Source organism: Bos indicus, chromosome 5 (genome assembly GCF_029378745.1).
Source record: "Bos indicus isolate NIAB-ARS_2022 breed Sahiwal x Tharparkar chromosome 5, NIAB-ARS_B.indTharparkar_mat_pri_1.0, whole genome shotgun sequence".
In the NCBI taxonomy this organism is placed as follows: domain Eukaryota; kingdom Metazoa; phylum Chordata; class Mammalia; order Artiodactyla; family Bovidae; genus Bos; species Bos indicus.
This window is the reverse complement of record NC_091764.1, coordinates 71,052,213-71,196,071: the sequence shown is the minus strand read 5'-3', so window position 1 is coordinate 71,196,071 and position 143,859 is coordinate 71,052,213. Positions and strand designations below refer to the sequence as shown.

General features: G+C 44.1%; 4 protein-coding genes across 10 annotated transcripts in view; 3 read left to right on the top strand and 1 right to left on the bottom strand.

The window, feature by feature from the left end:
* Positions 1-43,712, top strand: part of SYN3 (synapsin III) — a 498,442-nt gene extending 454,730 nt beyond the window's left edge. For 4 of the 6 annotated variants that reach the window (XM_019961256.2, XM_070789669.1, XM_070789670.1 and 1 more), the window contains 7 exons: positions 10,811-10,953; positions 15,698-15,772; positions 18,688-18,790; positions 23,986-24,120; positions 25,079-25,166; positions 28,873-29,161; positions 32,734-36,441. In XM_019961256.2, coding sequence (XP_019816815.1) covers positions 10,811-10,953; positions 15,698-15,772; positions 18,688-18,790; positions 23,986-24,120; positions 25,079-25,166; positions 28,873-29,161; positions 32,734-32,866 — 966 coding nt within the window. In that variant the 3' untranslated portion in view covers positions 32,867-36,441. Of the gene's footprint in view, positions 1-10,810; positions 10,954-15,697; positions 15,773-18,687; positions 18,791-23,985; positions 24,121-25,078; positions 25,167-28,872; positions 29,162-32,733; positions 36,442-43,577 lie in introns of those variants that run through there. The other 2 variants (XM_070789671.1, XM_070789672.1) reach the window with 2 other exon arrangements.
* Positions 39,542-59,745, bottom strand: FBXO7 (F-box protein 7). 2 transcript variants are annotated; one of them, XM_070789673.1, is made up of 9 exons: positions 59,393-59,745; positions 54,432-54,726; positions 50,492-50,719; positions 49,063-49,204; positions 47,819-47,902; positions 45,538-45,633; positions 43,598-43,774; positions 43,234-43,271; positions 39,542-41,442 (listed from the first exon to the last, which is right to left on the bottom strand). In XM_070789673.1, the coding sequence occupies exons 1-9, from the start codon at positions 59,509-59,511 to the stop codon at positions 41,053-41,055; spliced, it is 1,569 nt and encodes a 522-aa protein (XP_070645774.1). In that variant the 5' UTR covers positions 59,512-59,745; the 3' UTR covers positions 39,542-41,052. The 2 variants fall into 2 exon arrangements, with proteins under 2 accessions (XP_070645774.1, XP_070645775.1); XM_070789674.1 differs by lacking the exon at positions 59,393-59,745 and adding an exon at positions 59,158-59,294 and having other exon boundaries at positions 54,432-54,574.
* Positions 59,746-72,927: 13,182 nt separating this feature from the next.
* On the top strand, positions 72,928-117,195 carry BPIFC (BPI fold containing family C). Its single transcript, XM_019960111.2, has 16 exons — positions 72,928-73,203; positions 80,988-81,117; positions 82,728-82,848; positions 90,862-90,990; positions 92,635-92,790; positions 92,918-92,981; positions 95,086-95,146; positions 97,804-97,895; positions 98,931-99,107; positions 100,232-100,285; positions 101,914-102,084; positions 102,701-102,768; positions 113,159-113,201; positions 114,839-114,902; positions 115,646-115,722; positions 116,599-117,195. Exons 2-16 carry the CDS (start codon positions 80,988-80,990, stop codon positions 116,716-116,718), a joined length of 1,527 nt encoding a protein of 508 aa, XP_019815670.2. The 5' UTR covers positions 72,928-73,203; the 3' UTR covers positions 116,719-117,195.
* A 3,459-nt stretch (positions 117,196-120,654) lies between these two features.
* Positions 120,655-142,051, top strand: RTCB (RNA 2',3'-cyclic phosphate and 5'-OH ligase). The gene is made up of 12 exons (XM_019961254.2): positions 120,655-120,822; positions 123,635-123,713; positions 126,165-126,232; positions 127,425-127,524; positions 129,562-129,718; positions 131,280-131,436; positions 132,394-132,553; positions 133,817-133,992; positions 134,800-134,988; positions 135,683-135,793; positions 137,364-137,483; positions 140,946-142,051. The coding sequence occupies exons 1-12, from the start codon at positions 120,730-120,732 to the stop codon at positions 141,051-141,053; spliced, it is 1,518 nt and encodes a 505-aa protein (XP_019816813.1). The 5' UTR covers positions 120,655-120,729; the 3' UTR covers positions 141,054-142,051.
* The last annotated feature ends 1,808 nt before the right edge of the window (positions 142,052-143,859 follow it).

Sequence of the window (143,859 nt, the reverse complement as noted above, 5' to 3'; positions counted from 1 at the left end):
TCCTGGGCGCATTCTGTCTCTGCCGGCTGGCCCCAGTCCCAGCTTCAACGTTGGGCAGCTTCCTCGGTCTTACCCCTGCTGCTAGTGGCATTCTGGGATGTTCTCTTCCGTCTCACTGAGCTGATCTATTCATGAGTCCTGCCCTGGGCCATTGAGACAAGAGTGCCATGTTCTGGTTGACTGAACATAGTCTGGATTCACCTCTTGTGTGGGGAATAACTTCAGTTCCCCCTGAAGCCCACGGTCAGGTGGAGGTGGGTAGACAGCTAAACAGAACTGGAGTTCTGTTAGGATTGAGGACATGGGGAATAAGTTTTGAGTAGATCCTGAGATGGCAGCTTGCTTCAAGATGCACATTGGGTTCTGAGCTTGAAAGCACTGCCTTGGGAAGTGAGGGAAGCAGGATTAGGCGGGGGAGAAGTTGAACTGCAGTGCAGTTACAGTAGGGACCTCAGCTGACTCCGTAAGGAGTTCCAGGGCTGAGGTGGCCCTTCAGAATCATCCCAAATCATGGCAAGGGGCTGTGCCATTGAACCCCTGCCCCAGTCCGTCATCACGTGTGGGCCGTATCAAATGTGGGCTGCCCTAGGAGTGTGGGGTAGGCTTGTTGGGCAAGGCATCTCCCCTACCTAAAAAGTCGCATATATGTGTGTTTCCTAACTCCTCATCCAGCCCCATCAGTGCATTCCCTGGTGCCCACAACAGTGCCTGGCTTACAGTAGGGGCTCAATATTTATCAAATGAATGGCTGGATTTGGGAGCCAGACGAACTTTAGCTGGAATCTCAGCATTTCCATATGCCAGCTCTAGGTTCTGCAGCCAATAATATAACCTTGCTAGGCCACAGTCTTTTCATGTGTGAAATGGGGAAGTCACAGTACTTACTATATAGGATTGTCATAAAGGCTATGTGAATTAATACCCAGCTGTTAAAGTAGCACATTAAGAGTAGCCATCATGGTCCATCGTTATTCTTGTTACAGCCATTATTATTGTTTATTCACCAGATGAGTCAATCAGTCCCTGCCCAGTGGCCCCCTCAGCCCCCAGCCTCTTCTTTCCACCCAGAGGTAGAGGGGTGATTCAGGTGGTGGCAGCCTGCCCAGTGAGTCAACTCTGAGCCTCAGCCATGCCAGGATCCCTGGCACAGGCTACCCTGTCCAAGAGGCCCTGGGGTTGAGTCATCTGGGCTACAATTCTAGCTGGGGACACCTCAGCTGTGGAGTTTGGCTGGCAGAGTTTGTCCTCCCCAAGACCTTCCAGGAAGAGACTGGGCACCTGCCCCATTGTACTCCCAGGGGCTACCCTTTGCCAGCTCAAGTCTATCTGTCAGGAGAGTTTGCAAAAGATCCAAGTGAGGATCTGGGGTGGGGCTGGGAAGGAAAAGTGTTGCCTCCATCCTTTGCTTTCAAAGCAGGGCGGTGTCATGAACAGATCATGGGGTTCTGATCTCAGCAGACTAGTTTCGAGTCTCCATCCCTCCACTTACTAGCTGGGGCACCTTGGACAAGTCCTTTGCTTCTCTGAGTCTCACTGGTGAAGTGGGAGGTTAAAGGGAGTCTTGACCGAGTGGTCATGTTGTCTGCAAGTCCTGCATCTTCCAAGAAGAGGTCTCAGATTTGATCTCTGTGGTCTCTGAGCTTCAGTGACTCTTATAAAAGGGGAGGAGGAATTCTCTGTCTCCACATTTCCCCCACCTCCCATGGGAAGAGGTAGGGCCAATCTGATATACCATTCCTTCCTTCCTTCATTCAGCAGCTCTCTGTTGAGCACCTGTAGCACGCCAGGTGCTGTCCTAGCATGGGGTGTAGGAATCATGGGCTAGTGGGAGAGGCAGATTCAATATAAATCAGCAAACAAATACACTTATAAACTTTATTCAGTACAGGCAGAAGAACAACAGGTTGTTAAGAGAGAAAAACATGGTAGAGCTGTTGGAGAAACTTCTGAGGTGGTGGCCCGTGAGCACAGACTTGAGGAAAGAGAATGAGCCAGCCTTGCAAAAGCAAGAGTGAAGACCCTTCCAGAGAGAAGCACATATGCAAAAGCCCAAAGGCAGGAAAGAGCTGGGGTGGCTGAAGAAGTGCCAGGGGACCAGTGTGTGGGAGCATTGCGGACACATGCAGAGAGTCTGAGAGGAGACGAGGAAAGGGGCTGGGCGCACAGGGGGCCCACCTCCCGATGCCCCTCATCTCAGGCATCAGCCTTGCCCGGCCTGTTCCCACTGCCTTAACACAGTTGCCTAGTTATTTTTTTTCCAGTTTTATAGTCGTTTACAGAGACACGGCTCATGAGGGTATACCATGGCTGGATTCCCCTAGGGTTGTTTGTGAAGAGTAAATGAGATGCTGGAGATAAACTGTGTAGTACAGTTCCTGGCATAGTTAGTCCTCAAGGAGAAATAGGTATCTTGAAAAAATACATGTAAAAATAATGAGAATATTTACAGCCCCATGCCAACACCCACTTCGAACTGTTACTCTGAGATTTAAAAGAGAAGAGAAGCCTTGGGTTTCAAGTCATCCTCTTTTCCATAATCACAACGAAGAAAGTCGGAGTAGAATCCGTCACCTCATCTGGGAAACCTGCCCTGGCTCCCACCGCAGGGTGCATCAGGGTCCCTGTGTCGCAGCATCTGTCACCCTCTATTGAATTGTCTGGTCACCGGTCTTTCCCATGGACTATGAACTCCTCAATGACAGGGACTGTTCCTTGATTCTCCATTTAATATAGTAGTTAAACAACATTTTATTTCAGATAGGTTTAAGGACTAGTCCAAATTGCTTACTCTCATTAACTAGCCCACATTTAAGCTAAGAGACTGGTCTTGATGAATCAATCCAGAATAGAATTTATGTCATTTAAAAAGCACAGTATCCTTGTAACTTTCCTAAGCTGGGGACTGGTTTAAAGTACAGACCGGTTTATTGGCTATCCCACCCCCGCGGGTTTCTCAAACCCACGTTTCACAGGAGGAGCAGACAGGCTCTTCTCCAGGGACGTTGCACCAGAGGCTTGCGTTATTCACTGCTGGGGGAGGGTGCCTGAAGTAATAACATTAGGCCCACAGTTCCCAAACTGCACCCAAGGCCCTAGGGGAGCAGAGTGTATTTTAAATTTTCAGGGGGACACACAGCAGTTCTCGGCATCAGTCAATCACCATGCAAATTACTAGCCGAGGTGGTTCACAGTTTCAACATTAGATCACAGCGTATTTCTTTCAGTGACATCACATTTTTGCAAAACTGGGGTTTTGGTGGTGGTTGTGCTAAAAGGCAAGTACTGTATGAGAATCGGCATGGAACAGGAAGTGGGGGTGAAGCGTCTGCTCTGATTCTAAGGTCCGGAAATGTAAGCAGTGCCCAGCAAGCACGCACGGCTCGTTTGTAAGTGATTGTAGTTATTTATGAACAAAATAATATTATGTACGTTGTTTATTTCAGTGACTAAGCTGGTAGGACATAAACAGTTGGCACTTCTTTTGTCCTTGGCGTGCCGTGAAATCATTCCTTAGATGGGCATCATACATCCAGAAAGTGGGGACTCGTGCATTAGGTTCTTTGTAACTCCCATTTAACTCTTTCAAGCTTTTGGTGCTGAACTCAGGAATGATTTTGAGCTAAATTCTGTGAGCGTGGCTTAATGATGTATGCATGGAACCTACCCTTGAGAGTCAAGGAGCTACAAGGCTGGGAAATATTTACTGGGAGGGAAAACAGATATTTAGCTCATCTCTCTCACTCCATCTGACTAGCTTCTTAATGAGCGTAGACCACTTTGGTATGAGCTGGAAGCGCGCCTTCCTGTTATAAAAAACAGAAAAACAAGCATGCGCTTGTGTGCCAGGGATATGGTTTTATTATCTCGAACTAGGAGTGGCCTGAATATCCAGCTGGCTCAACCAGCTAATTATTGCCGGAAAGAGAGACTACAGAGCAAGTGTTCTGAAGCTACAGTTATTATTTTTGGTAGATCCCCCTGCTTAGCTTTTAGCTTATTCATAAATAAATCAGCCAGTTCAGTAAATTGCCTCATATAGTTAGTTATCATTGAAAAAAACAAGCTTGCCCCGGTCATCACAGCAGATGGAGCCTGCTCCAAACTGGGCCTTCGACAGAAACCTGATGGAGATGGATTTGGCTGGGGTGAGCTGCTGGTCAAACTCGCCTGAAACATTTTCTAGGCTATTGAAATAGGGCAATGGGCTTGAATGGCTCATGTGTATTTCTATCCATGTTGATTCTGAACCATCTTCTAAGAAGGATCTTGGCCCCATTCCCAGCGTTCACCGCTGAGGGCGAGTGGGATTGCCCTTCCTCCAGCCATGAATCCCTCTTAGCCCTCAGCTTCCACAAAGAAACTTCAAGGCTCTGTTTTCTGCTGATACTTGTGAGTCTCTTCTCTCAGGCAGCATCAACCCCAGGGCCACTATACCACCTTTCTCCTTTGCCTGGATTATCTTCACCCAGCTCTTCCCATGACTGGCCTCTTCATTCATTCTTTCAGCAAATATTGAGCCATCTGCTGTGTGCCAAACACTATGGTGGGTTTCAAGGTATAAAAAGGAATGATAATAATAGTTAACATTTGTTGAAAGCCTGTAATGAATGAAGAGTTCTTCTAAACCATTTACATGTATCTCATTTGATGCTGAACAGCAATCAAGTCATCCACATCGGAGATTAACAAGTTACCCACATTTTGCTAATAAAGTAAGACACAGAGAAGCTAAGTACCTTCCCCAAGGTCACACAGCTAACAAGTGAGGGAGCTGGGCTTTGAGCTTGCATTCTTCAACATTTTGTTGTATAGTCTCCTTAGAAAGACACAGGAGGCTCTGGTTTTATTCAGTATTTGGCTTACATTTTAATGGAGGAGAGAGACAATAATCACATTAGCAAATAAGTCATTTCAGCTAGTCAAAGATGATAAGAAAAAAAATAGTAATATTTCAGTAGAGACTTCTCAGAGTGGCAGGAAGGAGTAGCTACTTGATATCAAGTAGCTGGAAAAGCCTCTGAAAAAAACAGCCATGGGAAGGTGCCCAGGAAAATGATTTCAAGCAGAGAGAATAGCAAATGCAAAAGCAGCAAGGCAGGGACAAGTCGGGCCAAGTGCAAAAGAAAGAGATGACCAGGAACCAGATCGTTAGAAGCTTTTTTACCTGGGCTGCACACATTTTCCTGGGGAGCTTACAAAAATACTGATGCCTTGGCCCATGCCCAGAGATTCTGAGGAAATCAGTCTGAGGTTTTGGCTCAGGCAAGAGGAATTCTAAATGAGACGAGTGCAGCAGTCCAGTGCAAGATGGTGGTGGCGTGGACCAGGGCAGTGCTGGTGGAAAGGCAGCATCTCTCCATCAGCCCTGCTCCCTCCACACCGCCCACCTGTGGTCCATGGGAAGCGTTCACATCCTTAGCCTGGATAAACCAAAAGCAGGATGCTCACCTGCGGATAGCCTGGGAAGGATTCAGCACCAGAGACTATCAGTCTTGGTGGGTGACCCACTGAAGTCCCTACTGGACAGAGCACAGCAGAGAGTGGTAGGCAGACATAACCTTTTCCTAAGAAATCACCGTCTCACAGTCTCTAATCTCTGACAGCCCAACCTTATTATGTCAACGTGGGTGAAACTATCAGTTCTTGGCCATAGTGGTGTCTGTCACAGCTCGCTCTGGGAGGTGGCATCTTTGTCTTCTTGCTACAGCACTAGCTGAGACAGAGTGTTCATCGGGGTTGTCCAAAGAAATGGAAACCATAAGAAGGGTATACATAAGGCATTGGTTTATGTGATTAATTTGGTGGTGCTAGTGGTAAAGAATCCACCTGCCAATGCAGGAGACATAAGAGATGCGGGTTCAGTCCCTGGGTTGGGAAGATCCCCTGGAGGAGGGCATGGCCACCCACTCTGAAATTCTTGCCTGGAGAATCCCCTGGACAGAGGAGCCTGGTGGGCTACAGTCCATGGGGTCACAAAGAGTTGGACATGACTGAGATTTTTCTCGCATGTTGGGATGGGTTAAGAAGAGAGTGGCTTGGGCATACCTGGATGGCTCGCATCCAGTGGATGAAAACCAGACTCAAGTCAAAGAGCCGATTCTTACCCTGTATGATCAGTCATTGGAACCATTCGTGCACTCTTGGTCTAATACACAGTAGGACAAGTTCCCTGACATGGTATGAGCTGCCTTGCCCCGTAGTGAGCTCCCTGTTATTGCTTGAGGTGTTCAAGCAAAGAGCGCACAGTCTGCTGAGGCTGTAAGGTGACTTTCCCATCCCAGGCCTGGATGAAGCCCACTGAGGAGAATCAGAATTGTCTCTTGGCTCCTCTCTGCAGTTTATCTCCCTCTGCACATGTATGTGCCCATGCAAGCACACACACACTCACACGAGGGAGGTGAATGCCAGAGAGGAGGAGAGTGGGAGAAACCACACAGGGATCCAGCGAGGAAAACAAGGAGGAGAGATGGGAAGGCAGGGGGATGGAGACAGCACTGAGAGGGGTGGGCAATGCGGGGAAGGGGAGAAGCAGGGAGAGGAAGAGATGGAAAAAGGTGGGAGAAGGGACAGGCGACCGCGGGAGATGCAGAGGGAAAGGGGGCAGAGAGGAGACAGGCGGTACTAAAAGCAGGAGGGAAAGGGAGAAGGCAGTGGACTTGGGAGAGAGGAAGCATGGGGCCCAGGAGGAGGGAGGTGGGCAAGGCGGAGGAAGCAGGGCACAAGAGACAGGGCTGGTCCGCAGAGTGGGTAGGGAGGTGGGTGAGGATATGAGTCTTCAGAGTCAAGGAGTTCACTGGGCACAAGTCCCCAGAGCAGCAAATGGGTAATCTTGAGTCACAGCTCATTTAGAGCTTCCTGTTTTCAGCTTGTCTCTGTGAACAGTTGGAGGGGTTTCCAGCTAGTAAATACATCGGAGTGCCAAGACTCCCTCCCCTGGCTGTGGCCGTTCCATGGCTGCCCGTCCCCAGAACCTTCTCATGCCACCTCCCTTTATGCCCTGAGCACCAGCCCAGCAGCTCCTCCAGCACCACCCAACAGACCACCTGCTCCCCTCTGCAAGGCCCCTGACTTCACCAGGTTCTCAAGGCTCATGAAGGAAGCCGTAAGCCTCTTCCAACTACTGCACTCACATTCACCGATTGCACCACTGGCGCTCCACTAGGAAGCTGTAAACCTTTTAAGTGTGGAATCCAGCCCAAGCATTTACAGAAAAATTTACTTTATAAAACAAGTTTCCCTGAAACACAGTTTCTTTGCCTTTTTCCAAGACCCCATATTTTTCCTTCCATCCCCTTGTACTCTTCCCAGTTACAAGCACATCTTTATCCATCCTTCTTCAACTCAACCCAGCAGACGTGTCTGGGCCATCCACAGCATTCCAGACAGCAGGGTTACATCTGGAAACAAGACTCCTTGTCTGCCCTCACGAAGCTTGTGTCTAATGGGGAAACAGACATGGAGCCAGGAGTGGAGTCGGGTTTTATGGGGCTCAGACAGCACACAACTTGAGAATAAAATTACCAGCCCATGTATAAGAAACCTGGGTTACGTGTTCAGTCCTGGAGAGGACAGGATGAGTGCCCAACCCAAACACCCAACTCTAGGAGAGAAGGGTTCACAAAGGAAGGTTGAGATAACCATTAATTAATTAAACCACTGCAACTATACTTTCTCTCTTTGCTCTCTTTTGCCTATCCTGTGAATAAATGAATGCATACATGATGCATTCTACAGACATTTACTTAAGGATGAAGTTTAGCTTCTGTAACAAAAACCTAAGATGGCTTAAACAAGCTAGGACCTTCCCTCTCACATAACTGGCTCCTTCCATCCTTCCTTCCTGGGGTGTTGCCTTTCAGATACAAAGTCTATGATGGTGCCCTTCCAGCCAGTCAGATGAGGCAAGAAAGAACTGTGAAGCATTCCCCCTTCCGCCTCACACACACACTTCTCTTTTAAGGCAGACCTGGGAGTTCAAACCCAACTTCTGCTCAAGTCCCATTGACCAAAACATGATCACCCAGCCTTGAGGACATGAGCACACACAGGTCCCAGGGAGATGAGGAAGTATAATGTTTATTCTGGATGGCCATGCACCCCCAGATTAAGGCATTTCACAGCTATATAAAAAGAGAATGGATGCTGTGGACAACTAGAAATCGCCGAGACAGCCTGTGGCGTATGTTGTGCTTACTAGGAAACTGAGGTGCGGAAGTAGCTGTGGTCCTTTCCAGGTCCATCCACTGACAAAACTGAATTAAACAAGCTGTCCCTGCAAGCTCCCAGCCCCGTTCTTTAATTTCAGTAACTCTGACGCTCTTTACCAGATCCCAAATGTTGGCCGAGAATGAAATACTGTGACCACCTAAGGGGTAGTTGAAGGAAGAGGAAGCAATATAGACTGCGAAGAAGTTGCCAGGGAAAAAAGGAAGAGAACCAGAAGAGAACAGTGAAACTAAATTTCAAGAAGTTTAGCGATTTCCTATACCATGGAGTGTCAAAGCAGCAAGAGGACCCAAAGAAACTCGATTGGATTCACCAATGAGGAGGTCAGAAGTGACCTTTGCCAAGTCATTTTGTGTGGAGTGGTGGGGAATGGCATCCAAAGAGAGCTGGTTTGGGAGTGAGTGGAAGATGAGGATGCTGAGATAGAGTAGTGGTAACTGAGGTACGGAAAGGCAGGAACAACCTAAGATTAGTGCATCCGTGATCATGTTGATTCAAAAGATAAAAAATCAACGAAGAGCAAGAGCTAGAAAACGCATGGCCGACACAGAGTTTGGCTGCTTTAACAAAGACCAAGATAACAGTGGCTTAAAGAAGATTAAGGTTCACTTCACTCTCATGTAGGAGTCTGAGCATACACAGTCAAGGGCAGACTAGGGACAGCATGGTGTGGGAAATCCAGCTCCTTCCACCGTATTAGCCAGTCATGCTCAACGTGCAGCTTCCATCTTGTGGCCCACGAAGGCTGCACCAGCTCCCACCGTCATGTAAACATCCCAGCCAGGTAGAAGGAGGAGAGGGAAGGGGAAGTTTTCTTTCATCTTAAAGGCACCATGCAGAGGTTGCTCACATCACATCTCCTCACATTTTCACTAGCTGGACTTGGACACTTGGCTACATCTACCGAGATAAGGGAGACAGACAAAGTCATCTTTAGCTGAGAGGCCAAATCCCCAGAGAAAACTTAAGGGTCCTGTTACGAGGAAGGAGGGAACAGCAAGCAGTCAGAGCCTTAGGGGACCTAGAACAAAGAGTGGTCTCGGCCTTGGTGGGAGGAGGCTTGCTGTCTCCGGGGCGAGGACACACAGAGAGCAGAGAGGAGGTCTACCAAGCTGTTTACAACCTGTTGGGTGGGAGAGCGGACGTGCACTCATAAATACCCTGGGATGGTTCAGAGAATGCTGTGCTTTTGGAGTCCTAGGTTTCATTCTCAGCTCTGTGCTTAGCTGCTCTCTGGCCTTGGACAAGGAGAGAGATCTCCGTTTCCACATCTGTTAAATGGTCATAATAATGCCCACCCTGCCTGCCCCACAATCTTATTTTGAGTCCCAGAAGAGAACTGAGAAAATGTTCTCTAAGTGTGAGGTCAGGGCAGATGTGGGCGCCATCGTTATGGGGGGGATGGAGTGGTCTAGGCACTGCTGAGCCTGAAGGGCAGGTGGGAAAGGGCTGGAAGAGGCTGGAAGGACAGCACCACCCCAAACACAAGCTCCACACACCCATCCCCGAGGATCTGGCCTCTGCCCACTGCTGGCCAAGGAACCCCTCTGTTGTCCAAGTGAGGATGACAGGGGAGGGGGCCTGCAGCCATCCACAGGGGCTGGAGTCAGGCTATGGTGTGTCTTGAGATCGCCCTCCCAGAGCCTTGGCCTCGTCCCCTGCCCTTGGCCTTGGAAGCTCTCCTGAGACCTCTCGCTGACCCCAGGGCACACCCTGTGTCCCTGGCCTCAGCCCAGTAAACAGCATGAGTGAGTTTCTCCCCCAGGCCTCTGGCCTAGCAGAGCTAGCTGTGTCCAGAGCATGCACAATCCCAACACACTCCCTCCACACACATACATGCCCACACTGCCTGCACACTCAGAAGCACCACACCATGTGCATCACACATGCAAACACCACACACATATGCCACGAACTGAACATTCCTCGCACACTCTACGTGTCCCCCGCAAACTTCACACACACAGCCCACATGCACACACCTGCCCATGCACACCACATGCACACACACACTTACACTGGTCTCTCTCTGTCCCATATCACACCCCCTACCCGGCTCCCCACACTGCTGCAGGAGTGCAGGAGACACAAATGTGGCTACTTTCTTGTTTAAACTCCTCCTCTTCAACTGGCTATCCAGAGCTTCAGGCTAGCATTCTAGCCCCTGCCAAAGCTGTTGAGGCCCACCATGGTCTATTCCCTGAAGACCCTCTTCAGGTATCTCCACCCTCCTGCCCCCTCGGCCAGTGTAGACCACTGGCCCACCCCTCTCCCCCCAGCTCCTCCTGCCCCTGGCTTGTCCATCCTCCATCCTCTCCAGAGAATGTACCTGTGTCATAGCCCATGTGAGAATCGCATTCCCTCTCCTGACCCCTGTTCAGAGCCCACCCCTCCTATAAAGACTCCCTCGACTTCCCCAGGTGGAATGCTGCCTTTGGGGAGCAACTTGCATCCTGTGTCTGCCTCCCCTGCCAGGCAGATGACCTTCTCACGGTCACTATATATGCAGCCCTGGGTCCCAGCACAGGGTATGTGCTCAATGAACACCGGGTATGTGGTGCTCATCCCCTCATCCTCCCAACAGATCAAAGTAGAAAACCAGCACGACTACCAGGACGTCACCAGCATGGTGGCTATGGCCAAAACCTATGCCACCACCGAGGCCTTCATCGACTCCAAGTATGACATCCGCATCCAGAAGATCGGGTCCAACTACAAGGCCTACATGTGAGTCCCTGGGCAGGGGTAGGGGCTGGGAGGCCGGGAGGAGGGTAGGAGCAGAGTGTGAGAGGAACCGAGACTAAACCCCATGGCAGAGACCCCACAGGGACATCTTATCTTCCCTTTCTGTCTCCTTTACTTCCCTTCACCTCTAGTTGTCACAGAGGAAGGCTGCTGTTCCATCATGGCTTATTCCAGGGCAAAAAATCTGTCTACCTAAATGAAGGCTATTTCCCCCAGAGAAATAAAGACTGTTGGCCTCTTTGCAAGCATATAGGGGATGTATGTCACAGGAGACATACATGGAAGGGACACTTGGGGACACATCAAGGATGGCCTTCAGTGCCTTGCTGAGGATTTTGGATTTTCTTCTCTTCCTTTCTGAGCAGAGAAGTGTCATGATCTGACCTGTAACCATGAAAGGAAGACTCTGGGGCTATGGGCTGCAAAAGGGTTTCCCAGGGACTAATAAGATCAGGTAGGAGATTACACCAGATTTCTTCACCTGCAAGCAGTAAAAACCACATCTGACTAATATGGTGGAATTTTTTTAAGGGAATTTATTAGAAACCCATGGATGATCAGAAACTTAAAAAAACTAACTAACCCCAAATTACCAATTTCAGAAACATTGGGATTCAGGGAAGCCCCAGGAATCTGGGTAGCCAGAAGTAGTAGACAGTCTTCGTGGCACCCCATGAGGAAGGGAATCTACCATAATCATTTTCAGGGCTTAACGCAAGATTACAATTCCACGGAAACAGTGCTGATTAGTCCAACGGTGGTCACATGATTATCAGAAGAAGGCAGACGATCCGTATAGAGAGTCCCACCAAGACAGCATGCACCACAGGCAGGGTCATTATCCAGTGGAGATAGAGGTTATGTGACTAAAAGAAAAGGGACAAATGCCAGAAAATTCATCACACATTCAATCCAGGGGTGGTTCAAGCAGATGATGACTCATGCTGGAGCTGTGGTTACAAGGATGAGTGGGAGCTCTTGACTGCGTGGAGAGCTCTGTCTTTTCTGCTCCAAGGCCTCTCTGTCTTACTTTGGAAAGTGCTGGTTCCACTTGAAGTGATGAGACTCCAGAGAGGCAATAAGTGCCTGGTCTCCAAGCCTGGATGGAGCGCTGATTGCATGGTTCCCCCTTTGAAGACTGCAACAGATGGTTCTGGACAGTTGGACAATCTCTCTATGTGCTTCTGTGTGGTGGAGCTGTGCTCTAGGTCAGGGTCAGCAAACCACAGCCCACAGGCCAAGTCTAGCTCCCACCTGTCTCATAAGTAAGGTTGCATTGATCACATACATCTCCATTTCTGTATTATCTAGGGTTACTTTTGCTCTACCTGGATTGCTTAGACTGTAGATTGGCAACTTTTTTCTGTAAGTGGCCAGATGGTCATTTTAGGCTCTGCAGGCCTCCCAGTTTCAGTTGCAACCACTCCACTCTGCCACTGCCTGGAAAACTGGAGAAAATGCAGTCCGTTGACCTGCAAGGAAATATGCCCAGGAAAGGGATGGATAAAGGAATACTTCTGGCCTGTCTTGCCAACCGTTCTCCCACCCATGAGCCAGGCCAGACCTGTCACTGCTCTCAGATGCCTTCAGGGCGATAAAGTCACCTCCACACCCATAACCCCTCTGAGTCGGAGAACATTCTAGTGCATGGTCCAACACATTCCTGAGGCCTCCACCATCCCTCATGATATCATTTCCCTCCTCTCCTCATTGTTAGCGTTTCTACTTGACATTGACGACACCTTGTCCCAGTTTCTCTTCTTGAGGATTACCTCATTGCCGCATTCTTTATGCTGAGCCTTTCTGTCCCGACAGCTCCAATTTGTCATTAGTTATGGCGTTTCCTGGACCCTGCATTGGCCCACGTCCGAGGGAAGGGGTTCGTGTCAGACCTCAGTGTAGAACGCCCTCTCCGCCCATGACCGTTCAACGTCCTTTCTGGCCCACTTCCTGCCCTGCACTCAGGCCTTTGTGCTTGTTGCTACTGAGTGTCATTGTGTCTAAGTCCTCTCAGCAGACAGAGCTGGGAAATAAATGTGTGTATCTCAACCCGTGTATACACACGTCTGTAATTATTTCTCTCTGTATATATCCGTCTATAGCTAAAGCTAAACAGCTCCTATTGATGTGTCAGACTTTCAACTAGGGCTCGGTTTTCAACATGATTCACTTTAGCCTTCCCAAGTTGCTTATCTGTAACTTTCCACTCCCAACAGTGAAAAAACCTGGCTTCCCCCATCCTCCCTCCACGTACTTCTTTGTTCAATCCCAGCACATGTGTACAGTTGCAGAACTGTCAGGCTGTAGCCCCGTGAGGAACAACTTTGGCAACTACGGTGCAGGACTTACATATGGCTTCTTCTGTTCTTAGGCATCCAGTCTCCACTAATCTCCAAAGGTAGTTAGGTCGGCACCTTTCCACTCACCCCTGCCCTCTTCAACCAGGGGGTCAGCATCAAACCTGTGTCATAAACGTAGGTTCCATTGTCACAGCCTACGTTCCATCCTTCATTCAAGCGGCTGCATCATATTTGGGCCAATCAACTTTTTTCCCCAGACCTGTGTTCGGCTCTGCCATGGAGAGTCATGGTTAAGAGCACAGAGTTTCTCAGATATGGTTTCGTGGCTTCTGTCATTCAATGGGACCGATGATAATAATAATGTCCATCTCATTAGGTTTTGTGAGACTGAAGCCTGTGTTTATAAAGCTTTTAGACCCAAGTCTCAGACATAGAAGGCACTCACTATCAGCTCTCTCTATCATTATCTTCTTGGAAGAAGACCAATCTAGCTTGTGCTCCTGCTGTTGCTGGCATAGAATGCTTTCTTTTCTCATCTACACTTACTGAAAAATAATAGTAGCACCCACTGTACTAAGAGATTTATGAGAATCTTTCCTTTAATCCACATGATGCCCTATAAGCATGGTACTAAAATGGTTCCTATTTACTAATAAGAAAATATTCAGAAATGTTGTCCATGGTTAAACTAGGAAACACTACAACCAAGATTCAAACTCGTACCTGACTCAAGTCAGTTCTTACCTTCCCTTGTCACCATACAGATCCCACTCTACCCTATCCTACTCATCCCTCCAGGTACCTCTCAGTCACTATCTTCTGGGGTCACATAAAGTATCTAAAACGTTGTTTCCCCAGAATGCCTCACACCTCACGTGTACTGCTAACCCTACCATGCCTCTGTTCTGGTTTTAGGCTAGTCTACCCTTTAAGGTAGTAAACAGCTGGAGGAGGGGGGTCATCTCTGCACACTCAGATTAGTCCTGTAGTCAAGACATAGGGTGGCCTGATGATTGTTTGCCAAATTGAATTTAATTGCATTGAGTTGAACTGAACTGAACCAACTGAAGCTTATCAATGTGACTGCAACATTTAACCATTTAAATGTTAAATGCGACACTTTAACCATTATGGCTCCTGTTGGCCACCTGTTCTCAGCATCTGCTATTCTCAGATACATTGTATTTTCTCTTTTAGAAAGACATTGGATAGCACTGGTTCACCCTTGAAGCTCAATCACATGCCTTTCCTTGGACATGAAACAGATCACATTATCACTTCCATTTTGCTTAAAGCCATTCAGTCTTTGCTGAATCCAGATATGCCACTGGATATACTTTTTCTGTATTTCTCTTCAGCAAACACAACCCCTTACCTAGTGAGTTGTTACCTGGAACCTACTACCTGCCAGGAACCCTTGGACACTAGAGGTACAGAGGGATGAGTCAAACATGCTCCCTGCCCTCAGGGAAGTCAGCACACTAAAGCGGTCATTGCAACTGAAAGGAGCTTTTCTAAACATTGGTAGAATGTAGTATAGGGGGTTCTTATTGGGGAAGTGTCATGTCAGAAAGTCACATTTTCAGATGAAACTTGAAAGATGAGTAGGACTTAGGGAGACAAGGATGGAGATGAAGACTCTATCAGGCAAAGGGGAAAAGTATATGGAGGCCTATACACTGGAAAAAATCCATGGGCTTTGGAGCACCCGAAGGGATGTCAGTTGTTGCTGGAGCAGAAAAAGCAAAGGAACTGAGAGGGTGATGAGGCAGGCAGAGGCAGAGGCCTTCCTGCTCTTCACCATGAAAAGGCAGTCACTTCTCGCCATTGGTTATTTTTCCTACATTTTAGTGCTCAAAAAAGATTCCAGAGTCACGAGGGGCTATACTACCCTAGTTCTTCTAAAAAAAACAGGAGGTCATTTGAAGGATTTAATCTGATAGTGTAGGCATTCATTAAATTCAATTTTACATTTCAAACGTGGCTTAGGAAAAGATACATAAGACCCAAGAAATAAGACAATCAATATAAAGGGAAATAAAAACACACACACAAAAATCTGAAGACAGGATGTGTATCTAAGAATGCACATCATAGTGGGCTTCCCAGGTGACGCTCATGGTAAGGAACCCACCTGCCAATGCAGGAGGCATAAGAGACAAGGGTTCGATCCCTGGGTCAGGAAGATCCCTTGGAGAGGGCATGGAAACCCACTCTAGTATTCTTGCCTGTAGAATCCCAGGGACATAGGAGTCTGGCAGGCTACAGTGCATAGGATTGCAAAGAGTCCAACATGACTGAAGCGACTTAGAACAATATAAGCTAGATATTTGAATCAGAGCCACCAAACAGCCAAAGCAAAAAAGGAAAGCAGATCAATGATAAGCATCCCTACTTCCCTCACTGTGTCGTTTGTTCTGGTACAGGAGAACCTCCATCTCTGGAAACTGGAAGGCCAACACAGGCTCTGCCATGCTGGAGCAGGTGGCCATGACAGAGAGGTAAGAGGTAACGGAGGTGCTTCGGGAAGGGTACCGACCACAGGGGGAGGTAGACAGGGATACAGCAAGGATCCTGTCATGAATGCTGTCTCGCACTTTGGCCAGCGTCTCACCACCCACAGAGCACTTTCCTAGGCATGATCCGCTTTATTGCCCATAATAGCCTTCAGGGAATGTTTTACAATAACCCCATTTTACAGATGGGAAAGATGGTTCAGAGGGGGATCATGGCTTGTCCAAGTCACAGAACTGATCAATGGCAGAGATAAGACTAAAACCTTGACATCTTGACTTCGTCCAGGGGTCTTTGTGGCCCTGCCAGTTGCTGCAGGAAGAGAGCAGGAAGTCCTCACCAGTCTCTTCTGCTCTTGACAGCTGTATGGAAGCATCCCGTTAGGGTACCACAGCTCCCACCTGGAGTGTCCACTCCTCTCTCAGTGTCCACTCCTCTCTCAGCATGAGGAGGGAGAGGTCAATTTCCTGTGAATCATGAATGCAGTAGAAAGGCACACTGGCTGAAAGTCCCTCCCTTTAAACAACACCTGTGAGCCATCTTCACCTGAAGAAGGTCCAGCCACCTGCTTTTGAGGCCAGCAGCACACACACATCCCTTGCTGAGTGCCCAGTGATCTCTGCTTGCAAGCCTTCAGTGACAGTGGCAAGGCATGGGCTTTAGGGTCAGAAAGGTCTGTTCAGTGAACATGTATTGAGTACCTACTGCATGTTATGTATGCTAAGCACTAAAGAGGTCCAGACGAAAAGACCCAACCCTTCCCTTTAAGAACTCTGTATCAGTTGCAAGTTTCAGAAAATGGATTAGTTGGAGCCAAAGGGGATTTACTGGCTTGTGGCAATGAAAACTTCAAGATGCAGCTCCAGGTAGGCCTGTAGAACTTATTCTACCCATCCACTCCAGTATTCTTGCTTAGAGAATTCCATGGACAGAGGAGCCTGGTGGGCTACAGTCCATAGGGTCACAAAGAGTTGGGCACAACTGAGTGACTTTCACTTTCACTGCCAACTTCAGTTCAGCTTTCTTCCATGTTGGCTTCATTCCAGAAGGCCAGCTCACTCATATAGTGATCCAAAGTGGCTCCAGGCTTACATCTTAACTGCGTCAAGTCTAGCAGAAAGATGTCTTTCCCAACTATTTCAATCAAAGCCTGGAATTGAGCCTTATTCACTGATAGGCCTGACTTAAGTCACATGACTATCATGGACCCCATCACGATGACCCAGAAAGCAGCAGCACTGTAATTAGATACTCCTGTGTCACATCTCTGCCCCGAGAGAGTGAAGTGGGACCACCGTGCTGCAGTAACATGCACTGAGACTTAGGGGAGGGATGTAACGCGGTTCCTGCCCTTGTGGAACTCGTTCAGGGCTCTATGCTGAGGAAACAGCATGAACTAAAGTGAGTGGTCCTGCCCCCTTCAGATCTGTGTTACACAGGTTAAGTACCCTTTCTGAACTCCTTCAGCTGTAGGCTGGAGGTAATGCACCCAAGCCAGAGGGCTGATGAGAAAGGGATCTTCAGTGGCAGGAGTGCACTGGAAATAGCAGTCTCCTTCCCTTCCCGCCAGTCCCAGGTGCCGCCCCCAAGGTGGGTGCCCACCTGTGCTCTCCAGTCTCAGGGGTCCCTGGCACAACTGCACCACCTGCTCTGGGGGAGTGACAGCCTTCCCCCAGTGGGCATTCAAGGGGCAGTCGTGGCCCTTTTCTCCACCAGCTTTCCAGAACGTAAGCCCAGCCTTTCCCCGGGCCTTGCAGGCTGCTCACAGGTGTCTCCAGTAGGTCATTATCTCCCTGGCTCTGCTCAGTCCCAGGCCCCATGGGCCATTCCTGGAGGAGCCTGCTATGGGAGTGGGGCTGCTCAGGCCTGGAATCCACTTTCCCTTCTGCAAATTCATGGTCAGTAGCCTAAGTGCCTCAAGGAAACTTAGCAGAGGAGATGAGAGAGCCAGCTCTGAGAGCACTTCAGCTCATTCCAGGCCTTATGGCTCAGAGACACAAATAGATCTCTAAGCAGGCGTGCCCCATGTGACCCTGGAGAGTGGGGAGAAAAGCAAGAACATTGACACAAAGTCCCCTGTGACTCCAAATCCAGCCACCACGAGGGAAGCCAAGCACAAGGCCGGGAAGATACAACCATCCCCTTGTTGCAGGGTCAGAGTCCAGCACTGAGATCTTCTCCTGCAAAGCAAACGGACCCTGCAGCCATCAAGTGGCTGGAAAGGGAACAAAAGCAGCGGGTCCAGAGGGCCAGGCCCCCCGGGCCAGGCTGGAGAGGCCTGCCAGGCTCCTCTGCCTGCGTGCCTCAGGCCAGGGGGAGAATACACCCTTTGTCCCCGCAGGCTGGGCCTGGGAGGGACTTCTGGGGCCCTTCAAGAAGTTTTCCCAAGGGAAAAAGACTTCAGGGGCAGCTGGGGTCCAGGACAGATCCAGCTGGGGGCAGGACAAGCTCCCCGGTACTGGGGGCCAGCAAAGTCCTGGGGAGGGGAAGGAGATCAGGTCTCTGAGATCCCCCCCAACTCCCCACTCCTCCCCCTCATCCTGCTTGTCGCCTGCCTGCCTGGCTCCCTCTCTAACCTCTCTCCCTCTGTGTGTCTCTCACTGCCCATCTATATCTCTGCCTTTCTTTTTACCCATTCTGTCTCTCCCACTGCCTCTGTTTCTCTCTGTGTCTGTTTCTCTGCCTTTCTGTCTCTCTCGTGCATCTCTGTCTCTTATGTCTTCCTGTCTCTCTCCATCTCTGAATGGATGTGTTTATGTGTATGTCACTGTCTGTCTCCTAGCCTGTTTTTTCTGTGGGTGTCTCTCGGGGTCTCTCCTTCCCCCTGTCTCTGCATCTCTCGCCGTCTGCTTCCCGCCCCTGCCCCCTGTCCTGCATACTCACTGTCTGTCCGTCCCTGCAGGTACAGGCTGTGGGTGGACAGCTGCTCGGAGATGTTTGGTGGCCTGGACATCTGTGCTGTCAAGGCTGTCCACAGCAAAGATGGCAGAGATTACATCATAGAGGTGAGCAATGGAGTAGGAGTTCCTCCTGGCCGGAACCAGGCCCCTGGGCAGGCATTCCAGAGGGAAGGAGTCCAGGTGTGACCTCCAGAGTGGTCAGCTGTATCTTAGGTCAGGGCTGGGGCACAAGCAGCCTAGGCCTCAGGGAGCAGCTCCAGAGGCTTCTCACCCACTGCCCTCATGTACCCCCACCCACCCCCTCGGCTGCATCTAAAGCCTTTGTGCCCAGGGGTCCTGCCCTGGACTTTGATGACTTTGGGCATGAGGTTTGATAACCTTCCAACACCTGTGGCCCTAACGGTAGGGGAAGGGCACTGGGCCAAGAGTTGGCAAGATTCTGTCCCCTCTAGTCTGTTAAATTTTCTTAGTATCTAAGCGGGTAAAGAGGACCCACTTCCACAGTCACCGTGCAGAGAGTCCCTCACTGTTCAATCAACAAACATGTATTAGGGGCTCCCATGGGCCTGGTGTGGGGCAGTTCTGGAGATAGAGCGCTGAACAAGACACGTATGGAGTGTGCCGGCTGGCAGGGAGGATGGTGCACTAGTCACTGCGGGGCACTGATGGTTAGGAACGGGGTGAGAATAAAGGGAAATGTATGAGAGAGGCTCAGAGGGGCTCAGAGTCCCAGAATCTCTCCCTCAACCTTCCTGCATCTCACAGGCCAACGCGCCCCTGCTGCCCTCCAGAGCTGTCGCCTGTGGGTCCCTGTGGGCCTCCCATTCCCCTGCCCACCCCCATGACTTCCTCCCCAGGCCTCCCCCAATCCCACAGTCCTCCTCCCAGGCCATGGCTCCCCTGTGTCTCTCCTGACCTCACAGCCCCCCTCCCCTCCTAACCCTTTCCCGGCCCCCGCCAGAGCCCATGGCTCTCCGTGGCTTCCCCTGAAAAGGCTGCGCTGGCTCAGAGTTCTCTCCCCAGCGTCACGTCTCTCTGCTCACACACCACCACCACCCCCACCAGTCCCTCTGGTACTTCCCTTCTGCGGCCTTCTCCTCACACCACAGCAGAGGGGCGGTGCTGACACACGGCCAAGACACGTGAGGGAGCGCCCTGCGGCTGCCCCCTCCCCTGGGTGTGGGCAGTTAATGGGAAGCACATGGCTGGGATGACCGCGAGAGCCAGCTAATGCTCCAGCCCAGCGTGTCTGCACCACTCCCAGGACCCACAGCGAGCCAGGACCAGTGACCGGAGGGGTGGGAGCCCCGCTGGTCTCCTCCTGCCATGCCAGGAAGGCATTCCTCCCACCCTGAGCCCCTAGACTGACCAGCTCGGAGGTGGAGGGGAGGGAGGCCAGGGTGGGCACAGCCCTTCTGCCCACTCTTGGCCCAAGGAAGGCCCGGTAACTTCCAGGGATGAGTTACCATCTATATTAGCAAGTTCAGTCTTGCTCTAGAAAACAACTCTCAGGAGTTCCTGCAGTCCAGTGGTTAAGACTCCATGCTTGAATGCACGGAATGTGGGTTTGATCCCTGGTCAGGGAACTAAGATCCCACATGCCATGTGGCACAGTCAAAAAAAAAAATCTCCCCTCAAGTCCAGTGGCCACCATACCTGAAATCCCCCCAGCAGCCCCTTCTCAGGGGACACTGTAGGGGCCAGGAGCGGATCCACCATCCTGCACACTTGCTTCCGAGTCAGACCCAGGCTGCTCCCTGGAGGAATGAGGTGCCCACCTTCCTGAGGACGCCTGAGTGCTTCAGATCCATGCCCAGGGCGCTGCATCTCCAGAATCCCTTCCTGGCCCTCCTGCCTCTGCGTCTCCTCATGGGACCACCAGACATGAACTCAGCTTTAACACACACGTGGTCACTGATCCATTCACCCATTCATTCACCCATTCATTCATGCACTGTTGAGGTCCTCCTCTGGGCACCAGCCCTCCATTCAGGCGATGGGGATACGGCAGGGTAGCAGGGACTCTGCTCTGGAGCTTCCATTCAGAGAGGGGCCTGCAGTCAGCAGATGAAGGACTCCGGGGCTGCTTCCCCCTCTCTTCTGTGAGTTTAGTTCCTTCTCTCTCACTTGAGCATTATCTCTGCCCCTGAGAGCTCCTGCCTCTCTGAGTTTCCTCAACTTTCACTCATAGGAAACAAAAGTTTGTACCCGTGGGCCCAGGCTCCCTGCCTCCAGACATTCAGAGGGTCAGGGATGAAAGACCTTCCACATTTGAAAAGAAAATCGTGGGTTTGGACTTTTAAAAAACAAGAAAACAACTTCTCAAAAATGTATCGGGAGGGAAAGAATGGCTTTTCAGACTTTTTCTTTTTCTCTCAGAAACGTTACAGAGTGGTTTCCCTTGCTTTTTGGTTTAGAGTAGGGGAAGGGAGATAGGGAGCTTTTTACCAGGAAGATAAAAGGTATTTTAAAAAACAAAGACAGGATCCAAAAATACTGATTTCCTTAGCCACCTCTGTGGTGAGAACATAACATTTGTGGGACATGTTTTGTGAAGATCCTCACAGTGAAATACTCAGGGGAAAGACCCTTGAACTTGTCCTCCATGACTTGTCCAGGGAATGACATTGCTCACTGGAAAAATGCTTCCCTGGGGAGACCCAAATGTCCACTTCCTTTAGCTGTGTCCACCGTGGGGACCGCAAAGTGCTCTGACCTCAGGTTCATTGTGGCGGCTGTTTTCCACTGTAGCGAACGTAGGAAACAGAAACCAGAACAAAAAAAGAGTGGGCAGGCAGGGCCAGGAAGAGAAAGGCCAGAGCTGCGCACACTGAGGCGCCACAGCCATCGCTCAGCTCAGCCCACGCTGACTGAGAGACTGTCCACGTGCCGGGCAATGGGATCCAGGAAGCCAAGGACCCAGGCCCAACCCACAGGGAGCTCAGTTTGCTAATACAATCTGCATTCACATCCTTGAGTTTGCTTTTCAGCTTCCCAACCATAGTAGGGCTTCCCTGGTGGCTCAGTGGTAAAGAATCCACCTGCAATGCAAGAGACACGGGTATGATCCCTGGATCAGGAAGATCCCCTGCAGAAGGAAATGGCTGCTGCTGCGGCTGCTGCTAAGTCGCTTCAGTCGTGTCCAACTCTGTGCGACCCCATAGATGGCAGCCCACCAGGCTCCCCTGTCCCTGGGGTTCTCCAGGCAAGAACACTGGAGTGGGTTGCCATTTCCTTCTCCAATGTATGAAAGTGAAAAGTGAAAGTGAAGTCGCTCAGTCGTGTCTGACTCCTAGCGACCCCATGGACTGCAGCCCACCAGGCCCCTCCATCCATGGGATTTTCCAGGCAAGAGTACTGGAGTGGGTTGCCATTGCCTTCTCCGAAGGCAATGGCAACCCACTCCAATATTCTTGCTTGGCAAATCCCATGGACAGAGGAGCCCAGCAGGCTACAGTCCCTGGGGTCGCAAAGAATTGGACATGACTTAGCTACTAAACAGCAACAACTATAGTAGGTGCTTTAGATTAATGCACTCCTAAAAGTCTCAGATGCAAGGGTCTTCGCAGCTGCCCAACCCCCTCAGGTTATAGTTGAGGAAAACAACAGGCCCACAGATGAGAAGTGAGCTACCAAGATCATACCACGAGTCCCTAGGAGAACCAGAGCCTGGAAGCCAGGTCTCCCATTCCTAGTTCTTACTCAGAGCTGTTCGGTGATTGTTGAGATGTAGAAGGAGTGCTCCCAGTCTGTCCTGGGACTTGCTACTTCTTTGACCCTCAGCTTTCCCATTGTGATAAGGGCAGTAACGGTACCTATCTCAAAGAGATACTCTGAGATTTATGTGAGCTCTCCACCCAGTGCTTCGAACAGCACCTGGCACCTAGTAAAGCCATACAGCTCTTACTAGTATCCTTATCGATATGAGCAGGACTTGTCCTTCCATTCAGCAGGTACTTACCAAGGGCACACCTGTCTGGACACAGGGCCCATCCCCAAGCCAGGGGCTCACGGTCGGGTTGGGGAGACACAAACAGGAGATGGTGAGACAACCAAAGCAAGGATGGCAGGAGTGCCAAGAAGGCTTCGCAGAGGAAGGACCAGCTAGATTTTCCTGACAGATGAGAAGCGCTAGCCAGGTAGAGAGTGGGCAGAGTCAATGGCCTACCTGCCCAAGGACCTGGATGGGAGACAGAACCTGCTGAGTCCAGAGCTTGGGAAAAGGGGAAACCAGATGGAGAATTAGATGGCGGTGAGCTGGGGGAACAGGCTGGGTTCCTATAGCTGGGGAGGAGACAGAGAGCCCACCAAGGCCCCACCCTCCACCAACCCACCCAAGACCTTCTACCTCTGTCCATGCCTAGGGAACCACCTGGATCACTGGCCTACATGCCTTTGGGCAAGCCCTTCCCATCTCTGGGCCTTGGTTTCTCCATCTGCCAAAAGAGTGGATGCACAAATATGATCACTCAGCATGCATGCATGCCAAGTCACTTCTGCCGTGTCTGACTCTTTGCGACCCCATGGACTGTAACCCACAAGGCTCTTCTGTCCATGGGATTCTCCAGGCAAGAATACTGGAGTGGGTTGCCATGCCCTCCTCCAGGGGATCTTCCCCACCCAGGGATCGAACTCGCACCTCTTACATCCCCTGCATTGGCAGCCAGGTTCTTCACCACCAGCACCACCTGGGAAGCCCCTGATCTCTGAGGGCCCCTCCAATTACAAGTGTGCCTCCTTTGAGAAGCAGCCTTCTCCCTGTGGAAGGCTGAAATTTCTCTGCAGTTTATTCTGCTAGAGTTCCAGAGAACAGGCCTCGCCTCTTCCCTCTTCTCTCCGAATCTTGAGTTGACTGCAACCCGTGTCATTTTTTGATCATAATTGAGCCCCTTCCTTCACTGCTTCCGGCTTTGTGGAAAACCTTGACCTTGGGCCAAAGTTCAGGAAGCTGGCCCCAATCCTGGGTAGGGGCCGAGGTGGGAAAGGAGGGGGCAGAGACCGGCTCCCCAAAGAAAAGAGCAGAAAAGGTCAGCAAAGGCTCCCCGCCCTTGGTCGCATGTCTAAGGCCCAGCAAATGCAGACTGAATTGAACTGAGTCCAGGGAGTTGATTTAGACTGAACTGCGGGAAATCGGCTGTCTCCACGGGGGTCATTTCCAGCCGAGGCGCTGGGCTGGAGATTTGCATGGAGAACACTGCCATCTAGTGTTCACTTCTGTCCTGAGGTCTGAGCCCACCCTCCTGGGATGCGCTGCTCAGCTGCCAAGCTCCCCTCCTTCAGGACTCCTTTCTCGCCCACAGGTGATGGACAGCTCAATGCCTCTGATTGGAGAGCACGTGGAAGAGGACAAGCAGCTGATGGCCGACCTTGTCATCTCCAAAATGAGCCAACTCCTGATGCCAGGGGGCACGGTGCCCTCGCCCCTGAGGCCTTGGGTGAGAGAGTGTAGAGTCATGAGAGATGCTTGGCCGTCTGGGAGGGGGTGCCCTGATCCAGAGGAGATGCACCCAGGGAGGAACCGACCTGGAGAGAAAGAAATGGGGTGTGGGTGGGGCTGGGCTTGGGGGAGAATTTGTACCCCTGCTCCTGACAGGGACATTTGGGAGGCTCTGAGGGGCCTTTCTTCTCTCTGCCACCCTGGAGAGAAAAATGTGGTCTCAACTTGGCTTTGAGTGTCTGCAGGCAGAGATTATTATCATAGAAAACCAGATGTCCCCTCTGTGCCCTCCCTCCCAGGCCTGAATGGTGAGCAGGGTGTGTGTGTGTGCGCGCGTGCACACGCACTTATGCCCACATGTACACACATGCCCTTTGTGTGCTCCCAGGGCACTGGTCAGCAGGGACTCTTGTGTCTTCCATTTGCTCATCTTCCAACCTCTTCACGCTAACACAGAGCTCCTGTCTTCCCTGATCCTCACCATGGGTTACCAGATGATTCTCCAAAGAATTTGCTAGATCTCCAGCTTTCTGGAAAAGCAAGTCTCAAAACCTGATCCCCTTTTCTCCCCCTCAAAACAAATCTGTTATAACAGATGTCAGAAAGATGCTTGTTCTCAAGAAGGCCACTGGCTTGGAGAGGGCGTGGGGCAGCCTTCTCCACTGGAAATGTTCTGTCTTGACCTGCTTGGTGATTACACAGGTGTCTCCACGTGTAGAAACTATTTGTGCTGTGCACATTATGTAAGTTTTACCCCAGTAACGATGGAGAAGGAAATGGCAACCCACTCCAGTATTCTTGCCTGGAGAATCCCATAGACAGAGGAGCCTGGCGGGCTACAGTCCATTACACAACTGAGCACCTCAATAACAAACATGTTTACAAATCCTGCCCTCCCACCCAGGAAGTGAATGGCTGTAGTGGCCACAGCAGTCTTCTTTTCTCTTCTGCTTTAGGCTCCTCAGACTAAACCAGCAAAATCCCCTGGGCAAGCCCAACTGGGTCCTCCACTTGGACAACCCCAGCCACGGCCACCCACACAAGGTAGGACCCACGACGAGCCACCCACCAAGAGAAACCATCCAGGCAAGGATGCTGAAATGCACTGAGGGATCCACATGTGACTTCCAAAAAGGCACTCTGAAAAACTCCATGTTAATACTTAATTACCAGACTTATTCCCTTGCTCTGTGTGCAGAATGAATGAGACCATGAGGTTGTCACTCCCTTAAAGTCAGGAAAGGAGGGAAGAAAGACCGAAAGTAAATGTATTAAGTACCTAATATGTGCCAGGCCCTATGCTAGGGACTTTGCCATTTATGGTCTCATTTTCAGCTTCCTAACGTGTCAGCAATGAAAACAGGGGTATTTCCTTTTTACAGAGGTAGCTGTTGAGGCTTTGTGCAAGGAAGCACAAGAAAATGGCATGTTTACAAGTCTGGTCTTTCAGATCTTCTAGAAAGTGCCTGCTTCCTAGCCGCTAGCAGTGCCTGATTATAGATTTATGAGCCAACCAGCAAGAGTGAGAAAGAAAAATGGAACATTACATAGAACCTTGTCAATTCGAATCATTCCTCAAAAATATCCCAGTATTACTAAGTAAATGCCACCATTTATCAGAGAATGTATGAACTGTTGATGACAAGATGAAAGGAGACTGTGGCAGTAACTAACCCCTTCTCTTGGGCTGCCAGCTGCTCGCGTGTTCTCACGCTCAGGCCTGGGGCAAAAGTCACCCATGTCCTCTCTCGATGTCAGAACCTTCCAGGCACCCTCATGGCTCTAGTGCCAGCTTAGGGCCTCAGGTCAGCTTCACCCCAAGATGCCAGGCCAGGCATTTTCACGGTGATTTTTTAAGGACCTGCTTTAAGACCCATCGGAAAGAAAGCACTGCTATCACACTGGGACCTTCCCAGGCGCCTTTATCAAAGTAATGGATTCATTGCTTCTTGGGAAAATCAGCCTTGGGCAGCAAAGGGCTTCCTCTTCCACAGGTCTTATATAAAACACCCATTCATCCTTCTCGTCTGTGCTTCTCTTCCTGGAAAAGCAGAAAGCGTTTAAGAAAAGGGAAATTGCAGGACTTACACAACTGCGTGCCAGTGAACACTGGGTTCTTCTTCAGGCAGATGAACACGTTTGAATCTACTTACAGTGTCTCCCTCTGGCAGACTTAGGCGAGCTACCTCACTTCTCAGAGGCTCAGTTTCCACAGTGATGAAGGAGGAAATGACATCTGCCTGTTTAGTAAGGGGGAGCTGCCTGTGAGATAATGCAAGAGAAGCAGTTCTAACTAGCAAGGTGTCCCATTGTGGAGGTAGTGCTTAGTAGATGCTAGTAATTTACTGCTAATAACCATCAGTCATGTCCGACTCTTTGGGACGCCATGGACTATAACCCACCAGGCTCCTCTGTCCATGGAATTCTCCAGGCAAGAATACTGGAAGGGGTTGCCATTCCCTCCTCCAGGGTATCTTCCCTAACTCAAGAGTCAAACCCAGGTCTCTTGCATTGCAGGCAGATTCTTTACTGCCTGAGCCATCAGGGACTTTAACCGTTAAAAGCTCACTATTAGAGACTTCCTACGCAATCCAGAGGATTGCACTCCACCTCAGGGAGTGCAGTGGAACTAAGATCCCACGTGCCACACAGTGTGCCAAAAAAAAGAAAATCTGGGTCCAAAGAGATGTCAAGTAGATGGAGAAACAGGATAGGGACCTCAAAAGGAGACAAAAGGGATTATCAAAACCTTTGAGGCCAGCAAGGATGCCAAGAACTTTATTCTTACTGGATTTTTCTGTAAGGAAAGCAGTTACGCTGATATAAAGAGACACTGCCAGAATAAACTCTTATATTTTTTAAAACTCACTATTAATAATTTGTGTCTTACTAAGCTTCCCTGCTGACTCAGTGGTAAAGAATCCAACTGTCAATACAGGAAACATGAGCTCGATCGCTGGGTCAGGAAGATCCCCTGGAGAAGGCAATGGCAACCCACTCTAGTACTCTTGCCTGGGAAAATCCCATGGACAGAGGAGCCCGGTGGGCTACAGTCCATGAGGGTCACAAAGAGTTGACCACAACTTAGTGACTAAACAACAACTACAAACAACACAACGATGATAATATACACGTTGTTCTTAATGACGTCATCGTTAAGAATACTTAGGACCACCGCAGCCCACTGTCCTCCTGCCAGGTGATAATTCTTTGCTTATAGAATGTTCAAAAATGACTGATTCATCACCCCGCCAGGCTCTGGCTGTGCCTCTGCCCTACCGTCTCCTTTCCCACTCTGCCCCAGGACTTACTTTTTCAGCCACATTTGCACAGAGCGCTTCTAAAACAGAGAGCTACTGTATTCTTGCTTCCTCTACGGCTCAGAGTAGAGACACGCTCGATAAATAAAGAGATATTATTTTAAGGGACAGGAGGCTAAACATACTTTTAGTGAGTTGAAAAACAATCAATTAAAAACAAATTAGGATAATTAAAGAAAATACTCATTGAATTAACATTTAGAGTAAAAATAACAGGGCTAATTAAAACACAATGCTTTCATTGAGTTCCCAAATTAACAAGATCACATTATTAACTTGTTTTTTGAACTCACTACTCATTTTCAACTCAGTGAAAGTGAAGTTCTCTTCTAAGGAACCTCATCATCTTTTAGCACTGATCCTGTGCTAAAGCAAATACTAAGCAAATACTATCTACATATAAGTTAATTTTTTTTCTATGTGCTCAAACAAAAAGTATTATTATTTTTTTTTTTTTTTTGCTTTGCCAAGAAGCTGAAAGAAAATTACTAGTCTCTTGGTGAATCTCATCTGTATAATAGGGACTAAATGAATAGTTAATAAATGAATGAATAAGAGTCCAGATTTTCTAAGATACTAATCAGCCTTGAGGGGCAGAGTGTTGGGGAAAGAGGGGAGATTTAAGATAAAACTAGAAAACATATTTTTTTGGACCTATGGTGAGTTTAACAAAACAAAAAAGCAAACCAACATTTAAAAATGAGAAGCTTTTACATAAAATCCAGATTTCCAGCTCCTGTGACGGAGTAGGAGCTCTAGAAACAGTGGGCAGCTATGTGGCAAATGCCACTGACGCTTAGTAACACCTGCTCCCTTAGTGACACTGGCTTCCCGGAGGGTGCTAGCAATAACAAGCCCACCTTCCAGTAAAGGAGAAGTAAGAGATGCGGTTTCCATCCCTGAGTCAGATCGCCTGGAGGAGGGCATGACAACCCACTCCAGTATTCTTACAGGATACTGGGAATCCCATGGACAGAGGAGCCTGGCGGGCTACAGTCCATGGGATCGCAGAGTCAGACACAACTGAGTGACTTAGCATGCATAGCCTGCTCCCTTGGACAGGGCAAGGACTCCTTCCTTTGCCTCAGGCATGTATTTTTATACATGTCAAAATGTAATTAACCCACAAATACTGTTCTATAAGCTGCTTTCTGTCTAGTAGTCTATATTAATATTTAGCATATATTATCAACAGCATCCCATGGCATTTAATATTGTTCTGCCACATCATACATGATGACCATAGCGCATTCCATTACATGAATGTATCTTAACGCTCCAGTCAGTTCCCCTACAGTTGCGCATTTGTATTGTTTTCAGTTTTTCACTGGCAGGAAGAACCCTGTAATGAACGTCCTCAAAGTGACACCTTTGCACAGCCTTATTTATCCTAAAAGAATTTGAATGGAATCATTTTTTTCTCCCTGTAGGGGGCCCTCGCCCAGCTCAGTCTCCTCAGCCCCCAAGATCTGGGAGCCCCTCCCAACAGAGGCTCTCCCCACAAGGCCAGCAACCCCTGAGCCCTCAGTCTGGATCGCCACAGCAGAGATCGCCAGGGTCTCCCCAGCTCTCCCGTGCATCTGGAGGCAGCTCTCCAAACCAGGCCCCCAAGTCGAGCGCACCCCTTACCTCGCAGCCCCGGCCTCCTGTGCAGGGCCGCAGCGCCTCCCAACAGGGCGAAGAGGCCAAGAAGCCAGCATCACCCCATCCCCATCTCAAGTAAGTGCTCTGGGACCCGGGAAGGGCTGAGAGTGGACTTGCGGTGTGGGTGGAGCTGGGCCGGCTCAGGGTTGGGGACTCAGAGCAAGACCCACTAAGGCCTCACCCCAGCTTTGAATGGGCAAAAGGAGGCCTAGAGGATGGAACCTGGTGGGCAGGCAGGACCTAGCAAGGCCCAAGCATAGGTTAGGCCCCACTGTGATCCTCCATGTGTACCTGCATCAGGTACTCCTTGCTGCATAACAAACCACCCTGAAACTTAGTGGCTTAAGAAAGCAGCCATTTTCTTTGTTCACAGTTTTTTTTCATTTAGTCACTTGTACTGAGTTTGGTTTAGCTGGGAGGATCTCCCGATGGTCTCTCCTGGAGAGTTACCAAATAAAATGCAGGATGCCCAATTAGATTTGAATTTCAGACAATGAATAATTTGGAGTGTATGCCTTCAAATATTGCATGTGCTTAATTGCTCAGTCATGTCTGACTCTTTGCTACCCCATGGACTATAGCCTGCCAGGCTCCTCTGTTCATGGGATTCTCTAGGCAAGAACTCTGGAGTGGGTTGCCATGCCCTCCTCCAGGGGATCTTCCCAACCCAGGGATCAAACCCAGATCTCCCGCACTGCAGGCACATTCTTTACTGTCTGAGCCACCAGGGAAGCCAAATATTGCACGGGTTAGACCTATATTCAAAAAGTTTTTTTTTAATCTGAATTTCAAACTTAACTGGGTGTCATGTATGCTTACTAAATCTAGCAACCCTGCTCTCCTGGGATTGCTCATAGGGCTGTAGTTATCTGCCACTTACCTGTGGCTGGACAGTCCAAGAGGGCTTCTGCACACATCTGGATATTGGTGTCGCCTGTCAGCCGAGCCTCTCTCTCTCCTGGGGCCTCATCCTCCAGCAGGCTGGACCCAGCTCCCTTATGTGGTAGAATTACTTTCCAAAACGGCAAAAGTAGAAGCTTCAAGGCCTCTCAAGGTTCAGCCTTAGAAGCTGCACGATGTCATTTCATCCCATCATAGGCTTTTGATAAAAACAAGTCACATGGTCAAGCCCAGATTAAAAAGGTGGGAAAATAGACTCCTTTTTAAAACCGTATTTATCGGGCTGTGTCGGGCCTTAGTTGCAGCATGCGGGATCTTTGTTGTGTCACGCAGGCTCAGGAGTTATGGCGCATAGGCTTAAGTTGCTCCTCGGCATGTGGGATCCTGGTTCCCTGACCAGGGATCGAACCCATGTCTCCTGCATTGCAGGACGGATTCTTAACCACTGGACACCAGAGAAGTCCTGGAAATAGACTCGTAATACAAGGACCTGCAAAGTCATCCTGTGAAGGCTAGATGACTGGGATTGGAGGGAAGCTTCCATCCCAGGGCACACATCTGTTCTCTCTCTTGTTTCCTCTCAAGCCCATCTCTTGGTTTGAGGTCAGAGAGAGAGATCCCAAATGTATTTTCTTTGGAAAGTTTTTCCTTTCCTTCAACTCCAAACAAGCTAACCATAAGTTTTCAGAAGAGGTAATATATTCACCTGGTTCAAAGATCTAAAAAATATTGATGTTTTTATTGAAAACCCTACCCCATCTCATTCTCATCCAATGCTTTCCTGCCCCCTGCTCCCCAAAGGTAAGCACTTTTGTTAATTCTAGCATGTTCCTCCAGTATTCCCTTATGCATATACGGAAATATATGTTCTGTTTCCTCCTCCCACTTATTTACACAATCAGCAGTGTTCACTATCCACGCCATTCGCTCCTTGCTTTTACATTTAGCAATGCATTCTGGAGCTCTTCCACGCAGGTCATTAACATTTTATCCTTTTCACAGCTATATAATTATTCCACTGTGTAATTATACTGCAATTTATCTAACTAATCCACTGTAAATGGAAATTTGGTTTTCTCTTACGAAGAAGGCAGCAGTGAATGGCCTTAAAAACAAGCTTTTTCTTACATGTGCAGGATCAACTGTATAGAAAATACCTGAAATGGTGTTGTTGGATCAAAGGATAAAAGCATTTTTAGCTTAGTAATATTAGCAAGTGGTCCTCCAGCAGCAGGCATAGAGGTTGACAGCACAGACTCTAGAGTCAGACCACCTTTGGGTTCAGTTTGAAGTCTGCCACTTAAAAGCTGCCTGACCTCAGAAAAAAGTTACTTAACCTCTCTGTGCCTAAACTTCTTCACATGCAAAAGGGCAATAGTATTTACCCCACACGGTTATTATAAGAATTAAAATGAGTGTTTGCACATTTGGTGCTCAGAATGCTGCTGGCTCCATACACGTATATCTTTGGCTGCCTCTCACATGTCAAAAGATGCAGCCCAGCTAACCATAGCACAGACAAAGGCTCCGGAACTTGAGCCAGGTTTGAGCGCTAACCTTGTAGTAGCCTAGCTGTGTGGGTGTGTTACTCAGTCACGTCTGACTCTTTGAGACCCCATGAACTGTAGCCCCCAGCCTCCTCTGTCCATGGAATTCTCCAGGCAAGAATACTGGAGTGGGTTGCCATGCCCTCCTCCAATGGATCTTCCTGACCAGGGAGCGAACTCAAGTATCCTGCATTGCAGGCAGATTCTTTACCATCTGAGCCATCAGGGAAGCCCAGCAATCTAGCTAACAACACTTGAATCTCCTGGTTGATGCTCTAAAGTATTATTTGGTTCAGTTCAGGTCAACAGGTACCAAACGCCTTAGCAAACACCTACTCTGAACTAGTCTTGAATAACACCCTGGGTGGAAAAAGCAAGGGGTAAAAGAGCCCTGCTCTGAAGAAGACTTGAGTCACTTCATGTGGTGATAAGAGCCTGCGTGGATCTCTCCTGTCTTTCACCCCCACTAGACTGTGAGCCCCTTGAGGGCAGGGCCTGAATCTCATTCATGTTTGGAGCCCTGTCGCCTGGCATTCGGCTGGCACAAAGAGTCAAACACTGCCTTTCAGATAGGAGGCACTGTGAGAACTCCGAAGCGCATCGGGATGGCCATAAGAGCTTCAGGCAGGGCTGGAGTTGAAGCCCATGGTGTCCGAGCTGCAAGAGGCCTGAGGCTGGGCTGGACCAACCCTCTGTCTCACAGATGAGGGAAAAGAGGCCCCGCTCAGTGACTTTTTTGCCCACAGCTGGAGGAACAGATGGCAGAAAGGGTCTGGAACACAGACCCTCTGATCCCCAAACTGGCGCTGGAACGTATAGGAGGAACAAGCCTAGCCTGCTGCTACCGCACCTTACAGCTTGCCAGGCGGGCGTGTGCACTGAGGCAGGAGAGTGGGCGAGCAGCTCTCCAGCTGTGCCTGACGTCTGAGCAATCTGTTTTTGTGGGAAGAATTTGAGCCTTGGATGCTCCCTGTTCCTTGCTATGAGCCTCAGTTTCTGCACCTTTAAAAAAGGAGGGTCCCAGTAGCCACCTGGGGGGTTAATTGTGTGTGTGGTACAAGTGTGGGGATGCCTGGCTGCTGGGCTCAGTATCCTTGCGGTGATGGGGTTCATCCAGCCGGCTCCCAGGCAGGCCCCAGGACTCATTTCCTGGGGAATCCAGCCATGTCACCCCCAACTTCCTTTGCCTTTCTGTTTCAGCAAATCCCAGTCCCTGACTAACAGCCTCAGCACATCTGACACCTCCCAGCGAGGGACCCCCAGTGAGGACGAGGCTAAGGCCGAGACCATCCGCAACCTGAGGAAGTCTTTCGCCAGCCTGTTCTCTGACTAACCATGGTCAGGCCTCTCCTGCCCCACCCTCCATCTCAGCCTTGGTTCCTGCTGGGAACAGAATGGAGGGCCTGAGAATATCCTTTCCAAATGCCTTTGATCCAGGAACTGAGTTCATGTGTACCCATTTCCCTTTGCCGTGGCGTTCCAGCGTCATCCAGCCAAGCGGTGGGCATTTGAGAGCCTCCAGATTCCTCAAAATGGGCCTTACAGATGGGTGTCACATCCACCTTCCTGCCCAGACGCTTGCTCCCTTGCCTCGTTAACCAAGCGAGACATCAGTGTGACTGGTTCCACATTGCTTGTTAGTGTTTTGCTTGCCTTGGGGAAGGGCCCCCTCTGACCCTTGCCCCCATTTCCATCAAATGCAGATGCTGAAGTCAGACCTCAGCAATGTAGGAGGCAATAACCTTTTGACAGTGTTCTACAAACAAAAGGAGAAAAGCCCAGCCAAGGGAACTTAGCACCCACCCGTGTCAGTTCCATCCAAGCTCAAGAGACGGGCCTGCAGACCAGGCAGGCCCAGGCCCCATCACCCCCACCACCAGTGGGTCTTGAGGACCAGAGAATGCATTCAGACCATGTGACACGTTGAGCCTTTCAGAACACAACAGAAACAGCGGGGAGGCTTTGCAAGGCCACTCCCACCCAGCATGCTATCCTAAATCGGACAGTGAAGAGCAGACCCCGGGTTCTTTTAGGAATCACTACTAGTTCCCAGAGGGAGAAGATGTCCTCAACTAATCAAGGCCCCTCCACCCATTCTGTGTTACACCACCGTTCAGTCTCTCTGAATTCCCACCGGGAATGCTGTTTCCCCCTCAGGGACACACAAGGAACCATAGACAATGAGCAGACAGATGACACAGGATCAGAAAGTGCGATGACAGTAACTTCTAGCTCAGTGCTTCAGACTGAGCAGCAAGGCATTGGTAGGTTACTCAGTTACAAAAGGGTTCACTGGTCAAATGTGCTTAGGAGATACTGTTTTGGGTTTTTTTTCTGAGCTTGATAGTACCTATATCAAAGGCGTTTGGAATTCCTGTAGTAAAGAAATTAGCTTTAACTTTGTTTAAGCCACACTTATTTGACTAAAAAAGTTAACTGCAGAGCTGGAAAATGTAGCCCTGACTCTCTTCCCAATGCTCTTTCTCCTGCATCAGACTCCTCTGGGGAGGGGGAGGGTTGGGGGGCGTGTCCTGATCACCAAGCACCTGGTGCTAGAAACATCATTGGTGTCAGAACCAGCCTCCTGGTTCTAGAAAGCACTGAGGGTATTAGAACATAGCCACACTGTCCCCTTACATCCCACTTAGCAACTTGAGGGGCTTCCCTGATAGCTCAGTTGGTAAAGAATCCACCTGCAATGCGGGAGCCCTGGGTTCAATCCCTGGAGAAGGGAAAGGCTACCCACTCCAGTATTCTGGCCTGGAGAATTCCATGGACTGCAGTCCATGGAGTTGCAAAGAGCTGGACACAACTGAGCGACTTTCACTTTCACTTGCAACTTGAGACACAGCTTCCCCTTACTGCTCACAGGGAAAGGAGAGAGGGAGGTGAAAATGAAAGCGTCCTTGGCCTGGAGCTGCAATCTGAATAAAAGAATGCAGAGAACTTGTCAGGCAGGTGTAACACCACGGAGCCATGTGTTTTAGGAGATTAAGAAGACAGGAAATACACGAGGCAGTCGTCACTCTCCCACTCTGGAAGTAAGACCAGAAGAAGAAATCAAACTGTCTCACCCAATTCTCACTTGGCAATAAAACACAGCCCAAAATACACAACGATGTGGTGACAGGCTAGACAAGGTTCCTCAAAGCATAGGACATGGCCATGGGCACAAGTCACTTCATTTCAGGCCAGAGGGCCCAGAACTTCTGCTCATCAGGCCTTGAACCTGTGTCTCTGTCAACCTAAGTGTTTGGAATGCCCCTTGAAGTCAGACCTGCCCTGAGCTGTGTGGGAACACTGCTGCTTGAATGGTGTTGGGGTGGAAGCGTCACACCCAGTGGCCCCATAAACAGTGGTGACATGGCTTACATTGTCCCACTTTCCTGTATGCTGTCCCCTGTCCCTGAAAACATCGGAACATTCAAACACTAGATATTCCAGTACAGTAGCACACTCATTTCTCAGGCTAGGCATCCTTGTTTTTATAGCCATGCACGGACAACCCCCGGACATGAGACAAAGGGTATAACCAACACTGAAACAAATTCTCCCACTGGTCTGCGTGTGAATGCAGAGACCATGCGTGGTCCTTTGTGACAGTCCCCAAAATGGACTGGTTTCTCATGTAAACTAGCACATGTTCCCTCCACACATTTTACCTTTAATAATTGTGATATTTCTAAATGAGAAAGAACAAAATGAAAGGGGCAGAAGAGTCACTCTGGAGAGATTCCAAAAGGTTGTGTTTGTTCGTTTTTGCTTGGTTTCACAACTCTGATCCAAAGAAAAGCTAGCATCTCCTGTCCACACTGACTTGGTGAGGCCGAACCAGGACAAAGATCCATTTGGTTTGTGCTGACATGTAACACAGTGAATAGAGAGTTTAAAATGCAGCCCCGCTGGACACCTCCACCAGCTGCAGAAAATACCTTCTTCCAGATCTTCCTCCTAACAGCCTGATTAAAAAAGGGCACTGTGACTTAATTGTCACATCAGCTTTCGAGGGACACTGGAATCTACATGTCCTTTCTCTTCCATTCATCCTCTGTCCCCTGGTTCAGTCCCTGCTGATGGGGCAGTTAGTTCTACCTTTCCAGAATTTCAGGGTGATAGGCCTTCACGCCCACGGTAACAAACACAGGAGTAAATCCCGTGAGCCTGAACATCAGTGACCTTCTGGAAGTTCTCATCTGAATTTGCAATGAAAGGAGCTTGAGGGGAAAGCACGTTGGTGCCGGCAGCTCGTGAACAAGCTGCGTGGGCACAGCACAGCGCCTGCCGTCGGCACACAGTTGGTGTGCGGGATGTGTGTTAGACTGGCCCTTCTAGAAAACTGTGAAGTCAACAAAATGCAAACAAAGTGTTAAAAGTACAGAAAAGGTTTGTTTTTTCTGAGAGTATCAATGTGAGGAAGTCACTTGCCCAGGAAAAGAATTAAACTAATAGAGAGATTAATGAGCTAAGAAGCTGAAGAAAACCTGTGGTCCACGGGAACAAGCAGAGCAGGGGCTGTGGTGAGCGTGGACCCCACAGGTGAACTCTCTGCAGGGCCACCACAGCTGGGAGCAGAAGGGACACGGTGCCACTGTCAGAATCGGTCAGGCGGCATGTGAGCAGACCAGGATAATACCACAGCCTGTCCAACTTTTCCAGACCCAGGACCCAGGGGTCCCTCCAGATCACCCAATACACAGCAGAGCCCTACTCTGGCCATCCCGCCCCTCCCAGCTCTGTGCTTCATGTTCAACTTTGTAGAACAGGTTGGTGGCTCAGTTTCTTTTGTGTGTTCAGAATTGGTGAAAGGATGCAGGTTAGGGTACAGTGTAAGCATGTGAAGTCAGCCTCGCAGATACAAGCTGTAACTCAATTATGCTGGAGGATTAAATAGCTCTGAGAGCACTTGCATATGCGTGGTTTTCTTTGTCCGAGCGAGCGCGGGGACTGGTGCTCCCCTGTCCCTGGGATTCTACAGGCAAGAACACTGGAGTGGGTTGCCATTTCCTTCTCCAATACTAATTATCCCCACTAAGTGTCAAAAGTTGTCCTGGACTCCAGGGCAGTCACAGATTAAACCCTGTTCCAGTCTACTATGTAGACTTTAATAGCAGGTGGCATTTTGGGTTTGCTTGCAGACAAACTGGAAGGTTGTGCGATAAGCAAGTCAAACCAGCCCATTAACCAAACACAATGCATAAAGGCCACAGAGGCTCCCTTGTGTTTCCACAAACGAAACATGCAGCCGCGAGAGAGGAGACTCATAGATTCTGTTCAGAACCCTCTCAACGGGCAGGCCAGGAAGAAAAGAAGAAAAAAAATTTTTGAAATTTTAGTGTGTCATAAAACCAATCTAAACATTCCTTCTACAGTTGTATAAGAGAAGAGAGAGAGAAAATTCTTTAAAGTCCCAAGTATCTTTCGTTATTTCTGTTCTGATTGGTCCTGCTGCTGCTGCTAAGTCGCTTCAGTCGTGTCCAACTCTGTGCGACCCCATAGACGGCAGCCCACCAGGCTCCCCCGTCCCTGGGATTCTCCAGGCAAGAACACTGGAGTGGGTTGCCATTTCCTTCTCCAGTGCATGAAAGTGAAAAGTGAAAGTGAAGTCGCTCAGTCATGTCTGACGCTTCTCGACCCCATGGACTGTAGCCCACCAGGCTCCTCCATCCATGGGATTTTCCAGGCAAGAGTACTGGAGTTGGGTGCCATTGCCTTCTCCACTGATTGGTCCTACTACTTGTAATTTCAATTTCCAGCCTATCATATTTAAGTATCTGCTGTCTCTGGTCTTTTGTTGAATCTAGAGCAGAAGCAAATTAACATCTCCTTCCCTCTTAATTAACATTTCACCTGGTTTGCTCTGGGACAGCAGAAACTTCAGTGCTATAACCTGTTCGCGAATCCCAAAGAGGGCCATTTAATTAAGATGAAACCTTGTCATGTGACCTAATACTTCCATGTTTTATCCACTCCACATTTTCTGCAGTCAACTGGAGGCTGTCCAAAGGAGTGTTAACCCTGCCTGGCTCCTCCCAGAGCACTGTAATTTGGCAGGGTAGGAGAAAAACAAACCTTGGTTCAGGGTCCCAAGTATAGAAAGCGAAGGGGAGTGTCAGAATCACAGAGATATTTAGCTAAGCAGTGATCTCAGGAATTGGAGAGGCAAGCTAGAGTGAGACAGAATTCAATTTTTTGTACCTAAGGAATCACAAAATCTACATTGTTGAGAGGCTACCTGCCATGATTTGATTCCAACCATGCCAAACCAGAGCTTTGTTTTAATAAATGGTGGGGCAGAGGTGGTGGTTGGCAAGCTTCTGTTAATAAAAATAACTAAAGGGGAAAATGAGGGGCCAGGAAAGTCCTTAAGGCTACAAGCCAGCAAGGTGGAGGTTCACCTACCACGGCGCTCATCCATCGCATCAGTGACGTCAGAAAGTCATGCAGCAAACAGGCCACACCCACACCATGACTTCATCCCCATCGTTCACCAGCAACATACAGCTTAACAGTCTCAGTCTAAGGAGAAGAATGTGGATTTTATAAGCTTCTAACTATGAGCTAGTTAAGAGGAAAAGCTTTGATGGTGGTTTTAAGAACTCAGAATAAACTATTATGAGAGGACTGCAAGTTTAGGTGTGTGACACACTGCTGGTATCCTAAGCTGAGCGGGATCTGTCCCATGGGCAAGTCTGAGATAAGTTTGGGAAGTAGCATCTGTTTCCTTGGGACACCAGCACGGCTCACGAACCTCTCCGAGACCACTCAAAAAGGACCGCATTTTGGAAACTGTTTTATAGTACATGGTGCTTCTGGTTATGACTATGTCCTTCCATCCCCACTACACACACATACACACACACACACCACAGGGCACCCAAACAATGCACACACACACCACACACGGCGCATCCCAACATTATAAGGCCATGAAGAGGGGTGCTGGAGAACCAGTTTTGGACTCATCGAAGTTTCAGGGTGACTCTTTCAACCTAGACCCAATTAAAGCCATATGGCCTCTGGTGGACACTTTGTTAAAAGCTAATCTATAGCTCAGATATTACAAAATTCCACAGGGAAAAGAAAGTGTCAACAGCCCTAATCCTTTACCTGTACATTAAGCCACTAAAGGTGACATGGCCTCTGGAAAATATTATTGGCTGAACTTTCTTCACTGTGATGGGGAAAAAAAAGAATACACATGTGTAGCCCAAAAAGACAAAAATTCACATGTATGTAGGACTCTAACATTCTTGCATCACACAGCATTCCAAGCCATTTCCTTATATGCAAAACCGATTTTTAAAAAAGCAGGACGACGCTGGCAATATTCCTGTTTTCTGCAGACACTAGCAGAGTTTTACTCCTGCTTTGTGATTCAGACTGATCTGTCACTGTAGCATGTTTCTATGGTTGTTTGTATGCTGAGATATTTGTTTGACCTTTTTCTTGTTGTAGGCAAAATAAAACTTGAATTTTGTGTACTTTAAGTCTCAAAAGCAAAATATTCTACAAATGACGAGGCTTTCTTTGCAGAACAAGTACCTGAGCAGCACTCAAAGCACTGTACTTTGTTGTTGGAAGACGTCGTCTACTTACAGGTTAGGCTCCAAGGATTTAAAACCCAAGGAAAAAGAACCCAAGCTCCACTCCAGAAGAAGCCAGAAACAGGAGTCCCTAACAACCCAATGGTGGCCAAAAAGCACTGTTTTGGAGCCCAGAAGTTTCGGCACAGAGCCTGAGGAGCAGCTGCAGAGAGGGGGGTAGGGGCTGAGCTGGCGGGGGTCCATTCACCTCACATCCAGTTCAACAAAACTGGCTCTGCTTGTGTTCATTCCATAAATCAGGCTTTTGCAAATAATTTCACGTGAAGAAAGGGTGCCACTACACAATAAAAATAATCCCCTGCAGCAATCTGATGACAATGAATAGCTTCTCTGATCATTTTCAAATGTCCAAGTAATATTGTAATATTACATATCTTTCTGTAATAAAAGTCAAGACTGCCATGTAATTTATTTAATATTTTATTCTGGTGTGGAACATTATCAATGTGTAACCTGCATTCTAGACGGTAACTGAGAGAGGGGATGTCAGGAACCATATTCCCAAGGCCAACCGTCGAGCAAGTAACCTGTGAGCCACACCACTCCTGGAGCTTTAACAACTAGCTTGGTGCAAAAGTAATTACAGTTTTGCATTGTTAAACATTGCTGTTTGATATTGGAATATTCTTAAATAAATGTGGTAATGCTGTACATCATTTTAATGTGCATTTCTCACTTTATATTTTTTTGCTAATGACTTATTTTATATTTTAGAATAGGGAAATGATGTTAGATGAAAAGCTAATTTGAGTGATTGTCTTATTCAAGATGGGTTGAAAATGGGTCATCAGGCAGCAAGAACAACTTGCAACATGGACAACACATTTGGCCTAGGAACTGCTAACAGTGCAGTGGTGGTTCAAGAAGTTTTGCAAAGGACACAAGAGCCTTGAGGATGAGGAGCACAGTGGCCAGCCATGGGAAGTTGACAACAACCAATCGAGATGAACATCTAAGCTAATCCTCTTACAACTACAGGAGGAGTTGCTGAAGAACTCAACATCAACCATTCTATGGTCATTCAGCATTTGAAGCAAATTGGAAAGGTGAAAAAGCTCCGTAAGTGGGTGCCTCATGAGCTGACCAAAAATCAAAAACATCGTCATTTATTGTAGCAACAACAAACCATTTCTTGATCAGATTGTGATGTGATGAACAGTGGGTTTTATACAACAACTGGCGACAACTAGCTTAGTGGTTGGGCTGAGAAGAAGCTCCAAAGCACTTCTCAAAGCCAAACTTGCACCAAAAAAATGATCATGGTCACTGTTAGGTGGTCTGCTGCCCATCTGATCCACCACCAAATTTCTGAATCCTGACGAAACCATTACATCTGAGATGTATGCTCAGCAAGCCGATGAGATGCCCTGAGAACTGCAACGCCTGCAGCTGGTACTGGTCAAGCATGGGCCCAATTCTCTATGACGACACCTGACCACATGTAGCACAACCAACACTTCAAAAGTTGAAGGAATTGGGTTAGGAAAGTTTTGCCTCATCTGCCACATTCACCTGACCTCTTGTCAACCACCACTTCTTCAAGGATCTGAACAACTTTCTGCAGGGGAAACGCTTCCACAATCAGCAGGAGGCAGAAAATGGTTTCCAAGAGTTCACTGAATCCCAAAGCATGGATTTTTATGCTACAGGACTTCTCATTTGCAAAAATTTGTTGATTGTAATGGTCCTATTTTGATTAATAAAGATGTGTTTGAGCCTAGTTATGATTTAAAATTCATGGTCCGAAACCGCAATTATGTTTGCACCAACCTTAATATGTCTATAAAAGGTTTCTGTGAGTCCATGTCCCACCATCGCAATCAGAAAACAATAGAGGTAGCACCCCAGCAAAATGACATCTGTAGTTTTAAAGAAATAAAACCAATACAAGCTCCAGAGTGAGGTAACAAATCAATCACATGAATGGTAGCCGGCTGTCAGTTGGCCAACCCCTGCTGGGTCTTAGGGGAAATCTGTCGCTAGGGCCACCTCGCCCTGGCAAAATGGGGTTAGGACCTGGAAGTGGGCCCACTGGGTCAAAACGTGGTCTGAGTGGAGGGAACTGGCTGGGTGTCTCCCCAGGCCCAGGGATGAGTGAATTGATTGGGTCCCCAACATAGGGAAGGGTTAGTCTTTGATCATATTCACCACCGATAATTCCTGGAGGGAGGAGAGAACTGGGAGGAAAAGGTCTGGGGTGCAAGGGGCTGGGGTAGAATGGAATGGGGTGGGGTGATGACGGCAGGAACATCACATGCCGCCCTCTCTGGGCTTCTTTCCTTTGTTTGTACCTCTTCTTGTACAGCTGCAGACAGATAAGAACAAGACATAATGAGTGAGGTGGACACTTCCCCAAAGTTCCAGTTGGCTTTCATTGTACACATGTATATATACTTTTCTTTTCCCACAGTACGGAGGCAGACAAAGAAGCTAGTGCACTGAAGGGAACTTTTACCAGTTCTACCTGCATGAGTAAGGTAGCAGCTGTGAACACAATGCCAAAGGAACTCTAGTCCTTAACCACACTGCAATTCCGCAATTGTGCCAATCTGGAGTAACAACACATCCAGACAAGGGATAAATGAGTGACATGGACTCTCAGGACTGCAATCTAGCACTCTCAAGCTGATAGGAATTTCACATCAGCCTTTGCTGAAAATGGAAAATCTTAATATTTGTTGAAAATATCATGCCATAGAATATAAAAAGTTATGGTATCGGCAGGGAAGGGTGGGAGCGGTCAGTACTTAAGTTCCCTTTCTCACCTAAATTATGTCCCTAATAGACCTCAATTTAAATAACAAAATAGATGACATTTTCGGAGGGTGGAACATATTCCTATCTGCAAATAAAACAATATAACTTATTTTTTTCATAACTTACTATTCTAACTAGCCCAACAGCTGAAGACTGCTGCTGCTGCTAAGTCACTTCAGTCATGTCCGATCTGTGTGACCCCATAGACGGCAGCCCACCAGGCTCCCCTGTCCCTGGGATTCTCCAGGCAAGAACACTGGAGTGGGTTGCCATTTCCTTCTCCAGTGCATGAAAGTGAAAAGTGAAAGTGAAGTCGCTCAGTCGTGTCCGATCCTCAGCAACCCCATGGACTGCAGCCTACCAGGCTCCTCCATCTATGGGATTTTCCAGGCAAGAGTACTGGAGTGGAGTGCGAAGACTACTCCAGCACAAAAACAACTCAGTTTTGTTTTGTTTTGTTTGACTACGAACAGGGAGCCTATATTAAGTAAAGGTGAAAATAATCATTGTGCTAAGATTTTCTCCTGTGTAATTACTAAGGAAAACAGTGGAAACAGTGGCTGACTTTATTTTTCTGGGCTCCAAAATTACTGCAGATAGTGACTGCAGCCATGAAATTAAAAGACACTTACTCCTTGGAAGGAAAGTTATGACCAACCTAGACAGCATATTAAAAAGCAGAGACATTACTTTGTCAAAAAAGGTCCGTCTAGTCAAGGCTATGGTTTTTCCAGTGGTCATGTATGGATGTGAGAGTTGGACTGTCAAGAAAGCTGAGTGCCGAAGAATTGATGCTTTTGAACTGTGATGTTGGAGAAGACTCTTGAGAGTCCCTTGGACTGCAAGGAGATCCAACCAGTCCATTCTAAAGGATCAGTCCTGGGTGTTCTTTGGATGGACTGATGTTGAAGCTGAAACTCCAATACTCTGGCCACCTGATGCCAAGATCTGACTCATTTGAAAAGAGCCTGATGCTAGGAAAGATTGAGAGCAGGAGGAGAAGGGGACGACAGAGGATGAGATGGTTGGATGGCATCACCAACTCAATGGACATGGGTTTGGGTGGACTCCGGGAGTTGGTGATGGACAGGGAGGCCTGGCGTGCTGTGACTCATGGGGTCGCAAAGAGTAGGACACAACTGAGTGACTGAACTAAACTGAACTGAAGGACAAAATCTAAGGTAAAAGTTGAAAACATTTTCATTTACTGAAAATTAGCAATAGACTCGAAACAGATTGTATTATATTATAATAAAAGTTGAAAATATGCCCTTAACATATTAATTCACTCATTATTTCCATGCTACAGACATCAGCCTTGGTATTTACAAATACCTACTTCTTTCCAATCTGTGTCTCGACCTCTGATACTACCATCTACAAAGAAAAAAGAAAACATAAGGATTTTAAAACGTTTCATTCATCCAGCATTAAACCTGTCTTACCTCAATTTTCTATACTAAAAGAATCCACTTGGTCTAAAGGACTGTTTATTCTTGCAGAGAACACAAACATGAATGGGGAGAGCTTTGTGGCACAGGCAGAGATAATAAGGCTTAGAATCTCTTTATAATAAGGCTATCCTATGACTATTTCCTACTCTTTTAAAAAAGCCCACAACTTAAAACTTCTGGCCAGCTGAGTAATTAAGCCCTCAGTAACAAAGAACGCTTTTCTTGTTAGCATGCCATCATGGAAATCACCTCGAAAATCCCGCAGATACAAACACCTCCACAGAAGTTGATCATTTGAAGTAATACAGAGGTCACGACAAACTGCAGACAGAGACAGGACAGAACGAACGTCCAAAAGTCGGAAGATCCGCAGTTTCAGCTCCAACGGGAGGACTACCAACCCGAATACATCCGGTAGGTTCAGTGCTAGAAGGAAAAAGAGAATAGATCTCACTGAGTAAAGAACATCCAGTTTTCCTCACATCAACCAAAGTGGCCAACTTTGTAGAGAGATTATAAATTAGATGGTATTCTCCAGTTATCCAGGCATAAGTCATCTTTTATCCCCTGGTTGACTATATTACTACTACTAACTCTAAGCCCCTTATTCTGTTTATGTTTTACCATAGAGACAAATTACTTTGTAATACAGATCAAATGAATAACTATAATTTTTAAATACTAGTCAGTGGCCTCCTTTGTTTCAAGATATATTCAGTACAACAAAAAATTCTCTACTCAACTACAGAAAATGGATAATTCATTGGCTTTTACAATTGGTTCCCAATGCTACCACTTACTGTGTGCCTTTGGACAAGTTATTTAAGCTCCAACTCAATTTCTCATCTGTAAAATGGGTTAATACTATACCTCCCTCACTGAGTTGAGAATTAAATGTGTAAATACATATAGAGTGCTCAGAACAATATCCGGCAAGCAATAAGCACTTGAGTGTTAGATTACTATTATTTGATATCTAGCAGGCTATAAAAGAAAGGGGGGAGACAAATTCAGAAGCAAAACCAAGAAAGGAAAAGAATAATACATTCCAAAGTCAAGTGACAATTATTTTTTGATTATTAGCTACTTTGCATATAGGGATACTATTCTCCACTAGCAAAGATAACCAAAATCCAATACAAGGTTTTAAAATTCACATTATTCTTTTCCCTCACCATCAACCGAAGAAGAAAACTATGGTTGTAACAGCCTTGGCACCATGCCACTTGAGACCTAAAATACTATTTTTCTACATACAGACAGCAGGTAAAAGTCACAGATCTATCTCTAAAAACCTGAAATTATTTATCAGCCAAAGACTGTGGTAGATTATGACTCCACCATATTATTTTCTAACCTGTGTTTCCCCATCCCACTCTCACTAGGTTTGTCCACTGAAAGGAGAGTGCAAGCAGCACACTATTTCTGAATTAAAGCTTTAAACACCAACACACGGTCACTGGTCCTCTCTCCCCTGTGCTACAGAAGAGCCAGTCCTAGATAAGGACCTCTCACCACTTTTTCAGCTAAACCTAACCCACACACAACATGTACCTGAGTGAGAAATAAATGTTCAATTTAAGTCACTAAGATTTTATAATATTTTTTACTACTGAGAAAACACAAAAAGAAAGCTTATTAATACAAGGATTTTGAGTGAATTATAAACCTAGCTGAATTACAGTTTCATCACCTATAAAATGCGAATAAAATCCACTTCAAAGTTGTTAGCAGTAAGTAAGAATGCATGTCAAATATCCAAAGTACCTAGGCACAGAGTCCCAATAAATAGCTTTTTAAAAAGCAGACCTAATTTACAGGCTATAGATTATTTATATATGTATTTATCGAACACCAATTATGGGCCAGGCCCTGTGCTAGGCCATGAGAATACAAAAGTGAGTAAGACATATTTCCCTGCTTTCAGGGTAATTCATAACCTTAGGTGAAAAGAAATCATGTGAAAAATTATGATACAGTGGAAAAAGGGCTATAATAAAGATACATATAAAATGCAGTGAAGATACAAAGAGGACGTGAATAGCAACTAAGGAATTAGCATTTAAGCTTAAAAGAGCAGAATTTCACTAGGAGCACAAAAGAGGGAAGAGTCACATGTCATCCTTGAACACATGCGAACCTCCGATTCTTCCCAGCCCTTCAGCCTGTGATAATTTATCATTTCTTACCTTGCCGGGTAAAAGCCAGAAGAGGATACACCAGCTGGTCTTTGAAGAGGCGAGAGAGTTTCTGAAGATCTTTGTATATCATGGCTACATTTTCCCCTGGAATATTTTTTAAATGAAAAGTCAAAACACAATAGCAAATGGAAAAACTTGAAATGGTGTCCTCTACTTCTGCCAAACCAAATCAAAGTGGTAAGTTAGTTTTCACAAATAATTCCTACATAAAGAGAAATGAACTAAAGTCTCCAGTAGACGAGGAAGTAGACACTGTGTAACTCTGAAGGCTGAATTCTCTTCAAACAAAATCTTTCTTTAATGGACCTACTAAAAAGTGATTAGGAATTTATAAATAAAAGGATAAATAATAGTACAGAGTATATACTAGGTACTATAAGCCACAGTAAAAATTATTTAAATGACTTGTCAAATGAGCAGCATACTCCTACCCAACATACAAAGTACATACTGAAAATACTAAATTAATATAATCCGTAAACTGGTGGCTTCCCTGATGGCTCAGGCGATAAAGAATCCTCCTGCAATGCAGGAGACACAGGAGACGTGGGTTCAATACCTGGGTCAGGAAGATCCCCTGGAGGAGGAAAATGGCAACCCAATCCAGTATTCTTGCCTGAAAAATGCCATGGACAAAGGAGCCCGGTGGGCTACAGTCCAAAGGGTCACAAAGAGTCGGACGCAACTGAAGTGACTTAACATGCATTCACATAAACTTGTGATCTAACGGTATTACTTTTCTTCCTCCTTTTTCACTTCCTTATTCCTTACTTAACATAAATCAAATCATCTGAGCGACATTAAACACTGTTCTTAAAAAATAGGCTCAGGAGCCAAATCTACTCCAATCCTAAATTCTACTATTAACTCTGTGTCCTTGAAGTAATTTAACCTCCTCTAGACCTGTTTCCTGAACTAGAAAATGGGCGTAGAAGTGTCTACTGCTGTAATGTAGAGCATTTCTACTCCCCACAATAAGGACCTCCAGAGTACAGAGATGAATACACAGTATTGTAGCCAAGGAATCTCAAGTTTTTCTGGTCTTAATGGTAAGACCATCCGTACAGATTCATCAGTCTAGTTCATGCATTCTCAAAAGAAACAATACCGCCTCCAACCAAGCAAAAATCCTAGCTATTACATTGGTTTGTGACCTCAAAAGGGCCATAGTATACAAACATATAGTATATCTATGAAATTAAAATTTCATCAGGGAGAATGATTTGGGAGTTGGGGTGGGGGATTGTGTACAAAGCCTCCTTAGGGGATTGATAATGAAAAAATGGTTGAGCAACACTGGCCTGGTATGACATTAATTGTTCACAGACCATTAAAAATACATATTCTGAGGTCTCCCTTTCCTCATCAACTTCAGTTCATATAAGTTAAGTCTCTCAGAGTCTGATCTCCCCTGGGAACTGACAAAAATAAGTCTCAAGGCCTTCAAAGCAAAGATCTAGATCTAGGTAGCCTACCCTAAAAGACACTGCTGTAAATGCCATTTCCCTGCTATATCACACCAGTCCCCATCCCCCACCCCCGATTTTAAAACCCGCCTGAATTTACTATGAGGACAAAATGAAAAATACATCCATAAAGGCACATGTCCAGCAAAAAACAAATACTCCAAAAGATGTTAATTCCCTTACCACCTCATCTCTTTTTCAACTGCCTACCTGTCAGTTACACTTGGGGTTTAACTGAAAAAAGAAAAACTATCTTCTTTGCATCTATTAGTATTATAGAATACAAGCAAAATCACACCTAGAATAAAAACTTTTGAAGTTCCACTCTGTATAAAACAGTAACCAAATTTATTTAAGTTTAAGCAAACATTTTGAGTACAGTTTTTCTTTTAATGATCTTCCATAATGAAGTTGTATTGTATGGTTTCCACAAAACACAGTTCCTCTCCATACTGGTTAAATGCAATGCTAGAAAACTCCAAAGATTTAGTTCAGAAATTATGAAGCATCAATCCTGTGTAATGCATTGTATAATAGCATCATTCCATAATGATGCTAAATATAATTTGGTGGTACACTTTTATATTTATACGGCGTAATGCAGTGTAACTATAATTTAGCATCCAAGACCCTAAGAGAAACAGGAAAGAAACTGAAACTCTGTAACACTGTCTTGTATTTGCTTTAGGCTCATCCAGAAATTTTAAGTCTTTGAACATTATCTTTCTGTTGTTCTGTTTTTTCTGTTTTTTGCGTGAACCTCTTAAACCTTTATCCCAAAAGCTAAATCACTGTTACAATACCTGATTCCTCTTTGCAAATAAAAGATTCTGGCAGCAGCTGCAGTCTTTTCACACTTCTAACCTCACTGTTGATTTTTAGGGTAGCTGAAATAGCAAAAGAAAGATGATGAAAAAGTTTTGTCATTTCATCAACTGCTTCACTTTTTCGTATGGACTTGCATTCATTCCCTTGCCCCCAATATACAGACACATTATACAAACAAACTGCTCTCCGCTTAATTCCTTCCCTCACAGCAAAGTCCAAAGTGCAAACCTGCAATCACATCAAGTAAAACACCATTTTTAAAAACTACAGTAGACACCTTTATATGAAACCCAGTTAAGTACTACCAATAGCAGCTTATTAATAATTGAAAGATATGCAACAAGGTTAAAAGACAGTTAAACACAATACAATCATTATTTGTAACGAGGTCACTAAAAACTCCATTTATTTTTTATTTAACCCTTGGCAATGAGTCTTCCCTTGTTTATTAAAAGAATCCTGCTAGCTTTCACAGTAATCATCTCTCTCTAGACCCAGAGGACCAATATTCTCGACATCACCAGAAGGTTCATTTTTTAATCCTGTACACAAAGGCGCACTTCATCTCATTCTATGAAAGAACCACTGATGCGCTCGTGCACATGTGCACTGAGCAGGATGTCTTGGGTAAAGGAAAGATTTAAGGACACACTGCTCCTTTTCAAAGAACTAGGCCTGGAATGCTTCTGGAATGGCTGTCTGCCACTAAGTCCACAAGCAGCTGATTTATCAAGAATTAGTAAAGGAACAAAACATCAGAAACTAACACATTTAGCAGCTATTCTCTATATTAAGTATCTTAAGACTAGTACATAAAGGTTAATAAATTGCTGAAGTGTTGTTGAGCTGTTTTTATAAGAAACTGAAGCAAAAATTACAACCTCACATTCACTATTTGATAGCTGTGACCTTGCAAGTTAGGCTGTGACGTAATAGCATGATTAGCCCTGTATTCTGTAACCTTTTGGCCCCCGTGTGATTAGTGGTCTGGGGATCAAACAAATTTGAGAAAGATTCCTAGCTGTATTGTGACAGCCAATCACTGAAGTGGCTGTGAAGCATTTGGAGAGAAACATGAAAAGATCCATAAACTAACAAGCCTGACTCTGCCAGCTAGTTACCTATCACGACAGCCCATCACTGAAGTGGCTGTGAAGTGTTGGGAGAGAAACATGTAAAGACTCATAAACTAACAAGCGTGACTCCTCCAGCTAGTTACCATTTATGACGATGAGGTTTCCCAAAGGCACACAGGTGAGCGCAGCAGAGCCACCCTCGCAGAGAGGGTGCGTATACTGCAGCTTATACACGCCTCCCAACCTCCAGTTCTGCGGCATGGACACAGCTTTGGCTTCAGTCCCCTGGGCAATGACATGAAATAGAGGGAAACAGACAATGAAGGACAGTGCACTACTCTCAAAAAGATGAAAAGCACAAGAGGCCCCTAACCTGTCTGCAGATAAGCATTCCATTCAGTCCCTTTAATAAAGTTTATCAAATCATTAATAAAACTGTGATAGAAAAAAAATGTTACATTATCCACCATCAAAAGTTTGGTCCAAATAAAATATCAGAGTTAGAGACTGAGTTCTCACTTCAAAATTTCACTTCTCTGCCTAGCAGAGCCATATCATTATTCAAGAGCCCACTCAAATGCCACTTCTTTTGTGAAGCCTTTTTCAAAACAAATCCACCCTCTGACCCTCTAACATTCTGCTCATATTTTCATTGCAATGCTTCTATTATTTATCATAATACATTATAATTTGCTTTTTACTTGTTTCTTTCATCCCACTTACAGACTCCTTGAGGATAAAGATTGTCCCAGTATCTATATATTCTAAATCCTGACTCAGTGCATAGCATGGTCCCTGTGTTCGCCAATCACTGAATCACTCTACATCTGTTACTCATAACATGGCCCACAGATCAGCAGCATTGTTACTATGTGGAGAATGCTCACTACTATCTCAGGCTCCACCCTAGACTTATTCAATCAGAATCAGCATTTAATAAGATCCCTTAGGTATTCTTATGCACATTAAAGTTTGAAAAACTTCTAAAGGTTCTCCTTTGTGAATCTCTGGCATGGCATCCTCTACACATATACGTTTCTCCTACACTTTAGCCAATCCAACGTATCAGTCTGTTACTCGTCTTTCTCCTGCATTTGGCCAGTGAGCAAGCTGAGAGCAGAGACAAAGCACTGCACCTGATGCTGGCAGGTATGTGCTGACTGGCTAAGGACTGAATGAATGTGAGCAACAACAACGTAAGAACAAGTCCCTCTTCCTACCTGAATCGTATCAAGGTTCGTGGCGATGCACAGAACCACCAACATAAAAACATAACGCGGTGAGCCATCTATCTAGCCATACACAATCCACATGCACTGACCACGTATTATCATATATGATCTTTTGGGTTCTTTTAAACCATAGATGTCATCAATTCTGTAATACTAACTAAAAGTTGACAAGGAAATAAAGGAGGAAAAAAGGAAAGCGGGAAGGGAACATTGACTGCCTACTGGTATGCTCAGCATTGTCTTTGACAGTTTACATTAATACCCAGACACATTTAAGAAAGAAATCTAGAACACGACCCCTTTTCTAACAGGAAACTTTTGTTCTCAGCCGTAATCTCACCTGAGGTATGTAACCCGACTCCAACATGAGAAGATGTATGGATACTATCAGGGCATCGCAGGGGTTCAAACAGTCAGCTGACTGATACAGGATCTCCAATGAATGTGGCACTTGCCCTTCCACTGATTCACTGCAGAGCATTGGCTCTGCGAGATAGTAACCTGTGCCCTCCTCCACATCCACAACATCTGGAACTGCTTCAGCTTCAAAATGCTGACCAGGCCCCGACTGAAAAGGGTAACAAAAACAATGAATTCATTAAACAGCTAAAGCACATTACTAAGCTCAGAAATGGTACACATTTTCTGTGAGGGCTCCTAAACCATGAATAAGCCTGCAATCTGCTCCTCCCTTCTGAGTATCTTGTGTGCATGTTCAGTCAGTCGTGTCTGACTCTTTGTGACCTCAGGAACTGTAGCCCACCAGGTTCCTCTGTCCATAGGACTTCTTTTTGATCTCCATTAATTTTGGAAGGAAAATTATGACCAACCTAGATAGCATATTAAAAAGCAGAGACATTACTTTGCCAACAAAGGTCCATCTAGTCAAGACTATGGTTTTTTTCCAGTAGTCATGTATGGATGTGAGAGCTGGACTATAAAGAAAGCTGAGCGCCGAAGAATTGATGCTTTTGAACTGTGGTGTTGAAGAAGATTCTTGAGAGTCCCTTGGACTGCAAGGAGTTCCAACCAGTCCATCCTAAAGGAGATCAGTCCTGGGTGTTCATTGGAAGGACTGATGTTGAAGCTGAAACTCCAGTACTTTGGCCACCTGATGCGAAGAGATGACTCATTTGAAAAGACCCTGATGCTGGAAAAGATTGAGGGCAGGAGGAGAAGGGGACGACAGAGGATGAGATGGTTGGATGGCATCACTGACTCAATGGGCATGAGTTTGGGTAAACTCCGGGAATTGGTGATGGACAGGGAGGCCTGGTGTGCTGCAGTTCATGGGGTCATAAAAAGTCAGACACAACTGAGCAACTGAACTGAACTGAATTTTGGTTGATATGCCAAAAACCTGAAAATCATCCTAGACTTTCCCCTCAACCTTATAAGCCCCACCTCAACATAAGTAGTCATCCAAGTTCCACTGAATCTATCTCCTAAATCTCTCCAAAATCTGCCCCTTTCTACCCCAGTGGTACTTCAGACTCATTTATCTCCTAACCTCCAGCAACAGCCTCCCCAGGTATCCCTGGACTCCACTTTCTTGTCTCCCAAGACACTCCACCCACTGCTGCCAGAGTTTTCTGACAACCGAGAATCCAGTTATGTCCGATATCCCAGCTTAAACTTGCCGGTACTTCCCCTAGGCAGACAGCACTACTGGGCCTATATTGTGCCTTGGAACATGATCCTAAATATTCTTAAGAAAAAAGAGGTCTACAATCAAATGAGAATGGAAAATGCTACATGTCACAGCCACCTAACCTCACCCTCCATATCCACAAAATACATTCCAGCATTATAAAGCTCTGAGAAGTCCAGGAATTACAGAAAGCATGCCCAACATTTAACCAAGAAACACTATCCTCCTTCCTCAACACTCAGCATCCCCATAACACTTACTTTTAATCTCATGAGACAAGTTTTCCATAGAGGACATGCTGAGAAATGCAGGTCTACAAAATAAAGTCCAAACTCCTAAACCCCTTAGCGTACAAGGCCCTTCATCACCTGACCCCTGACTCTGTATCAAGTTCACGTTCTGCAGTCCCTCCCTCTCCATTCCCCCACCTCTTCAAGTATTACAATAGACTATCTTTCTACCTTGCAAAGGCCTTGATTATTGCACTTCACCACCCAGTACTGCAATTTTCTGATTTCATGTCTATATCCTACCATGACAAAAAGCTTAGAAAGGAATAGACATGTCACCCACTGTTGTACAACAGGAATAGTACCTGGTACACAGTAGGTACAATAAATGCTTGCTGAACAAATGATGAAAGATAATATCTTACAATTTCATGTTTTTCAGTGTTTTCTAATTTACCCCAAATAAAAATAGGCAAGACAGATGAGGCAAGACACCTTTTTATACTTGCTATAATTTTGATTCAGATTAAATAAAATATAACCAAGGTTACCAGCTAATAAAAATTTGAAATGATCTAAGATCTCCAGACTCATAGTTTGGAACTTTTTGACATAATACACTGCTTCAGTAAGACTGAGTTACCTACATTAATTTTACTCATAAAGACTACTTCTTAGGTATGTGCTCAACTCTTAATGCAAAGCACATGTTTCTTCTTTTTAAGTTTATTTCCATTAGAAAAAGAGCAGAAGAAAGTATAGTTACATTTTATGAGTGAAATAGTGGAAGAATATAAGGGACCAAGAGGCTGTTCTTTCAAAATCCTTGAGGATCTGAGCCCTGATGGCTTGTAGAGAAGACCCACATTCACCTGTTAAAAACCCAGGGGACAATGGGTTTAGACAATCCACACTACCCAAAATAAGGCTCCTTCCTTTGAGAAAGGAGAAAATACTCATTAAAACCACTTACCTGACGAAATTATGAATTACAGGCATACCTAGAAATGTTGCAGGCTGGGTTCCAGACTATTGCAAGAAAGCAAATATTGCAATAAAGTAGGTCACACATTTTTTTGGTTCCCCAGTGCATATAAGAGCTATGTTACACTATATGGCGCTTATTAAGTGTGCAGTAGCATTATGTCCGGAGAAGGCAGTGGCACCCCACGCCAGTACTCTCGCCTGGAAAATCCCATGAACAGAGGAGCCTGGTAGGCTGCAGTCCATGAGGTCGCTAAGAGTCGGACATGATTTCACTTTCACTTTCACTTTTCACATTCATGCACTGGAGAAGAAAATAGCAACTCGCTCCAGTGTTCTTGCCTGGAGAATCCCAGGGACGGTGGAGCCTGATGGGCTGCCGTCTATGGGGTCACACAGAGTCGGACACGACTGAAGCAACTTAGCAGCAGCAGCATTATGTCTAAACAATGCAGACACCCTTAATTAAAAAACACTTTATTGCTAAAAAATGCTAACCATCATATGAGTCTTCACTGAGTTATAACCTTTTTGCAATAATAACATCAAAGATCACAGATCACAAATCATAAAAATATATAAATGTCAAAATATTTTTTAAATGACAAAAATATAATTTAAAAGGTATAAAAATATAATGACAAAAATGTTTAAACTATTATGAGAATTACTAAATGTGACAGAGATAGAAGCGAGCAAATGCTGTTGGAAAAATGACACCAACAGACTTGCTTGACACAGTTTCCACAGACCTTTGGTTTGTAAAAAACACAGTGTCTGCAAAGCACAGTAAAACTGAGGTATGTCTGTATATACGCTCTTTGCTTCTTATGCCTAACTTTTGGCCATTTATTACTTACTGACAGATGTGTGGGAGAGAATACATGTGAGAAGAATGTTTTTAAAGGCTACCCTAGGCTAATAATGACATGGGAGGAAGATATCAAAACCCTCTGGTGAGCTTATCAAACTTTACACCCACTCCATGAGAACCACAGGCACTCTCTGAGCCATCCTGATATACATACTTATCATATTCTTCATGCATGTGGAAACGAGAAAAAATGTTTAGCACCACCTCTCTAAACAGATCATTTGTCACATGTCATTGACAAGTGAGTGGACAAGTGACTGTAAAGCAATTTAGAGCTAGTATTAGCATCTGATACCATACTCTCCCTGTTTCTCTTTAAAGATTCAATCAGTACTAGATGAATTCCCAAATACAATGAAATAAGGAATGTGTAAATCAACTATACTTAATAAATAAGATTAATTAAAATTTAAAAAAATTTCTATAAGACTATAATCTTTAGTCTACTGATGGTAATCATCCTGACTGGTACAGAATCCAGTTGAGCTATTCAGTATGATTTATCAACTACTCTGTTTCCTGTTTTGATATTAATACCCACCACACTGTCGTCATTCCAGACTTCAGATTGGGCTGCCTGTCCCTGGAGCGAGTCATGCAGTTGTGCATCCTGTATGTTGGACTGACTGGAGCTGGCGGCCAAAGAGGGTTGGTCATTATTCTGGACTGAGGAATGCTCTGAAACTGTGGATGAAGGTAAGTTAGGTGCTGCAATGGCATCTTCAAGAATCAAACATAGCAAGTCCCCAGAAACAATCCCATATGAAGCCAAGGTCTCTTCATCTCCAGTGAGGGCATCCTTGTTGTTCAATGTAATTGCAAACCGGGCATCGGAACTGCCAAGAAAGACGAATAAGGACAGTAAGAGCTACCTATTTCGTCAGCCCCGGTACAATACATTTGAAACATATGCAGAGTACACAGTATGGCCCAGCAACACCAATGAAAACAAAACAAAACAGAGATAAAAAGAAAGCCAAAGTCTAGGAAACTATCAAAATTATTTGTTCTTCTCACTAAATGTCTACGTTACAGATTCCAGCCTGAGGGACAGGATCAGTAATTCTCTATCATTAATCCATGTTTTCATCAATTCTAAGATACATACTTTTTAATACTTTGTCATCTTTGGAAAAGGGATGCGTCTTAAAATTGATGACATATCACAACTTAATGGACAGCATTTTTTCATATAGTGTGACTTAAGAATGTGCATCTGAGGGCTGATGGCACCTGAGAGTCAATGAAATATATTCTTTTCAAAATACATATTGTATCACATCATTCCTGTGCTGAGAGCCCTCCAATGGCTTCTATTTGACCTTGGAATTGGCCTTAAAATGGCCTCCAAAGCCCAACATCTGACCTACCCCTCATCCTCTCACTCACTGTTCTCCATCTACATGAACTTTCCACTCCTTCCTCTAAAACAGATCAACCTCAGTGCAGCCTCTGGGCCTGTGCATCTGCTCTTCCAGTTCTTCAAATCTTTCTCTTCACCCAGGTCTCAACCCAAACGTCACCTCTTGAGAGATGCCTTCTACCCAACCTCCATCACTCTATTCCATTCTTGTGCTTTACTTTTATTGGAACATCACTAATGGAAACTATCATTTATTTGCTTATCATCTCTTCCACACCCATACCACTAGAATTTAAGTTTCATGAGATTGAGGACCTTGTCTGCCTAGTTCAAAATTTCATCTCCAGCACTTGGCAAATAAAAAGTATTTATGGAACAGAAGTAACCAACAAACATTAGATGAAAAGATCAAGATGAGGCTAAAATCAGGGCTAACTATCCAATATCCTTCCACAATAGTTAGCTTATGAAGGTTCCAAAATACTAGACCCATGTCCTAATGAATATTCATAATCACAAAAAGTTAGATGAGTGCACATAGATGACTGAGTATAAATTCATCCCTCTTAACTCAGTAACAGGTTCACCCTTCTCACTGAGGTCTTACTTAAAGTCTTTTATGTGGAAAAAGTGAACTCGCTCCATCGTGTCCAACTCTTTGCAACCGCATGGACTGTAGCCTACCAGGGTCCTCCATCCATGGGATTTTCCAGGTAAGAATACTAGAATGGGTTGCCATTTCCTTCTCCAGGGATCTTCCCGACCCAGGGATCAAACCCAGGTCTCCCGCATTGCAGGCAGACACTTTACAGTCTGAGCCACCAGGGAAGTCCCTTCTATGTGGAAGACTGCACAAATCCAAAGACCCAGTGCTAAGCAAGTTAAGAGTTCAAATTAAGCTGAAGTAATGAACTCCCATCCTTTCTGCATCACAGATTATCTGATCATAAGCAAGCTAAGAGTTCAAATTAGGCTGAAGTAATGAACTCCCATCCTTTCTTCATCACAGATTATCTGATCTTCAGAGAATAATCATTTCATTACACACTGGTGAGGAATAATTAACACCATTGTAGAACATTTTATAAGACATTTATACTTAGCAATGCTAACTTCATTAACTTTTTGAGAGGTTAACAAAGGATGAAGTCCTTTGAAAACTGTGCTCTGTTTATTCATTTTTACAATGCTTCATTTTCAAAAGTGCTCCCAGTAATTCATTTATGTTTTTCTTTCACGTGTAAATACATTATTTTCTTACCAATTAAAGTGTCTTTGGTACAGAAATTATTGAAGCTTTCGAAACAACTCCTGCTTATGAGAAAATAAGTAGCTATGCCTCTGCTTTCAAATGTTTTGATAAATGTTGAAAATCAGCCAAATGCCCAGAAAAACAACATCCCATTTTTAGCAGGAAAAAAAGAAAAACACCTCAAATGAATTGTGTTTATGGATGATTTGTCACAGCATAAGGTTGGTTTTTTAAAATGATTATCTAGCACAATATTCGTTCAAATATTGATTTGTAAAAAAGGTAAAGAATTGTCTACTTAATAAAATGTTGGCCTCCCCTCCCCTTTAGTAAAAGACCTACTTCTAAAGTAACATATGGTTTTCCAGGAGAATGGTTAAAAAACAATCCTGTTTTCTGACACTGTGGGTGGGGGGAAAAAATTAACTTCATCAGGAAATGCCATCCTAGAAACTCCAGGCCTTTGAGAATTATTTTATGGCAATCTCAGATCCACTTGCTCAGCAAGGACACTTTAAAAGTAATAAAGTCTCATGGACACATTTTTAAACTGCCCATTTATTATAAAATGAACGTACTGTCAGAAGAATGAATTCACTTTCGCAAGCTGAAGCTTACATTCCTTCCGGTTAACCAGCCTCAACTGTAAAAACAAACTTGAAAGAGAAACTAACTTGGGCTCTTGAGTAAACAAAGCTAGTCATATTGGGTTTCACATCCTTTCCAGACTGTCCCATCTAATTAAAAAGTAATATGTATACATATATACAAGCTATTTTTAAAAGGGAAGTTAATTTTGATAATTTGTGGTGGGGTAATGATACCAGCAGGAGAAGGCAATGGCACCCCACTCCAGTACTCTTGCCTGGAAAATCCCATGAACGGAGGAGGCTGCAGTCCATGGGGTCGCTAAGAGTCTAGACACGACTGAGCGACTTCACTTCCACTTTTCACTTTCATTCATTGGAGAAGGAAATGGCAACCCACTCCAGTGTTCTTGCCTGGAGAATCCCAGGGACAGTGGAGCCTGGTGGGCTGCTGTTTATGGGGTCACACAAAGTCGGACATGACTGAAGCAACTTAGCAGCAGCAGCAGCAATGATACCAGCATGCAAAACACTTAGGCTTAACATCAAGAAAAAACAATCAGATCAGATCAGATCATTCGCTCAGTCGTGTCTGACTCTGCGACCCCATGAATCCCAGCAGGCCAGGCCTCCCTGTCCATCACCAACTCCCGGAGTTCACTCAGACTCACGTCCATCCAGTCAGTGATGCCATCCAGCCATCTCATCCTCTGTCGTCCCCTTCTCTTGCCCCCAATCCCTCCCAGCATCACAGTCTTGTCCAATGAGTCAACTCTTCGCATGAGGTGGCCAAAGTACTGGTTTAGCATCATTCCTTCCAAAGAAATCCCAGGGCTGATCTCCTTCAGAATGGACTGGTTGGATCTCCTTGCAGTCCAAGGGACTCTCCTTGTCTAACTCAATGAAACTAAGCCATGCCCGTGGGGCAACCCAAGACGGGCGGGTCATGGTGGAGAGATCTGACAGAATGTGGTCCACTGGAGAAGGGAATGGCAAACCACCTCAGTATTCTTGCCTTGAGAACCCCATGAACAGTACGAAAAGGCAAAATGATAGGATACTGAACGAGAAACTCCCCAGGTCAGTAGGTGCCCAATATGCTACTGGAGATCAGTGGAGAAATAACTCCAGAAAGAAAAAACAATAGAGGTGTCAATTACTATAACACTTAAAAGGAAGTTTGTCAGTATCTCATTTTCTGTATTTATGTTTTTAATTTCGAGGGAAAAAAGGCTTACTTTGAATGTAACGTCCTAAACTGAGAAATGAAAGGGTGAGAAGTTCATAATAAAACCTCATTTTACTGAATTTCCTAAAAATAAAATGTAAGTTTATAAAAGTCTTCTGAAAGGAGTCAGTTAACAGGTTTTCTTTTGAAGAATTCACCTAAAAAGCCCCAGTGAACACCTCTTGTATTTTTTCTCAGCACAAATTCCAAATTCGCTAGCTCAGTATTTGAAGAGGACCACCCTCACTTTTGTCCCTCTACTCCCAGGTTATGGTCTCCAGGATACCCAGGACAGCCTCATCTGCAACCCCATAAATTCAGAATTTGATCCATTATTTCTCAACGTCACTGTCCCCAAACTGCAAGCTCTCCAGGGTCATCATAAGGCCAATGTTTACCATAGATTGCATTAAAAAAAAAAAAAAGCAACATCTTGCCCAGGAAAATATTATTATTTGAAACAGACCGAAATGCTGCACTTTGCAAAACTTTCCAGCGGGGAAGTCAAAGTGCCCACAGCCGCGCCTGGCAGGTAAACACTTAACGGAGTTTTTAAGCGGACTGCAGGCTGGCAGTCTGAAAGCGGTACAGGTTACAGGTGGCCTCTTATCTCCATACGAGATACGAAGCAGGTTTTTAACTCCTAACACTTTACAAACTTTTTCACTGAAATATTCCGACAGCTGGAGATGGTGAACTTAAATCCCTGAAAGCCTGAAGAGGTTTAACCTAAGCCTAACCCGTAATTTCCCAGCTCACATCTCAAAAGACTCGAGAATTTTGCATCTTAGCCTCTCCCTGGGTTAGTTTACTGCAAACACGGAAGCGAAGGCTCACCCTGGATGAGCTCGGAGCCCTCGGGACGCCGGGCCATGACCTCTAGGAGCCGGGACCCCGCGAGCTGCAACCCTCGTTCCCGCTTCCCGCCTGGCCCGCGCGCATCACAGTCCCGGGGTGCTGGCCCCGCCCGCTAGCCGCCCCGCCTCACGTGACCGCCCGGCGCGGGCCCGCGCCACTGGGCGCTCCTCCCCGCCCCACCGCCCCCCCCACCCCGCCTCTCCGCGGCGCCTACCTGTACCCCCAGGTGGGCAGGGCCTGGCTCAGGTACGCGCGCAGCTGCCCCAGAGTCGGCTCCACTTCTGGCATATCCAGCGGCCAGGTCCGCTTCTGAAGCCGGACCCGCAGCTTCATGGCGGCCGCGAGAGGACTCAGCGGCCCGGACCCCCGAGGCGGTGACGGTAACTGCGGAGCGGCCGGGGACCTCCCGCCTACAGCGGCCACTACCGTAGCTATGGAGATACTGAGGTGTAACCGACCGAGGACCCCGCCGAGCTGGTCTCTGGAACAGGAGCGCTCCGCCCCTTCTCTTGAGGGCGCCCCCTGGAGCCCACCGGCGAGCAGACCGCTGGAGGCCAACACGGGTCCAGGCCGCTCGGGAACTCACCATCGATGACTCGGCGCGCAACGGCGCCACCTGAGAGCGCGCTATGAGTTCTGCGCAGGCGTGGAGGCTGCCGCGGAGCGCCGGGGTCGCGGCGCTCGAGCAATGGTGTCACTTGTCTCCGCCTTTCCTAGAGAACGTTAACGCTGGAAGGGATACTGCTGCTGCTACTGCTGCTAAGTCGCTTCAGTCGTGTCCGACTCTGTGCGACCCCTGAGACGGCAGCCCACCAGGCTCTCCCGTCCCTGGGATTCTCCAGGCAAGAACACTGGAGTGGGTTGCCATTTCCTTCTCCAATGCATGAAAGTGAAAGTGAAGTCGCTCAGTCGTGTCCGACTCTTCGCGACCCCATGGACTGCAGCCTACCAGGCTCTTTCGTCCATGGGATTTTCCAGTCAAGAGTACTGGAGTGGGGTGCCATTGCCTTCTCCGGAAAGGGATGCTACAGATCAAATTACTCGCCACTCCGCAAGGCCAGGTGTCCTGGTTCTTACTCCATTTCCTCCGTGGCTCCAGCACCGTTCGCACCCATCAGCACCTTAGGTTGAACCCAGATTCTTATAGTTTCCCACGTTACAGCAAACTTAAAACAATTTGTAGGGACTTCCTGGTGGGCCAGTGGCTAAGACTCCGCGCTCCCAAAACGGGGGGCCCGGTTCAATCCATGGTAAGGGAACTAGATTCCACATGCGGCCCAGACCCAGGGCGGCCAAATAAATATTTATTAAAAAAAAAAAAAAAAAAAACCATTGTAGCCGGTGATCTATGTCGGAGAGTATATTGGCAACCTGTCGCTGCCTAATAATCACCCCAAAGCTTAACCGCTTAGGACAACTGACATTTTTCACACAGGTTCTGTAGATCGAAAACTTGGTCATGACTTGGCTGTTTGGTTCTGTCTTGGTCTCTCGTGAGATTACAGTCAAGATGTAGGTCAAGCAGCCTTGACCTGCAGTTATCTGAAATGTTGACTCGGGCTGGAGGATCTCAATCGCATGACTGTTGACCTTGGTTTTTTCTGTTGACGCCTTAGTTTTTCACGCCGTGGGCCTCCCCATTGGGCCGCTTGAGTGTCCCAAGGGCATGGTGTCAGTGTCCCTCACTTCCCTCAGAGCCAATGATCCCAGAGAGACCAAGGCAGAAGCCACAGTGTCTTTTATGATCTCATCTCAGAAGTCACATACCATCACTTCACTCGTTCAACCAAGACTTCAGTGTGGGAGAATCAACCCGAAGTCATGAATACCAATAGACAGGGATCACTGGGGTCCATCTGGGAGTCTAGCTACCACAGAGGGCCTGGCAATAATGACGATGATCACTTAGATGAGGAAAAGAGTATTGTCGCTTTTCATCCTTGTAAAGATAGCCATTTTCCAAATCCTAAAAAAAGAGTTGAATAACGTTTCTTCCAATAGGTGGCAGCACTGGTCCACATTCTGACCCTCATTCACTCGATAAATATACATTGATCACCTCCTTTGTGCCGGAGTATCCTAGGTCCTGAGAAGACAAGTTCCTACCCATGCAGAGCTTACAGAGAAGTGAATCAACTTTTGTGGTAGAGTGTAAAAAGTGTCTTGTTTATGATGGAGATAAGAACAATCCTGGGGACTGGGGTACATAGGCAAGGGTGGTTGGCCAGGAAGGTTCTTGAGTGGCAAGCGATATGAAATTGAAGGAAGGATGACAGTGCCAGGGTGGCTTGATGTGGCCAGAGTGGACACTGGCTCAATGTGGACAGAGTGGGTATATCCCAGATAAAGAAGAGCCTCAAGCTAAGCAAAGGATTTGGGACACATCCTAGAACGCATAGGAAGCCACTGAAGAGTTTTAAGCAAGGGAGGCTCCATCTATCAGAGTTCTTAGCTCTAAGGAATAGAGACTGACTCTGACCAAACAGAAAGGCAGCAAATGAAAAGGATAATGGATAGTTTTGGGATTCTGGGATGGCCTGAAGAAGTGACTCCAGGTTAAGCTTCTAGGAGGATGCTCAGAACCACACTGAAGAACTGGCCTGATGAGGAAACTGTCTTGACTGGTAGCCACCCCACCCCACCCCATCCTGGATGGAAGCTGCTGTCACCGCTGCCAGGAACTGCTGGAGAATGGCTGCCACCTCTAAATGCCACATGATTTTACACCAACGAAATGCCAAGCTTCCAGAAGAACCTATATCCTCACCTCACTCACTTTGAAATTGAAACTTCAATGTATCTGGGATGTGTCTGCTTGAGGGAAACTGAGGCCTGGAAACTGAGGGAAACTCCCGACTGGAGGAGACTGGAATTTAGAGTCTGATCTCTTTCCTTGGGGAAGCAAGACTTACAACATTTTGATTTCCCCAAATGGAGGAAGGCAGTTCAAAAGATGACAGGAGGCTGTGAGTCTGACAGATGGGTCAGATCTGAGATATGAATCTGTCCCTGGTAGAGTATGGGTGAGATCAGGGTTTCTCAAGTTCTGCAGTGCTGACACTTGGGCCTCACAAGCCTTTGTTGTGCAGAACTATTATATCTTATACCTTGTAGATACTGCTATTTAGCAGTATCCCTGATCCCTATCCGCAGAATGCCAAGAGAACCCCCCTCCCTCAGTTGTGAGAACCAAAGATGTCTCCAAACTCTGCCAAATATCCCCTAGGAGGAAAATTGCCTTGGAAACCACTGGATTAGAGACCAGCTAAGTTAGACCAGCCGATTCCAGTGGGTTGGAATGACAGTGGGAATGGAAACAGTGGGATGGTCTGGGAAGACGTGTCAGAGGTAGAAATTATAGAACCTGAGAAATGGCTATGTTTAGAGACTGTGGATATGAATTTGAGCAAACTCCAGGAGATAGTGAAGGACAGGAAAGCCTGGAGTGCTGCAGTCCATGAGGTTGCAAAGAGTCAGACACAACTTAGAGACTGAAAAACAGCAAATCAGGGTATAGCTTCAGCTACTCGAACAGAGGTCTGAAATCATAGTGACCTAAGCAGGATATTACTTTGCCAACAAAGGTCCGTCTAGTCAAGGCTATGGTTTTTCCAGTGATCATGTATGGATGTGAGACTTGGAATGTGAAGAAAGCTGAGTGCTGAAGAATTGATGCTTTTGAACTGTGGTGTTGGAGAAGACTCTTGAGAGTCCCTTGGACTGCAGGGAGATCCAACCAGTCCATTCTGAAGGAAATCAGCCCTGGGATTTCTTTGGAAGGAATGATGCTAAGGCTGAAACTCCAGTACTTTGGCCACCTCATGCAAAGAGTTGATTCATTGGAAAAGACTGATGCTGGGAGGGATTGGGGGCAGGAGAAGAAGGGGATGACAGAGGATGAGATGGCTGGATGGCATCACTGACTCGATGGACGTGAGTCTGAGTGAACTCTGGGAGTTGGTGATGGACAGGGAGGCCTGGCGTGCTGCAATTCATGGGGTCACAGAGAGTCGGACACGACTGAGCGACTGAACTGAACTGAACTGAAGCAGGATATAAGTTTATTTCTCTCTGAAATAATGTTCTTGAAGAAAGAAGTGTGAGGCTAATATGGTGTCCATCTTTGGAGACTACATACCACAGTCTGCCTCTTACTATTTTATAAACCTAGGTAAGTTACTGTCTGTAAAAATGAAAATAGTAACAAAAATATATCAAATGAGTATGCTGTAAAGATTCAGTGAGATGATACCTTTTGGTTTTTGTTCTAATCTATGAAGCTTGTGCTGATTTCTTAAGACAACAACAGCAAACTAATCCACATGAGATCTTTGCCTCAATCCTTTGCACAATAGAGTGTAATCACTGGAAGTAATCCAACCACAGGAGTGTAGGAGGGGCCTACAGAGCACCAGGGCACAACCAGAGCACCTCCAGGGCACAACCAAGATGTACAGTACTCTAGAGGACAATCCTCTAAAACCTCAAAAGTCCATGAGAATATTATATACCCCTTCTCTCAACTATCTTCCTCACTGAGAATTTGTTTTTCTCTTTTGCAGGACATCACATTAATGCCTGCAAGAAACAGTCACTGCAGTTTTCAAAGAGTTCCGAAATTTACATTTTTTAAAATGGGCCATTTTATAGAATATTACAAAAGGATGATGTCACTATTCCATGGGAATTCATTCATTGGCTCCCTGTAAGCTTTTTTTTTTTTTGGAGTATAGTTGATTTACAATACTGTGTCACCTCTGCTGTACAGCAAAGTGACTTAGTTATACACATATAGACATTCTTTTACATTCTAGGCTTTTTTTTAATAAATTTTTTATTTCAGAACAGTTTTAGATTTATAGAATTATTTTGAAGACTTACCCAATTTTCCTTTTATTAACATCTTGCTGCTGCTGCTGCTAAGTCTCTTCAGTTGTGTCCAACTCTGTGCGACCCCTGAGACAGCAGCCCACCAGGCTCCCCCGTCCCTGGGATTCTCCAGGCAAGAACACTGGAGTGGGTTGCCATTTCCTTCTCCAATGCAAGAAAGTGAAAAGTGAAAGTGAAGTCGCTCAGTCGTGTCCGACTCTTCGAGACCCCGTGGACTGCAGTCTACCAGGCTCCTCTGTCCATGGGATTTTTCAGGCAAGAGTACTGGAGTGAGTTATTAACATCTTAGATTAGTATAATAGATTTGTCACAATTAATGGACCAGTATAGATATCTATTAACTAAAATTCATACTTTATTCAGATTTCTCATTTTTTTCCTCTTCTATTTTTTCTCATTCTTTCTGTTCCAGGATCCTGTCCAGGGTGTCACCTTACATTTAGTGGTCGTGCCTTGTAAGCTCCTCTCATTTGTGATGATTTCTTAGATTTTCCTTGTTTTTTATGACCTTGACAGTTTTGAGGATTACTAATCAGCTATCTGGAAGAGTGTCCATCAATGACAATTTGTCTGGTATCTTCTTATGAAAACACCATGACTGAGGTAATGTGTTTCTAGGAAGAAGACCATTGAGGTAAAGCACTCTCATCATATCAAGATGACATTTGGTGTTACATTCTGACCACATGGCTTCTCCACCATAGAGTCATTTCTTTTTTCTTCTAGGTTTAGTTTTATAAGTGCCAAACTTTTCCAAAGTGGAAAACATGTTTCATTCCCATCGGCAATGAATGAGACTTCCTATTGCTTTGTATTCTCACCATCAGTTTGTATTGACAATTGTTTGCTTTTTTCATCTTAGCCGTCCTAAAAGGTGCATAGTTGTATCTCACTGTTTTAATCTGCAGTTTCCAATGACAATGCTGAGCATCTTTTTATATGCTTATATGCCATCTATATATCTTCTCTAGTGAGGGTATGTTCTTGCCTGGAGAATCCCAGGGACGGGGGAGCCTGGTGGGCTGCCATTTCTGGGGTTGCACAGAGTCGGACACGACTGAAGCAACTTAGCAGCAGCAGCAGCAGTGAGGATATCTGTTCAGATCTTCTGCCCACTTCTAATTGGGCTGTTTGTTTTCTTGAGTTTCCTTTAGTTTTCTGGACATAACTCAAATTTCTGTGCTTAACAAAAACCCTTTATAATCTAGGTAGAAACCCCTTTCTTCTATCTGCCCAGTGACCCCTAAAGAATACCCACACTGCCCTATTCCAAAAAGCCTCCTCCACTTCCCTTGACCCCGTCTCCCACGAAGTCAGTTTGCCTCTGAGCTTTTACACATGCTGATTCTGGTACCTAGAATACCTTTCCTATCCTCCTTTTAAGCAAAGTGTGTTGCCCCTTCCTTTTGCTCCAGAAGCACTTGGAACATCCGTTTTAATGTTTTCCATCCCATTGTAGTGCAATTATTTGTGTACCAGGCTTTCTCTAGTCTGAGGCTGTGAGTTTCTCAGGGGGAAAAGGCAGGTCTTATCCATCTTCAACAACACTCAGCCCCCACCTCCAATGTGAGGGCTGGTTAAGCAAGATTCAAAATATGACATAAGGATATCCATGCTTATCTCAGAGGTCTTGATATATTTATTGGAAAAGTAAGATCTGCATTCTGTCTCTACAAGAAAAAGTCTGGTTGGCCTTAGTTTCGATATTTCCTTACGAATCTAATCCATTTTCCTGAATCTTGAGCTTTAATCTACATATTGATAGTTCTCACCCTTTAGAGTGTCTCATAAAACTTATATGAATTACAAGACTTTCCTGGCAGACCAGTTGTTAAGACTCTGCACTTCCAATGCAGGATGTGCTGAGTCAGTCCCTGGTCAGGGAGCTAAGATCTCACATGCTGTGCAGTGTGACCAAAAAATAATAAATATTTAAAGAGTTATATGAATGTACATTTAAATTTTAGCATGAAGTTAAATTCATTTTGAACTGCAAAAATAAAAATAAAAAGTAACTCCCTTTTAAATAAACAATAAGTAAGGGTTATTGGGTGAGTGGGTTTGTTTATTTTTCAAAACCAGCAGGAAGTCACTGCCATAAACCATTCCAAAGTGTGATTGGTGGGAGAGACCGTGTCTGAGTCAATCATCAGTGTCCACCCAGAAATGTTATCACATGGTCAACAGGGGAATGTGGCCTGGGACTGAGCTGGGAAGGGAGGGAGATGTGCTCTCAGGCAATTGGGTGGTTCTGCTAGATGTCTCCCTAGCCCTTCCAGAGCCACGCTAATTCCAGGCAGCTTCCTCTGGTTAGAAGTAAACTAGCAATTTCAAACAAACACATATATCTGTGTTACTCACACAAATTCAATTAGCAGCTCAAAAAACCAGATGTGCTGCCTAGCAACAGCATCCTCTCCTTACCTTCCACATCCGCTAGACTATGGCTTGTCCTTTTGTGACCTTCCTAAAAAAGGCAGCTTAGCACAGGGGTTAAGAGCCTCCCAGATGCAACTTAACCACAGAAGTAAACTTAACCATAGTGGTTCAGAGACTCCCAAAAGCAGAACACCTGGGTCCTGAATCCTGGCTCCACAAACTAGCTGTGATGCCTAAGACTAGGCAAAATTACTTAAACTCTCAGTCTCCTCGTCTATAAAATGGAGATAATATTATTACCTCAAATAGCTTTGGTGGGGATTTAATGAGTTCATATGTAAATGGTGCCTGTATGTGCATGCTTATTTGCTTCAGTCGTATCCGACTCTGTGCGACCCGACGGCCTGCAGCCTGCCAGGCTCCTCTGTCCATGGGATTCTCCAGGCAAGAATACTGGACTGGGTTCCCATGCCCTCCTCCAAGGGATTGTCCCAACCTAGGAATAGAACTCATGTCTCTTATGTCTCCTGCATTAGCAGGCAGGTTCTTTACCACTATTATCACCTGGGAAGCCCCATAGGGTACCAAGCATTCAATAAATGTTAACTCTCATTTTTCTCTACCTCTTATGTCGCTCTTCAGGGTTTCCTTTTAACCAGATTTTACCAACACAAAATGTTGGGGAATGGGGAAGTCAAAGTGTCCTTTGTCCTAAAACTGCTTTATCTGGTTCATCCCCACCCCCGCCAACACACACAAAGAATCCCTGTTTCCTCCCACTTTCGTCTCCTACAAAATATAACATATTTTGTTTCCAAGCTCAAAAACAGTCTTATATTCAAATAACTTCTTTCTGTATGGGAATAGCCCGGACATTCTAGAAACCAAGAGCTAGGATGGTCCACTCTTATATCTGACATCTTTCTCTTTTTTGGACACCTTTCTTTAATGAAGATTCTAGCTAGTTGATTTTTATTTTTCTTTTGGAGTGTTAATTAAAGTCTCTCTTGATCTGCAGAGACTAATATACTGTCAGCCATTAATAAGTGAAATAACAGTAGGCAGTGACCAAAACCATCCCAAAGAAAAAGAAATAGAGAAAGGCAAAGTGGTTGTCTGAGGATGCTTTACAAATAGCTGAGGAAAGAGAGAAGCAAAAGGCAAGGGAGAAAGGAAAACATACACCCAACTGAATGCAGAGTTCCAGAAAATAGCAAGGAGAGATAAGAAGGTCTCCTTAAATGAATGCAAAGAAACAGAAGAATGGAAAAGACTAACAATCTCTTCAAGAAAATTAGAGATGTCAAGGGAAGATTTCATGCAAGGATGGGCACAATAGAGAACAGAAACGGTAAGGACCTAACAGAAACAGAAGAGATTAAGAAGAAGTGGCAAGAATGCACAGAAGAGCTATGTAAGAAAAGTCTTAATGACCCGGATAACCACAGTGGTGTGTTCATTCACCTAGAGCCACACATCCTAGAGTGTGAAGTCAAATGGGCCTTAGGAAGCATTACTATGAACAAAGCTAGTGGAGGTGACAGAATTCCAGAATTCCTGTGTTATTAAAAATCCTAAAAGATGTTGCTGTTAAAGTGCTGAACTCAATATGCCAGCAAATTAAAAAACTCAGCAGTAGTCACAGGACTGGAAAATTTCAGTTTTCAGTCCAATCCCAAAGAAAAGTGAAAAGTGAAAGTGAAGTCCCTCAGTCGTGTCCAACTCTTTTCGACCCCATGGACTGTAGCCCACCAGGCTCCTCCATCCATGGAATTTTCCAGGCAAGAGTACTGGAGTGGGTTGCCATTTCCTTCTCCAAATCCCAAAGAAGGGCAGTGCCAAAGAATGTCAAACTACCGCACAATTGCACTCATTTCACATGCTAACAAGGTTATGCTCAAAATCCTTCAAGCTAGGCTTCAGCAGTATGTGAACTGAGGACTTTCATATGTATAAACTGGGTTTAGAAAAGGCACAGGAACCAGAGATCAAATTCCTAACATCTGCTGGGTCATAGAAAAAGCAAGGGAATTCCAGAAAAGCATATACTTCTGCTTCATTGACTACATTAAAGCCTTTAACTGGGTGGATCAAAACAACTGTGGAACATTCTTAAAGAGATGGGACTACCAGACCACCTTACCTGTCTCCTGAGAAACCTGTATGCAGGTCAAGAAGCAACAATTAGAATCAGACATAGAATAATGGACTGGTTCAAAATTGGGAAAAGAGTACGACCAGGCTGTATATTGTCACCTTGCTTATTTAACTTATATGCAGAGTACATCATGCCAAATGCCAGGCTGGATGAATCACAAGCTGGAATGAAGATTTCCAGGAGAAATATCAACAACCTCAGATACGCAGATGACACCACTCTAATGGAAGAAGGTGAAGAAGAACTAAAGAGCCTCTTGGTGAAAGTGAAAGGAGAGTGAAAAAGCTGGCTTGAAACTCAGTATTCAAAAAACTAAAATATGGCATCCAGTCCCATCACTTCATGACAAATAGAAGGAGAAAAAGTGGAAGCAGTGACAGTTTTTATTTTCTTGGGTTCCCAAATCACTGTGGATGGTGACTGCAGCTATGAAATTAAAGGACTTTTGCTCCTTGGAAGGAAAGCTATGAAAACCTAGACAACGTATTAAAAAAGCAAAAACATCACTTTGCCAACAAAATTCCATATAGTAAAAACTATGGTTTTTCCAGTAGTCATGTACAGATGTGACAGTTGGACCATAAAGAGAGCTGAACACTGAAGAATTGATCCTTTCGAACTGTGGGGTTGGAGAAAACTCTTGAGAGTCCCTTGAACTGCAAGAAGATCAAACCAGTCAATCCTAAAGGAAATCAATCCTGCATATTCATTGGAAGGACTGATACTGAAGCTGAAGCTCCAATATTTTGGCCATCTGATGCAAAGAGCCAACTAGTTGGAAAAGACCCTGATGCTAGGAAAGTTAGAAGGCAGGAGGAGAAAGGCACGACAGAATGAGATGGTTAGATAGCATCACTGACTCAGTGGACTATCTGAGAGACAGTGGAGGATGGAGGAACCTGACATGATGCAGTCCCTGGGATTGCAAAGAGTTAGACATTACTTATCGACTGAAAACCAACCAAATTAGTCTTGCATTCTCAGTTGTCATCATAGGTAGGCTGGATAAGTAGGAATTCCCAGCAAATCCTTAGTTAAATCTGGAAGACTAAAATAAATAATGAAACTGGATATCTGGATATCATGTTGCTGGCTTTTGTTGTTTTTAATGATGAATTTTGCAAATTACTAGAAAATGATTCTTCCAACAGAAAGGAAGGCTTGAGGTAATGTCTAATACCCTTTACAAATAAAACAAAAACAGACCAGCTGTACTCTCTTTTATCTTCGTGTCTTAAACTCCAAGTATCTGAGGCTGTTTTTCCAAAATTATTCCACATCATGCATGAGCTGTACTATTATTTACTTCATAAATAAACCCAATTCTTAAAGTGTATATAAATTTGTTTAAAAGGGGAAGCTATCTAAAGGGGAAATTTTATTAATTTCCTAATAGAGGATAAACATACAAAATAAATATAAATATCATGAACATTAAACTCTGTACAGTACTTCAAAGTAAAACTTGCTTAAAACATCTTTTAAATTATTAATTGAAAATAATAGAGAAAATACAGGTAATAGGGCATCTAAATTATTGACAGTGAAGGAAAAACTTAACATATGCTATCTCACTTAGTTTAATTCTCATAATGACTTTCAAAGTAAATGTGATAACCACTTTTATAGAAGATTCTCTGAGACCCAAAGGAAATAAGTAAATTGCCCAAGTTCCCAGAGTTGGGGTGGGCAGGGCAAGTCTGTGTGAGGCCAGAACCACAAGGACTGCAGGATGGGGTTCCTCCTCCACCCATTTCACATCCTGTCTCCTCTCCTTCATCCAGGCCACACTTCCCAAGACTTCTCTCCAAATCCTGTGCCCAAAATCCCAGGATTCACAACACTGACTTGGGTTAGAGTTTCAGTATTTTGTGCCAAAAATAAAAATTAGTATTTGCATCAGAAAATATACAATTATTTGTATTTTACAGTCTTCAGCTTGCTTTTAAGTGGAGCAGATTCTTATGCAGCTGGTTAATGGGTCTGACGATGCAAATAGGAGGCTAATCAAGGTCTAAGTCTCCCTGACAGAAACAAGGAATGAGGATGGGAAAGACAGGATTGGGGGTGGGGGAAGCAGGAGGTGGAGGTAGAGGCAGAAGCTGCTGGGGAGGTGGGGGAGAGAGAGATCAGAGAGAGAGAAGGGGGATGGAGGAAGAGAGACAGCAGTGCTGCCTCCGAGGGAAGATTCAGAGGGAAGGAAAGAAATATTCACAGGTGCTTGATAAACTTTTCCCCATATAATGTATTATGTCATTCATCTTCTTCCATGTCTGGTTCTTGGCTTTTTATAATACACTAAAATAAATACAATACAATACAATTTCACGTGTTTACCTGTGTAGCACCTGAAATGACCCCATCCTCCTCCTGTAGGACATGTACCATGGGGAACTGCCTCGGATGACCTCACCACTTCTACAGATTTAATTCCATCTCAAGGATAATGACTCGGAAATTCATATTTCTAGTCGACCTCTCCTGGGAACTCCAACTACCCACCTGACGTAGCCATTTAGATGTTTAATATCATCATTTCTGCCCTTACTGCATTCCAGACACACCGGCCCACCTTGGCTATTCCCTCCACCCAATCCCTTCAGGGCTTTTTCGGTCTGGCTTCTAATGATCAGATCTCAACTCAGATACACCTCCTCTGAGAAGCCTTCCTGAGCCGTCCTAACAGAGGAAGCACTTCTCCCCTCAGTTGCATCACCCTGCCAATTACAAGACCACACACCTCCCCCCCCCGGCCCCGCCCCACAATCAACTACTTTCCTTTATTTCCTCCCTAGCATATCACAGTCTACACATTTTGGTTTGTCTTGTTTGCCTGTTTGTTTTGCATCTCCATCCACTAGAATTTAAATTCCATGTGGACATGAATTCTGTCTGTTTTACTGAAAGGAACTTGTACATAGTAGGTGTCCAATATTTGTGGATTTAATGAATGAACTAGTCTATGATGACTGGCAATAACTGATTCTATGAAGAGAGTATCTTCAGGCTCCTATCACCATTGATATGACTGACCACATACCAATGAATAAAGATTTTACAGCACTTTACAATTCAAAAGCACTTTACAGCACAAAAATTTTTCAGCATTTTACAGTTCAAACGTTCTCCTAGGTCACTTAGGCTACTGCTATGGTCTGAATGTTTGTGTCCCTCCAAAATTCATATGCTGAAATCTTAACCCAAAAGGTGATGTTATTAGTAGGTAGCACTTAGGAAATTCATTTCTTCTAAAAGAGGCTCCAAAACTATTCTTAACTCTTTCCACCCTGTGAGAATACAGCCAAAAGAATCTAGCTGTGAACCAGATCTTAAACTACAACAGTGACCTGGATCCTGCTGAGCAACAGAGTCCTAATCAAGACATAACTATGCTGGCTCCTTGATTGTGGACTTCCCATTTCCAGAACAGTGAGCAACAAATTTGTTGTTTATAAGCTATGTCTTAGCTTATACATTTAGCTGAGCTTAGACTGGCTTGTGAAACTTAGTTATAGCAGCCTGAACAGACTAAGACAGCTATCAACATCTTTTTTTCACCAGTACCTATTAAAGTAGATGCTATTTTTATTCCCACTTTACTCCTAAGAAAACTGAAGTTAAACAGGTACCTATAACTGGAGCTGTGCTAGATGAGAAATTTAAAAGCTGTCAGAAGTACAGACAATGCCAAGCAAACACGCCTGTTGTTCTTCCTAGTTTTCCTGAACTGACCTGGTTTTAGTACTGAAAATCCTGTGTCCTGGGTAAACCAGAACAGTGGATCACCCCATCTTAAATTGTAAACTTAAGACCTTTGATGCTTCATGTAATCAGATTCCTGGCCATCTAAAGTGCAATGATTAAAACATGGGGAATGGGGTTTAGAGACTATAGATACCAAGTTCCAAAATAGTCGATGAACCCACCTAAACTGACTTTAGAGGAATGCTGGGAGTGAAAGTCATTAAAAATCTGAAAAACAAGCTGATAGTTAGAGATACTTTCTGTGATCCTACCCTGAAAGATAAAGATGGTAACTAGGTTGGCCTAGTTATCAAGATGCTTTCAGAATGAATCTGATCCACTGAAAGTCCAAAAGGTATCCTTGGCAGTAGTGGCAACATTCAGTACAGGCAGCCTGACCGAGGGAAACCAGCTTACTCTCCCAGAAAGGAAAAGTCTTCCTCTTCCAATTCAATACAACTTCACACCTTTTTTTAATACACTGGAATTCTGAAGCTTTCTGGTAAAGTAGGCATAATAATTTCTCAGGATGTGTGTGTGTGCACGCACGTGCATGTATGTGTGTGTGTGTGTGTGTGTTAGGGAGATAATTATTGCATAGGTGGCATTGTCTGCTCATCTAGGTAGAGACTGAAGTGTTCATTCATGTCTTCATGTTGTTGGGTAACTGAAGTGAAGCAATTATGTGTCACATTTTGAAAGAGGCTTTTTAAAAAGATTCACCACTAGATGATTCAGACTTAATTATCATCTTTGCAGCAGATGAGTTCAAGGCTCCAGTGGAGAACACATCAACTTCAAAGGCAGAGGGAACTGAAGGCGCTCCCTGGCTTTGGATACTTCCTCTTCTTGAGGTAAGAATCTTGAACCAAGATTGAATCAACTTGAAGCCTGAACCACCTTCAAGTCTCTGCCAGTGCACAGCGTCCCAACGGGAACTACCCTCTTGCTGGAGATGACCCAGATCTGGTAGGGCACCTTGAACAGCCGGCTGTCACACATCCTGAATTATTTTGGTCTGCCTAGCCTTTTCTATGCTTTATTTCTTTACGTCACTCAGCCCACCCAGAAAACTGTGAACAGCCCTAAGATAAAAATGAGAGTTGGTTTAGACTACATATTTTAGTTCTGCATCCTTCAAAAGTGGGGCTCAATAGTTTGGACTTCTACTTTTGCCTCCATTCCAGTGGGGAACCCAGCACAGTGGCAGGAAATTCTAACTTGTCTCTCGACTGGTGTGGCCAAGACTAAGGAACTTCAGTGATCTCTGTGCTTTGGGATCAGGTCTTAAACCACAACAGTGACCTGGATCCTGCTGAGCAAACAGCCTTCCCATCGACCTGAATTTTGTAACTCTTATGTGTTAAGTATGGAGTTTTGGGGGATGGGGGTGGGGAGACTTGGGGTAAATTTTCAAGGCCCTTGTTATTAGAGATCTTGGTATAAAATCAAATGTGTGGGCTGAATCCCTTGAAATATTCTTCAAGTCTGCCTATATTCCATACCTGTTGATTTAAACTTCTTACCAATTTTATTATCTGTCTTAACCATTAGGTTGGAATATTCTTATAGACTAGGCTTCTTTAAACCAATTGAACTTAATTTCTCAAACTTTGCCTTTATTTTAAAGGCTACACATTTCATTCACTCAACACACCTTTTAATTTTTCCAGAGTCTGCCAAAGCTCTCCTTCAGGAGCAGTAATGGTACACTGATATTTCTCAGGACTTTCCTAAGTCGTATGTGAGTTTTCTTATTTCTAGTCAACAGAATGGCTCAGGCAAAAGCCATTTAATTTAGAAGTATTATTCTGTCTGGATATTGGTATGGAAATGTAATGCCTTTTGAGGCTTTGAGTATTGGAAAGAAGAATTCCTCAGAAGCAACAAAACACGTAACTCGCTAGCAGGTTTTTAAATCATCCTGACCCCTTCTTTTAACAGGCAACTCACCCTGTCCTTACTTGTCAGCCAAATTACCTAAACTTTTAGGAGTCATCTCCTTGTTTGACAAGATTCTGTTCCTCCCCTGCCCATAAATTATCATCCTAACCAAACAATTCAACTGAAAGTTACATACAATATATTCCTTTATAGCCCAGTAATTTTACTCACTCATAAAATTTCGAGAAGAAAAATATGTGTTTTCTATATGCAGCTTTGAGTTCCTAAATCTCCGTCAAAGTAGACCACTTCAGAAACTTCCTTGAACCAAGAAGTGAAAACAGGTTTTTTGGCTGCTGGAAGGAAATTTAAAACTCCATTTGTGCCCAAGAGAATACAAATGGATTTGCACTTTGATACTTGAACATTTCCAGACACTTAATGAATCTTTCCACATAAAAGATGGCATCAAGCAACTCCTATTTAAAATTCCCAGATAAAAATGAAAAGTGTAGTACTGTCAAGTCATTAAATGAAAAAAAAAAATCATAAACACTAGAATTAGGAGCCAGAAGAACAGGTTTGATTCCCCAGAGTCTGACTTACTCTGGGATCTTGGACAGGTCATTTGAACTCTCTAAGCCTCTGTATCCATATGTCTAAAATGGCAGAAATATACTAGTGTTGTGAGTTTTGTGAATTGTGAAGAACTATAAATTTATCATTTTAATTGCTCTTCCATTCATAAGTAATATCTCTGCTTTGGTTTATTGTGGTTTTTCACTGTAGAAATGAAGAACTATTTATATGATAGTTTGGTTTTCTCATTGTTTTCAACCTTTTCTAGAACTTTCCTTAGCTAACAAGAATCTTGTAAGCCAGTTGGTTAGTAAGTTAGCAAATATTTATTGAGATCCTACTATATACCAGGCAGAGATAATTTCTACCTTACTTTGCATACATCTAATGGGTATAGACTTTTTGGTCTAACATTCATTTCTTTCCACTATTATGAAATCTTTTCCTCATTTAAAAAAATCCCTCTCTGAGAGGGGATATATGTATACCTAAGGCTGATTCATGTTGATGTTTGGCAAAAAACAACAAAATTTTGTGAAGCAATTATCATCCTTCAATTAAAAAATTAATTTTAAAAATCCCTCTCTTATAATAACCTATAATGGAAAATAACCATATACATACATGCTCATGCTCAGTTCCTAAGTCGTATCTGACTCTTTGTGACCCCATGGATTATAGTCTGCCAGGGTCCTCTGTCCATGGGATTTTCCTGGCAAGAATACTGGAGTGGGTAGTCATGCCCTCCTCCAGAGGATCTTCCCGACCCAGAGTTCGAACCTGCATCTCCTGCATTGGCACAGCACACACACGTATATATGTGTGTGAATCTATGTGTGTGTGTGTGTCTCTGTATGATATATATATCATATATATATATATACACACATATATACAGTACATGGGGTTACAAAAAGTTGGACACAATTCAAGTGGCTGAGCAGACATATATATATACATATATATGCACATACATATATATATCTATATATATATATGAGTTGCTTTGCATACAATATTATAAATCAACTATACTTCAATTAAAAAAAAACTCTCTTATGCCTGCCTAGCCATGACTCCCCCATTTACAGTTCTTTGCCTACAGTGATATCAACATAACTACACATCAGTTTGGCCTCATCCTTTGTTAAAATGTGGAACTACTTCTATACCAGTTGGTAAATAGCCACTAATCTAAGGCCCAGGAGTGTTCCTCTTACTCCCATTGTCCCATCCATCTCTACCTATCCCTCTCTCAAGGACCCCTGGACCACTCCCAGGATAGCTAAAGGATCGAGGAAGGCCTAGGATAGATGGCATGCTATGCATGTTCAGTCGCTCACTAGTGTCCAACTGGACCTAACTCCTGCATCCACCCTGAGTATAAAATGCTGTTGATATCATCCTGTCTCCCAGAACATGGAGAGCCTCACACTCATTTATCCTGCTCCTCATATTTCCCCCAACCCTCAGATCACTCATTGCTTGACCAGAGAGACCTCTTCTCCTACCGGAATTCTTTGTCCTCGGCTCTCGCTCTCGCTCTCGCTCCTCTGTGCTTTCCTTAGTATTGTCTTCACCTTATCTTCCTCAAGCTGCACCCCGGCCCTGCCCCCTGCACTGTCCAGTTTCTTTCTGTAGCTTGTCCTTTACTACCAAGACCAAGTCCATACAGCTGAGACACCACACTGTGACCCTATAGACGGTAGCCCACCAGGCTCCCCCATCCCTGGGATTCTCCAGGCAAGAACACTGGAGTGGGTTGCCATTTCCTTCTCCAATGCATGAAAGTGAAAAGTGAAAGTGAAGTCGCTCAGTCATGTCCGACTCTTCACGACCCCATGGACTGCAGCCTACCAGGCTCCTCCGTCCATGGGATTTCCTAGGCAGGAGTACTGGAGTGAGGTGCCATTGCCTTCTCCGGGCATAAGGTCATAGCAGTTTTAAAATATTGAAATACCTCAGTATCTATTAGCAAACAGTCACTGCTCTGGGTCCCCCACCCCACCCCCCAGTATACCCACAGTGGCCACTCCTCCAAGACTTCCTCTGTCCCACCCATGATCCAGGACCTAATCTCCCCAGCCCTGCTCTAGAACTGTGGCCACCATCTGTTCTAATGGATGAATATGCTCTGCTAGTGTGTAAATGCTTTAACCACCTCTGCAAAGAGCTATAATAAAATGTAGAGTGAAATAAATCCTATTCCTTTTAGTTGTGTGCGGCTAGAGGTATCCATCTTCGCTGCTGTATAATATTCCACCGTATGCATAAACCTCCGTGTATGTGCATTCTGCTGGGAATGTCTATGTTGTGTTCAACTCTCTGCTGGGCTCACTTTGCTCTTTTGGACATTTTGGCACCTGGCTCGCGTGGGCAGGGGGTTCTCTTGAGTGTGTTCCTAGAAGAATAAGGTATGTTATATTCAAGGGAAAAATAAAGGCTATTTCTTTGCTTATGATTCATTGATTCCCTCTATCAGTACTTATCAGTCACTCACTGCGTCCAAGACACTGAGGGATTCAGGCTCTGAAACCTCCAAGCCAGACAAGGCCTTTGGCCTCACAGCACTTATATTCTGGTAGAGGAGACAGACAATAAGTAAAAAAAGGAAATATAGGCACATGAATAAATATATATTTTGACTGAGGGTTCAGAAGGAAATGAGATTAGCTTAGGGAAGTCATAAATGGCTTCAGAAGGAGAACTATGTTTACAGTGAACCTTAAGGATGCACAGACTTTCTGTAGGCTAAGTGAAGGGCAACAGCCTAAGTGCAGGTATTAATCAGGAAGCATGGGGTGAGTTTGGGCTTCCTCAGTGGCTCAATGGTAAAGAATCCACCTGCAATGAAGGAGATACAGGTTAGATCCCTGGGTTGGGGAGATCCCCTGGAGAAGAAAACAGCAACCCAGTCCAGTGTTCTCGCCTGGAGAATCCCATGGACAGAGGAGCCTGGCGGGATACAGTCCATGGGGTCACAGAGTCGGACGTGACTTAGTGACTAAACAATAACAATAGTGGGATGAGTTTGGGGACTTCTCTGGACAAGGGATATACAGATCCGCTGACAAATGTAAGCAGGTTGACTGAACCAGCCTCTTCTCATACCTGAAGGTGGATTTATGCAATACAGGACAAATCAAGACTCTACTTCTCGATCTCATGGCCCTCTAGCAAAATGTCCCCTATGAGTATTCACCAGTCTGAGCATACACCCATAGCATGAGTGGGGAAGCTTGTGCACTGGACAGAATGCCAGCCCCAGGGGTGAGAGGAGCAGCCCTTTCTCTGCCACCAAGCTGGATACACTCGTGTGGGGTTTTCCTGGGACATTCTCTGCTGGTCCCACAGAGGCTGGTATATCTCCAGAGGGCATCCTTTCTCATTTCACACAAAAGCCCAGCATAAGCCAGCAGTAGCCCTACTCGGACACTCCCTCCCCTGGTCAGACTGCTGTGCTCCTTTCAGATAAATTCTCTGGAACTCCCCTTTGTCTACTTCGTAGCATTCCCATTTCTATGGTCTTACCCAAGGGCACACAAAAATGTTTGTTTTCTCTGTTGTTGTTCAGTCACCAAGTCATGTCCGACTCTTTGCAACCCCATGAACTATAGCCCACCAGGCTTCTCTGTCCATGGAATTCTCCAGGCAAGAATACTAGAGTGGATTGCCATTTCCTTCTCCAGAGGATCTTCCTGACTCAAGTCTTGAACCCTGGTCTCCTGCATCACAAACAGATTCTTTACCACTTGAGCTATAGGGAAGTCCTTTGTTTATCTTGGCCAAGCACAGAGATACTCTCTCTTTCTCTCTCTGTCACACACACACACACACACACACCTCTTACAGTGACCTTCCCCTTCATCTGGACTGCTCCTGAATCCCAGCCCCTCTGGGGTACTTCCCTGCCCCAACTGGCCTGATTCCTCCCTCTGTCTAAATACACAGCTCCTACAACTCCCTCTTCCCTGACCACTCCCTCAAGTGCTCCCCTAACTAGTTGCACATTTGTGTGTTAACTCCGTGGGTATCATGTGAATACAGGAATGACAGGTCCCCCAGCTTGTAAACTCCCAGAACTAGAAACAAGGCCTGTAAATGCATTACCAACTCTACTGTCATTAGAAGAAACCTGTATCACTGATGTTGCTGCTACCTCTGCTTCATTCATCAAGAAAATGGAGTGACATTAATTCATTGAATCCATTAATTCAGTAAGTGTACATTGAACATTTGGTATATGTCAAGCACTAGCAAGATAACAGTGAATAAGATGCGGTCTTTCTCCTTGGAGAAGATGTTTAGTAAGTTTTTTCATGTGTCTTCTATGTGCCAGGTATTGTACTAGGCTCTGGAATCATAGTAGTAAGTCAGACAAGACAATCACAATGCAGGACTGTACATATGAAAATCAAGGACTGTTCCGAGTACTGTGGGACCTCCAAAGTCATGCCTGGCCCACTTCATAGTCTCAAAGAAGAGACAAGCCATTCATTCAATCAATCAATATTTGCCTACTGGATGCCAGTCAGTGTTCAAGGTGCTGAAGTGATGAAGTCCTTCTCCGTGAAGCCTTAAAATTCTAGTAGGAGAGATAGAAAATAAACAAGTAACTAGAAACCATGCTAGGTGATGACTAGTGCTTTGGAGAAAAAATGCAGCAAGGGAGGCATGGGGAATATCGAGGTCATGGGAAGTGTGTTTCGTTTAGACAGGTTAGGAAAGGCTTCACTGAGATATCGCTCAAAATACCTGAAGAAAGTGAAAGGCCCAGCCACGTGGTTTCTGGAAGCTGTCTCTGCCGGGCAGAGGGAACAACAAGTGTAAAGACCTGAGATCCAGGCTGCTTAGAGTGATCAAGGAAGATCAAGTCAGCCAGTGAGACTGGGTCCAGATGAGCCAGGTATGTCTATGAAGGAAAGTCAAGGAGGAAGTAGAGGTGTGAGCAGGGCAGGGCCTTGCAGTTGGTAGAAGGGCTTTGGATTTTTTGCTGAGTAAGATAAGGAACCACTGGAGGGCTTTAACAGGACGGGGGCAGAAGTGACAGACCTGACTTGAGAAGTTTTACCAGAAGAAGAACACTTGAGAAGTTTTCCCAGAAGGAACTGTGCAGCTGGCCCTGGAGGATGCATTCACCAGACAGATGTGGGCATGCGACGCAAAAATAGAGAGACAGAAAGAGATGTACATGCATGTATGTTTATATTGCGAGGGTTAAAGACAAAGCCCTCAACTGTGAGAGAACTGACAAACGGAAGGACAGTAAATAGCTCAGTGTGGACAGCTCAGAGCTCTACCCTCACTGAGATAGGAGAGGAGGGTCAGGAGCATGGGAGAAGTCCGGAGCCAGTTATGAAAGGCCTTGATTGCCATGCTAAGAGCTTAAACCTGTTTGTCCTGTGGGCAAAGGAGAGTCAACAATGATCTTAAAGCAGATAAGTGGTTGTCTCACATCCACTGAGGCCACCTTTCCAAACTCCTGAATCATTTGTTCTAGAACTCAAGAATTCCTCCATCCCACTTTCATATCCAAAGCATATCCTTCCCAAGGTATATCCAAGTTGTTACATTTATTGTAAGACTCTTGTATTGCATTGCACTATATCTTACTGTGTTACAATTATCTGTATGTTTATGTCTGCTGCTAAGTCACTTCAGTTGTGTCCGACTCTGTGCAACCCCGTAGATGGCAACCCACTAGGCTCCCCCGTCCCTGGGATTCTCCAGGCAAGAACACTGGAGTGGGTTGCCATTTCCTTCTCCAATGCATGAAAGTGAAAAGTGAAAGTGAAGTCACTCAGTGGTATCCGACCCTCAGCGACCCCATGGACTGCAGCCTTCCAGGCTCCTCCATCCATGGGATTTTCCAGGCAAGAGTACTGGAGTGGGGTGCCATGGTTTATGTCTAATTCACCCACTATTCTGTGGAAAGCAAAGGTCAGAGGTCACACATGGGTCATCTCTACATCTTCAGCACCTGGAACACATTCTGATGTGTTCAATAAATGATCACTGGATGGATGTTTAGATGGATGGTTGGATGGATGGATGGATGGAGTGAGTGAGTGAGTTCTGGAAGTAAGCAATGAAAATAAGAAAACCTAGAAATGTTAGGTTGGATTGGGCAATGAGAAAGCATAATAAAGGAACTCTAAATGTTGGCTAATTGCAGATGTGTACAAAGATGGCCCAAGTCCAAGTCCTCTGGGGATGTTTCCTCCTGTGGAATCTCTACATCTCATCTGCTCAGGCCATTTACCCTGGAATCAAGGCGAGGGCTACTCAGCGGGCCCTGGACTATGGTGAGTTGGATGCTTTCAGAAGCCAGGCTGTACTCACCTCCCAAGTGGAGTCTTTGACCCAAATCCAGAAGCTCATATTGGGGTATCTCATGACTGAGACAAGCTCAGCAGTGGGCTGATCCAGAGATGTTAAGAAGGCTGAGGGGAAAGTGTTTGCTTGAAAAATAATCCTCTTGACAACAGACATATCTAAATACAGCCACAGACTCATATTCCACTCCCCACCTCTCTTTCCCCTGTACATGCATACACAGTGAACATCTTGGACATAAAAAGCACTTGGAACAGAATCTTGCAATAGCAAATTCCCAATGAAGATTACCTACATTATTTTCATATGTGTCAACAGATACCTCCACAGTTGCTAACATCCCATGTTATAGATGAGAAAAGTGAAGGACAGGGAGATTTTGTAACTTGCAGAGTCACACAAGCTAGTGAGCCAAAGTGTTGAGATTCAAACCCAAGCTGTCTGTGAGTGCTTTGGATTCCATCTTTCTATCCTTTACCTCTGTCTTTATATCTCCATATTACTATGCTATTCACAGTATTATAGAGGATAAATCTGCTCTCCTTAATTTCCAGCAAGAATAGGAAAGTGGAAATGAGCTTAAGCTAAAAGGAAAGGAGTGAAAACAAAGCTTCCTCCTTGAGAAGGTTAAAATGAAAAGATCGTTCTTCGTTATTGTGTGAATTACTTTTCTCAAGCGTTCTGATGGGCAGGAGAGCTCTATTTCCCCTCAAGCTCAGAGAAGCGTGTTCTGTGGTGCTATTATATAAAGATGGGCTTATTTCAGAATTAAACAAAATCAGTGGTTACTCAATTCTGGGGGGTGCTGGTATCCTGAGAATAAGATGAAAATGTGAACCCTCTCCCCTGAAAAATTAGATGGACAAACACACACACACACATCACAATATTTTATTAGAATTTTAGGTGTTGAAGAGTTACTAATAGTCCAAGGATCTCAGATCCAAAATTCCTGAATTTAAAGAATCTGGGAGAGAAAGAGGACAGTGTAATATAATTTTCTGGAACAGGCACAAACTCTGGAGTCAAATCGCCCAGATTTGACTATGGTCTCCCCCAGTTCTTAGCTGTGTGACTTTGGCAAGAATTAACCTCTTTGAGGCTCAGTTTCTTCATCTGCAAAACAAGATAATAATGATACTTTACATTTTTCCTAACACTGTCCTGTGTTAACATATTCTCATGCTGTTAGCTCTGGGGTCTCGGACAATTTCAGTAGCCTTTCTGAGGACTAGCATTTTCTTCTACAAAGTGGGGACAGTAACATCCACCTTGTAAGAATCTTGTTTTCTAAGTATGTAGGAGTATGATTTTACTTAATAAATTTCACATATGTATTTAATGATATTATGCCATCATCATCTTGTTTTGATCAATAAACATTTTCTGGGGCTTCCCTGGCAATCCAGTGGTTAAGGCTCTGTACTTCCGATGCAGAGGACTTAGGTTTGATCCCTAGTTGGGGAACTAAGATCTCACATGCCACATGGCGTGACCAAAAAAAACAAAATAAACAGTTTAAAAAGTCAAATTAAAAATTTTAATTAAAAAATAATAATTTTCTTTGGTTGCTTCACAGCTGTTCAAGCTGGAATGGAGATGATTGAACAAATGGCCAAGGAAAGAAAGCTCCCAGATTTAAAAGGTTCTGAGTCTCTTGAATTTGTGAAAATCGATTATGTGAACTACAATTTTACCAAGTAAGTAAAAGAGAAGAGCATTTTTAGCAGTGAAATTAATCTTTAAAATCTCAGGGTTGTGGCTATGCCACCATGAGTCCTGGTGTAACACCAGGACAGAGGAGAAGTTAACCAACCTTTGGTGACAGGCTTATCAGATGACTCACCCAAGCGAGAAGGGTCATGGAGTTGACCGAGTATGTGATATTTGGGTCAGAACGCGTGGGGCCAAGTCACATCTCTGCTGCATGCTCGTTGTGTGCCCCTGACACATCTGCTCAGAGTCTCAATGTCCTCTCCTCATCCCTAAAATGAAAATTGTAACTGAATGTAGATGCCAGCTGTGGCTACCTTGTCCCCAAGATTCTAAACGAAATTCTTGTTTGTTCCATTGCTTACCCCCATAAACCTGGATGCAGGGTTCAATCTCAGTTTCATAATCTACTCTCATCAAGTCTTATCTTACTTTAGTAAAGTTTAGTCAAGACTTCAGAGGTCATAGGAATGGGTTACAAGGCACATGGCCTTCTGCCCTCTTGCTCTCTAGACCTCCCCTCCTTCTCTGAAGCAATGTAAGTTTCTTCCCCTGACTTCATGTGTAGCAGTTCCACCCACTCCTGAGTACCAAAGGATCTTCCTAAATGCTTTTCCAAGTAATTTTCTCTCCAATAAACTGCTTTTCCTAAGAAGAATTCTGGTGGCAGGTACAATCTTTTCTACCACATTACAGCAATTAAATCAAATGTCAAAATCAGTAATCAGTAAAAGTCAGATATTATAACAAATGTGAAGATACTTCATAGAATCTGAAGCTGCTGAACATGAATTAGTTTGATAGACTTAATGATAGTGTAAGACCGTCAATGTAAGAACAACAAAATTGCCACATTGATCCAGATCCTTGTTTCACCCAGCATAGAGTTTTGAGGTTATACTGTTACCCTCCCTCTTACACTGAGGGGCCCCCAACTGGGTCCTTCTCTTGCCCAGTGCTGCTCATGTCAGCTGAGACCAGGTTCAACAAAGAAGAGCAGAAATTTTATTCATCAATCAAAGAATGGAGGAGGAGAGCCTGCACTCTGAAGACACATTCTCCCCATGGGAGGAAAGTGAGGGACTCTTAAGGGGTAGGTGGGAGGCAGGTGCAACATCAGAAACTGGGGGAAAGGGCAGAGATTTTCAGGAATAGTGCTGCTCACACAGGGCCTTGCACCCAGCACTATTTGTGCCTAGTGAGGTACAAGTCCACATGCTGCGGGCAGACATCCTAACATGGCAATGAGGCAGAGGCAACTTTCGGACACATCTAGATTTCCTTGACACAGACGCTGCTCTTGCACTTAGGCTGCAACCAGTTCAAGGCGTTGACTGGCGAGTTTCCTTTGAGATATAACTGATAATCTTTAACAATCATCAAGTGTTTTGGAACGAGACTAGAAATAGTTTAAAGCAGAGATCTTTCAGTTCCCTGGTGTGTCTATGTGTGATAGCACAAATTAGGAGTAAGGTTTGGCTGTATATAACAGAAATTGAGAGCGACTTAGATGAACTAGGGGTTCATTTTTGTCTCACAAATAATAAGCTCTAATGAAGCAGTGGAAGAATCCTGTTGAAGCCCCACAGTTTCATTGGAATACAACTGTCTTATATTTTTCTCCTCCGCCATCCTTAACTCTGCCTCTGGCCTCAGTGGCCTCATGGTCTAATGTGGCAGATGCTCTACAGTTAGTCCTTCAGTGGCAACCCACTCCAGTATTCTTGCCTGGAGAATCCCATGGACAGAGAAGCTTGGCCAGCTACAGTCCTTGGGGTCGCAAGAGTCAGACACTACTTAGGGACTAAACCACTACCACAGCACCACAGCCATCCAACAAGGGTTTGTTGGGCACCTACAGTGTACTAAGGCTTTGTTCTAGGCATAGGATATACTGCAGAGAATGACACAGATATGCTTAGTGTTCATTGAGAGAGATGAGCATTAAATACGTATTTACAAAATTAATGATTTAATTACACTGATGATAATGCCACAGCAGAAAAATCCAGGGTGATTCCCATAATATAAAGTGAAGTTAAACGTGAGGAGAAACAGGTATTCTCATGCATTGCTACTGGGACCAGATAAACTGGGACAAAAATTTCAGATCTGGCTGTCCAAACAGGAGCTGCTGGCCTCATTTGACTATTGAGCCCTTGAGATATGGCTGATACAACTGAGAACTGTATTTTTTAATGTTTTCAGCTGAAAAGTTTATAAACTCTAAATACAGCCAAGTATTTTTGATGAAGGGCTTCCCTGGTGGCTCAAACAGTAAAGAATCCACTTGCAATGCATGAGACCCAGGTCCGATTCCTGGGTCAGGAAGATCCCCTGGAGAAGGGAATGGCAACCCACTCCAGTATTGTTGCCTGGAGAAATCCATGGACGGAGGAGCCTGGTGGGCTACAGTCCACGGGGTTGCAAAGAGTTGGACACGACTTAGTGACTAAACAACAACAAAAAATTTTTGATGAAAATTCAGTATCTAGATTGAAGTATATCATGAGTATACAGCATGTCATATTTTGAAGGCTTATTTTCTAAAAAGGAAAATAAGGTATCTCATATATTGGTTACATGTTGAAATAATAATATTTCCCTTTTTAATACTACTAGATAATGTTAAACTACATATATGGCTCACACTGTATTTCTATCAGGCAGTGCTATTTTAGGAGATGATTTGCAAGCATATTTTTAGGTGTGCTCTTTGACCCAACAATTCCACATCTCCTCTCTAGAGAAGCATGTACACAAACAGCATGAATGAGGATGTTCACTGTGGCATTGTCTATAATACAGAGATACGCAAACATCCTAGATGTCCAAACACAAAGCAATGATTTTTTTTTTTAATCCACAGCTTGGATTACTCTGTAGCAATTACAAAGAATGAGTTAGACCTATATGTATCAAAATTAAAATATTTCCAAGATACTATAGTCTCTACCATTGTCTTCCCACAATGATACTCAGGACATTTGACAGAGAATATAGGAAAAGATGCCAAAAAGAGGAAGTAGTGAATAATCATTTCTTTTCAACTGTCACATTTTAAAACTTTCCCTAATCTTAGTTCATAACAACGCTTTCTCCTGTGCAACAGTTATATACAGATGATCTTATTAGTCTTCCCAACCTTCCCATGACACTCTTCTTTTAAGTGATTGACTGGAAGAGTTTAGTCTTCACTAAAGCCACACAGCTAGCAGAAAACTTGGCTCCAAGCTGAGTGTCCTTTGCATGATACCTGTAGTGCTATAGCTTAGTGGTTAAGAGGCCTCACCACAGATGGAGGCTTCCAGGTCTGGTTCTACTACTTATATATGACTTCAACCAAGTTTCTCATCTTTTCATCACTGAATGGCAGATCACAAAATCAGCAGTGGCCTCCTAGGATTATGGAGAGGGTGAAGATGAGCTAATGCATGTAAAGTGCTTACTCCAGTGCCTAAGCAGATAGCAATTGCTCAATCAATGGTCATAATCATAACTCATAGTAAGGCACATGGCCATCGAACTATGTCTGTTGCATGCCACCTCGGTTCAGTTCAGTTCAGTTGCTCAGTCATGTCCAACTCTTTGCGACCCCATGAATTGCAGCATGCCAGGCCTCCCTCTCCATCACCAACTCCCGGAGTTCACGCAAACTCATGTCCATCGAGTCGGTGATGCCATCCAACCATCTCTTCCTCTGTCGTCCCCTTCTCCTCCTGCCCCCAATCCCTCCCAGCATCAGGGACTTTTCCAATGAGTCAACTCTTCCCATGAGATGGCCAAAGTAATGGAGTTTCAGCTTTAGCATCAGTCCTTCCAATGAACACCCAGGACTGATCTCCTTTAGAATGGACTGGTTGGACCTCCTTGCAGTCCAAGGGACTCTCAAGAGTCTTCTCTAACATTACAGTTCAAAAGCATCAATTCTTTGGCGCTCAGCTTTCTTCACAGTCCAACTCTCACATCCACACATGACCACTGGAAAAATCATAGCCTTGACTAGACAGACCTTTGTTGGCAAAGTAATGTCTCTGCTTTTCAATATGCTATCTAGGTTGGTCATAACTTTCCTTCCAAGGAGTAAACGTCTTTTAATTTCATGGCTGCAATCACCATCTGCAGTGATTTTGGAGATGATTTGCAGTGATTTTGGATAAAGTCTGATGCTGTTTCCACTGTTTCCCCATCTATTTCCCATGAAGTGATGGGACCAGATGCCATGATCTTAGTTTTCTGAATGTTGGGTTTTAAGCCAACTTTTTCACTCTCCTCTTTCATTTTTATCAAGAGGCTTTTTAGTTCCTCTTCACTTTCTGCCATAAGGGTGGTGTCATTTGCATATCTGAGGTTATTGAGATTTCTCCTGGCAATCTTGATTCCAGCTTGTGCTTCTTCCAGCCCAGCGTTTCTTATGATGTACTCTGCATATAAGTTAAATAAGCAGGGTGACAATATACAGCCTTGACATACTCCTTTTCCTATTTGGAACCAGTCTGTTGTTCCATGTCCAGTTCTAACTGTTGCTTCCTGACCTGCATATAGGTTTCTCAAGAGGCAGGTCAAGTGGTCTGGTATTCCCATCTCTTTCAGAATTTCCCACAGTTTATTGTGATCCACACAGTCAAAGGCTTTGACATAGTCAATAAAGCAGAAATAGATGTTTTTCTGGAACTCTCTTGCTTTTTCGATGATCCAGTGGATGTTGGCAATTTGATCTCCAGTTCCTCTGCCTTTTCTAAAACCAGCTTGAACATCTGGAAGTTCACAGTTCATGTATTGCTGAAGCCTGGCTTGGAGAATTTTGAGCATTACTTTACTAGCATGTGAGATGAGTGCAATTGTGCGGTAGTTTGAGCATTCTTTGGCATTGCCTTTCTTTGGGATTGGAATGAAAACTGACCTTTTCCAGTCCTGTGGGCACTGCTGAGTTTTCCAAATTTGCTGGCATATTGAGTGCAGCACTTCCATAGCATCATGTTTCAGGATTTGAAATAGCTCAACTGGAATTCCATCACCTCCACTAGCTTTGTTCATAGTGATGCTTTCTAAGGCCCACTTGACTTCACATTCCAGGATGTCTGGCTCTAGGTCAGTGATCACACCATCATGATTATCTTGGTCATGAAGATCTTTTTTGTACAGTTCTTCTGTGCATTCTTGCCACCTCTTCTTGATGTCTTCTGCTTCTGTTAGGTCCGTACCATTTCTGTCCTTTATCGAGTCCATCTTTGCATGAAATGTTCCCTTGGTATCTCTAATTTTCTTGAAGAGATCTCTAGTCTTGCCCATTCTGTTTTTTCCTCTATTTCTTTGCACTAATCGCTGAGGAAGGCTTTCGTATCTCTCCTTGCTATTCTTTGGAACTCTGCATTCAGATGCTTATATCTTTCCTTTTGTCCTTTGCTTTTTGCTTCTCTTCTTTTCACATCTATTTGTAAGACCTCCTGAGACAGCCATTTTGGTTTTTTGCATTTCTTTTCCATGGGGATGGTCTTGATCCCTGTCTCCTGTACAATGTCACAAACCTCCGTCCATAGTTTGTCAGGCACTCTGTCCATCAGATCTAGTCCCTTAAATCTATTTCTCACTTCCACTGTATATAATCATAAGGGATTTGATTTAGGTCATATCTGAATGGTCTAGTGGTTTTCCCTACTTTCTTCAATTTAAGTCTGAATTTGGCAATAAGGAGTTCATGATCTGAGCCACAGTCAGCTCCCGGTCTTGTTTTTGCTGACTGTATAGAGCTTCTCCATCTTTGGCTGCAAAGAATATAATCAATCTGATTTTGATGTTGATGTTGACCATCTGGTGATGTCCATGTGTAGAGTCTTCTCTTGTGTTGTTGGACAACAACACAACAACAACACTATGACCAGTGTGTTCTCTTGGCAAAACTCTATTAGCCTTTGCCCTGCTTCATTCCGTACTCCAAGGCCAAATTTGCCTGTTACTTCTGTTTCTTGACTTCCTACTTTTGCATTCCAGTCCCCTATAATGAAAAGGACATCTTTCTTGGATGTTAGTTCTAAAAGGTCTTGTAGGTCTTCGTAGAACCATTCACTTTCAGCTTCTTCAGCATTACTGGTTGGGGCATAGGCTTGGATTACTGTGATATTGAATGGTTTGCCTTGGGAATGAACAGAGATCATTCTGTCGTTTTTGAGATTGCATCCAAGTACTGCATTTCGGACTCTTTTGTCGATCACGATGGCTACTCTATTTCTTCTGAGGGATTCCTGCCCGCAGTAGTAGATATAATGGTCATCTGACTTAAATTCACCCATTCCAGTCCATTTTAGTTCACTGATTCCTAGAATGTTGATGTTCACTCTTGCCATCTCCTGTTTGACCACTTCCAATTTGCCTTGATTCATGGACCTGACATTCCAGGTTCCTATGCAATATTGCTCTTTACAGCATCGGACCTTGCTTCCATCACCAGTCACATCCACAACTGGGTATTGTTTTTGCTTTGGCTCCATCCCTTCATTCTTTCTGGAGTTATTTCTCCACTGATCTCCAGTAGCATATTGGGCACCTACTGACCTGGGGAGTTCCTCTTTCAGTATCCTATCATTTTGCCTTTTCATACTGTTCATGGGGTTCTCAAGGCAGGAATACTGAAGTGGTTTGCCGTTCCCTTCTCCAGTGGACCACATTCTGTCAGACCTCTCCACCATGACCTGGCTGTCTTGGGTGGCCCCACACAGCATGGCTTAGTTTCATTGAGTTAGACAAGGCTGTGGTCCATGTGATCAGATTGGCTAGTTTTCTGTGATTATGGTTTCAGTGTGTTTGCCCTCTGATGCCCTCTGGCAACACCTACCGTCTTACTTGGGTTTCTCTTACCTTGGTCGTGGGGTGTCTCTTCACAGCTGTTCCAGCAAAGCATAGCCACTGCTCCTTACCTTGGACGAGGGGCATCTCCTCATGGCCGCCCCTCCTGACCTTGAGCATGGAGTAGCTCCTCTTGGCCCTCCTCGCCCACGCAGCCACTGCTCCTTCGAGGTGGGGTTGCTCTTCTCAGCCACCGCCCCTGACCTCAGACGTGGGGTAGCTCCTCTTGGCCACCTCCCCTGACATCAGACATGGGTAGCTCCTCTCGCTGCTGCCCCTGACCTCGGGCAAGGGGTGGCTCCTCTAGGCCGCTCCTGTGCTGTTGCAGCCTGGCACACCTACTGCCTCTAATTACCTGTGTGACCAGTGACCACTCAGAGAATCCTTAGAAGGAGTTCATGCTGTAAAGTAAGTTTCTCAACTAGGGAAAATACTGTCCACGTAAGAGGGCATTTGGAAGGAAGGCAGGCTGTTTACTGTCCTGATGATTGTGAGGGAGGGGGAACTATTGGCATTTAGTTGGTACACATGCCAAATATCCTGCCAACAGTCCTCTATAAAAAATAATTGTCCCATCCAAAATATGAATGTTCCCCCCATTGAGAAATACTGAAACAGCTGAGGGGAAAGATCCTGATGGCAATATTCTGTCTTTAGAGAAACTAAAGAAGGAGACTGATTACTTGAAAATTTGCTTCTAAGCCTGCTCATTTCTCCCCTCCACTAGATACAAGGGGCTTCCTGCCAAGGGTCTGAAGGGAATTAGGAAGCAGTGCCCTGAGGCTGCAGTGCAGACCCGAGGGTCCTTTCTCTACCTTCAAGCAAGCCTTAGTCACTCAGTCGTGTCTGACCCTTTGTGACCCCATAGACTGTAGCCCACCAGGTTCCTCAGTCCGTGGGATTTTCCAGGCAAGAGTACTGGAGTGGGTTGCCAGTCACTTATCCAGGGGAATCTTCCAGACCCAGGGATTGAACTGGGGTCTCCTGCATTGCAAGTGGATTCTTTACCATCTGAGCCACCAGGGAAGCCCCCTTCCTCTATAGGAATTCACAATTGCCTGTTCCTTTCAAGAGTTCTACAACTGCATTTTGGGTTTTGCTTTACTGAAATATGTGCTACGGGAGTTGCACTAATTTTTCTGTTTCTTGTTTTATAGCATAAAAATCAATGCCTTTTCATTTCCAAATACTTCACTCTCCTTTGTTCCTGGTGTCGGAATCAAGGCTCTGACCAACCATGGAACTACCAACATCAGCACAGACTGGGAAGTCAAGTCTCCACTTTTGTGAGTATTCCTCTGAAAAGTCTGCTGCTATTTTGGGGGGAAGTGGAGAAAAAAATCAAAACTGCACATGTTTGCCAATGTATTTGACATTAGGGTTCTTTCCCTCAGTCGTTAACTGTCGGGGGAGTGTGTAATTTCCTCGGTTCTGTCTCGCCACAGCAAAAATTTGAAGCGATGGATGGACCAGTGTTACAGCTTGGTTACAGCTCAGTTTTATTTGGCAAGCAAAGGAAAATACACCCTTGAGGTGTGAGGGTGGGACAACCCAAAAGAAGCAAAGAGAAGAGAAGAGAGAGGCTCAATTTTGGCTCCTCTTTTCATGTTTTTTCTCCTCCTCCTGAGCCTGCGCTGTGTAAATTGGGCTAGCCAGGAGGGCTGTTTGTTTCACTTGATGTTTTCACTCTGGTCCTCAGACCTTACTCTGTTCTGTTTTTGCAGGCTTTTTCCTTTCTTTGTCTTTTAATCACCACTATTTTGGACTCCTTTTTCCTAGTCTAACTACCTGACATTAACCATCTTTCTCAAGTGCATTCTTCAAGGAGAGATTTAAAACAGAATATCTTTTCTGGGGACAAGGGAGAGGGGCCTGAAAAGCATCAGTGGCAGAGCCGCTGATCAATGTGCCATTTAAGATTTCCTAAGAGCTAGAAGTCCCTGATTGTTAGAGGCATTGACATGAGCTTAACATTTCAGAGTCCCAGTGAATTGCCATCTGACCTTGAGCTAGTCTTTGAACATGTTTCCCTAACTGTAAGGACAACTGCTTGTCAATAAGCCTTCCTACCTCATAAGGAGGTTGGAGGAGGGTAGTCAGCTTGAGCCCAATCCTCCCTCTACCAAAAGGCCTTTGCACTCTTCTGTAGAAAGAAAGGATCAAGTTCAAGGTGCACTTATAAACTGCCTACTATGTGCAAGTCACTATCCTGAGTGAAATGTTTAGGTCTGCCTTGGTTGATTCCCCTAGGATAACACATTCATTCACCCATTTGGTCGTTCAACATCCATTTATTGAGTGCCTACTGCATCCATTTACAAATGGTACTGAATACCACTCATCTCCCTCTCAAGAACTCTAGTCTTATAGACAGTAGAAAAATAACATTTTCCCTCATAAGAAGCAGAGAGTCATGTATTATTCATTTCCTTGCTGACTTATCAACCATAGATTGAGTGCTTATTCTGTGTCAAGCCACAAGGTAAATCCTGGGGCCTGGAGATGAACACCATCAAGGAGTTCACATACGACATCTAACTGTCACCTTCCCATCTAGATGCCCGTCCTAAATAAGCTGTGGCCACTTTACCCCTATGTTCTCCCTCCAAACAAGCTTCATATATCAATTGTGGTTAATATTAAAACATGCCCAACCACGATGGAGGCCAGAGCACTCAGGATGAAATACCTACAAGGCGCCTAGAGCTGTCACCATTCGCACATTTGTTACTTCATTTGTTCAGTAAATATCCATTCAGCTCCACCCCTATCTGTTGTTAAGTACCAGGAATCCAGAGGTGATGAGGTTCCTGCCCTCCTGGGGCTTACAGCCTATGGGTAAGCCCTCCTATGGGCGTAGATTCAGAGGAACAAGATCCATCTCCACCCCTGCCCAGGCTTGGGTAACCTTGCACTTTTTCTCTCAACAGCCAAGACACAGGAGCAGCTGACCTGTTTCTCTCTGGGGTCTATTTCACTGGTATAGTTGTCCTGTCCCGAAATGACTTTGGTCACCCGATCCTGAAGCTCCAAGACTGCTATGCTCAAGTGAGCCATGCTGACGTCTCGTTTTCTGGAGAGCTCAGGTGAGCAAGGGCACCCTGGTGGGCAGTGGCCAGGCTGTGGCTGGATTCTCAGGCGGCTCCTAGGGGTGGTTATCAACTGGCAGATATGATTCTGTATAAGCCTTAAAAAAAATTTTTTTTTCCCTAGTGTCCTATATAACTCCTTCGCTGAGCCCATGGAGAAACCCATTTTAAAGAAATTAAATGAAATGGTAAGTCCTTAAAGATTATCCAGCCACAGTGACATGCTGTCAGCAGCAGTTCTACCATGCTTTGATGAACTCTAAGTCAATAAACCTTGCCTGAGCACCAGCTGTGTGCTAAGCACTCCCCAAGGCACTTTCACAAACATTACCCTTTGCAGCTTAATAGTTTCTCAAGTGCCTGCTATGTGCCAAATACTATGGTTGGTGCTAGAGATATAGAGATACATAAAACAGCACTCCTTCCCTCAAATCCTGACCTCAGGGTGGGCAAACAATCAAAAAGATTTGGATTATTGTGTGCCTACTGTATGCCCAGCACTAGGCTATAGTCTGTTGGGGATATGCAAAAGGAATACGCTCCTCTGTTTAGGAAAACCCAGTTCAGACTTGGGAAACTAACTGAATATGTATTTGAATCTTGTACATACCTATGTTGTCCTTAGATTGAACTGAAGGGGTTCAGAGAAATGGAAAAATTAAATAAATAGATCCTGGAAGTATCCTGGGGGATACTTTTGGAGGGTGCAGGTCTTGAACTTGGCCTTGAATTACAGGTAGGATTTGAATAGGTAAGGAATGGGAGAAAAGAATGGATATTTCCAGCCAAGTGAAATAGTGTAAGTTAAGGTGACTTCCTGATTCCAGAAGTCAGCATTTGGAGAAGGAAAAGATGGAATTGGTGGTGAGCCCTCTTTCTAATCCTGACAGTATCTTCCCTGAACACTTCACATGTTTCTGGAGAGACAAGGAGACAGGTGAGGAGGACAGGGAAAAGAAAGGAGATTCATCTCTGGAAAAGAGGAGCAAGGATGGTGTCTGGCTGTCTCCATCCTCCTTGTGTTGAATTCAATGCTCAGAAGGCAGGAGGTAGATAATGAACTTGATGAGCAAATTGACACACAGAAACATTAAGCAGCTTGTCCAACAAGGTTGCCCGGCTTGCCCAAGGATGCTGAAGCTTTCCTATCTTTCTCCATCCTGACCTGAAATTTGCTGAGTGCCAGCGAATGTGCATATTAAAGAGTGGCTGGGAAAGAGTGCTGTCACCTTAAGAGACCCCACCCTTGCTCATCCATCGTTCAAAACGAGTCATGGTCCTTTGGCCTCCAAAAAGAAGCCGATAGTTAAGCTTGCCTGGAGTTTATATATGACATGGAGCTCATAGATGCTTTGCTTCTAGGGTTCCCTCTGTGTCACTGGAAAAGGACAGGAATGCTCCGACCACAGTGGTCTAGCCATGTCAGACCAGATTTCAAATCCTGCTGATCTACTTGATCACCTTCTCTAAGCTTCAGTTTTCCCATCTGTAAATAAAGGACAGTAGTGCCTGCCCCTCAGGACTGTAGTGAAAACAGAATGAGGTTAACAATCGGTAACATTCATTGAATGCTTATGACATAGCAGATGCAATTATCATCCACGTGTTGCAGATGAGGGGGGTGAGGCAAAAGAGTACAAGGAACTTGCCAAGGCATCCAAGGCCAGGCAGTCAGACTCCTGAGCCTCTGCTTGTAACCTCCACACTGAGTGTTCAGCGTATGCCTAGCACATGGCACCCACCTCGGTACTTTTCCTCCTTCCTACAGATGTGCTTGGGAGTGATTCAAGATTGCTTTTCTGATTCCAAAAGGGGTTCTGATCTAAGTAGATGTTTGATCAAATGAGCTCTCAAAGCAGCCCAGCAAGGAAGTCAAGTCCCTGATCTAACTCTCCCAGGGCAGGGCCTGGCATGCTGGCAGTGAAGGCAAGAGGCAGGGGCATCCCTGCCATCAGGAGAGGCTCAGCAGGTTCCCCAGGTGTCATAGCACATGGACTGGGCACACGTCCTTTCGTGCCGCAGGAAGGAAAGCCAAGAGCTCGTTCTTTGATGGGGCAAGCTGGGTGTAGTCCCAGTTGCTCTGAAGATGAGCCAGCATTCAGTGGCACACCACCCACTCACTAGGAACTTGAGGCCCATGGACATCAATTCATTTAAGGGAAACATTTAAGGGAAAGTCCAAAGGGAGAAGGTCTTCTTACTGAAAGGCCTTTGTGGGCGCGGTCTAGGCCCTGAAACAGAGATGTCCAGTACAATGTGATAACTTGCATTTTTTTTTCCTTTTATGGCCAGCTCTGTCCCATTATCACAGGTGAGGTGGAGGCACTGAATGCCAATCTCAGCATGCTGGAGGGTGAGTCCTAGAGCCGTCTCTTCCGGGTGCTTCTTCTCCCACCCTGCACTCAGGTGCTCTCCAGGTGGGCTTTGCTCCAGCTCTCTGGTCTGCTTTCCCCTCTGCAAACTAGTGCCACTGCAGGGAGGGGCACACAGGGACTGACCCGAGTGTGTAGGGCCTGCTCTTTTCTGCTGGTTAGCTAGCTTCACTGCAGGAGGAGATGGCTTCAGGAGACAAGATGCAAGGCAGAGGATTAAACTCTTGTGAGCTTGAATCCCAGCTCTGGTACTAAACCCATCCTCTTCAGAATGATGGATGCTCATCCTGATCAGTTACCCCTGGTTCTAATCCCTTTGGTGGTTCCTATAGCTGCCTTCAGGATCAAGTCCAAATCCCTTAACATGGACTACAAGACCTGCCTGTCATGGTCCGGCTCCTCCTCACCTCTCTGAACTTCATCTTCCACCTCTAGCTGCTCCAGCCATCAAACTGCTTCTCCTTCCTCACACCCTTGCCTCCCACCTTGCTGTCCTCTCTGTCTAGAAAAGCCTTCTCTCCTCTTCATCCATTTATTCACTTAAGAGATATTTACTGAGTACCTGTCTCTCTGCCAGCACTGTGCTAAGCACAGCTCCTTCTGCTTCCTGTCCCTCAGCCATTTCTTGTCCTATTCCCTCCGCTCAGGCATAGTTCCAGTTCCTCAATGCTCACCTGATACTTTGGGTGTTTCTATCTCTTTGCACACCATCCACTCATCCCCCAATGATGTGCTGAGCCCCTGGAATAGGCTGGGTGCTATTCTTGGTGCTGGAGATGCAGCAGTGAGCCTAGGAGACAGAAATACCTGCCCTTATGGGGCTAGTGAGAGGAGACAGCCAGCCAGCAAGATAATTAGTAACATCTACAGTATCATTGCAATAAATGGTAAGACGAAAACTAAAGCAGGGAAGGAACTTGCTGGCAGTGGGGCGGGGGCGGGAGTGGGGGCTGTTTAAAATAGCCTGGCCGGGAAAGGCACCCCTGAACAAGTGGCATTAGAGTAAGGACCTGAATGAAGTAGGGAGCTGCTGCTGCTGCTGCTGCTAAGTCGCTTCAGTCGTGTCCGACTCTGTGCGACCCCTGAGATGGCAGCCCACCAGGCTCCCTCGTCCCTGGGATTCTCCAGGCAAGAACACTGGAGTGGGTTGCCATTTCCTTCTCCAATGTATGAAAGTGAAAAGTGAAAGTGAAGTCGCTCAGTCGTGTCTGACTCGTAGCGACCCCATGGACTGCAGCCTACCAGGCTCCTCCGTCCATGGGATTTTCCCGGCAAGAGTACTGGAGTGGGATACCATTGCCTTCTCCAAAGTAGGGAGCAGCTGCTCCTAAATCTGGATGAAGGACTTTCCAGTCAGAGGAAAACTCAAGCTCAAAGGCCCCTGTGGGAACATGCTGAGTGCCTTGGAGGAACTGTCAGGAGACCATACTGGAAACAGAAGGAACGAGGGGGAAGTATCAGGAAACAAGGTCAAAGAGGGGAAAGCAGATGGTTAGAGCTTCAGAGTTCTATAGGTCATCACGAAGGCTGGCTCTTAGTCTGAGATGAGAAGTTGTTGGAGAGTCCTTGCATGTCCTGACTTATATTTTAAGGAGATCACTCTGGCTTCTATTAATTATAGGACAGGGTCAAAGGTGGAGGCAGGGAGACCACTTAAGAGATTGCCACAGTGACCCATATGAGCAAGGAAGGGAGGGGCCTGGATGAAGTGAGGAAGATGGTGAGAGGCGTTCAGGTTCCAGATGTACCTGGAGGGTAGAGACAGTGGTACTTGCTGACACATTGAATGTGGATCATGAAAAGAATCAGGGATGGATGACCCCAGGGTTTATGTTGAGCATCTGAAAAACTGGAAGAAATGGATTTATTGATACCAAGGTGGGGAAGACTATAAGACTCAGTTTGTAGCTGGACCATCCAGAGCTCAGCTATAGATCTGCTCTTATTACATTGTGTTAATTTCCTGTTCCACCTTGAGTTCCTTGAGGGGAGGAACTTTGACTCTTCTCTGTGTCCCTAACACCAAGCACAGTGCCTAACTCATAGTAGTTTAATAAACAAGGGATGAAAGGAGATGGTGTCTGGACAGATGGATTGATGAGTGGATGCAGATAGATGAATAAAAAATAATAGATTGGCGAGGTAGGGAAAGAGTAAGAAGATGTAGAAAAGATGAGGAAAGAACCAGTGGAAGAGTCCCATGTCCTAGCTTGCTGTGGGCAAATTTCTTCACTTTTGGGAGCATGTATAACAGGATATGGACGAAAATTTGGTGTACCAATGGACATGAATTTGAGCAAACTCCAGGAGATGGTGAAGGACAGGGAAGCCTGGGGTGCTGTAATCCATGGGTTCACAAAAAGTCAAGACACAGCTTAGTGACTAAACAACAACAGCCAAAATTTTATTGATGTTTCTCTCAGGGCAATGTGACAAATGAAAGTTTTTATTTTCTTCTTTTCATTTATCTACTTTTCCTGAGTTTTGAAAAGTGAGCAAGTGTTATGTAAGAAATGGGGTAATAGTTAATTTTGTTTTAAATAACAGAGGATTCAGAATTATATTGTTCTGGATAAACATTAATCGTGTTATACTATACCTGTATGAATGTAAATTTTCTTTTTTCTTTGTTTTTTAGTTTTAAGAAAGATTGACAACTATACTCTGCTGGATTATTCCCTAATCAGTTCCCCAGAAATTACTGAGAATTACTTTGACCTCAATTTGAAGGTAATTTTGTCATCATCAGAGTTCTGATTTTGGCCATTAACAGCCAATATTCGAGGAACAAACATTATGTGCAGAAGGAAATATAACTACGTTCTCTTCCAATAATTTAATTTTCTTTCAAGGAATTCTCTCATGTTTATGTCCCTTTAAAAGACTCTTGAACACTTTCTTGATTGGTAAATGATTGTTTGGATTACATGACATATGTCTGCCTTCTTCAAGAAAAGTGTGTTGTCTTTACGTCTGGGAGTAAGGTTTGAGGCTAAGAGGCAGCAAGTAAGATAGTCTGCATTTATTAGAACTCAACAGATCCATATATTATAAATATTGATACTTCTATTTATTCCTAACTCTCAGGTTAGTGAATTTAACTGAGGGCTGCTGATCTTGGTCAGGGCCATTAGCACATGATAATGGTGTGTGCTGATTCTAGAAAAGTGATTAACTGTGGTTACATTATTTTGCTCCAAAGTTAATATCATTGTTTTTTTAAATGCATACAGACTTATGTTTCAAGGACTCAGAGTCATTCAAATCAGTTAAACGTTACATGAGACACCATTTTGTAATAACAACCTATAGCTAATGAGGTCAGCATTTAAAATGTCACAAAAATGCTTTAAGCCACGTAGCGTCCTGGGTCCTTTTGTGTCTGTGATGCCCCAGATGCTCAGAAGTCATGGGTTTTGTAGATCAGAGGTTTGACATCTTTAATTTTCTACATGGCACTTTGGGAACTCTCCAGAGCTGTCCCCTCCAGATACAGGCACTTGCCTTCCTTTCTCTGAGAAGAGGACCAACAAGGACGCTCTCACCAGATTACACCCCAGGGTGGACAAGACACGCTCAGATCTGCTCAAGAAGTCATCAAAGCATTGAAATATAGCCCGTAGTCAAGCAGTCAGAGGACTCACGGTTTTCTCATCCCTACTGAGTTTCTGCAATTTTCCATATTCTGACTTGAGTGGGTCCACGTCCTTTTAACCCTACACAGCTGTCTTCCCCTAATACACTGGTCTTTCTATTTCCCCACAGGGCGTTTTCTACCCGTTGAAAAGTCTCCGATATCCCCCCTTCCCATCAGTTCCTTTTGTGCTCCCGGAACGCCGTGACTCTATGCTCTACATTGGAATCTCCGAGTATTTCTTTAAATCTGCATCCTATGCTTATTTTACAGCTGGGGCTTTCAGCTTCACTCTCACCACAAAAGAGGTGAGGAATGTTGATGGATGATATTTTAAGTATCCCATTACGGGGGTTGTTAGGTTCTTATTCCTGGGCCTTTGTAGACACTATCACTTCTAGCAGGACAATGAATAAAGGGATTGCAGAATGAATGTTGATATGAATTGGAGAGTTGCTGGGTTTCCAGTTCTGCCAATTTCAGCTTTTTATGTTCTTCTAGACTGATCTTAAATAATACTAAGAACCCCTTTCACTACTTATTACCTGTGATGAATACCTGTGAAATTTTGGCAATTTCAATGTACCTAACATCTCTATGCCAGATTTTCATCATTTGGAAAATAGGAATAATAATAAATCCATACACATGGGGTTGTTTCGGGCATTAAAGAGGTTTACATATATGTAAAGTATTCAGGCCAGTACCTAACACAGAATACATGCTCCATACATGTTTATTATTATTGTTTGTGTTATGCCAACATAAAGATTTCTCCTATTGGTAATTACAATTGACATCTACAATGATCAGTAAATAGCACAGATATTCACTGACCTCTTTGTCATGCCCCTCCCTTTTATAATGAGAACACTCTCTCCAGCCAGTCAGCTAACAACTTTCATTGAGTATCCCTTATGACTCTTTCCATTCTCTAGGTCCCAATTATACATGTAGTTATAAATCTTATGTTCAAAATGCTGGTGGCAACACCGGCTCCCAGACACCGCTGAGAATGAGATATTTCTAGTATCAGACCTGAAAACCATTCATCTGTGAAGATAAATTGCTTATGCATTGTTTATCTCAGTAATCTCTGAAAATGAGGACAATAAAACAAGACTTCTTGTTAACCACTGTAAAACATTTACATATGGGTCATACCTATATGATGTACACTGTGTTCCCAAGGTTAAAAGGTACTTCTCAAAGCAGTGTAGCTTCCTGTGTGACCTAAGGGCAAGTGACTTTACTTCTGTGGGCCTCTGAGTTCCTGTGTTTGGGCTATGAATCGATAGATCACCTTCAAACCCTAGGCATTTCTGGTGCAACAGCTTCACGATTCATAAAAATGATAAAGAATGCTGCATTTTGCCTGAAAATACAACCCAGGTGTAAACCTTCCAGTGACATGATGTTCTTGATTTTCCAGATTTCCAACCATTTGCTTCACAACTCTCAAGCCCATGGCAACATGCTCTCCCGGGTGAGTGCTCAGGGTTTGACTCCTTAATGGTGTATTTGCTTTCATTGCAGTTATTTCTGGAAGACTTTGTATTCCTTTTTGGTTCAAGCTTGCATCTATATTTCCCTTCTTAAGAGGGTTTTTTTTTTCTTTTTTATTTATTTATTTATTTATTTACTTTACAATATTGTATTGGTTTCACCATACATCAACATGCATCCGCCACGGGTGTATACATGTTCCCCATCCTGAACGCCCCTCCCACCTCCCTCCCCATACCATCCCTCTGGGTCATCCCAGTGCACCAGCCCCAAGCTTCCTGTATCCTGCATCGAACCTGGACTGGCGATTCGTTTCTTATATGATATTATACATGTTTTAATGCCATTCTCCCAAATCATCCCCCCTCCCTCCGCACAGAGTCCAAAAGACTGTTCTATACATCTGTGTCTTTTTTGCTGTCTTGCATACAGGGTTGTCGTTACCATCTTTCTAAATTCCATATATATGCGTTAGTATACTGTTTTGGTGTTTTTCTTTCTGGCTTACTTCACTCTGGTGGTCCAGTGGCTAAGACTCCATGCTCCCAATGTAGGGGGCCCGGGTAAAGTACTTATTTATTTATAGTGCCACATGCGGGATCTTCAGCTATGGCATGAAGGTCAGGCAGTCCCTGACCTAGGACTGAACCCAGGCCCCCTACATTGGGAGCATGGAGTCTTAGCCACTGGACCACCAGGGAAGTCCCAAGAGTTTTGTCTTTTCATCAAATATCTACAAATACTAACTGAACAATACAAGTTTCTAGTGAAGACATTGTACATTCACAGAATAAATCCTCTCTTCCTTCTATAAGTTCCACCGCTCTTGAAATAATTACTTTAAATGGGAAAGGAAGGAACAGGGCTTACATTTGTGACCTTAGTAGTAGTAGTGTTAGCCGCTCAGTTGTGTCCAACTCTTTGCGACCCCATGGGCTATAGCTTGCCAGGCTCCTCTGTCCATGGAATTCTCCAGGCAACAATACTGGAGTGGGCTGCCATTCCCTTCTCCAGGGGATCTTCCCGACCCAGGGATCGAATCTGGGTCTCTCGCATTCCAGGTAGATTCTCTACCATTGAAGCAACCAGGAACCCATTTGAAACCCTAGTCAAGCAACTACTAAGATCATGGTGGCGTGGCACCTGAGTACTGGGCACAGTGTACTGAAAGGGTCAGGTTTGCCCTGGAGGCCCCAGAGGTGCTCGTGTAGCTTCCTGGGTTTAGAGCAAGGATTGTAAGTCAGATAGACCTAGACTTGAACCCTAGTTCTACAACTTACCTGCCTGAAACCTTGAGAAAATTACTTAATCTCTCTAAGGCTCATTCTCTTTAGTTGTGAAATGGGAATCCTGATAGAACCTGCCTCACAAGGATTTTGTGGACATTGAATGAAATAATACTGAAAGTCCTAACATGTGCCTGACACACAGTATGTGTTCAGTAAATGCCAGCTGTTCTTAATCCTATGTTGTTATTGGTATTATTATTAAAGAGCTTTTTTCTGACTGTGATGATGTAAGATTAATCACCACAGGCCACCCCAGATTTGTGATATCTCCTCCTCATCTCATGACTCCCGATCTCTCTCTTTCCCTGAATGTGGGCAGATTGCAGAACTCTACATCTTGTCCAAGCCCTTCATGGTACAGGTCATGGCAACAGAGCCTCCTGTGATCAGTTTACTACCAGGTAACTTCACCCTGGACATCCCCGCCTCCATCATGATACTCACCCAGCCCGAGAACTCGACTGCAGAAACCATCGTTTCCATGGACTTTGTAAGTCTGTGGGGACAGGAGGGCAGCCTATGGATACCAATCCTGTCTGTGCAATAGACCACTGACCTGCAGGCTCTACCAAATGTTTGGAGGGATGGGATGAGCTCCATCAACTAGGGGAGGGGGCAAGGTTGAGACTGAGGTAGAGGAAGGTATGGAGGCCAGTTCTCATTCAATGGCTCGCAACCCTTCCCCACATGCTGTGTGCCCTTTCCTCTGCTTCATTTACATTAATAACCAATTTTTTTAATAAGTCCATCAAGGTGGAGTTCAAGTTTATTTGAGTAGATGAAGGCCAAATGCAATCTGAGAGAAAACGACTGAACAATGAACCTAAGTGAGATGCTACACACACACACACACATACACACACACACACAAACATACACACATACTTACACATACATGGAAAATAGAGATTAGAAGAAAATGAAAAATAATTTAAAGGAGATCTGCAAACAGAAAGTCTTTATAGTCTCCCTACCTGCAAGACAGTATTTTCAAGAGCTCTTTCTTTTCAATATTTTTTAAGATGAAAGTGCTATGGGTAGTGATATTTGTGACCAAAATAGACAAATTCACTCATCTTACTAATGAATGCCTTTGTTCTCTGCAGGTTGCTAGTACCAATGTTGCCCTGGCTATTTTGGGACAAAGACTGATCTGCTCTTTATCTCTGAACAGGTAAGCTCAGTTGATATGACTATTGGATGGTAGTAACAAGTGAATCAACAGGCCAAGAGACAAGTGAACATTCACAACACAGGTGAAGTTATCATCCAATAGACATGAATCATCAAGCATTTCTCCTGTAACAGTCCAGATAATTTCAAAGTATGGATCTAACTGAAAATTGCATTATGAATTTTTTTATCTTCCCAGTAAACAATATTCAGATAAACCTGGCAACAAAATTAGCATAAGTTTAATTCTACAATGTAAATTCTCATTCTAATGGTACAGCAATAAAAAATGAATTTCCTTTTCAACAAATTTAAAATAGATGCTATTGAAGAAAGAGAATGAAACTTTGAGGTCAAGGAATGAAGTTTCAAAACCCTGCTCCCTGGTTCCAGAACCATGATCAAGTCTTTTAACCTCTTTGAACCTCAGCTGTCTTATAAATCACCTCTGAGTTACCTTCAGTCTCTAACATTCAGAGCCCATTACTAGAGTTTAACTAGAATAGAGTTTAACTAGACCATGCCCCATGGCCTGGCTGGCTCTCAAACACAAGCCATGCAGTGTGAAAGAGCTGGAGCAGGTCATGTACACAGATCACTGAACACTAATTGCCACTGGGAAGGATCATCTTCAAAGCTCATTCTCTTCAGCCCGTATAAAGCCCATAGTGAAAGTCATGAATCAGACAAACTAGGAGTGAGGATATACAGAATAATCAGATGGCACAGATTAAATCCATGAAAGGAGGAAGAGGAAGCAATAAAATAGACAAATCAGAATCTGAAAAGACTGGGAAACCAACAGAGGAGAAAAGTCAATCACTGTAAGTCAACTTGATGGCTAGGAAGACTATTGTAGGAACATGGAAAATATGTTCAGTAAAATAATACAAAATGAAATAAGCAGAATATAGAACTGCATAAACACAACAATCAACCATGTAAAATAGCTTTCCATCTGGATTAGAAAGTGAATTACAAATGGAGCATTTTGTTAGGATATGAGATTATGAGTCAGCTGTTTTCTTAAAAATTTTTTTATAACTATGTTGCTTTTCCAATAAAAGGAATGATAAAAGCAAAAAGTAGTGTGGTTTCCCAGAGATAAAAGATTTCATGAAGGCTTTCTCCTCAACTTTACCCAGGTTTTCAAAGAAGGACTTATTTCTCCATTAAATTCAATAGGCATGGTGCCCAGAGCCTATGAAACTTCAGGGACTCATGAAAATGTTTTAATATATTTTAAAATATAATGAATTCAATCCAGACTAGACTGTACCATGACTTTATAACACCTCAGTCTTCGGAGATCAGTTTTAATGTTTGTTTTTTTGTTTTTTTTTTTTTTTTATGGAGGAAGAATTCCCAAAGGCTTCAGGCCACCAGATGTCATGATGTAGCCTTGTTTAGAAGATCAAGGCTGATGAATTTCTTAACCTTGATGGGTGATCTTTGAGATGGCAGTTTTAATGGTTGAAAGGGTAGAAGCCAGAGAGCAGAAAGAGAGAGGGGAAAGGGATGGAAGGTGAGGAGCTGGCAGTATCTGAGCTAGGCCATGAGAAAGGACAATTTGGAAGTTGGTTTGCCTGAGTCACAGTACTGTGAGTACAGGTGAGACCTCCATCTGATGGCTGAGAGGAAAGGGGAGCTGGAAGTCTGGAGTGATGGGAGATCCCTGGGGCAAGGCTGCCAACTGAGGCAGCAAGCACTGGGAAGGTAGAAATAATATTTACCCTTAAGCCAGGGTCTGGTTTCCTGGCAGGATGAGAAGGAAGGATTTAACAAGAACAGGACTTCAGGCTGTGGCAAGCAGGTAACAAAGACCTTGAGTTTCAGAGAGACCAAGGTGCTTTCCTGCTGACCCTCAACTCCAACATTCCTACCAGTAAGAAACTGCAGGTACAGTGGGCATTATGTTTCTTTACAGAAAAGTGAAAGTGTTTGTCGCTCAGCCATGTCCAACTCTTTGCCACCCCATGGACTGTAGCCCACCAGGCAACTCTGTCTATGGAATTCTCCAGGCAAGAATACTGGAGTGTTCAGCCATTCCCTTCTCCAGGGGATCTTCCTGACCCAGGGATGGAACCTTGGTCTTCTTGCATGCAGATTCTTTATCATCTGAGCCACCAGGAATAATTAGGAAAACTGATGGTAACCTGTTAAATTCACATCATCCAAAGAAATGTTTGAATTCATTCTCCAGCTTCCTGAGATCCACAAATCGGCTTTGACCCTGCAAACACAAATCTGAAAGTAGGACTCCTGCCTTCCCAAAGTCTCCTCAGACTCCCCTGTGACCTCCTTTAGATTCAGGTCACTGGGCAGGCTTCCAGTACCCTGAGGCCTTGGTGGGCTCTGAACAGGACTACCTACATAATTTGTGAGGCTTGCTGCAAAATGAAAGCGCAGAGCCCCCTGTTCAAAAATCATGAAGAACTGCAAGATGGAGACAGCAGGGCATTAAACTGAGCACAGAGTCCTTCTGAGCACTGCACAGGTCACATGCACTGAGCCTGAGGGTGGCTACTGCCACAGTACAACAGCAAACCTCAGGCAGTGAGCAGACTGAGGGCAAGGCTGGTGGGCCTGGCATCACTTGGCTCCAAGGAACAGAGGCTGTGCTGACAGAATGCTTTAATCTTTGGCAACAAGAATGGTAACCCTATCTCCCACACGCCCACGCCTCTGCTCCTGGGCTCTGGGAGAGAGGCTTTTCAGGGGGAGCTGGTTTGCCGTTAGGTGACATCATAGAGGGGCTTCCCAGGTGGCACTAGTAGTAAAGAACCTGCCTGCCCCAATGCAGGAGATATGAGATGTGGGTTTGAGCCCTGGGTGGGAAAGATCCCCTGGAGGAGGGCATGGCAACCCACTCCAGTATTTTTGCCTGGAGAATCCCACGGACAGAGGAGTCTGGTGGGCTACAGTCCATAGGGTTGCAAAAATTCAGACACAACTGAAGCCACTTAGCATTCAGGCACACACACACAACGTCATAGAGACACAGCAGGAAGAGGTGTAAAGAAGACGGGGATCAGTGAAACATCCCTGAGAAGAACCAGGGAACCAGGGTCTCTGAATACATCCCCCCAGAACACCATAGCCTTCCTAACCATCCTCTGCCTGAGGGTGGCTCTCTGGAGCTGCTCAGGGCTGGCTCCCTAGATATAAGATATAGAAATCAGAGGCTAATCCAAGGTGGAGAGTTTAGAGAGGAGGTGAAATCACAGGTTCAGAATAGCTGGTTCAGGTCCCAGCCCAGATATCATTAGCTGTGGGATCTCAAGCAAGTTTCCTAATGTCTCTGGGCCTACATTTTGTCCTCTATTAAATTATATAGTAAAACCTACTTTAAGGACTTGTAAGAACACTGGAGTGGGTTGCCATTTCCTTCTCCAATGCATGGAAGTGAAAAGTGAAAGTGAAGTCACTCAGTCGCGTCCAGCTCTTCGAGACCCCATGGACTGCAGCCTACCAGGCTCCTCCGTCCATGGGATTTTCCAGGCAAGAGTACTGGAGTGGGGTGCCATTGCCTTCTCCAAAGTGTATGTTAAGTGTCTTAAAAAAAAAAAAAAAAAAGATGGCAATTTAAAACTTGGATGCTGGCTTCAGTCAGGGGAAGCCAATTATTTTTGAATTCAAGAGTATGTCAAGAGTTTCATTCAGAAAATACTTCATTCCTCTGCCTCCTGCCCAGTGATGGGTACTAGACAAATAGCCTTTTGCTCTATTATTTATAACTACTCTTCATTATTGAGCCTTTACTATCTGCTGGTCCTGTGCCAAGCACTACATGTATATTATTTAAACCTCACAGCCTGTATCTCCAGAACCCAGTACCATGTCGGCAGATTGAATGATTAATCCTAGAGGAAGCTTATTATCCCCATTTAATGGTTTATATGGGTCAATTAACTAAGTGTTGACCAACATAAATGGACTGCCAGATATTTCTCCAGCAAAGATGGTTTAATTTGGGACAAGCAGAGAACTGCATTTTGGGGTCTATAACCATGGGGAGACTTGTACAAGCCCCCACATGGCAAAGGAAGGAGAACCCTTTTACAGAGGGGACAAGGAAGTCAAGAGGGCTGTAATAAAAAGTCCGTGACTTTTCTTTAACTGAGTCCTTGCTAGAAAAGAAGAGGAGGCTTCCTTCTTCCTATTGGGCTCTGCTGTTGTCCCAGGGTGTAAGAGCTCCCCCTTCTGGTTTCCTGACTCTATTTAATCAAGCCTTCTGTTTACTAATAGTTTTTTACATGAGTCACAGAGCTATTGAATGGCAGAGCCAGAACTTGAATCTAAGTGAGTCTTCAAAGCCATGCTTGTTTGTTTCCTTGCTACATTATACTGCATTTGATGTGATGAATAGCTAAGACTTAGAAAATGACACTTAGACCTTCAACTTATAAAATAAATATCCTTGCCTGGAGGAGGAAACCAAAAGCATGGAGTCAGGTTAAACTGAAATAGGCAGCATGTCCTTTCTCAGTTTTAAATACTGATAGGAAAAAGAGAAGACACTGGCATTCTGTGTCCTAAAACGGTAAAAGCACACAGCCCTTTTCTCACTGCATTAAATGAAACTCGGCCAGGGAAAGCTAAAGAAAGCCAAAGCTGGGAGTATTAGTAACAAAGTTGACTTCTTTGGTATGTCCAATTAGAAGCACAGGCTCTGGAGTCTCGCGTGTCTCATTGTGAATTCGACCTCAGTCATTTGCTGACTTGTGACCTTGTACAAGTCCACTGATCCCTCTAAGAATCAGTTTCTTCCTCAGCATAACAGAGCCCCTGTTTAGAGTGTTGTATTGGAAGAGATGAGAATGTAGGAAAAGCACAGCTCCCAGCACATAATCAGTGCTCAAGAAACTTTGTTGCAGCTAGTAGTAGGGCTTTATTCTTTCCCATTCTGGGATCAAAGTTGGGCCAAATAAGACAGGAGAAATTGGTCCCAAGAGACATGACAAGTCAGGAGGGTCTTAAAAGCTGTGGAGTTGGCCTTCGGGTTACAGCTCTTTCTACAGTTGAGTCTTTTTTTTCAAACACAGTTCTACTTGGAGATAACTCCGATCCAGATTGGTCTTGTAGTAGGTGTTTTTGAGACTAATTCAGAGACTAAATTAAACAACACTTCCCCTTTTATGGCCTTCATACAGATTACTTAATTCTAACCCTTTTTCTTAATCACGTGTAAAACTCAAGGCAATCCAGTGCACATGACTGCTCAACCAATTAGAGTGTGGAACATTTTTTTGACATTCCCATAATCAAGAATTTGGATGCTCCCAAACTGCACCCCACCCCACTACCATACACACAGGTGCATGTGCGTGTGCACACGCGCGTGCGCGCGCACACACACACACACAGTTGCCCTACTACCTCTCCCACGCAGCACTGTCAGAGAATGCAAATACAGCTGCCTACAGCAGATAGTATCACACCCAACTCTACTTCTCACAGTTGGGCAGATAAACTTTTCCCAGCGTGAGCCATCTGGTGAGAAACAGAAAGGAAAACAGGTCTGGGAAGAATGGATTCAGTTTCTGTTGGAACGGTGCTCGGACAGGCCAGCAGAGCTCAGGCTTGGCAACCGGGCTGATTTCCATCTCCACCCTCCCATTGAGCTATGGTTGAGGCCAGCGGAAAGGAAGGCCACAGTGGGGGCCCCTATTGGAGAAGCAACCCCCAATGACTTCTTCCCTTTCTCCCAGACTCATTGGTGGGAGGGCGGATTTCTAAACTGCAGAAGGCAATGGAGTTAAAATACCGGGAAACTCTTCCTCAGCGAGAGAATCCTTTGCTTCTGGAGGAGGCTCAACATATGCCTCCCCTCAAAAGTGTTCATCATTGGATTAAATCCACAGCCTAGAGTTTTCAAGATCTTCAGCATCTGGTCCTACCTTTCAAACTAGCCAGTCTTCCCTCCCTAAAGTGAACATACTGCTCCAGCTGCCTCACCCTTGAGGTGACCTCAGTCCAACAGACCAGCGGCCCCCAACCTTTTTAGCACCACAGACTGATTTTGTGTAAGACAATTTTTCCATGGACCAGGTAGGGGTGGGGGGATGGGGAGAGATGGTTCAGGCAGTATTGCCAGCAATGGGGAGCAATGGGGAACAAACGGCATTGATCGCCCACCCACGGCTCACCTCCTGCTGCACGGCCCAGTTCCTAACAAGTACCAGTCCGTGGCCCAGGGGTTGGGGACCCTGCAATATACACTTTCCCATCCATCTTTTATCTGCTCATTTATCCATACGTCCACTCGGTAAGAATTTATAGAGCACCAAGTATATGTTCTGCCCTGTTCTTGATACAGAGAGCTGAGAGAAAAACAATAGTTTCTACCTTCTGGGTCCTCAGCTTAGTGAGGGTAATACTCAGATTAACAAGCAATTACAGTACTGGGTGCTAAGGGACAGGTGCTTGTACGTGGTAGTATACAGAGTGCTTCTCTCAAAGGACAATTTATTTTCCCCCCATATTACACACACACACACACAATCCACTCTGGTCCTATCACCTTTTCACACCTTCCCAGAATTCCTGCAACAAGTAGTGTGTAAACCCATAAAACAGCACCTGAATACAAGCTGCTTTGTAATATCCTACAATTGTTTCCTGCACATACAGCTTCTCCCGATCCCTCAAAAATACAGATACCAATAAAATTCTTCACATTGCCTAGCACATTACTGAGCATAGAAGAAGCACCTGGGAATCTCACCCTGCCAATCTTTTCTCCATAGTGCAACTAGAGTGATCTTTACAGAGCACTGACATTCCCTGCCCCTCCTTAGAAACATTCCATAGATTCCTTTCCAGATAAACATAAAATTTCTAACATGGCCTGAATAGCCTAGCCTGGTCAGACAGACAGCCACTGTCTGTCTGTCTAGCATCATACTGCAGCTCTCTCCCTAGCTTTCTGTTCTCTCTACACAGACCTTTGCAACCTCTGCGCAGACCCCTTCCCCCTTCCTTCCCCATTTTGCCTTTTTAATCCTGCTCACCCCACTCCAGTACTCTTGCCTGGAGAGTCCCATGGATGGAGGAGCCTGGTGGGTTGTAATCCATGGGGTCGCTAAGAGTCGGATACGACTGAGCGACTTCACTTTCACTTTTCACTTTCATTCATTGGAGAAGGAAATGGCAACCCACTCCAGTGTTCTTGCCTGGAGAATCCCAGGGATGGGGGAGCCTGGTGGGCTTCCGTCTATGGGGTCGCATGGAGTCTGACACAACTGAAGCAACTTAGCAGCAGCAGCAGCAGCATCCTTCTTATGTCAACTCTAAGACACAGCTCTTCCTTGGAAACCTTACCGAATCCACCAAGTTAGATCAGGTTCTTTTGTCATTTACCTCAATGAACGTATTTCTTTCCTTCAGAGTTTTTATCTAACCTTTAATTAAGCCTTCATCAGTGCGATTGTTTGGCTAAAGTCTGCCTTCCCACTGGGCTGTAAACTACAAGTGACTGTGTTTGGTTTTTACTCACATTTCTATCTCTGGTACCAGTTCCAGGCCTGACATATACTAGGTTTTCAATAGATACCTGCTAGAAGAGTCAACGAGTGAATGAGGGAAGACTATGTGTGATATATGTCATGCTCTGTACTCAGTCCTAGGAATACAAAGGGAATTAAGGCTGGATCTCAACCCACAGGGAGCTTATAGTGAGAGGGCAAAGAGAGAAGCAATTATTATAGGGACTGCATACAAGGACTCATTATCAATGTCTGACATGGCCATAGGGTTGCAGGAAAGGCATTGTGAGTGTCTGTGCGTTGGTCCACTTGGCCTTCATTATGTCACACTTGCTACATTAACTCAGAATATGAAGAAACTTTGTCTTTTGCTGTGTTTTAAAATTTGCACTTTAGCTCTGGTTTTCGATCAGAGCAGTAAACCTTCTCCAAAACATTCCTTTCTTTTTCTCTTCTCTTCCTTCTTTCTTTCTGCCATGTGGCATGCAGGATCTTAGTTCCCTGACCAGGGTTCAAACCCATACCCCCTACAGTGAAAGAGTGGAGTCTTAACCACCAGACAGCCATGGAAGCCCCCAAACCCTTAAAAATAGGCTTTACTTGGACTATCAAGTCTAGTGGTTAAGACTCCATGTTTCCGATACAGGGGATGCAAGTTCAATCCCTGATGGAGGGACTAAGATCCTGAATGCCATGTGGCATAGCCAAAATTAAGTAAAATAGGTTATACTTTTATATGCCTGCAACATAGAACTATTTGAGCTCCCTTTCTCTCCAGCTACTCTGTGTTTCTCTAATAAAAATTAGCTGCTAGTAGCAGGACTTCCCTGGTGCCTCAGACTGTAAAAAAATCCATCAGCAATGCCAGAGACCTGGGCTCGATTCCTGGGTTGGGAAGATCCCCTGGAGGAGGGCATGGCAACTCACTCCGGTATTCTTGGCTGGAGAATCCTCATGGACAGAGGAGCCTGGTGGGTTACAGTCCATGGGGTCAAAAAGAGTCAGACATGACTGAGCAACTAAACACAGCCCAGCACAGCAGGGCTTGAAGTAACAGATTAGGGGCCAAGAGGAGAATGCAAAGTCAAAGGAGTGAAGTTGGTTGCCACCTAGTGGTCTGAGTTGAGCTTTTGTGTTTTTCAGAGCCAGGACAGGAAGAGTTTAGCTAGTGAGACTTGTCCATTAAATGGCAACCTACTCCAGTACTCTTGCCTGGAAAATCCCATAGACTGAGAAGCCTGGTAGGCTACAGTCCATGGGGTCGCAAAGAGTCGGACATAACTGAGCAACTTCACTTCACTTCACTTCACTTCACTTCAAACTAACAGGGTAAATTGAGAGCTAGGAAACAGAAGTAATCCCAGGTGGCTCAGTGGTGAAGAATCTGCCTGCCAACTCAGGAGACACAGTAGACACACAGGTTCCATCCCTGGGTCGGGTAGATCCCCTGGAGCAGGAAATGGCAACTGGCTCCAGTATTTTTGCCGGGATAATCCCATGGACAGAAGAGCCTGGTGGGCTACAGTCCACAGGGTCTCAAAAGAGTCGGACACAACTTAGCAACTGAGCACACGTGCACAAGGAAAGGAGAGTTGGTTTGTAGGAACCTCAGATGGTACCCAGTCATGGTTTGGGGATGTAATGAAAGATCAGAAAGGAGATTCACAAGTGTGTTCCTCTTTCGTGTAGGGCGAATTTCTAGACTGCTCTAGATTGTTCCTCATAAGAAGCAGGTTGACCGGGGGAGGCATCCCCCTCACATTTCCCCAGCAGTATCTTCAAGTGATGTTCAACTGCTCAGCTTCCTTCCTTCAAGGATGCCCTAAAAATTCTGGTCTTCACTTTCTAGTAAGATCAGTCTGAGTCACAGGGCCTCTGATATCATCATCTCTTTTCTTTTTTCTTTTTTTTTTTAATTTATTTTTTGGGGATCTTAATCCCTCAACCAGGGACTGAACCTGTGCCCCCTGAGATGGAAACACTCTATCTGGAAAGTTCCCTCTGGTACCATTTCTGATCCTTGTTAGAATTAACAGTCTTTCTAGTTTTTGCTCTTAGCTGTCACCTTAAAGAAACCTCAAAGCCTAATTCATACTAACATGATATTGGCTGATAATAAGCAAACTTCTCTTCCATGCACATTTGTTTCTTAAATGTTAGAGCAGAAATATTCTTGGGAGAGGCACAGCTGAGTAAAGTGGCCACACCTTATTGAAGAGGGGCATAGATAGGGAGACACTTAGACGTTTGTGAACTCCTTGATCATCAGTTTTCTTGTCTGCCAAAGGGGCAGTGATAGGAGCATCACTCACAGAGTCATTGGGAAGATTACATTCTAAATGCTTATATAGCTTTTAGGAGAGTCCGTGTCGCCACCACTGTCGTCATCACTGTCATTGTCATGTTTATTAATAAGGGACCAGTCTAACTCGGGGAAGTTGCAAGGTTGAGTTTAGGGCAAGAAGACATAAAAACTGCTTCTTAAGAATGTTCTGGGAAGTTCCCTGGTGGTCCAATGGTTAGGACTGGTTACTGTCACTGCCAGGGCCTGGGTTTGATTCCTGGTAGGAGGACTAAGATTTCAAACACCACATATCTCAGCCCAAACAAAAATGTTCTGTGTTTCAAGTTGGCAACAGTAAGTCCCTTATAGCAAATGCAGTTGGGCAACCTGTCTTGTTTCCGTTTTTCCTGCCCCGCTTCTTCAGCAGCAAATACAGGGGGAAAGATGCACTAGAACTCGATGTTCTCACAAGTTTGTGTGGCTTTTAAATAATGACTTATTGAACTGAAAAAATTGTATCTTTTTCCTTTTGTTTCTTTCTACTGATGTGGTTGTTTTTAAGCCTTCCCTCCTTGAACTGGTTCCTACTGTTTTTTGTTGTTCCTTTGTTTCATTTTCAGATTCCGCCTTTCTTTGCCAGAGTCCAATCGCAGCAATATTGAGGTAAGAATCAGTGCTCTCCAAGTTCCCACCTAGGGAAAAATGAGAAATCTATATAGTAGCTGGATAATTGTTTTCTTTGCCTCTGAGTGTAGGCTTTGATTTTAAAATTCTTTATGTAGCTACACATCCACCAAGCCCATTAACCATTAAGCAAGAGAGGAATTCCCTTGTATATATTCAAAAAGACTTTAAAAAGAATTCAAAAGATTGTTAAGACTATGTAATGCTGGGGGAGGGAACAGACATTCTCAGGAACATGTCATTTTTTGGATAAAATAATCCTCTAGAGTTTACGATTCAGACTACCAAAGGATGATGCTCTAAATTGTTAGGCATGGTTCAGTTTGTTCTTCAAAGGTTTTCTACCCATCTCCTAAAATTAAGTTAAGGCTGGTTGCGTAGATGCCTCTTTGGAGGGGTCTAGCTTGGTGACCTCCTAATTGGAAGAGGTCATCCCAACATACAACATGGAAACCCTATGCCCCAAGCCTCAGGAAGATCAGCCAAATCAACAATTTGTGTCTCTACCCTATCTCTACAAGTCACTTATGTTATAGAGAAATGGTTCTCAGTTAGGGTCAATTTTCCCCTTCAGGAGCATTTAGCGATGTTTGTAGACATCTCTGAAAAAAAATGACAATGGTGTAGATAAGGAATTTTATATCATATTAACTTGTTTAATCCTGGTAAAACCCCAAGGGATTAGTATTATTATCTTCACTTTATGGTTGAGGAAACTGAGGCACAGAGAGGTTAAGGAACTTCCCCAACATCACACAGTAAGGTGGTCAAAACAAGAGATACACCTAGGAAGTCTGCTTCAGAGCCATCCTTGCTAAGCTGCAAAAAGGTTCTTTTCTTATTATTGCTAAGCATATAGGATGCTTAAAAAACATTCATTGAACGAACTGAAGTTCATCATAGTCTATTTGTTTTTAATACCTGAGTCTTCCCAAGAACCAGCAGTTTGCTAAAGTGAAAGTCGTTCAGTCATGTCCAGCTCTTTGTGACTCCATGGACTATACAGTATATGGAATTCTCCAGGCCAGAATACTGGAGTGGGTAGTCTTTCCCTTCTCCAGCGGATCTTCCTAACCCAGGAATAGAACCAAGGTCTCCTGCATTGCAGGTGGATTCTTTACCAACTGAACTATGAGGGAAGCATTTTGCTAAGATTATACAACTACTTAGTTTATTAAAGATAAATTGCATGTTCTGGTGGTGCCATTGACTATAGAGCATAACATAGGGAAACTCCTGTGACTGGAGTTCCCAATAAATTAATGAAAGACCACTAACTGGAATATCTATTGGCCATTCTAGATTGTCTTACTTGATATCTAAGCTGCCACGTTTGCTGCCACTGTGTGGTCCCTCTGCATTTGCTGTCACCATGATCCAGTGTAGAGAGGGCAGAAATGCCCATCCTCAATGAGGAAAAAAGATTAGGAAACCTGTGAAAATGGTTATCCACAAAATAGCTTTCCGTGTCTGGAAACCTAGAATATGTCTGTGGGGAGATGCTGATTATTGCTGCCCATTCTGATAAGGTCTGGGAGAGTGCATGTCCAAACCAGGCATCATACTTTCAAAATACCCTCATTTAACAACTGATCCAGTTTCCCCTTTCATTTTAGGTCTTGAGGTTTGAGAACATTCTGTCCTCCATTCTCCACTTTGGAGTCCTCCCACTAGCCAATGGTAAGGGAATCTGGGGAAACAATGTAACTCGGACACTGGTTACATGTTGGGGATTGGCCGGGATTTTCCATCCTGAAGCTTGTACTTGCTAATATGTTATTATGAATCCAGGCCAGGGCCAGAATTGACAGAGTTGATACCATCAACTATATGGCTTCTAAATTAGATATTCCAGCTTCAAGCCTTGTAGCAACCCTACTTGCAAGCAAGAACTGCTAACTCTGGTTGAGCTAAGGAAATTAAAACCATTCTCCTTAGGCAGTCAAGAATCTCCTTTGGGTCAGCCAGAAATGAGATGAAGCTCTCTTGAGGGTGTCTCTGTGGTTCTTATGCAAAGATCACCACTGGAATAGACAGTGGAATGACAATCCCAGACCTACACTGCAATTGTTCACAAATGGTAGCATCTTGAGTGCGGCTTGGTTAAAATATGTTTTGTATTGGAGATCAAAATATTCTCAGGACCCACTGATTAAGGTATTTTCAAAATATAAATTGGATGAATTGCTATCTTTTTTTTCTGCCATCCAGATACACATAGTTGCAAGAACATTTTTATTAAGCACAGACTAACCATTCTTTCAGGAAAATGCTATGGATATATCAGAGAGAATTGAAGGCACAGAACCAGGAAGAGTGGAAGGATAAATTATCAAAAAGTTTTTTGTTAGTCTCTTACTAAAAAGTTTACCAAATCTTCCATTCTGGTGCCCAATTATTTCACACCTTATTCTGTATTTTAGCAAAATTACAGCAAGGATTTCCTCTACCCAACCCACACAAAATCTCACTCGTCAATTCAGATATTGAAGTTCTTGAGGTAAGAATTATCAGTATTAATTGCGCCATTTCTTTTCATCGTAGAATGCACCTCTTCTTATTTTTCTTACTTTTTGTTTTATTTTGTTCTGCTTTGTTTTTTCCCAGCCCAAGGAATTTTATAAACAAGATATTTAGCTCTTAAAGCTCATAATTAATAATGAAAAGCCCTTAAACTTGAGTTTAAAAATCACACCAGAAAAAAAAAAAAAAAAAAAACAACACACATCAGACCAAATCTGATTTCCCTGTGAAGCCAAGGTTATTCACACCACAGTACAAGAAGATGCACCTGTGCACTTTATTTTATTTGTTCCACAAGATATGCTGTAAGGCTGGGATTGTGAATCCCATTTTATAGATGAGAACAGGAAGACTCAGAGAGGTGAAAAGGTTTATGTAGCTGGAAAGGGCATATTCGAGACCAGATTGGCTCTTCTGATTCCCTTAGTAAGTAAACTTTGGCCTGAACCAAAGACACTCCTCTGGGTTCAGGGATCTGCTGTAAGTGGTTTCCTGGTTAATTATTATTCACAAACTTCAGAATACCTTATTTCTTCCCTTCTGGGGCTTTTTGGTTTAGGGAGGTAGATGTTAGAATCCGACAGAATTCTCCAATCCTATATACTACTCTGCACCCCCTGTTCCCTCCCCATGTCACCTTCTATAATTGCTTAAGTCGCACAAGGTGACAAGAATCCAAAATAGCCTGTTCCCCTGTCTGAGACATTGACAAGGAGGTGGGGGTAGAGGAGGGTATGATATAGTAGGACCCGGTAAAGAAGCCCCGTCCCCCTCACCCTTCAGGCAGACTTAGACATCCTATGGCAGCACACCCCCAAGTTTGACATCGTCTTCGTTGTTGCATCCTTTTCAGGGTTTCCTTTTGATCTCCACCGACCTGAAGTATAAAACATCAAAGCAGCAGCCAGGTTTCCATGGTTGGGAAGATCTGCACCTGATAAGTGGACAGTGGAGCGGGAAGCCAACCCCATGATTGCCTGTTTAGAGTCCACTCCAGGAAGCAAATGGCCCTTAATCCCACAGCTCCTATAAACCCAGGGCTGGAAGACAGTACACACTGGAATTGTAAAGCCCTTGTGGAACGCCGGAAGTTTTCTTTCTCAAGGCCTCAGAAATATAGAGGGAGGCAAACTGGGTGAAAGGGTTAAACCAGGCTGTGTGTGTCCCCACGGGCGTGGAGGGGTAGCTGTTGGAATGTGCGTTCGTGTTTGCGTGCCTGTTGTGTGCTCCTGTGTCAGTGAGATTCTGTGGCCAAGAACAAGGTATGTATTACTTCTAAGGTCTGTGAGAAGGTCTCAAATACAGACTTGCATCAGTTGTTATCAGCGGAGATCCCTTCAGCCTCTTCAGCTTTCTAGGGTTCCCTCCTCCCTGCATACTGGATTTTATGTTTTATATTTACTGCTACTGTCTCCTGTATTTAATTAAAATTGTTTTCTATCAAAGTAAATTTTGCCTTTTCATTTGCAAAGTTTCTTGTCCCTGATTTTTTTTTTTTTTTGTAATAAAATAAGACAGGTAAGAAGAGAATATGGTGTCCTTAAGGGTTTTTTGTTTGTTTGTTTGTTTGTTTGTTTGTTTTTCTCTCCTACGCTGCACGGCCTTCTGGCTTGTGGGACCTTAGTTCCCTAATGAGGGATGGAATCTGGGACCTCTTGGAAATGCAGAGTTCTAACCACTGGACCATCAGGAAATTCCCTAGTGTTTTTAATACTACCACAAACTGAGCTTGTACAGATTTCAAAACTTGATTTAAAAAGGGAATATGTTCTCTCTTTGGAGAAGGCAATGGCACCCCACTCCAGTACTCTTGCCTGGAAAATCCATGGACAGAGGAGCCTGGTAGGCTGCAGTCCATGGGGTCGCTAAGAGTTGGGCACGACTGAGCGACTTCACTTTCACTTTTCACTTTCATACATTGGAGAAGGAAATGGCAACCCACTCCAGTGTTCTTGCCTGGAGAATCCCAGGGGTGGGGAAGTCTGGTGGGCTGCCGTCTATGGGGTCGCACAAAGTCGGACATGACTGAAGCGACTTAGCAGCAGCAACAGCATGTTCTCTCTTAGATGTGTCTGGAGAGAAACAGTGATTGCAGGAAACTACAAATTGTATCACTTTAAGTTTTAGGCTGCTTTCTCTCTCAAATTAAATGAAATGGCAATGCAGAGTACTAGATAAATCATAGATAGATTAATGTTGTTGGAGCAACAAATCATTGGGGTAAAATTGGGGCAGAAGAGGAGGAAAGGGGAACTAAATAGAATCCACACTTTGCTTTTGTGATGCTGACAATCCAGTGGGGGAACAGAAGACAGCTGTTTACTGGAGGGCTTACCCAGTATTTAATCTTCACGATCACTTGTGAAGAATTATGATCCCATTTTATAGAAAAGGAAACAAAAATTATTAAAAAGAGATTTATCATACAAAGCTAGTAAACAGCAACAGTAAAAATTCAATCCAAGCCTTTCTGATTCCAACGTCACTGTTCTTTACATGAGGTAGGATTAGAAATAGAAAACACTTAAGGCTCATTTATTATTGTGAAGAAGAGGCAGTGTGTATAAAAGCAGGTTCATAGAGTACTTAGTCATCAGAGAAGACTAGGCTGGGAAGCCCTAGACATCCATAACAACTGCCATTTACTCATCTTTGTATTGCTCATCTGACCTCAATAGATGTCCTTGTCAGTGTTGTTGGGATAAATGATAAACTGTCATGTTTCGTTCTTCGGAATGCTCTTTTCTGACTTAAGTATTTAATGTGTTCACAAATTCGTTTTGAAACATTACAAAATTTCCATTGTGGTATCTGTTTAAATGTTTCTCTTTCTCAGCTACAGACATCTCTTTCTCCCTCACTCAGTTCAGTTCAGTTCAGTCGCTCAGTCATGTCCGACTCTTTGTGACCCCATGAATCACAGCACGCCAGGCCTCCCTGTCCATCACCAACTCCCGGAGTCCACCCAAACCCATGTCCACCAAGTCGGTGATGCCATCCAACCATCTCATCCTCTGTTGTGCCCTTCTCCTCCTGCCCTCAATCTTTCCCAGCATCAGGGTCTTTTCAAATGAGTCAGCTCTTTGCATCAGGTGGCCAAAGTATTGGAGTTTCAGCTTCAACATCAGTCCATCCAATGAACCCCCAGAACTGATCTCCTTTAGAATGGACTGGTTGGATCTTGCAGTCCAAGGGACTCTCAAGAGTCTTCTCCAACACCACAGTTCAAAAGCATCAATTCTTCGGCGCTCAACTTTCTTTGTAGTCCAACTCTCACATCCATACATGACTACTGGAAAAACCATAGCTTTGACTAGATGGATCTTTGCTGGAAAAGTAATGTCTCTGCTTTTGTGGGGTGTAAACTCCAAGTTGTTCATGGGGTTCTCAAGACAAGAATACTGAAGCGGTTTGCCATTCCCTTCTCCAGTGGACCACATTCTGTCAGATCTCTCCACTATGACCTGCCCATCTTGGGTTGCCCCACGGGCATGGTTTAGTTTCATTGAGTTAGACAAGGCTGTGGTCCTAGTGTGATTAGACCGACTAGTTTTCTGTGAGTATGGTTTCAGAGTGTCTGCCCTCTGATGCCCTCTTGGAACACCTACCATCTTACTTGGGTTTCTCTTACCTTGGGCGTGGGGTATCTCTTCACAGCTGCTCCAGCAAAGCACAGCCACTGCTCCTTACCTTGGTCGAGGGGTATCTCCACTTTGGCCACCTCATGCGAAGAGTTGACTCATTGGAAAAGACTCTGATGCTGGGAGGGATTGGGGGCAGGAGGAGAAGGGGACGACAGAGGATGAGATGGCTGGATGGCATCACTGACTCAATGGACCTGAGTCTGAGTGAACTCCGGGAGTTTGTGATGGACAGGGAGGCCTGGTGTGCTGCGATTCATGGGGTTGCAAAGGGTCGGACACGACTGAGCGACTGAACTGAACTGAACTGAAACTCCAAGCTCAAAAGAATTGTTGCTTTTGAACTGTGGTGTTGGGGAAGACTCTTGAGAGTCCCTTGAGCTGCAAGGAGATCCAATCAGTTCATCCTAAAGGAAATCAGTCCTGACCCAGAGGGATGGGATGGGGAGGGAGGTGGGAGGGCGGTTCAGGATGGGGAACAGGTGTACACCCGTGGCCAATTCATGTCGATGTACGGCAAAACCAATACAACATTGTAAAGTAATTGGCCTCCAATTAAAATAAATAAATTTGTATTACAAAAAAAAGGAAATCAGTCCTGAATATTCATTGGAAGGACTGATGCTGAAGCTGAAACTCCAATACTTTGGTCACCTAATGGGAAGAACTGACTCATTTGAGAAGACCCTTATGCTGGGAATGATTGAAGGCAGGAGGAGAAGGGGACGACAGAGAATGAGATGGTTGGATGACATCACCGACTGGATGGACGTGAGTTTGAATAAGCTCCGGGAGTTGGTGATGGACAGGGAATCCTGGCGTGCTGCAGTCTATGGGGTCGCAAAGAGTTGGACATGATTGAGCGACTGAACTGAACTGAAACTCCAAGCAGGTGATTCCTTGGAACAACTGGACCTGATCCAGATTCAGTGTGTTTTTCAATGCTGAATGTGAATATGAGGTTTGCTCAGTTATGTCCAACTCTTTGCCACCCTATGGACTGTAGCCTACCAGGCTCCTCTGTCCAATGCTGAAAAGCACTTCCAAAACGAAAGATAACTAGATCATACTAAAAAGTACTGGATTTAGCTTAGCTTTAGCGTGGAAGAGACTGACTAGTTAACATCCACAAAGATAAATGCTAGAGGATGGTCTATCTTAACTAGTAAAGGAAAAAGAGAGCGCGCGCGATTGATACAAGTTTTGAACCTCGGCGCTTGCCGTCGCCCACCCTGCTGCGGAACCGGCCGCGCCTGCGCGCTGAGTGCCGGAAGGCGGTGTTTAAGTCAGCGGGACAACGCGGCCAGTGGATTCTCAAAGGGAAGCCGTGAGTTTTCGCCACCATGAGTCGCAGTTATAATGATGAGCTGCAGTTCTTGGAAAAGATCAGTAAGAACTGCTGGAGAATCAAGAAGGGCTTCGTGCCCAACATGCAGGTGAGGCGGGGGAGCAGGGCTCCGTGGCTGGGGGTCCGTGGCGCCTCCCTGCCCACCGGGCTGGGCCTCCTCCAACCCCTCCAGACCCCTAGCGCGCGGGGGCCGCCCTCGTCCCGCCGCCAGCGGATTTCCTCTGGCGTCTACCCCAAGTTCCCCTCCGTCCCATGAGTGCTTCCTCCGTGCCGACCCAACGTCTCCGGTGGAGACGTCCCAGCACGGTGAGGGGGAAGAAAGCGGAATGCGTCCAGCGCACCCACATAAATAAGAAACTGGCCTTTGCGAAGCGTTTTCACACAGAAGTCTCATAAATGGACCGTTGCTGAGCCTTGGAGACAGCAGCGGTCTTCCACTAGGTGCTCAGCAAGTCCGGAGTGGAGTTGCTTGGGCCAAACTCCGCTCCTCTGAGTCATGCTGGTCATTCATGTAACGTTTACGGACCTGTATTCACTGTACAGAGTTTTTAGCTCACTGTACTGTTCTTTGTGGGTGTTTTTTTTTTTTTTTTTAATTGACAGGCAAAGTTTTAATAGAACAGTCTTTCTTCTCGAAACAGACGAGAAAGGTCACAGGGCGGGGTGTTTTCTTTTTCACAGGCACTTGTCAGTAGGGCCTGGAGGGTCAGTCGATTGCACAACTTCTTTTACTCACCTAGTAGAAGCTCAGCTAAGACATGGTGTCCAGTTCATGTCTTCGTCTGACAGGATGATGTATTCCCGACGAAGACTTGGGACCCTGATACTAGAGTTTGAAAACCTGGTCTCTGTTATTTTGGGGCTTCCTTGCCATTTATGCTTACTATCTTTCATTAAAGTGAAGAAAGAAGGCATTTGTGAGGTTTTGGCGCATATGTTCTTAAATGGCTTTTGAAATCCCTTTAGATACCCTGCAAGTGTACTGAAGGTTTGTGATTCTGCGCCTTGGTAAAAGTTCCTGAGAGCCACTCCACTGTTTTACTCAGTATTATTATTGAGTGTCCCCTATGAACAAAGCACTTAGCTAGACGCCGAGGGGAGGAAAAACCCATAGCGGTAAACCTCCTTTTTGCTCTGTTTTTTCCCCGTGGTAGCGACTTCACTTTCACTTTTCACTTTCATGCATTGGAGAAGGAAATGGCAACCCACTCCAGTATTCTTGCCTGGAGAATCCCAGGGACAGAGGAGCTTAGTGGGCTGCCGTCTATGGGGTCGCACAGAGTCGGACACGACTGAAGCGACTTAGCAGTAGCAGCAGGAGCAGTTTCTTTTTATGGAATCCGGTTCTCTGAATGGAGTAGAAAATAAAAAATCATATGATCATCCTAAGAGGATTGTGACACACATTGTCATGTTTTGACAGCAGTCCTAGCTTAACTTTTAATTCACACTCTCCTGCTAATTCTGCATGGGAGCAAGTCTGATTTTGGTCAGCACTTTCCATTAACTATTGAAACAACACTTTGCTACCACCTCTCCCTTGGGAATGGAAAGTTGAAACATTGATATATTGCTCTTAAAAAGTTACTGACCTTTATGCTAGGCTTGTGTTGAATTCCCATTCTCTTAAGAGTAGAGAATTTAACACTTGAATTCTCATCTCTCAATCTCCATTCCTCTCACAAGAACCATGTGCTACACTAAAAATTTCTCTTTGTTCCTTAAAAACATTTCTCTCCCATCTTTATGTCATCTTTCCATTCAGCTCCTAAATATGTTGCTGTTCCAGTAATGTCTTTTGTCTTTAAAGAGCCAGCTCAGTGTTCACAAAGGGAACAAACTGTGAAGCACCCCCCCACGCCCCCACCCTAGACTGTTGAGCCCCTTCTACATCAGATTTTTCTGTAGAACTCTGCTTCTATTACAGCACTGGCGTCATTGCACGCTCTGCATGTTCTAGTCGACCACATCCTAGACTGGAAGCTGCACAAAGGGACAACCCTGCATCGTTTCTGTCTCTCCCCTACTGTGCAGTACAGTCCTGACACATAATGAGTCCTCAGTAAGCGGTGAATAATAAATGCGACCCTTTAGAAAAGTGTGCTGGAGATATTCTCCATCAACTGGTATTGTTAGTCTCCCAGTGGTACGATGCAGAAGTTTTCCTTCTGATAAATCAATTTCCTTGTCCAGATGATTATTAAGTCTTTGGTTCTTCACTGCTTGGCAGATCCTTCATAATATTTGATCTCTGATTAACCTGTTCTCACCTTTGGTGTTACATAAGTATATCTTCCATTGTCTTGTGTGTGCCTCTATCATCAAGCTTTTTTATTCTCTTAGAATTACACAGATTGTAAAACTAAGCTTTTTTTTTATTCACTGTTTACATAAGTATAGATTTGTACTTATCAAATCAAAACAGAGGACAGTAAAGTGTAGTGTGCTGTTGTCTTAGACATGGAAAAAGTATGCTTAGGTCAGATGATTGCATTTGTATGTTTAGATCTGAGCTTTTGATTCTTTTTTTTTTCCAAAACCTACTGATGTTTTAGAAGCACAAGAATACTGAGACCTTTGGCCTTAGTGAGAGCATTGTTGGAAGACTTTTCTTAATCCCACATGCACACAAAATATTTTACCTGTTGAACTTTTAAATGTGGCTTATGAGAGTAGAAGAATAAACAAAATGATTTGTGGAACATTGTAAAATACATTTCAAAGGTATATTTAAAGATGGGAACATCTTGTAAGAAGTTTTCTGCTATTTAAGGTAGTGTGAGAGTATTTTATGAAGAGTAAAGCAAAATAAATATTGTCTGCAGTGTTTGTATTCTATCCAGTACTTGTATATCAGGTCCGTGTGCTCTGACATAATTTTTCCCTTTCTTTGATACCAGGTTGAAGGAGTTTTCTATGTGAATGATTCTCTGGAAAAATTAATGTTTGAAGAATTAAGGAATGCCTGTCGAGGTGGTGGTACGTAAATTATAGAGTTTTACATGTGGCAGTACAACTAGTGTATACCTTGTGGCGTGAAAATGGTAACTCAAGTAATTATAATTTAAAAATACAAAAGTATTGTCAAGGAATGATCAAGACCTGAAGTGAGACAAAAGCCTGTTACTTATTCGTGATCACATTTTTGGCCGCCTGAGCTTGTAAAGCACTTTAGCTGGATGGACCTGGTTGGTTTTGCAGCCAACCTCTGACAGTTACAATAAGAACAACCATTTACTGTGCACTTACTATGTAAATGTACAGGCATTTACATAGCTTATGGCATATAATTCTTGGACTAACTCTAAGAGGAAGATACCTCCATTTTACAGATGTTTAAGTCAAGGCTCGGTGAGGTTAAGTCATTTTAGTTCATCCAAGGCTATAGTTTCTCAGTAACAGAACCAGAATTCAGAACCAGTTGTGTCTAATTACAAAGTCAGTATGCCTTTAGTCTCACTAAACTTCAGTTATCTCATCCATAAAAAAGAGTTTATCACACCTATCTTGCAAGACTACGGGCAGATATAGAGATAAATGTATAACATTCTGATGATGATGGTGAAATAGAAATCTAGTTTTAACCCTTTTATTTTTTAGGTCAACAAACCTAAAATAAATTTCACCACTGTCTCACCAGGGCATGCTGACTTGTCTAAAAAGATGTGCTGATATTACAACCCCAGATCCCCTGACTCCATGCAGTTTCACAACACTTCCTAATTGCCCTTTTTTGTCATTTAGAGTAAAACTGTTTTGTTTTTGTTTTTGTTTTAATAAATATTATGAACAGTTAATGCTTTTTTTATATTGACAACATAATGTGTAATGATTATGTTTTACAACTCCAAGTACAGTATTTGCAGGCAACCATCATAGTCTGCACAGAATACTGACGGCGTGTTTGTAATTAGTGTGGTTGCCCTCACTGCTTTCCTGTGTGTGTGCTGCCTTCTTTCCCACTTATTCTCAAACACACTTATGAAAACTTTGTTTTTGTAGTCCTAACCACTACCCCTTCATTTAATCCAGTCTAGAAAAGTGACTATATTTCTGCCAAAAATCCCAAAGAAAGGCAATGCCAAAGAATGCTCAAACTACTGCACAATTGCACTCATCTCACATGCTAGTAAAGTAATGCTTAAAATACTCCAAGCCAAGCTTCAGCAATATGTGAACCATGAACTTCCATATGTTCAAACTGGTTTTAGAAAAGGCAGAGGAACCAGAGATCAAATTGCCAACATCCACTCGATCATTGAAAAAGCAAGAGCGTTCCAGAAAAACATCTATTTCTGCTTTATTGACTATGCCAAAGCCTTTGACTGTGTGGATCGCAATAAACTGTGGAAAATTCTGAAAGTGATGGGAATACCAGATCACCTGACTTGCCTCTTGAGAAACCTGTATGCAGGACAGGAAGCAACAGTTAGAACTGGACATGGAACAACAGACTAGTTCCAAATAGGAAAAGGAGTATGTCAAGGCTGTATATTGTCCCCCTGCTTATTTAACTTATATGCAGAGTACATCATGAGAAATGCCGGGGTGGAGGAAGCACAAGCTGGAATCAAGATTGCCGGAAGAAATATCAATAATCTCAGATATGCAGATGACACCACCCTTATGGCAGAAAGTGAAGAAGAACTAAAGAGCCTCTTGTTGAAAGTGAAAGAGGAGAGTGAAAAAGTTGGCTTAAAGCTCAACAATCAGAAAACTAAGATCATGGCATCCAGTCCCATCACTTCATGGGAAACAGATGGGGAAACAGTGGCTGACTTTATTTTTCAGGGCTCCAGAATCACTGCAGATGGTGATTGCAGCCATGAAATTAAAAGATGCTTACTCCTTGAAAGGAAAGTTATGACCAACCTAGACAGCATATTAAAAAGCAGACACATTACTTTGCCAACAAAGGTGCGTCTAGTCAAGGCTATGGTTTTTCTTGTGGTCATGTATGGATGTGAGAGTTGGACTGTGAAGAAGGCTGAGTGCCGAAGAATTGATGCTTTTGAACTGTAGTGTTGGAGAAGACTCTTGAGAGTCCCTTGGACTGCAAGGAGATCCAACCAGTCCATCCTAAAGGAGATCAGTCCTGGGTGTTCATTGGAAGGACTGATGTTGAAGCTCAAACTCCAATACTTTGGCCACCTGATGCAAAGAGCTAACTCATTTGAAAAGACCCTGATGCTGGGAATGATTGAGGGCAGGAGGAGAAGGGCACAACAGAGGATGAGATGGTTGGATGGCATCACCGACTTGATGGACACGGGTTTGGGTGGACTCTGGGAGTTGGTGATGGACAGGGAGGCCTGGCATGTTATGATTCATGGGATCGCAAAGAGTCAGACATGACTGAGTGAGTGAATTGAACTAAACTACCAAAAATCAAATGTGTTCACTTTTTTCATATTGAAATTTTGTTTTCAGGTGTTGGTGGCTTCCTGCCAGCCATGAAACAAATTGGCAATGTGGCCGCCCTGCCTGGGATTGTTCATGTGAGTCCATATTCAGAGCTTTAGTCACTTATATTTTCTTTTAGTCTAAAAGTTTGTTGAATAGGTGAATGGCCATGCCTAGCTGATAGTGGTATCATCTAGACAGTGGCCCTCAAACATCTAGAAATAACTGTGGAATTTAAAGAAGTAATTGAATCTGGGTATATCTCAGTCTCTGGCTGCCTTTGGCCAGAATCTGTGTTTGAGAACCTTTGGAGTAGACTTTATTCTCTTGTCTCTTGTTGTTGTACACATCACTCTTGTATTAGTGTGCCACCAGGGAAAGTTTCAGTGTGGCCGCGTTCAAGAGGAGGACTGGAGGAATACTGGAAAGAAGTATAAGGGTTAGGACTGAGGGAAGGGAGAGAGGCGCACAATATAACTGTTAAGGATATGAGTGGAAAAAGAGGCTGGTGGTGATGCTGGGGATAGAAATGGATGGTACAAGTGGGGACCCCACCCAAGTCTGCATTTCAGATTCCACCATTAGGGGTAGATGTTAAATCCAGCAGACATGTTTTGAGGTCCTGGTGCAGGTTACTATGTTCAGCACTTGGGGGAAGAAATGAAGAGACGTGGCTTGTACATTTAAGGAAGTGTTCAGGTGTCTGCATATATCCCTACCATGTTGTGATCTCCATTCTTTCTGAGTCAGGATACTTCCCTAGGCCCCGGATGTAGACAGTGCACAGTTTTCACTCCATCTGATGTGTTACATTTGTCTTATTTCTTAAACACTGAGGACCTTTGTAAATCTGGCATTCCTCTCCTGTCAACCTGACATGACCACAATTTGTCAATGTCTAAGCATCATCTTTAAAATGTGATAGTATTAAAATTAGCGTATGGTTGTCCTATATCATGTTGTACTGAGGCGTTTCTCTTTTCAGTTTTCTTAGTTAATGGTCAGGATTTGAGGGGGTGGGGAATGTTGTGGATTTTTTTGTCTTTTGGCTGAACTGCAAGTGGGAAAATCCCAGTGGTCAAACTTTGTAAAAAGTCTTTCCTGCCATATCTAGCTTTATGATTAGGAATTTTTATACCCAATTTCCACCAATAGAGAAGATTTCATGAAAACAGAATCTTGATTTGGGGAAGGTTTTAATTCCCAGTCTGTTTTAGAGTAAGATCTGTCAGGCAGCCAGAGTGCCAGGTGGAGAAAGCTGTATTTCTTTTTCTGATTTTCTTTCAGCGATCCATCGGTCTTCCTGATGTCCATTCAGGTTATGGGTTTGCTATTGGAAATATGGCAGCCTTTGATATGAACGACCCTGAAGCAGTGGTATCCCCAGGTAAGGTCACTGTACACGTCTGCTGTCAGGCGTGTAGCTTCTCAGAATCATAGCCTTTCTAGAATAGATTGTGGCTGCTTTTTGTGTGTGCATGTCAGCTTCATCATGTTCTATCATTTCTGTTCTTCATTTTCTAAGAGGATTAATTGTGGACACTTGGAGGCTATTAAAATATCAAATAAAAGCATATATTTATTTAAAACTATTTGAGCTCCTACTTTGTGCCAGGCATTATTCAGACATTGGCTACAAAACAAACCAAAAGACTTCCCTGGCTAGTGTATCTTCTTTGTGTCACAGTTACCTCTTAGACAAATTGGAGCTAATGATATTACTTACGACATAATATTTTTGTGAAGATTAAATGCATTAAGCTGTGCTAAAGTACTTAGTACAATGCTAGACACTTAGGAAGTACTTGATAAGCGTTTGCTTGTATTATCATCGTTATTATCCACTTCTAGTTGTACACTTCTTTTCTGCTGTGGTATGCTTTCACTGAAAATATTTCACACCAGAAATAGTATCTTTGCTCTAGAGTCTGAAAAAAAAAGATGAAAGTACAAATTATATGTTGAGAGTTTTGGTGGACAGGATCATTTTAGAGCAATCCTCTGCCAAGAATAATGAGAAAAGCTGTGTAAAAATTTCAAAACAAAACCAAAACACATCTGTTGAAACCATAAGAAAACTGTTGAGACAGTAAGAATTTGTGAGGCTAAGATCCAGAGGAAAAAGTGCAAGTACATGCGCCCAATATTTAGCACTTTTAGCTTTTCTTTTGAGGTCATGGCAGATTTGTCCTTAAGGACGCAGCTGATGCGAATAACCCTGTTACAGACTTGACACCTTCACCTCTAAGATATGTATGTGATTGTACATGCACCCACATTATAGTGCACCCAAGAATTGTAGAATACACGTTCTTTTCAAGCGCACATAGAATGTTCACCAAAACTAGACCATGTACTGAGCCACGAAGATGATCTCAGATTTCAAAGCATTGAAATCAGAGTAGCAGTTCTCAAACTTTAGACTTGAGACCTTTTTACATTCTTAAAATTATTGAAGGTTGGTCTCAAAGGCTTTTGTTGATGTTTACCTTACTGGAAATTAAAACTGAAAAAGTTTAAAACAGTAACATGTAAGGACACATTCCATGTTTCATTATGCCTCACAGCAAACATGTTATCACATGTCATGTAGCCTTTGGAAAACTTCACTGTGCAGTAGAGAGAATGCATTTAGAAGGCTAATGAATGTCTTAGCATTGTTATACAGTTAATCCTAAAGACATGAAATGATCTCTGGGCCATACGTAAGAACCACTGTTACAAAGAGTAGTATCCTACCACAGTGGAGTTAAGTTAGAAATCATGAACAATAAAAACTAAGGGGAAGAAACCCCATATGTTTGTAAATTGAGCAGTATGCATTTAAATAACCCATGGGTCAAGAAAATCATAATGGAAACTACAAATAATTTTAATGATAATTTTAAAAATAACCTGTATAAAAATTGTTACTATTAATACCATCCTTGAATAGAAATACACAGCCTTCAGTGCACAGATTACAAAGGAAGAAAGGCTACAGTATCAATGATATAAGCATCCATCTCAAAAAGTTAACAAAAAGCACAACAAATTAAACCCAGGAAAGATAGAAAGATGGAAATAAGAGCAAGATTAATGAAACAATATACAATGGAAAGGATCAACAAAGTCAAAAGTTGGTTCTTTGAAAGGACTAATAGAATTCATGAACCCCTGATAAGAGTGACCGAGAAAAAAAGAGAAGCACATAATTCACATTTTAATCTCTAGTCTAAATGTTACTTATGGTTATTTTTGCCTCCTTGGCCCACAGTATGTGTTTAAATTATGTTGTTGTTAGCTACTTTGTCAGCTACTTTAAAACATAATCTTTAAGAATGGCTATCTTTTAAACCCTTTATTCATAGTGGGTAACCACTGGTAACAATGCTTAACCACCTGGTTTTGCTAATATTTGACTTAATTTTTCTCTATTTTGTAGGTGGTGTTGGGTTTGACATTAACTGTGGTGTCCGCTTGCTGAGAACCAATTTAGATGAAAGTGATGTTCAGCCTGTGAAAGAGCAACTTGCCCAAGCTATGTTTGACCACATTCCTGTGGGAGTGGGGTCAAAAGGTGTCATCCCAATGAATGCCAAGTAAGAACAAAAGTTTCCAATATATGGAATGAGAGATAATAACCACGTGATCCTCATTTTCAGTGTAGGACATTTAGGAGATAGGGATTGTTCAGTCACTTTTCAGGAAGTGTAATGAACTGTTTTTTTAAGCATGAGGTCCATAATGTTTGTTAGAAACACTAGTCAATTCATGTTCATTGTGACAGCCTTTGACATACAGTTCTAAATAGAATAATATCCATTAATGTTTACTGAGCATTTCCTATGTGCAAAGCATTGTGTGGTGGTGGATGTGTATATCATTTTGTGTAGGTAATAATGCTAATATTATCCGTGGTTTACAAGAAAGGAAACTGAGGTTTAAAGAGAGAATAGTAAATAAGCTAGTAAAGTCAGGATTCACATCAAGGATCCTTTGGCTTCAGAGGTTATATTCTGAAGAGCACTGTCCTTTGTCAGTGAAGATGTATTTATTGATGACCTTCCTTTTTGGGTGATAGCCCTGAGTTTGTTCTTCACCTACAATATCATGTATTTCCAAAGTAGAGAATTCCATGTAAGACTACCCTGCAGTGGCCATCGGTGTACTGTGTCATATCTTGTGTAAAGCTGTACACCTTACACTTTGCAGGGTGTGCTTAATAAGTGTACCTCTTTAATATCTTCTGTTTTATCTTTAAAATTTGTATGAATTTTGTGTTCTATTCAGATACGTGTACAGACATTAATATCAAAACGTTTTAGCTATTTCCTGTTATATACAACTCCTATTTACCAAAAAGCAAAACACAACCCCCCAAAAAACACTTAGAGTAAAACTGATACTTTTGGAAGATGCTTATTCTGTGATTTTATGTGGTCCCTGACATGCAGTTCCACTTTGAAAAGCATACTTGGAACATCTAATAAATTCCAAGCATCTTTACAAATACTTTTGATAGGAATTTTGTCCTAATAGGTAATGTTTGAAATGAGCTGTTGTGGGGAGAGCACATTGATCATTGTAATTGCTCCTGATAATATTTTGAAAAGGGGCTGGACCTTAGGTGAAGATGAGAGCTTTTTCCTTCTAGGGGTTTAATGTGTATACACCTCAACTTCAAAATGCAGATACAGTAAAGCTAGGTAGTACTTCTGTTGCCTGAGGACATTGAGATAGCTTTATTTATTATTTGTAATTTTTCATACGTTACTATGAAAAGTTAGTGTTAACTGTGGTAAAGTTGGTGATAGATAATGACTGTTGGTTATAGTTATAAATTTTCTGTGGCTGCTTAATCACTGCATCATAGAACTCAGGATCAGAGAGGGAAATAAAATTTGAAAAGTATGAGGGGCTGTAAAAATGTGAAGAACTATAATCATCTCCAATGTGGTGTTTAGTACTTCAGTATTCAATTATTTATGAAACTGCTTTCCTCAAAAAACTAAAATTGCTAATAGCATGAACTGTGTCCCACACGATGCCTGAGGCACAGGCAATAAATGGAGTGCTTTCCTCTGCCCTTTGAGATGTGGTCATTCTTAGGTTTTGATCTGCCTTGGCTGTGAAGTGACCTTCACCTTGTTACTCACTCAGAGACTTGGAGGAGGCCTTGGAGATGGGTGTGGACTGGTCCCTGAGAGAAGGCTATGCCTGGGCAGAGGACAAGGAGCACTGTGAGGAGTATGGAAGGATGCTGCAAGCTGATCCCAATAAAGTCTCAGCCAGGGCTAAAAAAAGAGGCCTTCCCCAGGTAACACTCACTCTGGAGGGGAGACGTTCATTTTTTTCATGGTTTTTTTTTGGCGGGGCGAGGGGGGGAGTCTGTCTTCCATGTGTGGAGAGTATATCCCCAGCGTTTTTCGGAGTACATTGAGAGGAACACAGTTTTATTTATGCTTCATTCTTACTCTTAAAAAGCTGTCAGGAGTTTGCACATATTCATAAAATAAAACAAGGTGTCATGAATTAGAAGTGGATGGGAAGAAAATGAAATATGATTATAAGACTTAAAATGTATACCAAAATTGCTTATGTATAAACTTTGACAATCTACAGATTTGGCTGAAAGTTTTCTAGCATCTAGGTTGAAAACAGATACCTTGTCAGTTCGTGGTGTCCATGAGATTAAAAATATACCAGATGTTTGAAATTTACACTAATTGTAATGGCTTTGCCACTAATTCACTATGACTTTAGGCAAGTCTCTTGCCTTCTGGGTCTTGTTTTCTTAGCTGAGAATTGAGATAAAAGTTAAAACTAGGCAACCTCTGAAGACTCTTGTTGCACTGCCATTTTCTGGGTCCCTAAATCATCTATTAGCTCCAATTATGGGATATATCCTTCCAGTGATGTGTAAGAGTCAGCATTCATCAGAGTTCATCCCAAAATTTGACCATTCTCTCCATGATGTTTAAATTGTCCTGTGAGCCCTTTGATGGTCTGAGTTTTGGTTGATGAAGCTTTTAATGTGTTGTACCTCAAGCAGATAATGAACAGTAAACTGCAGGAACTGCTGTACACTATTTTAGTTGTGTGGAATACTACTTGAAATAAATGAAACTTTTCTAAGCTTAGAAGTTTCTTTATTACATAAAACACTATTTGTGTGGTTATCTTTTTGTTGATTGTTCCTACCAATTTGCTTTTTAAATGGATTTTTTTCAAACCAGAGTAGCTGCTGTTTTATCAAACGTTCTTACTTTTGTAGTTGGGGACTCTGGGAGCAGGCAACCACTATGCAGAAATCCAGGTTGTGGATGAGATTTTCAACGAGTATGCTGCTAAGAAAATGGGCATTGACCATAAGGGACAGGTGTGTGTGATGATCCACAGTGGAAGCAGAGGCTTGGGCCACCAAGTTGCCACAGGTATATTCTGGACCTAAGTTTTGGCTTGGTGCTAAAAAGTACGTTTTATGGGGAACCATATAGAAGTTTAAGGGAGAAAGTGCTGAAAGTTTACTTGTAGTTTTTTACCCTTGTTCTCCTCACTGGCAACGCGTCTTTGAACAAATTAACTTCACTAGGCTTTAATTTCCTTGTTGGAAAAAAATGAGAATAATTATTTTGTACAGTGTTGTAAAAGCTCCACTTTTTATGTTTACTCTACAGATTACTGTTACTAGCTGACCAAGAAAGAGCAATAAAAATCTTAAATTGTAGAATTTATGATAGATGCAGATTTATCAAGATTGGGTGTTATGATGGATTCAGTGATAAAATAGTAAGGCAAGGACTCTGCTGTCAGATTATCTCATGAGAAAGATGTCATGTTTATTAAAAAGAAAAACTAAAGGCAAAAGATAGTAATTGATAAAATAATATGGAAGAGACAGAATGTTTGGGTAAAAGATTTTAGAGGTGACTTCATAGACACACAACATTTGAACAATCATATGTGCAGGACATTCATGACCAGAAGACAGCATAAACAAAAGCAGGAGGCAGGGAAATAAAGGTCATTTTGGATGGTTCGTAGGATGTGTGAAAGGGTTTATGGATATAGGATAACTTATATGGACACATGGAAATTATAAACTCTGAGTTACAATTATGGTTCATCCTTGTATGTATGTTTCATTCTGTGGGAATTTAATGATCTGTCCCAACATGGCCTGTTTAGGGTATTTTGTCTAGCAGGAGTATGGAGCACTGGCTAACATTTCTGAACTTTCTACTGAGTACTTCTCTACAGTTTATCACGAATTCGAGTTGCATGCAGAAGATCTAGCAACTTATCTCCAGTTCTTTTAGGTTAAGTCACTGAAAATTATTTTCAAAAGCTGTGATAGTAATACATGTTTTACTACTTCTCATTCACATGCCAGGAAAAGAGTAACTCAGACCATGATGTTGTTAATTCTCTATATCTCCATTCCCCTTACAAGTCCTAGAGAGCAAGTGTTCTCTTTGGGGTCCACATACATTGTGTCAGACAGCTCTGACAGAAGATTCTCCATAAATACATCTTAACCAACAAGTAGATGAGCTCAGAAACAATTTAAAGGGAAAAATGTATTTTACTTGTTTCTTTTTAGAATGGTTTTGAATATAGTCTACCTTTCTGCAGTAAATCTGAATTATAAAGGGAAAGCCGGCTGACTTGGACTTGGTTGCTCTCTCTCCTTTCAGATGCACTTGTAGCTATGGAAAAAGCCATGAAGAGAGACAAGATTATAGTCAATGACCGTCAGTTGGCTTGTGCTCGAATTGCTTCCCCAGAGGGTCAGGACTACCTGAAGGGAATGGCAGCGGCTGGGAACTATGCCTGGGTCAACCGCTCTTCCATGACCTTCTTAACCCGTCAGGTACAATTGAAGCTGCTTGTCTGTTCCTAGTTATACATGATGAACTTAAATGATTTAAAACAGTGTAATCAAGTCAAAGCCTATATAATTTGGTTTTGGTGTAATAGATATTCAAAATATTGGCAAAGAGTCCAAGCTTTTGTCGTGTCCTTAAGCTCACTCAGTAGGGTATCAGGAGTGGGGAGAAGAGAAACTAAAATTATTCCTAGAATTTGCCTTGAGCAGTGGAGAGGGTGGAAGTCCTGTTTCCTGAAATTCAGGAGGCTGAGGAAGAAGCACTTCTGAAGAGTGAGATCAAGAGTAGTTGTAATCTTTTTTTCCTCCCCAAAGGGTTTCTTTAAAAAAGAATTTGGCTTTGCTGGGTCTTTGTTGCTACTTTCAGGCTTTCTCTGGTTGCAGGGAGCAGTGGCTACTCTCCAGTTACAGTTCTTGGGCTTCTTGCAGGGGCTTCTCTGGTTGCAGAGCACGGGCTTTAGGCATGTGGGCTCAATAGTTGTGGTTTGTGGGCTTAGTTGCCCTATGGCATGTGGGATCTTCCTGGACCAGGGATCTAACCCGTGTCCCCTGCACTGGCCAGTGGATTCTCAACCGTTGGACCACCAGGGAAGTCCCAAGAGTAGTTGCAATTTATTCGGTGACACTTGCTCTGTGGTCTAAAGACAGTTTTTGTCCTTTACATGAAGATTAATAATTTTGCTAATTTTGAACTCTTAGATCCCTCACTCCCTTCAGGAACAGAGCTTTCAGAATCAATAAGTTCTGAAGAGCTAGTTCTGGCCACTATTAACATTATGCTTTCTCTCTTAGGCTTTTGCCAAGGTCTTCAACACAACCCCTGATGACTTGGACCTGCATGTGATCTATGATGTTTCTCACAATATTGCCAAAGTAGAACAGCATGTGGTGGACGGGAAGGAGCGGACTCTGTTAGTACACAGGAAGGGGTCCACCCGAGCCTTCCCTCCTCACCATCCCCTCATTGCGGTTGATTACCAAGTACGTACTGAGCCATTTGTGGTTTTAAGCAGTGGGGGCATGATTTGGACAGTTCTAAATATGGACGAATTTAAACAGGAAAGCAGCAATTGTGAAAAGAAAACAGTCTGTCATCCATGAGAACAGTGATTTCCAGTCTTCTCTGAAGTACGACTTCACCCTCCATCGGTGCTTACAGTGTGCTGTCTAAACAATGCTGCATAGAGAATATTCTGCTCCATTAAGATACATTAAGATTCTCTTTTAAGGCCTTTGAATGATTAGAAGACAGGATTAAGACTAAACTCAGTCTGTTTCATTCCTCTTCTCCTTTCGATATCTGGCTGTGATCAAGTTAGAAGGACCCTTAACCAGCCATTTCACAGATCAGGAAACAAGCCTGAGAGGGCAAGTGCCACGCTTGCTCAGGATGGTTCTTCCTAAAAACTCTTCCCTACACATTTGAGTTTTGTTTTGCTCTTACTTTTGGTCTGTCTTCTATTTTTCTGGTCCTCACATTTTCCCTCCCATCCTCTACCCTTACCTTTCAGTTATCAAAGAATCAAAATACTGTCTTGATGTAGTTGTGAGAGCAGTGCATTTAGAGGCCCAGGCTTCTCCACAGTCCTTTAGTGCAAGAGGAAATTTAAATCTCAGGCATGGAAAGTTCATGCACTCCTGAATGTTAACATGTTTGATTTGTGTGCTTCCTCAGCTTACCGGACAACCAGTGCTCATTGGTGGCACCATGGGAACCTGTAGCTATGTTCTTACTGGTACTGAGCAGGGCATGACTGAAACCTTTGGAACAACTTGTCATGGAGCGGTGAGTTATGAAAACAGAAGCTCACTTAGAAAGACTATCTTCAGTGTAGTCATTGCTTTGCATTTTGATGGGCAAATATACTTGAAAGTGAAAGCGAAGTCTCTCAGTCATGTACAACTCTTTGTGATTCCATGGGCCGTAGCCTGCAAGGCTCCTCTGTCCATGGGATTTTCCAGGCAAGAACACTGGAGTGGGTTGCCATTTCCTTCTCCAGGGGATCTTCCAGAGCCAGGGATTGAACCCTGGTCTCCTGCACTGCAGGCAGACTCTTTACCGTCTGAGCCACCAGGGAAGCCCTTGGTTGAACATTAACAAAGTTGAGGTTTGGATCTGTCTTGTCTTCTACATGAGTTTATCCCCAGAATATATACTGTCTAATAATATATACTGAGGTCACCAAGTATCTCAACCTTGGTGAGTTCATTGTATGGCTAGGAACTATTCCTCAACTCTGAATCCACAAAATGTGGATTGAGAAATTGTCAGACTAGCATAACTGATAAAACTTAACCTGATACAAGTTTACTGCACAGTGTTTCTCAGTGATTTACAGACGTAGCCGTTAGCACAATTTGTTCCTTACTGAGTAGATCCACTCAAGATTTGGAGGAAACGCCCTGTTTTACAAATCAGGACCCATGTGCAGACTGCTTACCTATTTCAGTGTATTGCTTCTTCTAAGCCAGGCGTTGGCAAACTTTCTATAAAGCACCAGACAGTGAACATTTTAGGCTTTTTGGGCCAGAAGATCTCTAGGAGCCATTCCATTTTGCGATCATAGTAGAAAGCAACTGTACATAAACAAGTGGGTTTTCTGTGTCTAATAAAACTTTATTTACAAAAACAGGTAGTAGGCCCCCAGACCAGTTTTCTTACTGCTTTTCTAAGCCATCAACGTTCTTAGCTGGTGATGGAGTGGAAAAAAGAAACTGTCTAGGATATCTTTTCAACCGGACAGGCCCTCACATATATATATCTCTATATATATAAACCGTACTCCTGACCCTTTCTTGTTTCCAGTTGCCTCTCAACTCCTAATTTTTAACCCAGTGATCAAAATCATCTTCCCTCACACATGTCAACAATGTTTCAGGGCATTTTTTATTGTCACCGTCAGGGAGAGGAGTTTTGCTGTTGGCATGTAGTGAGTAGAGGCCAAAGATTCTGCTAAATGTCTTAGAGTATGTATGACAGTTACCTAATCCAGGATGTCAGTAAGTGCTAAGGTTGAGAAACTGTTTTAAATTACAAACAGCACAAAGTTTTTGTGATGATAGACTTATCATTTACAATTTTAAATGAACATATTTGTATTTACTTGATAATAGCAATCAGAAACACAAAACTGAATCTTAAAATGCTTTGTAAATGCGAATTTGTTTTCCACAAAGATGATGAATCTTAAAACAAAAGGTATATTATAAGCTTGATGAAATAGGAAAAGATTGTTTTTAATTCTTTTTATAGTTTAAAAAGAAGTCAAGGAAAAAGCATATAATCCTAAGGGTTTAAATTAATCACTGGGATTGAACATAATTTATAAATGAAGTTCACTCCTTTCCCAACCTAGGGCCGTGCACTGTCCCGAGCAAAGTCAAGACGTAATTTAGATTTCCAGGATGTCCTCGACAAATTGGCAGACATGGGAATTGCAATCCGTGTCGCCTCACCCAAGCTGGTAATGGAAGAGGTAAGTGAAATTTTGAAAAGTATGCAGCATAAAACTGTTCATAATGTATGCCAGTATACAGAGACAGCAGTTGTTACTATTGCTAATAGAAATATCCTTGAGGAGATGAAAATTAGAGAATTAGAGATACCAAGGGAATCTTGCAAAGATGGGCTCAATAAAGGACAGAAATTGAGCTCATCTTTTCATGCAAAGATGGGCTTAATAAAGGACAGAAATGGTAGGGACCTAACAGAAGCAGAAGATATTAAGAAGAGGTGGCAAGAATACACAGGAGAACTGTACAAAAAAGATCTTCACGACCCAGATGATCATGATGGTGTGATCACTCACCTAGAGCCAGACATCCTGGAATGTGAAGTTAAGTGGGCCTTAGGAAGCATCACTATGAACAAAGCTAGTGGAGGTGATGGAATTCCAGTCGAGCTATTTCAAATCCTGAAAGATGATGCTGTGAAAGTGTTGCACTCAGTATGCCAGCAAATTTGGAAACCTCAGCAGTGGCCACAGGACTGGAAAAGGTCAGTTTTCATTCCAATCCCAAAGAAAGGCAATGCCAAAGAATGCTCAAAACTACCACACAATTGCACTCATCTCACACGCTAGTAAAGTAGTGCTCAAAATTCTCCAAGCCAGGCTTCAGCAATATGTGAACCGTGAACTTCCAGATGTTCAAGCTGGTTTCAGAAAAGGCAGAGGAACCAGAAATCAAATTGCCAACATCCACTGGATCATCGAAAAAGCAAGAGCGTTCCAGAAAAACATCTATTTCTGCTTTATTGACTATGCCAAAGCCTTTGACTGTGTGGATCACAATTAACTGTGGAAAATTCTGAAGGAGATGGGAATACCAGACCACCTGACCTGCCTCTTGAGAAACCTGTTTGCAGGTCAGGAAGCAACAGAACTGGACATGGAACAACAGACTGGTTCCAGATAGGAAAAGGAGTCCGTCAAGGCTGTATATGTCACCTTGCTTATTTAACTTATATGCAGAGTACATCATGAGAAATGCTGGGCTGGAAAAAGCACAAGCTGGAATCAAGATTGCGGGGAGAAATATCAATAACCTCAGATATGCAGATGACATCACCCTTATGGCAGAAAATGAAGAACTAAAGAGCCTCTTGAAAGTGAAAGAGAAGAATGAAGAAGTTGGCTTAAAGCTCAACATTCAGAAAACAGATCATGGCATCTGGTCCCATCACTTCATGGGAAATAGATGGGGAAACAGTGGAAACAATGGCTGACTTTATTTTTCAGGGCTCCAGAATCACTGCAGATGGTGATTGCAGCCATGAAATTAAAAGACACTTACTCCTTGGAAGGAAAGTTATGACCAACCTAGACAGCATATTAAAAAACAGAGACATTACTTTGTCAAAAAAGGTCCATCTAGTCAAGGCTATGGTTTTTCCAGTGGTCATGTGTGGATGTGAGAGCTGGACTATAAAGAAAGCTGAGCACCGAAGAATTGATGCTTTTGAACTGTGGTGTTGGAGAAGACTCTTGAGAGTCCCTTGGACTGCAAGGAGATCCAACCAGTCCATCCTAAAGGAGATCAGTCCTGGGTGTTTATTGGAAGGACTGATGTTGAAGCTGAAACTCTAATACTTTGACCACCTGCTGCAAAGAGCTGACTCATTTGAAAAGACCCTGATGCTGGGAGGGATTGGGGGCAGGAGGAGAAGGGGACGACAGAGGATGAGATGGTTGGAGGGCATCACCAACTTGATGGACATGGGTTTGGGTGGACTCTGGGAGTTGGTGATGGACAAGGAGGCCTGGCGTGCTGCGGTTCATGGGATCGCAGAGTTGGACACAACTGAGTGACTTAACTGAGGAGATGAAAGGAGGTGAGATCTCATGGAGTTTGTCTTTGTTAGGAGCTCAGGTATGAAATCATCATTTAAGAGAGAGTGATTGGCTTAGTGAAATTTAGGTGATTGGCAGAACAGTGTCAGGGATCCACTTGAACTTAAATTTATTGGTTGGGTGTTTTTCAGCTACATTCAACTCTATGGATGGAGGCGTGAAATAGATGTTGAGTTTCCTTTAGTCAGGGTTGCAAGTACAGCACAATGAATGGTAATCAAGGTTGTTGATGGGTTGAAGAAAGATTGTGGGTCTCGTGAAGTTTAAAGGATTGTTGGAGGTGAAAACCTAGGCTGTGTTCACCAGCCTGGGATGTTGGGAGCAGAGACTGGGGGAGTTGTAAGCATTGGTGATGACTAGTTCTGGGGTATGACTCTGGGAGTGAATGGCTGAAGTAAGCATTGAAGGAGCAGCAATCAAGGAACTAGGACACCAGGTACTGAAAGGATCCTCTTCCTGGATATTGAAATTGTTCGGAATTATAGGCGGAGAGGCTGAGGGTGACCCAGGAGCTGGAAATCTTCCAGTAACAACGGGAACGGATTCTAGCAGATGATTGCAGCAAGAAGAGTAGTAGGTGGTATAGATGATGACTGCAAAATTCAGAGCTGAGAGAAAGGAGGGAAAACTGTCTGAAAGGAACCATCAAGAGCAAGGACACCTGTCCCTCCTCTCAACCTAATGGCATGACCCAGTTTGGGAGAGAAAACAGCTGCCACTTCAGAAAGTTGGAGGCAGAAGTAACATCCTCAGGGTAGATCCAGGTTTCAGCAAGAACAAGAAGGCAAAGGGAATGTTTAAACAAGAAGGGAAGAAGTTCTTTCCCTTTGACTCAGTGAAAAAGAGTTCAGGGGTCGCAGCGGAAACGTTTCAGAAACTGGAAGGGAAGGAGAGACGGGCTTTCAGAAAGGGGTGTGTACACAGCTCCATGGGGTTCAGTGAGAGTTCTAAGCTTGCTGTGCTGACAGGCAGGAGATGAAAGGTGTGTGTGAAGAGGTTTCTTCTGTTGGTGGCGAGACTGAAGGAAGGTGGGGAGGTCTTACTAGAAACCACAAACTGTGTATATGTGTATGTATAAATACACATGTACACCTGCGTAAATACAGAGTTAGTTATATATGTGAATGTAATAACCTTTCCTTATTGTGAAGGTATTATGTGTTCATTCCAGGAATTTTGAAAACTATAGAAACATATAATAAGGGAAAATCAAAATTGTTAATAACTCTACCATCCAAAGACAGTTACCACTAAAAGAATGATTTGGTACATTTCCTTTCAGTTGAATATTGGTGTATGTGCTTTATTCAATTACATTTACTGCTTTTCCTACTATGTACATGATATACGTTCTTTGGGGAAATTTAGAGAAATACAGAAAAAATATAAAACAAGATGAGAATGTTTATCATACTTCCCCCTTACCCACACTGAACTTAATAAATCTTTGCTTATTTTATAGGCAAAAAAAACAAACCCAACTCAGTGCTGTTTGAATGTGCATTTCTCTAATTACAAGTGGCGATTAATACTTTGAAAGATTCCATTTTAAGTAGACTTTTGCAATGTTTAACTCCACCCCTACAGGCCCCTGAGTCCTATAAGAACGTGACGGATGTGGTGAACACCTGCCATGATGCCGGAATCAGCAAGAAGGCCATTAAACTGAGGCCAATTGCTGTTATCAAAGGATAGAACCCTGACCACGGCCACCGGACACCACTGACCCTCCGTGAAGTGGAAGTGGACAAAAACACTCTTCAGACATTAGACTCGATACCTGACAGGTTCCAGGGTGTGCAGCTCTAGCTGCCTGTTCCAAAATGATGGTGGGGCGGCTTCCAATTCTGGAGTCAATGTTGTAAACTTTCCTTCTGGGAGGAGTCATGTTGCCCCCACTTGGAAAGAAATGCATATGCTTCCTCCCTGATTATCCCACAGATTTTTAGAAAAATATGATGGGGTTGAGGCTAAGTCAAGAAACTGCCTTACTCAGTCACACAAGTCTTTCTTCATCAGAATGAAGCTCTTTACGCCAGCCTCTGTTTCCAGCCTGTGAGGTACTGTGAAGAACATTCTATTAAATAGGAAGGTTTGGGAATGTCTTTTTTCCCTCTGTCACTTGGTCCACTTATCCACTTTTATACCGCCTTGTCCTGCACTGAGCAAAACCCTAAATGCTATTCTTACTTGGTGCATACCAATGGGTCAAAGAAGGATGTTGAACAGATGGATAATGGGACAAGTTATAGAGGGGGAGTGTGTGTGGAAGTGTAGGGATGGGCACCCAAAAGAAGATATCTCTTCATAGACTTGTTACCTTTGTTGTTCTAAATATAAGGCAGAGTTTTGACTACCTGTAAAAATGGCATCAGCTGCTGTCTGTCATTAATTAGGCCTGGTCAGGTAGACTTTTCTTGAATAATAACTTACAAGGCAGCATCAGACAACCCCCACAAAATACTGAGTATCTTTACATTTGCGATTGAATTATTATAAAACATGAAATGGCCACAGCTGTGATGCTAATGGTTACTCTGTGTTGACAGGTTGACTAGTCTTGTGCCACCTAATCAGACGAGGTGCTATGTACTATGACACCCGAAGTTGTTAAAGTTATAGGTTACTAAGGCCACAGCTGAGTCCAGACACTAAATAGAAAAATCTAATAAAGTTGTAGTATGTTGTTTATATTTCATGTTTAATGTTTCATAGCTTAGGATGGTTAGTATTTCTACTTGATTCACTTTGGTCAATGTTGCTGTTTTCTGATTTTCTTCTGGTTGCTTTCAGAGATGCACCTTAAAGATACTCTTTTCTAACACTTATCCCTCAACTTATAATAAAATCCCCCATTGGAGTATCTTCTAAATGCTAGCTAGAGAAAAGCAGACTTCCTCTGAAAAAATGTGACATGAAACAGCATGTCTTTACTTTGAGCATTCAGTAACGTAAATGGGTTTAGAGTTTGAAAGTTACCAATAAGTTAGTCATCTTAATGCAGTAATTGTATATTACTTGTGCCTCTGGGTTGGACCAGTGATCATTGTGCACAGATGAGTTAAGGATGCAGGTTACCTGTGGACACTGGAGGGCATTTGAGGATGAGAAACAGGCTTTGGGCAGGTGCTAGGTTCTCATCTCTAGAGATGAGGCAACAGTGAGTATCTGTGTGGACTCCCTCTAACTGGGCTTTCCCAGTGATGTCATTTAGCAAAGTCTGCTTCCAGAACTGTGATGTCAGTGCAGGAAATGCTGCCGATAATCCAAGATACATATGTTACATCCTCTTGGACACTTTGAAAGTCACTCGGGGCGGGGGGGTGGTGCTGCTGCTAAGTCACTTCAGTCGTGTCCGACTCTGTGTGACCCCATAGACAGCAGCCACCAGGCTCCCCTGTCCCTGGGATTCTCCAGGCAAGAACACTGGAGTGGGTTGCCATTTCCTTCTCCGATGCATGAAAGTGAAAAGTGAAAGTGAAGTCACTCAGTCGTGTCCGAGCCTCAGCGACCCCATGGACTGCAGCCTACCAGGCTCCTCCGTCCATGACATTTTCCAGGCAAGAGTACTGAAGTGGGGTGCCATTGCCTTCTCCACTGGGGAGGGGAGAGGGGAGCAAATGAGGTAGAGAAATAGAAATGGTTTGTGCCATGGCATTTCTGTATTATAAGCTTTTCTTATATGTAGCATTTCTCCAAAGTTGGCCCTATTAATGACCTTGGGAAGTAATAGTTAATATTTTGAGTTCAAAAAGAAAACTACAAACATTGTTTTCCTTGTTCTAAAGATGTCATTTTCTCATTTCAGGCAAAAACCATTTTAAAATGAATGTTCAAACAAAGTTGAAGTAACCAGCTGTTTTTATTGCTCTAAATGTTCCCCATGCCTGGGCACATGGACACAGCTGGGAATGCACTTTGATAAGGGACTGTCTGGTTTCACCAGGCATGAAATGAGTCTTATTACTGTACACATCTTTTTCAGGCCTTTAAAGTCAGTAGGTTTATCAGTAATATTTTGAAAAGCACTGACATTCACACATTGATGATGGACTGTGTCATTCCTGTCATCAACATGTGTCTGCAAAAACCAATTTATTAGACATAAAATATGAACACTCACTAATTTTCTAATTTTGTGATATGTTTTGTGGAGCAACAAGGAACTGAAGATTCAAATATTGAAGTAAAACCTTGCAGATCTTAAGATGCTCCCATTTTGATCTTCATATAACCTTTAAAAGCTTACATACAAGATAACTTTTTTTTTTTTAGGTTTTCCTATTTTGTTCTTATTTTTTTTAAGTTACTTTCTCCTATTTCTGAAAATTGCTTTTAGCATCATCTGTATTGCTGAAATGTTTACAACTCCCTGTGCCTGATATTTCAATACACAACTCACATTACCCCTTCTGTCCTTACTTCTCATTTATGTCCTTATTTTTGCATCTGCTCCATTGCTTGACTACATAGGATTTTCACATTGTCCAGAGAGCATGAT

Bases quoted from the DNA above. Each gene is read 5' to 3' on its own strand.
- FBXO7 (XM_070789673.1), bottom strand. From the start codon at position 59,511: ATGAAGCTGCGGGTCCGGCTTCAGAAGCGGACCTGGCCGCTGGATATG. The intron at 54,727-59,392 runs GTAGGCGCCGCG...CTTTCTTGGCAG, and splicing joins CTGCCCACCTGGGGGTACAG to TTCCGATGCCCGGTTTGCAA. The intron at 47,903-49,062 runs GTAACTAGCTGG...TTGCTATTTCAG, and splicing joins AAACCTCATCGTCATAAATG to CTACCCTAAAAATCAACAGT.
- BPIFC (XM_019960111.2), top strand. From the start codon at position 80,988: ATGTGTACAAAGATGGCCCAAGTCCAAGTCCTCTGGGGATGTTTCCTC. The intron at 92,791-92,917 runs GTGAGCAAGGGC...TTTTTTCCCTAG, and splicing joins TCGTTTTCTGGAGAGCTCAG to TGTCCTATATAACTCCTTCG. The intron at 97,896-98,930 runs GTAATTTTGTCA...ATTTCCCCACAG, and splicing joins ACTTTGACCTCAATTTGAAG to GGCGTTTTCTACCCGTTGAA.
- RTCB (XM_019961254.2), top strand. From the start codon at position 120,730: ATGAGTCGCAGTTATAATGATGAGCTGCAGTTCTTGGAAAAGATCAGT. The intron at 120,823-123,634 runs GTGAGGCGGGGG...CTTTGATACCAG, and splicing joins GCTTCGTGCCCAACATGCAG to GTTGAAGGAGTTTTCTATGT. The intron at 123,714-126,164 runs GTACGTAAATTA...TTTTGTTTTCAG, and splicing joins GAATGCCTGTCGAGGTGGTG to GTGTTGGTGGCTTCCTGCCA.